Source organism: Somniosus microcephalus, unplaced genomic scaffold, assembly GCF_052327205.1.
Source record: "Somniosus microcephalus isolate GS21.2 unplaced genomic scaffold, FLI_Smic_1.0 unresolved_chr7, whole genome shotgun sequence".
NCBI lineage: Eukaryota > Metazoa > Chordata > Chondrichthyes > Squaliformes > Somniosidae > Somniosus > Somniosus microcephalus.
Genome location: NW_028225185.1, coordinates 39,149,622 through 39,272,868, shown reverse-complemented (window position 1 = coordinate 39,272,868; position 123,247 = coordinate 39,149,622). Strand labels below are relative to the sequence as shown.

General features: G+C 54.9%; 3 protein-coding genes across 5 annotated transcripts in view; 2 read left to right on the top strand and 1 right to left on the bottom strand.

Moving 5' to 3' along the window:
* The first annotated feature begins 6,034 nt into the window (after positions 1-6,034).
* On the top strand, positions 6,035-19,217 carry LOC147086820 (uncharacterized). Its single transcript, XM_085978996.1, has 8 exons — positions 6,035-6,239; positions 6,892-7,049; positions 9,519-9,717; positions 11,059-11,155; positions 14,274-14,445; positions 14,784-14,939; positions 15,890-16,020; positions 19,008-19,217. The coding sequence occupies exons 1-8, from the start codon at positions 6,127-6,129 to the stop codon at positions 19,068-19,070; spliced, it is 1,089 nt and encodes a 362-aa protein (XP_085835122.1). The 5' UTR covers positions 6,035-6,126; the 3' UTR covers positions 19,071-19,217.
* An 894-nt stretch (positions 19,218-20,111) lies between these two features.
* gnl3l (G protein nucleolar 3 like) lies at positions 20,112-62,262 on the bottom strand. 3 transcript variants are annotated; one of them, XM_085978993.1, is made up of 15 exons: positions 62,202-62,262; positions 62,041-62,084; positions 58,982-59,080; positions 56,074-56,190; positions 54,988-55,071; positions 52,492-52,627; positions 38,805-38,908; positions 37,112-37,256; positions 35,463-35,550; positions 34,078-34,255; positions 32,636-32,778; positions 31,803-31,939; positions 30,274-30,434; positions 21,376-21,553; positions 20,289-20,474 (listed from the first exon to the last, which is right to left on the bottom strand). In XM_085978993.1, the coding sequence occupies exons 1-15, from the start codon at positions 62,212-62,214 to the stop codon at positions 20,410-20,412; spliced, it is 1,692 nt and encodes a 563-aa protein (XP_085835119.1). In that variant the 5' UTR covers positions 62,215-62,262; the 3' UTR covers positions 20,289-20,409. The 3 variants fall into 3 exon arrangements, with proteins under 3 accessions (XP_085835121.1, XP_085835119.1, XP_085835120.1); XM_085978994.1 differs by lacking the exons at positions 62,041-62,084; positions 62,202-62,262 and adding an exon at positions 62,085-62,175; XM_085978995.1 differs by lacking the exons at positions 21,376-21,553; positions 30,274-30,434; positions 31,803-31,939 and having other exon boundaries at positions 20,112-20,474.
* Positions 62,263-113,845: 51,583 nt separating this feature from the next.
* The window catches only part of LOC147086818 (uncharacterized), a 60,748-nt gene continuing 51,346 nt past the window's right edge, over positions 113,846-123,247 (top strand). Inside the window, exons 1-2 of the mRNA XM_085978327.1 lie at positions 113,846-114,740; positions 122,204-122,398. Of these exons, the coding sequence (XP_085834453.1) occupies positions 114,503-114,740; positions 122,204-122,398 (433 nt within the window). The 5' untranslated portion in view covers positions 113,846-114,502. The remainder of the gene's footprint in view (positions 114,741-122,203; positions 122,399-123,247) is intronic.

Genomic DNA, 123,247 nt, shown 5'->3' with positions numbered 1-123,247 from the left:
CACTGTTGTAATGTGGGAAACGCGGCAGCCAATTTGCGCACAGCAAGCTCCCACAAACAGCAATGTGATAAATGACCAGATCATCTGTTTTTAGTGATGTTGGTTGAGGGATAAATATTGGGCCCAGGACACGGGGAGAACTCCCCCCCTGCTCTTCTTCCAATAGTGGCCGTGGGATCTTTTACATCCACCTGAGAGGGCAGACGGGGCCTCGGGTTTAACGTCTCATCCCGAAAGACGGCACCTCCGACAGTGCGGCGCTCCCTCAGTAGAGGGGGCTTTACTCTGTATCTAACCCGTGCTGTACCTGCCCTGGGAATGTTTGATGGGACAGTGTAGAGGAAGCTTTACTCTGTATCTAACCCGTGCTGTCCCTGCCCTGGGAATGTTTGATGGGACAGTGTAAAGGGAGCTTTACTCTGTATCTAACCCGTGCTGTCCCTGCCCTGGGAGTGTTTGATGGGACAGTGTAGAGGGAGCTTTACTCTGTATCTAACCCGTGCTGTACCTGCCCTGGGAGTGTTTGATGGGGACAGTGTAGAGGAAGCTTTACTCTGTATCTAACCCGTGCTGTACCTGCCCTGGGAGTGTTTGATGGGGGACAGTGTAGAGGGAGCTTTACTCTGTATCTAACCCGTGCTGTACCTGCCTTGGGAATGTTTGATGGGACAGTGTAGAGGGAGCTTTACTCTGTATCTAACCCGTGCTGTCCCTGCCCTGGGAGTGTTTGATGGGACAGTGTAGAGGGAGCTTTACTCTGTATCTAACCCGTGCTGTACCTGCCCTGGGAGTGTTTGATGGGGACAGTGTAGAGGGAGCTTTACTCTGTATCTAACACGTGCTGTACCTGCCCTGGGAGTGTTTGATGGGGACAGTGTAGAGGAAGCTTTACTCTGTATCTAACCCGTGCTGTACCTGCCTTGGGAGTGTTTGATGGGGGACAGTGTAGAGGGAGCTTTACTCTGTATCTAACCCGTGCTGTACCTACCCTGGGAGTGTTTGATGGGACAGTGTAGAGGGAGCTTTACTCTGTATCTAACCCGTGCTGTACCTGCCCTGGGAGTGTTTGATGGGACATTGTAGAGGGAGCTTTACTCTGTATCTAACCCGTGCTGTACCTGCCCTGGGAGTGTTTGATGGGACAGTGTAGAGGGAGCTTTTCTCTGTATCTAACCCGTGCTGTACCTGCCCTGGGAGTGTTTGATGGGACAGTGTAGAGGGAGCTTTACTCTGTATCTAACCCGTGCTGTACCTGCCCTGGGAGTGTTTGATGGGGACAGTGTAGAGGGAGCTTTACTCTGTATCTAACACGTGCTGTACCTGCCCTGGGAGTGTTTGATGGGGACAGTGTAGAGGAAGCTTTACTCTGTATCTAACCCGTGCTGTACCTGCCCTGGGAGTGTTTGATGGGGGACAGTGTAGAGGGAGCTTTACTCTGTTTCTAACCCGTGCTGTACCTACCCTGGGAGTGTTTGATGGGACAGTGTAGAGGGAGCTTTACTCTGTATCTAACCCGTGCTGTACCTGCCCTGGGAGTGTTTGATGGGACAGTGTAGAGGGAGCTTTACTCTGTATCTAACCCGTGCTGTACCTGCCCTGGGAGTGTTTGATGGGGACAGTGTAGAGGGAGCTTTACTCTGTATCTAACCCGTGCTGTACCTGCCCTGGGAGTGTTTGATGGGGACAGTGTAGGGGGAGCTTTACTCTGTATCTAACCCGTACTGTACCTGCCCTGGGAGTGTTTGATGGGACAGTGTAGAGGGAGCTTTACTCTGTATCTAACCCGTGCTGTACCTGCCCTGGGAGTGTTTGATGGGGACAGTGTAGAGGGAGCTTTACTCTGTATCTAACCCGTGCTGTACCTGCCCTGGGAGTGTTTGATGGGGACAGTGTAGAGGGAGCTTTACTCTGTATCTAACCCGTGCTGTACCTGCCCTGGGAGTGTTTGATGGGACAGTGTAGAGGGAGCTTTACTCTGTATCTAACCCGTGCTGTACCTGCACTGGGAGTGTTTGATGGGACAGTGTAGAGGGAGCTTTACTCTGTATCTAACCCATGCTGTACCTGCCCTGGGAGTGTTTGATGGGACAGTGTAGAGGGAGCTTTACTCTGTATCTAACCCGTGCTGTACCTGCCCTGGGAGAGTTTGATGGGGAGAGTGTAGAGGGAGCTTTACTCTGTATCTAACCCGTGCTGTACCTGCCCTGGGAGTGTTTGATGGGACAGTGTAGAGGGAGCTTTACTCTGTATCTAACTCGTGCTGTACCTGCCCTGGGAGTGTTTGATGGGACAGTGTAGAGGGAGCTTTACTCTGTATCTAACCCGTGCTGTACCTGCCCTGGGAGTGTTTGATGGGACAGTGCAGAGGGAGCTTTACTCTGTATCTAACCTGAAAACATTTCAAAACAAATCGTGCACAAACAGGATGCGGGGTTTAGGGTGAAGGCACAATAACAGGAAGCCTGTATGTTTGCGGCCAATTTGATGGATATTTAATCTAGTTATCTATGCTGTGCAGATTGTTAATCTGCAATGACCGATTCACGATCTGCGCTCTGATGTAAATCGCCTTTTCTTTAATTTCTGGGCCCTTCACCCACCCCTGGACAGCTGAAAGAGCAGTAAATGTTAGGTCGGGGTAAAGGCGGGAGCGGAGCAAGATCCCACAAGCTGCGAATGAGACGAAGGACTTCTTAAGTCCTGCCCTCGACCGTATCAGTTCTATCTCCCGCACTTCTGCCCTCACCCCTGCCCCTCCCTCCCGGAACCACGATAGGGTTCCCCTTGTCCTCACCTTTCACCCCACCAGCCTCCACATTCAACAGATCATCCTCCGGCATTTCCGCTACCTCCAAAGTGATCCCACCACCAAACGCATCTTCCCCTCCCCTCCCCTTTCAGCATTCCGCAGGGACCGCTCCCTCCGAGACACCCTAGTCCACTCCTCTATCACCCCAAACAGCCCTTCCCCTTCGCCCAGCACCTTCCCGTGCAAGCGGAGGAGATGTAACACCTGCCCCTATACCTCCCCCTTCCCACTGTCCAGGGCCCCAAACACCCCTTCCAGGTGAAACAGCGATTTACTTGTACTTCTCGCAATCTAGTATACTGTATTCGCTGCTCACGATGCGGTCTCCTCTACATTGGGGAGACCAAACACAGATTGGGTGACCGCTTTGCGGAACACCTCCGTTCAGTCCGTAAGGGTGACCCCGAGCTTCCGGTCGCCTGTCACTTTAATTCACCGCCCCATTCCCACTCGGACCTCACCGTCCGCGGCCTCTTGCATTGTTCCACGGAAGCTCAACGTAAACTCGAGGAACAGCACCTCATCTTCCGATTAGGCACTCTGCAGCCTTCCGGACTCAATATCGAGTTCAACAATTTCAGATCATAATCTCGGTCCCTATTACATTTTCTCTTGTAATTGTTCCACTACTTTCCCCCCCCGCCCCCCCTTTCCTTTTGTTTCTCTCTCACACCTGGCTGCTATCTCTTGCCCTGCCAGTACACTTTACACCTAAGCCCAGCCTATTACCATCTCGTCTAGCTTCGAATCTCTTTTACTTCTTTTGTTTCTTTTATTCTTTTGTCCGATCGCAGCCCTGCCTTCGATCTAGTTTCTTTTCTTTTCAGTTTTGAAGAAGGGTTCGACCCGAAACGTCAACTCAAATTTCTCTCCACGGATGTTGCCTGACTTGCTGAGTTTTTCCAGCATTTTCTATTGTTATTTCGGATTTCCAACATCTGCAGTATTTTGCTATCGTACTAGTGAAGGACTTCTTAATCTGTTTAACCCACGACAAGTCCCACTCCAGGCTGACAGAATCCCAGCCCCCCTCCCCCCCGCTCAGGTGCCAGTACCGAGGGAGCGCCGCACTGTCGGAGGGGCGGTAGTGAGGGAGCGCCGCACTGTCGGAGGGGCAGTACTGAGGGAGCGCCGCACTGTTGGAGGGGCAGTACTGAGGGAGCGCCGCACTGTCAGAGGGGCGGTCGTGAGGGAGCGCCGCACTGTCGGAGGGGCAGTATTGAGGGAGTGCCGCACTGTCGGAGGGGCGGTACTGAGGGAGCGCCGCACTGTCGGAGGGGCAGTACTGTGGGAGCGCCGCACTGTCGGAGGGGTAGTACTGAGGGAGCGCCGCACTGTCGGAGGGGCGGTACTGAGGGAGCGCCGCACTGTCGGAGGGGCGGTACTGAGGGAGCGCCGCACTGTCGGAGGGGCAGTACTGAGGGAGCACCGCACTGTCGGAGGGGCGGTACTGAGGGAGCGCCGCACTGTCGGAGGGGCAGTACTGAGGGAGCGCCGCACTGTCGGAGGGGCAGTACTGAGGGAGCGCCGCACTGTCGGAGGGGCGGTACTGAGGGAGCGCCGCACTGTCGGAGGGGCAGTACTGAGGGAGCGCCGCACTGTCGGAGGGGCAGTACTGAGGGAGCGCCGCACTGTCGGAGGTGCTGTCTTTCGGGATGAGACGTTAAACCCGAGGCCCCGTCTGCCCCCTCAGGTGGATGTAAAAGATCCCACGGCCACTATTGGAAGAAGAGCAGGGGGGAGTTCTCCCCGGTGTCCTGGGGCCAATATTTATCCCTCAACCAACATCACTAAAAAACTGATGATCTGGTCATTATCCCATTGCTGTTTGTGGCAGTACTGAGGGAGCGCCGCACTGTCGGAGGGGCAGTACTGAGGGAGCGCCGCACTGTCTGAGGGGCGGTAGTGAGGGAGCGCCGCACTGTCGGAGGGGCGTTACTGAGGGAGCGCCGCACTGTCGGAGGGGCGGTACTGAGGGAGCGCCGCACTGTCTGAGGGGCGGTAGTGAGGGAGCGCCGCACTGTCGGAGGGGCGTTACTGAGGGAGCGCCGCACTGTCGGAGGGGCGGTACTGAGGGAGCGCCGCACTGTCGGAGGGGCAGTACTGAGGGAGCGCCGCACTGTCGGAGGGGCGGTACTGAGGGAACGCCGCACTGTCGGAGGGGCGGTACTGAGGGAGCGCCGCACTGTCGGAGGGGCAGTACTGAGGGAGCGCCGCACTGTCGGAGGGGCGGTACTGAGGGAACGCCGCACTGTCGGAGGGGCGGTACTGAGGGAGCGCCGCACTGTCGGAGGGGCAGTACCGAGGGAGCGCCGCACTGTCAGAGGGGCAGTACTGAGGGAGCGCCGCACTGTCGGAGGGGCGGTACTGAGGGAGCGCCGCACTGTCGGAGGGGCAGTACTGAGGGAGCGCCGCACTGTCGGAGGGGCAGTACTGAGGGAGCGCCGCACTGTTGGAGGGGCGGTACTGAGGGAGCGCCGCATTGTCGGAGGGGCCGTCTTTCGGGATCAGACGTTAAACACGAGGCCCCGCCGTCTGCCCCCTCAAGTGCGACGTAAAAGATCCCAATGGCCACTATTGGAAGAAGAGCAGAGGGGTGGTGCCCGGGGGTGGGGGGGGGGGTGGTGGGTAGTTCTCCTTGGTGTCCTGGGGCCAATATTTATTCCTCAACCAACATCACTTTAAAAAAAACCACTGTCATTATCACGTTGCTGTTCGTGGGATCTTGCTGTGCAGAAATTGGCTGTTGCGTTTCCTACTTTACAACAGTGACTGCTGTTGAAAAAGAAATGGCCGTGAAGCGCTTTGGGACGTCCTGAGGTGGAGTATTTGGTTTGTAGGAGAAGTGGAGATTCCACAATTGGGACTTGGCGTTGCTGGTCTGGCCGGGGTTCCTGCGGTAACGCCTACTGAAGTGTGTGTGTGTGAGCGCGAGCGAGTGTATGGTGATACGGGAACAGCATGCCAACTCCGCCTATCTAGGCTCGCGCATGACCTCTGGCCCCATGGCTGAGGAACCACAGTTCTCCAGTGGCTCTTGGCCCGGCACAGATTGGGGCCCTGGGTGAGGTGGGGAGAAATCCCCATTTGCACCCCCCCCCCCAGGACAGGCTGCCCGCTGCCCTTTGAGGAGGCGAATCTCACCCCTCCCACTGCTGCGATCGGATTGACAGTCGCTTTGTTAATTGTCTAACAAAAATGTTTGTCTTCTCCTTTTGGCGACCGCGCCGGGCCCCTTTCCCCTCACCCGCTCCAGTTCCGGGAAGAGCTTCCCGGCTTGTACAGAGACCAGCAGCGTTCTGGACTGCACCCAGGGCATGGATGCGGTGGCGTTCGGAGCCTACACCGAGTTCTTCACCCACGCCCAGAGCATCTGTCACTACCTGCAAAGCGAATCTTGGCAACAGCACGCTGACGACACCATCGAGAGGTAGGCTGGCTCCCGGGTCAGGGAGGGAGCAGGAGAGAGAGGGTGAAGGAGAGCACGCTCTGCTCCAGGTGTGGGGTTGTTACCAGAGTGTAGGGGGAGGAGAGGGTCTGACTCGGATTGCTTCGCCCTCCGAGTCGGAAGGTCGTGGGTTCGGGCCCCCCACTCCAGAGACTCGAGCCCCGTAATCCCGGCCCGACACTCCGCCCTGGTGCCAGTACTGAGGGAGCGCCGCACTGGCGGAGGGGCGGCACTGAGGGAGCGCCGCACTGGCGGAACTGAGGGAGCGCCGCACTGTCGGAGGGGCGGCACTGAGGGAGCGCCGCACTGGCGGAGGGGCGGCACTGAGGGAGCGTCGCACTGTCGGAGGGGCGGCACTGAGGGAGCGCCGCACTGGCGGAGGGGCGGCACTGAGGGAGCGCCGCACTGTTGGAGGGGCAGTACTGAGGGAGCGTCGCACTGTCGGAGGGGCAGAGCTGAGGGAGCGCCGCACTGTCGGAGGGGCTGTACTGAGGGAGCGCCGTACTGTCGGCGGGCCAGGAGTTCTGCTAATGGGGTTATTGAATCACAGGCGGGAGGGAATACTCAACAACGGCAAAAAAGCAGCGTGTGAAGAAACACGTGGTCGATTAGTAATTGCGTCAAATGATTTCAGGTTGACCGTGAATTCGGAGAGCATCTCCCTGCAACTGGAAATGACCAATCAAATGGCCAGTGAGATAATCGAGGCCCAGAATGCAACGCTGAGGGCCCAGGATGAGATTCTGCGGAACGGAGACACATTGAAGCACACACTCCAGGAATCCACACAAGGTAGGTCAGAAACAAGGTAGGGTTATCGAGGGGTTCGGGGGATTTATATATAGAATATCAGATACCCGGGAGTGAGTTACAGGCTGGAGTCTAATCGAGGGGTTCAGGGGGTTTATATTTAGAACAATGGATACCTGGGAGTGAGTTACAGGCTGGAATCTAATCGAGGGGTTCGGGTGGTTTATATATAGAGGGCAGGGGAGGGGGGGGGAAGGGAGGGCAGGGAGGGCAGGGCAGGGGAAGGGAGGGCGGGGGGGGAGGGGAAGGGAGGGCGGGGGGGGAGGGAGGGAGGGAGGGGGGGCGGGGGACGGGAGGGGGGATGGAAGGCGGAGGGGAGGGAGGGCGGCGGGCGCCCCCCCCCCCAAGGGTCGCGCCCCCCCCCCCCCCCCCGGAGGTGAAGACCGCCGATTGCGCCCGTTGCCAGGGTAACGCTGGACGCTCAGCAAGTCCCGGCAGAGAGAGACGTCTCAGCTCCTGCTGCGCGCGCACCCTAGCGGCGCTGGGCTGAGGCTCGGCCTTCGAGTGGGGCCGGGAGGTGCCTAGCTCGGGCGTGGGTGCGGAGGAGACGCCGAGGCTTCTAGGCCTACCTGGAAAAACGGGGAAAGGTAGGAAAATTAATGAGATTAGATAAGTTAATTACTTTCTAAATCATTTTTTTTAAAAACAATATGTGTTTTAAAAGCAACGTTTTTTTTTAAGACGCAGAAAGCGGGAAAAAGGAAAAGTTTGGAATCAAGATGGCGGCGACTCACCTCGGTTCAGAACGATAAAGCCCGGCCACACGCGCACCGATTGGCCCGGCGGCACACGCCAGCAACCCGGCGTACGATTGGTCGAGCTCGAGGTCACTCTGTCGCTAATGAGCGGATAATGAGATGCTAATGAGCGGAATGTTGAAGGTTTTTGGGATACCGCGGGCGCAATTTTAGCTCGGCCGAAACGTAAATACGCTTAAAACCGTCTCGGAAGCGTAAGCTTTCTTTGGAGGTAACGCGCGCATAGGTACGCCCTGTAACTTTCAAGTGCATACCCGCAACGCACACGCGATGACAGACAGACAGACAGATAGAAAGACAGAAGTACCGATTTACATATATAGATAACGGATACCCGGGAGTGAGTTACAGGCTGGAATCTAATCGAGGGGTTCGGGAGGTTTATATATAGAATAAGAGATACCCGGGAGTGAGTTACAGGCTGGAATCTAATCGAGGGGTTCGGGGGGTTTATATATAGAATGACAGATACCCGGGAGTTTGTTACAGGCTGGAATCTAATCGAGGGTTTCAGGGGGTTTATATATAGAATAACAGATACCCAGGATTGAGTTACAGGCTGGAATCTAATCGAGGGGTTCGGGGGTGGGTGTATATATAGAATAACAGATACCCAGGAGTGAGTTACAGGCTGGAATCTATTCGAGGGGTTCGGGGGGGTTTATATATAGAATAACAGACACCCGGGAGTGAGTTACAGGCTGGAATCTAACCGAGGGGTTCGGGTGGGTTTATATATAGAATAACAGATACCCGGGAGTGAGTTAGAGGCTGGAATCTAATCGAGGGGTTCAGGGGGGTTTATATATAGAATAACAGATACCCGGGAGTGAGTTACAGGCTGGAATCTAATCGAGGGGTTCGGGGGGGTTTATATATAGAATAACCGATACCCGGGCGTGAGTTACAGGCTGGAATCTAATCGAGGGGTTCGGGGGGTTTATATATAGAATAACCGATACCCGGGCGTGAGTTACAGGCTGGAATCTAATCGAGGGGTTCGGGGGGTTTATATATAGAATAACCGATACCCTACGAAGACCGCTTATTTCCACCTCCGTAGCATCACCCACCTCGGCCTCTCTCAGCTGATCTGCCGCTGAAACCCTCATTCAGGCCTGTGTTACCTCCAGACTCGACTCTTCCAACCCTCTCCTGGTCGGCCTCCCACCTTCCACCCTCCGTAACCATCAGCTCATCTAAAACTCTGCTGTCCCCGTGTCCCAACTCGCACCCAGTCCCGTTCACCCCCCCCCGCCCCCTGTGCTCGCTGACCTACATTGGCCGTCGGTCTGGTCAACGCCCCGGTTTTGAAAATTCTCCATCCTCGAGTTCCAATACCCTCCACGGCCTCCTCCCTATCTCTGTGGCCTCCTCCCTATCTCTGTAACCTCCTCCAACCCCCCCGAGATCTCTTCGCTCCTCCAAATCCGGCACCTCGCGCGTCCTCCTGATTTCTATCGCTCCACCATTGGCGACCGCGCCAGGGCCCCCAAGCTCTGGAATTCCCTCCCTAAATCTCTCCGCCTCTCTCTCCTCCTTTAAGACGCTGCTTAAAACCGACCATAGTGACCCAGCTTTTGGTCTCCTGTCCCTGATATCTCCGTATGTGGCTCGGTGTCGATCTCTGTCTGATTTTAAGCACCTAGGATGTTCAAGGTGCTGTTTTAATGGGAGTTGTTCCTGTTTCTAGGTGTGCGGCAGGTGTTCCGTGAGATGCAGGCGTCGACGCACGAACAGCGACTGGTCTTTGCCGAGATCTTCCACCGCCTCTCCTACCTCCACCAGTTCGTCATGGTGGAGTCCACGGCCTTCTACTCCTACGTCTACAACCTGCTGGCCTTCACGGTGGCTTTCCTGCTGACCGCCGCCCAGCGCACCGCCGCAGCAAGGTCCTGAGGCACTGTGGGGTGGGAGGGGGACACCCACGAGTCCTTCCCCCAACGGGATCGCAGATCGGCCCCGGGAGTGTTTGATGGGACAGTGTAGAGGGAGCTTTACTCTGTATCTAACCCGTGCTGTACCTGCCCTGGGAGTGTTTGATGGGACAGTGTAGAGGGAGCTTTACTCTGTATCTAACTTGTGCTGTACCTGCCCTGGGCGTGTTTGATGGGACAGTGTAGAGGGAGCTTTACTCTGTATCTAACCCTGTGCTGTACCTGCCCTGGGAGTGTTTGATGGGACAGTGTAGAGGGAGCTTTACTCTGTATCTAACCCATGCTGTACCTGCCCTGGGAGTGTTTGATGGGGCAGTGTAGAGGGAGCTTTACTCTGTATCTAACCCGTGCTGTACCTGCCCTGGGAGTGTTTGATGGGACAGTGTAGCGGGAGCTTTACTCTGTATCTAACCTATGCTGTACCTGCCCTGGGAGTGTTTGATGGGACAGTGTCGAGGGAGCTTTACTCTGTATCTAACCAGTGCTGTACCTGCCCTGGGAGTGTTTGATGGGACAGTGTGCAGGGAGCTTTACTCTGTATCTAACCCGTGCTGTACCTGCCCGGGGAGTGTTTGATGGGACAGTGTAGAGGGAGCTTTACTCTGTATCTAACCCGTGCTGTACCTGCCCTGGGAGTGTTTGATGGGGACAGTGTAGCGGGAGCTTTACTCTGTATCTAACCCATGCTGTACCTGCCCTGGGAGTGTTTGATGGGACAGTGTCGAGGGAGCTTTACTCTGTATCTAACCAGTGCTGTACCTGCCCTGGGAGTGTTTGATAGGGACAGTGTCGAGGGAGCTTTACTCTGTATCTAACCTGTGCTGTACCTGCCCTGGGAGTGTTTGATGGGACAGTGTCGAGGGAGCTTTACTCTGTATCTAACCTGTGCTGTACCTGCCCTGGGAGTGTTTGATGGGACAGTGTAGAGGGAGCTTTACTCTGTATCTAACCCGTGCTGTACCTGCCCTGGGAGTGTTTGATGGGACAGTGTAGAGGGAGCTTTACTCTGTATCTAACCCGTGCTGTACCTGCCCTGGGAGTGTTTGCTGGGACAGTGTAGAGGGAGGTTTACTCTGTATCTAACCCGTGCTGTACCTGCCCTGGGAGTGTTTGCTGGGACAGTGTAGAGGGAGCTTTACTCTGTATCTAACCCATGCTGTACCTGCCCTGGGAGTGTTTGATGGGACAGTGTAGAGGGAGCTTTACTCTGTATAAAAGCTCATTCTCTGCCTGGTGTAGAACACTATTTTGACCTGCGATGTGCTGTCTGAATCACCTTTCTCTGCTGTTGTTCAGGTTGATACTGTTCCTGCTGATCGCCGTCAGTGTGTACCTGGAGAGGCTTGTGTATTCCTCCGAAATGGAGCTTTCAGAGTCAAGCTTTGAGTACACGGTGAGCACAAGGGTGATCGAATACAACGAGATCTGACGCGCACACACCGGGTAAAGGGGAACGATCCTCTCCCGTCTGGGACTCTACGGCCCGTGTGTTTCTCTCAGTGTCAGCTCCTGTACATGTACAGCACACAGTGGGTAAAAGGGAACGATTCACTCCCGTCTGGGACTGTACGGCCCGTGTGTGTGTCTCAGTGTCAGCTCCTGTACATGTACAGCACACACCGGATGAAAGGGAACGATTCACTCCCGTCTGGGACTGTACGGCCCGTGTGTGTGTCTCAGTGTCAGCTCCTGTACATGTACAGTACACACCGGGTAAAAGGGAACGATTCACTTGCGTCTGGGACTGTACGGCCCGTGTGTGTGTCTCAGTGTCAGCTCCTGTACATGTACAGCACACACAGCGGGTAAAAGGGAACGATTCACTCGCGTCTGGTACTGTACGGCCCGTGTGTGTGTCTCAGTGTCAGCTCCTGTACATTACAGCACACACAGCGGGTAAAAGGGAACGATTCACTCCCGTCTGGGACTGTACGGCCCGTGTGTGTGTCTCAGTACCAGCTCCTGTACATTACAGCACACACAGCGGGTAAAAGGGAACGATTCACTCCCGTCTGGGACTGTACGGCCCGTGTGTGTGTCTCAGTGTCAGCTCCTGTACATGTACAGCACACACAGCGGGTAAAAGGGAACGATTCACTCCCGTCTGGGACTGTACGGCTCGTGTGTGTGTGTCTCAGTGTCAGCTCCTGTACATGTACAGCACACAGCGGGTAAAAGGGAACGATTCACTCCCGTCTGGGACTGTACGGGGCCTGTGTGTGTCTCAGTGTCAGCTCCTGTACATGTACAGCACACACAGCGGGTAAAAGGGAACGATTCACTCCCGTCTGGGGCTGTACGGGGCCTGTGTGTGTCTCAGTGTCAGCTCCTGTACATGTACAGCGCACACAGCGGGTAAAAGGGAACGATTCACTCCCGTCTGGGACTGTACGGGGCCTGTGTGTGTCTCAGTGTCAGCTCCTGTACATGTATATTACACAGCGGGTAAAAGGGAACGATTCACTCCCGTCTGGGACTGTACGGCCCGTGTGTGTGTCTCAGTGTCAGCTCCTGTACATGTACAGCACACACCAGGTAAAAGGGAACGATTCACTCCCGTCTGGGACTGTACGGCCTGTGTGTGTGTCTCAGTGTCAGCTCCTGTACATGTACAGCACACACAGTGGGTAAAAGGGAACGATTCACTCCCGTCTGGGACTGTACGGCCCGTGTGTGTGTCTCAGTGCCAGCTCCTGTACATGTACAGCACACACAGCGGGTAAAAGGGAACGATTCACTCCCGTCTGGGACTGTACGGCCTGTGTGTGTGTCTCAGTGTCAGCTCCTGTACATGTACAGCACACACAGCGGGTAAAAGGGAACGATTCACTCCCGTCTGGGACTGTACGGCTCGTGTGTGTGTCTCAGTGTCAGCTCCTGTACATGTACAGCACACAGCGGGTAAAAGGGAACGATTCACTCCCGTCTGGGACTGTACGGGGCCTGTGTGTGTCTCAGTGTCAGCTCCTGTACATGTACAGCACACACAGCGGGTAAAAGGGAACGATTCACTCCCGTCTGGGGCTGTACGGGGCCTGTGTGTGTCTCAGTGTCAGCTCCTGTACATGTATATTACACAGCGGGTAAAAGGGAACGATTCACTCCCGTCTGGGACTGTACGGCCCGTGTGTGTGTGTCAGCTCCTGTACATGTACAGCACACACCAGGTAAAAGGGAACGATTCACTCCCGTCTGGGACTGTACGGCCTGTGTGTGTGTCTCAGTGTCAGCTCCTGTACATGTACAGCACACACAGTGGGTAAAAGGGAACGATTCACTCCCGTCTGGGACTGTACGGCCCGTGTGTGTGTCTCAGTGCCAGCTCCTGTACATGTACAGCACACACAGCGGGTAAAAGGGAACGATTCACTCCCGTCTGGGACTGTACGGCCTGTGTGTGTGTCTCAGTGTCAGCTCCTGTACATGTACAGCACACACAGCGGGTAAAAGGGAACGATTCACTCCCGTCTGGGACTGTACGGCCCGTGTGTGTCTCAGTGTCAGCTCCTGTACATGTACAGCACACACAGCGGGTAAAAGGGAACGATTCACTCCCGTCTGATACTGTACGGCCTGTGTGTGTGTCTCAGTGTCAGCTCCTGTACATGTACAGCGCACACACCAGGTAAAAGGGAACGATTCACTCCCGTCTGGGACTGTACGGCCTGTGTGTGTGTCTCAGTGTCAGCTCCTGTACATGTACAGCACACAGCGGGTAAAAGGGAACGATTCACTCCCGTCTGGGACTGTACGGCCCGTGTGTGTGTGTCTCAGTGTCAGCTCCTGTACATGTACAGCACACAGCGGGTAAAAGGGAACGATTCACTCCTGTCTGATACTGTATGGCCCGTGTGTGTGTCTCAGTGTCAGCTCCTGTACATGTATATTACACCGGGTGACAGGGAACGATTCACTCCTGTCTGGGACTGTACGGCCCGTGTATGTGTCTTAGTGTCAGCTCCTGTACATGTATATTACACCGGGTGACAGGGAACGATTCACTCCCGTCTGAAACTGTACGGCTCGTGTGTGTGTCTTAGTGACAGCTCCTGTACATGTATATTACACCGGGTAAAAGGGAACGATTCACTCCCGTCTGGGACTGTACGGCTCGTGTGTGTCTCAGTGTCAGCTCCTGTACATGTACAGCGCACACAGCGGGTAAAAGGGAACGATTCACTCCCGTCTGGTACTGTACGGGGCCCGTGTGTGTGTCTCAGTGTCAGCTCCTGTACATGTACATTACACCGGGTAAAAGGGAACGATTCACTCCCGTCTGGTACTGTACGGGGCCCGTGTGTGTGTCTCAGTGTCAGCTACTGTACATGTACAGCACACAGCGGGTAAATATGAACAATTCACTCCCATCTGGGACTGTACGGGCCCGTGTATGTGTCTCAGTGCCAGCTCCTGTACATGTACCTGTGACTGAGGGGGCTGGCTGGCTGGGGAACCTCCTTTCACGATGCTGATTCTGCACCCCCCCCCCCCCCCCCCTCTCTTTCCCGCAGGAGCGTATCTACTTCCGAATCTGGCTGCTGCGGAAGGTGGTGGTGTTTGCCGGAGTTCTAGTGCTGGCGTACTGCATCGCGACCTACCAGGACGTCACGCGGCAGAACCTGGAACTCCTGCGCAGCCTGCGGGAGACGCGGAGCAGCCTGCAGCGCGTGATCGAGGCGGCAGGTGAGTGCCAGACCACACGCTGTACCGTCCTTTGAGTTTCCGTCCCGTTGGTTGGTGAGGAGTGGCTTGTCGCTGCATCACTCCCCTCCACCCACTTTGGATACAGAAGTGCGATGCACCCCACAGCCAAATAGCCGGGGCATGCTAGGGCCGCATTGAAGACCGTTCTTAAGTGTCCGACGTCCCTGTGTGTCCACCTATTCGACTATGGGGTGCATCACATCCGAACGCCATCTTCTCCGTGTCCATCCCCCCCTCTCCCGCCGCGTGTAGTCTTGCACCTCCAGCGAGAACCCTGGGGCAATGGCTGTGACGCAACCCTTTGCTGTTTTGTTTAGAAGAAAAAATCATGAAGGCGTCGCTACAACCACCAGCCCGCGGCCCATGGACGGGCGGGAGGCTGAGTGAAGTGGAGGTGGACTCGGGGATCGGAGACACGAGGATTGGGAGTGCGGAATCTCCCTCGTCAGGAGCAGCCCTGCAGCTTCAGGACTGTGAGTAAGAATGAGGGAATGAGGTTTAAAGATCCTTCCGTTACCAAACACTCCCAGGGCAGGTACAGCATGGGTTAGATAGAGTAAAGCTCCCTCTACACTGTCCCATCGATTTGATGTTTTGGGATGGGTGCAGGGAGAACTGCGGCGCTCCCTCAGTACCGCCCCTCCGACAGTGCGGCGCTCCCTCATTACCGCCCCTCCGACAGTGCGGCCCTCCCTCAGTACCGCCCCTCCGACAGTGCGGCGCTCCCTCAGTACCGCCCCTCCGACAGTGCGGCGCTCCCTCAGTACCGCCCCTCCGACAGTGCGGCCCTCGCTCAGTACCGCCCCTCCGACAGTGCGGCCCTCCCTCAGTACCGCCCCTCCGACAGTGCGGCCCTCCCTCAGTACCGCCCCTCCGACAGTGCGGCCCTCCCTCAGTACCGCCCCTCCGACAGTGTGGCGCTCCCTCAGTACCGCCCCTCCGACAGTGCGGCCCTCCCTCAGTACCGCCCCTCCGACAGTGCGGCGCTCCCTCAGTACCGCCCCTCCGACAGTGCGGCCCTCCCTCAGTACCGCCCCTCCGACAGTGCGGCCCTCGCTCAGTACCGCCCCTCCGACAGTGCGGCCCTCGCTCAGTACCGCCCCTCCGACAGTGCGGCCCTCGCTCAGTACCGCCCCTCCGACAGTGCGGCCCTCGCTCAGTACCGCCCCTCCGACAGTGCGGCCCTCCCTCAGTGCGGCGCTCCCTCAGTACCGCCCCTCCGACAGTGCGGCGCTCCCTCAGTACCGGCGCCGGGGGAGCGTCGGCCCTGGATTACGGGGCTCGAGTCTCTGGAATGGGGGCTCGAACCCACGACCTTCTGAGTCGAGGCGCGAGCGAGACACAGCCGACACCTGGAAGTTCGGGGTGAATATTGCGCGGCTGGAGTGCTGGCCTAGAACTTGTGCTCCTCTCTCTTTCCTAGTCGCTGCGTATACTACCAGCACGCCTAAAAAGAGCGCCGGCCCTCCCCGATCGCCGTCCCGCTCGGCTGCGAAGAGACGCAAAGCCAAGTCATCGGATGTCTCCGTCTACAACATCCTGGTTTCTGATTCGGTGAGTGGCCTCAATGGATGGGATATTCCTTTCCGGTTGGAACAGGAATTGTTTGAAGGTGGGGGGGCGGGAAGCGATAAACCTATCGTGGGAGCGTGTGACCCTCGCTCTACAATTGCTCAAAGGCAGCTGTGTGTTCAACAACTCCCGTTTATCCAGCGCCTTTGATGTAGTAAAACGTCCCGCAGCGCTTCACAGGAACGTAAGTCAGACAGAAATGTGACCCCAAGCCACTTAAGGAGATATTAGGGACAGGTGACCAATAGCTGGGTCACAGAGGTCGGTTTTAAGGAGGGAATTCCAGAGCTCGGGGCCCAGGCGGCTGAAGGCACGGCCGCCAATGGTGGAGCGATGGAAATCGGGGCATGTGTAAGAGGCCGGAATTGGAGGAGCGCAGAGATCTCGGAGGGTTGTGGAGCTGGAGGAGGTTACAGAGATAGGGAGTGTTGTAGGGGCTGGAGGAGGTTACAGAGATAGGGAGGGTTGTAGGGGCTGGAGGAGGTTACAGAGATAGGAAGGGTTGTAGGGGGCTGGAGGAGGTTACAGAGATAGGAAGGGTTGTAGGGGGCTGGAGGAGGTTACAGAGATAGGGAGGGTTGTAGGGGCTGGAGGAGGTTACAGAGATAGGGAGGGTTGTAGGGGGTTACAGAGATAGGGAGGGTTGTAGGGGGCTGGAGGAGGTTACAGAGATAGGGAGGGTTGTAGGGGCTGGAGGAGGTTACAGAGATAGGGAGGGTTGTAGGGGCTGGAGGAGGTTACAGAGATAGGAAGGGTTGTAGGGGGCTGGAGGAGGTTACAGAGATAGGGAGGGTTGTAGGGGCTGGAGGAGGTTACAGAGATAGGGAGGGTTGTAGGGGCTGGAGGAGGTTACAGAGATAGGGAGGGTTGTAGGGGGCTGGAGGAGGTTACAGAGATAGGGAGGGTTGTAGGGGCTGGAGGAGGTTACAGAGATAGGGAGGGTTGTAGGGGCTGGAGGAGGTTACAGAGATAGGGAGGGTTGTAGGGGGCTGGAGGAGGTTACAGAGATAGGGAGGGGTGTAGGGGCTGGAGGAGGTTACAGAGATAGGGAGGGTTGTAGGGGCTGGAGGAGGTTACAGAGATAGGAAGGGTTGTAGGGGCTGGAGGAGGTTACAGAGATAGGGAGGGTTGTAGGGGCTGGAGGAGGTTACAGAGATAGGGAGGGTTGTAGGGGGTTACAGAGATAGGGAGGGTTGTAGGGGGCTGGAGGAGGTTACAGAGATAGGGAGGGTTGTAGGGGCTGGAGGAGGTTACAGAGATAGGGAGGGTTGTAGGGGCTGGAGGAGGTTACAGAGATAGGAAGGGTTGTAGGGGGCTGGAGGAGGTTACAGAGATAGGGAGGGTTGTAGGGGCTGGAGGAGGTTACAGAGATAGGGAGGGTTGTAGGGGCTGGAGGAGGTTACAGAGATAGGGAGGGTTGTAGGGGGCTGGAGGAGGTTACAGAGATAGGGAGGGTTGTAGGGGCTGGAGGAGGTTACAGAGATAGGGAGGGTTGTAGGGGCTGGAGGAGGTTACAGAGATAGGGAGGGTTGTAGGGGGCTGGAGGAGGTTACAGAGATAGGGAGGGGTGTAGGGGCTGGAGGAGGTTACAGAGATAGGGAGGGTTGTAGGGGCTGGAGGAGGTTACAGAGATAGGAAGGGTTGTAGGGGCTGGAGGAGGTTACAGAGATAGGGAGGGTTGTAGGGGGCTGGAGGAGGTTACAGAGATAGGGAGGGGTGTAGGGGCTGGAGGAGGTTACAGAGATAGGGAGGGTTGTAGGGGCTGGAGGAGGTTACAGAGATAGGGAGGGCTGTAGGGGCTGGAGGAGGTTACAGAGATAGGGAGGGTTGTAGGGGCTGGAGGAGGTTACAGAGATAGGAAGGGTTGTAGGGGCTGGAGGAGGTTACAGAGATAGGGAGGGTTGCAGGGGGCTGGAGGAGGTTACAGAGATAGGGAGGGGTGTAGGGGCTGGAGGAGGTTACAGAGATAGGGAGGGTTGTAGGGGCTGGAGGAGGTTACAGAGATAGGGAGGGCTGTAGGGGCTGGAGGAGGTTACAGAGATAGGGAGGGTTGTAGGGGCTGGAGGAGGTTACAGAGATAGGGAGGGTTGTAGGGGGCTGGAGGAGGTTACAGAGATAGGGAGGGGTGTAGGGGCTGGAGGAGGTTACAGAGATAGGGAGGGTTGTAGGGGCTGGAGGAGGTTACAGAGATAGGGAGGGTTGTAGGGGCTGGAGGAGGTTACAGAGATAGGGAGGGTTGTAGGGGCTGGAGGAGGTTACAGGGCTGGGGAGGGAGTGGGGGCGAGGAGGCCACGGAGGGATTTGAACACCAGGATGAGAATTTTGAAATTGAGTCGGTGATCAACCGGTCAATGTCGGTCAGCGAGCACAGGGAGGGTGAACAGGAGACGGGGCAGGAGAGGTTTGGATGATGTGGGTCAGCGAGCACAGGGAGGGTGACGGGTGAACGGGAGACGGGGCAGGAGAGGTTTGGATGATGTGGGTCAGCGAGCACAGGGAGGGTGACGGGGCAGGAGAGGTTTGGATGATGTGGGTCAGCGAGCACAGGGAGGGTGACGGGTGAACGGGAGACGGGGCAGGAGAGGTTTGGATGATGTCTCTCTCGATCTGTTTAACAGGCTCGAGGGGGCTGAACGGCCTCCTCCTGTTCCTAATGTAACAGGCTCGAGGGGGCTGAACGGCCTCCTCCTGTTCCTAATGTAACAGGCTCGAGGGGCTGAATGGCCTCCTCCTGTTCCTAATGTAACAGGCTCGAGGGGGCTGAACGGCCTCCTCCTGTTCCTAATGTAACAGGCTCAAGGGGGCTGAACGGCCTCCTCCTGTTCCTAATGTAACAGGCTCGAGGGGCTGAATGGCCCCAGTGTACAACCCCCCCCCCCCATGCACCTTCAGCAGAGGAAAAAAAACAGGAGTGATTGGGCGAGTTCCTAAAATAATTTTAATATTCTCTCTCCCCTTTTCCCCCGCAGCCTTCGAAGTACAATTTACGGAACAGGAAGACCTCTGGAAGGGTACCGGCAATCTTGCGATGATCCCGGGAAATACTTTTTTTTTTAAAACCGTTCTAGTGTTGTCAAAACTTTTTTAATTGGTGCGGGAGGTCGGTGATACCTGCGGGACCTGGAAGCTGGAGAGGGGCCTCATTTACCGCCGCTCTCCTGTGCCACACGCTAAGGCAGCCTGCGCAGGATAACTGGTCATCGGCCAACCGAGGCCCGAAAAGGATTGTGCCCGCGTGCTGGCGCCGGCAATCTATTAATTCGCTTTTTTTTAAAGAGATAATCACTGTAAATAATTTGAGACTGAGCTTTGTATGAATTTTATGCCTTTAACCTGTCTGCACTGGTTAATAAACTGATTTTTATAAAGCTGTATTTGTTTTTTTTGGCATGCCTGTTCATTTAAGGCGAAGAAATCTTGTGTGGACTTTCACCTCTGGGTCCTGGCTTAATCACCTCTATAGGGGGGACGTATGGACAGTGCAGAGCTAGCGCAGTACTGAGGGAGCGCTGCCCTGACGGAGGGGCTGTCTCTCACGCTGAGAACTCCTCGCCACCCCTCCCTTCTTGCTCCTCTTCCAATAGTGGCCCGTGGCATCTTTTACATCCACCTGAGGGGGCAGACAGGGACGTTGGGTTTAACGGCCCCTCCTTCAGTACTGGCACCGGGGGAAGTGTCGGGGCTCGAGTCTCTGGCACTCAAACCCACGACCTTCTGAATGAGAGGGAAAAGCGAGACCCACTGACACCGAAGGAGTTTACTCCGAGCATGCGCCAGCTTCCCGCCGTGTCAGTGTAATTTTATATATATGAATAAATTCCAATTGCTGATCTGTGCCATCGTACAAGATGAATTAAGAGCGTGTCTTTTGGTGGGTGGCGGGAGGCGGAGATAATGGGATCAGCCCGAGCAGACAGAATTCAGGCCCCGGTTTCGAACTCGCAAGGCACTGCCGTGGGAAGCAAGAGCGAAACCGACCGAATTAGGCTAAGGGCAAAGCCTGTTAAACAATAAAAAGCCAGCTGTGTGCATTCCGCAGAGGGAGTGCAAGGAAACGCAGGGACCCGTCTCGCTAAGTAACATACTTCACATTTATTGCAAGGGTGCAGGTCAATTGCACTGAAGTGGGCGCCTCGGGGAGGGGTGTGTGTCACTCGAGCAGCTCCGAGAGATGACTTAAGACGTCGGCGCCCTGTGATCCTCCACCCGCGAGTCCAGACAACTTGCCAATCTCGGAAATGGGGTGGGGGTGAATTCCGATCTGACACCCTGAAACTCTCCCGAGTGTTTTGGGGAGTGCGGGGATCGTAGATTCCACAGCGTTCCAGACTCCTCGAAAGAAGTCGATGCAAACCTTCACACCCGCCCCGTTCAGTCGTCCAGGGAGAAGTCCATGGCGGTGGTGAGCGTGTCCGACAACTTCGTCGCCAGCTTGTCTGGAAGAGAAGACAACACGAGGGTCAAGGTGTGCGAGTTCGCAGAGAGCCCTCGTCCTGTGTCTCAGCGCACGGGAGGGGAGTTCGCCCCTGATGTCCTGGGGCCAATATTTATCCCTCAACCAACGTCACTTAAAAAAAAAAAACCCACACCAGACGATCTGGCCATTTTATCACTTTGTGTGTTTGTGGGATCTTGCTATTCATATATTGGCGGCCACATTTCGTACAGTACACGATCAAAAAAAGTCCTTCGTTGGCTGGGGAGCGCTGTGGGATGTCCAGAGGTGGTGAATGGCGCGTTCTTACTCTGAAGGTCAGTCTCTGTTGTTGCGGAGGCAATGGAGCAGCCTCTTGCCGCACAGCAAGATCCAACAAAAAAGCAGTCCATTTTTTTTTTTTTTTTTTTAAGTGATGTTGGTTGAGGGATAAATATTGGCCCCAGGACACCGGGGAGAACTCCCCCCTGCGCTTCTTCCAATAGTGGCCGTGGAGATCTTTTACATCCACCTGAGAGGGCAGACAGGGCCTCGGGTTTAACGTCTCATCTGAAAGATGGCCCCTCCGACAGTGCGGCGCTCCCTCGGTACCGCCCCTCCGACAGTGCGGCGCTCCCTCGGTACCGCCCCTCCGACAGTGCGGCGCTCCCTCGGTACCCCCCCTCCGACAGTGCGGCGCTCCCTCGGTACCGCCCCTCCGACAGTGCGGCGCTCCCTCGGTACCGCCCCTCCGACAGTGCGGCGCTCCCTCGGTACCCGCCCCTCCGACAGTGCGGGGCTACCTCAGCGGGCGAGTGGAGAAAGGTCGGAGAGATGCCCTCGCCCCCAACGGTCACTGACGCTCAACCCCGAACAGTCCCGTGAAGGAACCCCCCTCGCCACCCGACACACCCGATGCCCACCTGCCCGCTTCTGCAGCCTCCTCCGCCTCTTGCTGGCTGCCTGCAGAGCCTGCCCCTGGCGCAGGGGGTCGATGTCCCGGATCATTTGCAGGTCCGGGAGCCGAGGGACGGCCTCCTTCTCCTCCTCCCGCTTCGATCCGTCTCTCCTGCCTCCGAACGTCACCGTCACTGGCCCGAACTGCAGAGAGATAGGCAGACTCGTTTACACAGAAACAGGCCATTCGGCCCCTCTGCTCCGTGTCGGTGTTCCTGCTCCACACGAGCCTCCTCCCGTCCCCTCTTCATCTCACCCCACCACCGTATCCTTCTATTCCTTTCTCCCTCGTGTGTTTATCCAGCTTCCCCTTAAACGCATCGACCACTCCCTGTGGGAGCGAGTTCCACATTCTCACCACTCTCTGGGGAAAGAAGTTTCTCCTGAATTCCCCATTGGATTTATTAGTGACTCCCTTATATTGATGGCCCCTAGTTCTGGTCTCTCCCACAAGTGGAGACATCTCTAATTCTACCCTATCGAACCCTTTCATAATCTTAAAGACCTCCATCAGGTCACCCCTCGGCCTTCTCTAGAGAAAAGAGCCCCGGCCTGTTCAATCTTTCCTGATAGTTATAACCTCTCAGTTCTGGTATCATCCTTGTAAATCTTTTTTGCACCTTCTCCAGTGCCCCTATATCCTTTTTATAATATGGAGACCAGAACTGTGCACAGTGTTCCAAGATTGATATGGAGACCAGAACTGTGCACAGTGCTCCAAGTGTGTTATGGAGACCAGAACTGTGCACAGTGCTCCAAGTGTGATATGGAGACCAGAACTGTGCACAGTGCGTCAAGTGTGATATGGAGAGCAGAACTGTGCACAGTGCTCCAAGTGTGATATGGGGACCAGAACTGTGCACAGTGCTCCAAGTGTGATATGGAGACCAGAACTGTGCACAGTGCTCCAAGTGTGATATAGGGACCAGAACTGTGCACAGTGCTCCAAGTGTGATATGGAGAGCAGAACTGTGCACAGTGCTCCAAGTGTGATATGGGGACCAGAACTGTGCACAGTGCTCCAAGTGTGATATGGAGACCGGAACTGTGCACAGTGCTCCGAGTGTGATATGGAGACCAGAACTGTGCACAGTGCTCCAAGTGTGATATGGAGACCAGAACTGTGCACAGTGCTCCAAGCGTGATATGGAGACCAGAACTGTGCACAGTGCTCCAAGTGTGATATGGAGAGCGGAACTGTGCACAGTGCTCCAAGTGCGATATAGGGACCAGAACTGTGCACAGTGCTCCAAGTGTGATATGGAGACCAGAACTGTGCACAGTATTCCAAGTGTGATATGGAGACCAGAACTGTGCACAGTGCTCCAAGTGTGATATGGAGACCAGAACTGTGCACAGTGCTCCAAGTGTGATATGGAGACCAGAACTGTGCACAGTGCGTCAAGTGTGATATGGAGAGCAGAACTGTGCACAGTGCTCCAAGTGTGATATGGGGACCAGAACTGTGCACAGTGCTCCAAGTGTGATATGGAGACCAGAACTGTGCACAGTGCTCCAAGTGTGATATGGAGACCAGAATTGTGCACAGTGCTCCAAGTGTGATATGGAGACCACAACTGTGCACAGTACTCCAAGTGTGATATGGAGACCAGAACTGTGCACAGTGCTCCAAGTGTGATATGGAGACCAGAACTGTGCACAGTGCTCCAAGTGTGATATGGAGACCAGAACTGTGCACAGTATTCCAAGTGTGATATGGAGACCAGAACTGTGCACAGTGCTCCAAGTGTGATATGGAGACCAGAACTGTGCAGTGCTCCAAGTGTGATATGGAGACCAGAACTGTGCACAGTGCTCCAAGTGTGATATGGGGACCAGAACTGTGCACAGTGCTCCAAGTGTGATATGGAGACCAGAACTGTGCACAGTGCTCCTAGTGTGATATGGAGACCAGAACTGTGCACAGTGCTCCAAGTGTGATATGGAGACCAGAACTGTGCAGTGCTCCAAGTGTGATATGGAGACCAGAACTGTGCACAGTGCTCCAAGTGTGATATGGGGACCAGAACTGTGCACAGTGCTCCAAGTGTGATATGGAGACCAGAACTGTGCACAGTGCTCCAAGTGTGATATGGAGACCAGAACTGTGCACAGTGCTCCAAGTGTGATATGGAGACCAGAACTGTGCACAGTGCTCCAAGTGTGATATGGAGACCAGAACTGTGCACAGTGCTCCAATTGTGATATGGAGACCAGAACTGTGCACAGTGCTCCAAGTGTGATATGGAGACCAGAACTGTGCACAGTGCTCCAAGTGTGATATGGAGACCAGAACTGTGCACAGTGCTCCAAGTGTGATATGGAGACCAGAACTGTGCACAGTGCTCCAAGTGTGATATGGGGACCAGAACTGTGCACAGTGCTCCAAGTGTGATATGGAGACCAGAACTGTGCACAGTGCTCCAAGTGTGATATGGAGACCAGAACTGTGCACAGTGCTCCAAGTGTGATATGGAGACCAGAACTGTGCACAGTGCTCCAAGTGTGATATGGAGACCAGAACTGTGCACAGTATTCCAAGTGTGATATGGAGACCAGAACTGTGCACAGTGCTCCAAGTGTGATATGGGGACCAGAACTGTGCACAGTGCCCCAAGTGTGATATGGAGACCAGAACTGTGCACAGTGCTCCAAGTGTGATATGGGGACCAGAACTGTGCACAGTGCTCCAAGTGTGATATGGAGACCAGAACTGTGCACAGTATTCCAAGTGTGATATGGAGACCAGAACTGTGCACAGTGCTCCAAGTGTGATATGGAGACCAGAACTGTGCACAGTATTCCAAGTGTGATATGGAGACCAGAACTGTGCACAGTGCTCCAAGTGTGATATGGAGACCAGAACTGTGCACAGTGCTCCAAGTGTGATATGGAGACCAGAACTGTGCACAGTGCTCCAAGTGTGATATGGAGACCAGAACTGTGCACAGTATTCCAAGTGTGATATGGAGACCAGAACTGTGCACAGTGCTCCAAGTGTGATATGGAGACCAGAACTGTGCACAGTGCTCCAAGTGTGATATGGAGACCAGAACTGTGCACAGTGCTCCAAGTGTGATATGGGGACCAGAACTGTGCACAGTGCTCCAAGTGTGATATGGAGACCAGAACTGTGCACAGTGCTCCAAGTGTGATATGGAGACCAGAACTGTGCACAGTGCTCCAAGTGTGATATGGAGACCAGAGCTGTGCACAGTGCTCCAAGTGTGATATGAAGACCAGAACTGTGCACAGTGCTCCAAGTGTGATATGGAGACCAGAACTGTGCACAGTGCTCCAAGTGTGATATGGAGACCAGAACTGTGCACAGTGCTCCAAGTGTGATATGGAGACCAGAACTGTGCACAGTGTGATATACCTATCAATTCCTCCAATAAAAGGCGAAGAGTTACGAAGGTGACTAAAGGTTTTTATTGACTAAATAACAGAGCCCACTCTCGTGGGTGATCCGATCCAAGCAGGAGGAATACCAGCCAGTCGCTCACCTTTATACCTGGCCTGGTGGGTGGAGCCAAGGCGGAGTCGGCAGTGGTCATCCCAGGTATAGCAGTGTGGCAAGAGGCGACCTCGTACCGTGATACAATAGTGGTCAGTGATACAGTTATAACGAACAGTGGTGAACAGTGCTAACTACTAACAGTGATACGATAGTGAACGTGGTTTACCACATTCACCCCTTGTTTAGAATTAAGTCCGGCGGGGTGAAGTGTACTACCAATTCTGGTAGGTCAGTCTGTCCGGAGGCTTCGTAAGCCTCTCCGATCGCCGCAGCGGTGGTGTTGCCTTATCCGGCGCTGGTGCCTTATCCGGTGTTGATGCTGGTGTTTGCGTGGTCGGCGAGGGCTCGTGGGGTTCCGGCATGCCGTCTACCTGGACTGAGGTTGGGGGGGGGTGGTGGCGGTGTTTCCGGATCGGCTGAGGGTGCGAGGTCTCGTAGGGAGACAGTGTCCTCCCGCCCGTCTGGGTACGCCACGTAGGCGTACTGGGGGTTGGCGTGCAGGAGGTTCACCCTCTCGACCAGGGGGTCCATTTTATGGGCCCTCACGTGTTTCCGCAGCCAGACCGGCCCCGGGGCGGTCAGCCAGGTTGGTAGAGTGGTTCCCGTAGTCGACTTCCTGGGGAAAACGAACATTCGTTCATGGGGGGTGGTGTTAGTGGCCGTGCAAAGTAATGACCGGATGGAGTGCAGCGCTGTCGGGAGGACTTCTTGCCAGCGGGAGGTTGGGAGGCCCTTAGACTTTAAGGCTAAGAGGACGGCCTTCCATACCGTCGCATTCTCTCTTTCCACCTGACCGTTACCTCTGGGGTTGTAGCTGGTGGTCCTGCTTGCTGCAATACCTCTCTCTAGGAGGAATTGCCGGAGTTCCTCGCTCATGAAGGAGGAGCCCCGGTCGCTGTGTATATAGTTCGGGAACCCGAACAAGGCGAAGAGGGCATTCAGGCACTTAATGACCGTGCTACTGGTCATGTCGGGGCAGGGGAAGGCAAAGGGGAAATGGGAGTACCCATCAACGATGTTGAGGAAGTACACATTACGGTCAGAGGACGGGAGGGGCCCCTTAAAGTCGATGCTCAGGCGCTCGAAGGGGCGGGTGGCCTTGATCAGGCTTGCTCGGTCCGGCCTATAGAAGTGCGGTTTGCACTCCGCACAGGTCTGGCAGTTCCTGGTCATGGTCCTGACCTCCTCGATGGAGTAGGTCAGGTTGCGGGCCTTAATGAAATGGTAGAGTCTGGTGACTCCGGGGTGGCAGAGCTGGTCGTGGAGGGTCTGAAGCCTATCGATATGCGCGCTGGCGCATGTCATTCGTGAAAGGGCATCAGGGGGTTCATTCAGCTTGCCTGGCCGGTACAAGATCTCATAATCGTAGGTGGAGAGCTCGATTCTCCATCTCAAAATCTTGTCATTCTTGATTTTGCCCTTCAGCTTGTTATTAAACATGAAAGCCACCGAACGCTGGTCGGTGAGGAGGGTAAATCGTTTGCCTGCCAGGTAGTGCCTCCAGCGCCGTACTGCCTCCACGATCGCCTGGGCCTCTTTCTCGACCGACGAATGTCGGATCTCGGGGCCCTGTAGGGTCCTTGAGAAGAAGGCCACTGGCCTCCCCTCCTGGTTTAGGGTGGCGGCTAAGGCGAAGTCGGATGCGTCGCTCTCCACCTGGAAGGGGATGGACTCGTCCACTGCGTGCATCGTGGCCTTGGCTATGTCTCCCTTAATGAGGGAGAAGGCCGCGCACGCCTCCTCCATGAGGGGGAAGGAAGTGGCTTTCAGGAGGGGTCTGGCTTTGTCCGCGTAATTGGGTACCCATTGGGCATAGTAGGCGAAAAGCCCCAGGGTTCTCCTAAGTGCTTTAGGGCAGTGGGGGAGGGGTAGCTCCATGAGGGGGCGCATTCTTTCTGGGTCGGGGCCGATGATTCCGTTCTCCACTACGCAGCCGAGGATGGCAAGGCGCGTGGTGTTAAACACGCATTTCTCCTTATTGTAGGTGAGGTTCAGCCGTTGGGCCGTACGGAGGAATTTCTCCAGATTCGCGTCATGTTCCTGCCGGTCGCGGCCGCAGATAGTGACGTTATCTAGGTAGGGGAATGTAGCCTGCAGTTCGTTCTGGTCAACCATCTGGTCCATCTCCCTTTGGAAGACCGAGACCCCATTAGTGACACCGAAGGGGACCCTAAGGAAGTGGTATAGGCGCCCATTCGCCTCGAAGGCGGTATACTGGCGGTCCTCAGGGTGGATAGGGAGTTGGTGGTAGGCCAACTTCAGGTCGATGGTCGAGAATACTTTATACTGTGCAATCTGATTGACCATGTCAGATATGCGGGGGAGGGGGTATGCGTCCAGCTGGGTATATCTGTTTATGGTCTGGCTGTAGTCGATGACCAGGCGGTTTTTATCGCCGGTCTTTACGACTACGACCTGGGCACGCCAGGGGCTGCTGCTCCCCTCGATAATGCCCTCTTTCAGGAGGCGCCGCACCTCAGAGCTAATGAAGGCTCTGTCCCCGGCGCTATACCGCCTGCTCTTGGTAGCGACGGGTTTGCAGTCAGGGGTAAGGTTAGCAAACAGAGAGGGTGGCGGGACCTTGAGGGTGGAGAGGCTGCAGGTGTTACGCGGTGGGCGGTTTAACGTTTGCTGGTTGTTGACTGTGAGTGGGGGGAGGGGTCCACCGTATGCTAGGGTTACGCTTTGGAGGTGGGATTGGAAGTCCAGCCCTAGTAGGACGGCAGCGCAGAGATGGGGGAGGACGAGGAGTTTAAAGTTTTTATACTCCGTGCCCTTAACCGACAGGGTCACGACACAGTAGCCGCTAATGTCCGTGGCGTGGGACCTCGATGCCATCGAGATTCGGCTGCGCGTTGGTAGGACAGAGAGGGAGTAGTGGCTCACCGTGTCTGGGTGGATGAAGCTCTCCGTGCTTCCGCTGTCGAACAGGCAGGTCGTGGCGTGGCCGTTCACTTTGATGTCCATCATTGACTTGGACAGATGGTGCGGGCGGGCTTGGTCCAGGGTGACGGAAGCTAGTGTGTAGCTGAGCGAGTCGTTGTCATCTGCGGGCGAGGCGGTCGGGCATGGTGAGTAAAATGGCATCTCCCACGAGGTAGGGCAAAATGACGGAGAAGATGGCTGCCCCCGTAGCTCACATGAGGCACTATTGGGGTCGGTTGCCTTAATCAAAGATGGCCGCCCCCATGACTCATGTGTGGGGATGCTGGCCTCAGTTGCCCTAAACAAAGATGGCCGCCCCCATAGTTCGCATGCGGCACTGCTGGCCTCTGAGGATCCGCTCCTGCAGGCCTTGGAGAAGTGGCCTTTCTTCAGGCAGGTTTTGCATATGGAGTTCTTGGCTGGGCAGCGCGACCTCGGGTGCTTCTCCTGGCCACAAAAAAAACAGCCGGCGGCCCGATCGCGGATGCCCGATGTCGGGGCCGGTGCCGGGGGTGGCGGGGCCGGTCGGGTCCGGGACGCCGACGCAGAGGTAGGTCCCGGGGGCGGCGCTGGGAAGGGTGCTGTGGTAGGGGTCGGGCCCGAGTCCCAGGGTCGCGAGCAGTACCTGGTGAATGCTTCCTGATCTTGGTGGGCCACTTCCAGGGAGATAGCGAGGGCTTCAGCTTTTTCCATGCTGAGGTCTTTAGCTTCCAGCAGTCTTTGCCGTGAGTACTCGGACCGTAGGCCTTTCAGGAATGCGTCGCGGATATTATCTTCAGTATTTTCGGCTGCCGACACCGATTTAAAGTCACAGTTCCTGGCGAGTGCATATAGCGCCTGTGAGAATTCGGCTACTGATTCTCCTGGCTGTTGCGGCCGTGATCTTAGGAGGTGCCTAGCGTACATGTAGTTTACCGGGGTCCGGTACTTCTGTTTCAGCAGGTTGATGGCGGTCTCGTAGGTAGTCATGTCCTCGATGAGAGTGTATACTCTCGGGCTCAGTTGTGCCTGCAGGACACTTAGTTTGGATGCCTGAGGGACGCTGGATTCTCTCAGGTATGATTCGAAGCAGACCAGCCAGTGTTTAAAGTCTGCGGCTGAGTTTGCTGCTCGTGGGTTCAGGTCCAGGTACGGCGGTCTGAGGGCTCGCAGCCAAGCTGGCTGGTGTGGCTGTGCTCCTGGGAGCTGCGCTGGTGGCTCCTCCGCCGGTTGTGACTCGTTGTCGGACATCATTAAATTTAGTCAATAAAATTGATATACCTATCAATTCCTCCAATAAAAGGCGAAGAGTTACGAAGGTGACTAAAGGTTTTTATTGACTAAATAACAGAGCCCACTCTCGTGGGTGATCCGATCCAAGCAGGAGGAATACCAGCCAGTCGCTCACCTTTATACCTGGCCTGGTGGGTGGAGCCAAGGCGGAGTCGGCAGTGGTCATCCCAGGTATAGCAGTGTGGCAAGAGGCGACCTCGTACCGTGATACAATAGTGGTCAGTGATACAGTTATAACGAACAGTGGTGAACAGTGCTAACTACTAACAGTGATACGATAGTGAACGTGGTTTACCACACAGTGCTCCAAGTGTGATATGGAGACCAGAACTGTGCACAGTGCTCCAAGTGTGGTATGGAGACCAGAACTGTGCACAGTGCTCCAAGTGTGATATGGGGACCAGAACTGTGCACAGTGCTCCAAGTGTGATATGGAGACCAGAACTGTGCACAGTGCTCCAAGTGTGATATGGAGACCAGAACTGTGCACAGTGCTCCAAGTGTGATATGGAGACCAGAACTGTGCACGGTGCTCCAAGTGTGATATGGAGACCAGAACTGTGCACAGTGCTCCAAGTGTGATACAGAGACCAGAACTGTGCACAGTGCTCCAAGTGTGATATGGGGACCAGAACTGTGCACAGTGCTCCAAGTGTGATATGGGGACCAGAACTGTGCACAGTGCTCCAAGTGTGATATGGAGAGCGGAACTGTGCACAGTGCTCCAAGTGTGATATGGAGACCAGAACTGTGCACAGTGCTCCAAGTGTGATATGGGGACCAGAACTGTGCACAGTGCTCCAAGTGTGATATGGAGACCAGAACTGTGCACAGTGCTCCAAGTGTGATATGGAGACCAGAACTGTGCACAGTGCTCCAAGTGTGATATGGAGACCAGAACTGTGCACAGTGCTCCAAGTGTGATATGGAGACCAGAACTGTGCACAGTGCTCCAAGTGTGATATGGAGACCAGAACTGTGCACAGCACAGAATAAGGAGTATATTAACCCTGTACTGCACCCCCCAGTTCACAGTACAGAAGCTCTCTCCTGGTAGAGTGTAATGCTCCCTGATTCAGTGTCCACCTCAGCAGATAACTCTCCCTAGATGTGCCTTTGAGACTACAGTGAGCTCAAGAGTCTTTACCTGCAGGTCCTGGGCACCCCTGGGGGCCTCGTCCTTGGCCCCTCCCTCCTGCGTAACCCCGTCCTCTCCCATTTCACATCCAGACGGCAGCTCGCACTCCCCGCTGGTCAGTCCAGACGTCTCCACGCAGATCCCGCTCTCTTCCATGGGAGACTCAATTTCTGCCACAGGAGAACCGAGTTGTTAACGGCACAGTGTCGCCCCCGAGATTCAACACCCCCCTTCCCCGTAACCCATGGGGGAAACAACCGTCTAAGAGCCAACCCACCAACTTCCTGGCGGTCCTGCTATTCCTCCACGGGAGGAAAAACAGCGTGACACCAAAGTGTGACAAGAAAACGTTACCCCTAAAGTGTCGACGAGCGTCAGCCGTGGCTCAGTCGGTCTCCCTCTCTTGCCTCGGAGTCAGAAGGTCGTGGGTTCGAGCCCCCACTCCAGACTCGAGCCGTGTAATCCAGGCCTGACACTCCACCGGAGCCAGTACTGACGGAGCGCCGCACTGTCGGGGGGGCGGTACCGAGGGAGCGCCGCACTGTCGGAGGGGCGGTACCGAGGGAGGGCCGCACTGTCGGAGGGGCGGTACCGAGGGAGGGCCGCACTGTCGGAGGGGCGGTACCGAGGGAGGGCCGCACTGTCGGAGGGGCGGTACCGAGGGAGCGCCGCTCTGTCGGGGGGGGCGGTACCGAGGGAGCGCCGCACTGTCGGAGGGGCGGTACCGAGGGAGCGCCGCACTGTCGGAGGGGCGGTACCGAGGGAGGGCCGCACTGTCGGAGGGGCGGTACCGAGGGAGGGCCGCACTGTCGGAGGGGCGGTACCGAGGGAGCGCCGCACTGTCGGGGGGGCGGTACCGAGGGAGCGCCGCACTGTCGGAGGGGCGGTACCGAGGGAGCGCCGCACTGTCGGAGGGGCGGTACTGAGGGAGCGCCGCACTGTCGGAGGGGCGGTACCGAGGGAGCGCTGCACTGTCGGAGGGGCGGTACTGAGGGAGCGCCGCACTGTCGGAGGGGCGGTACCGAGGGAGCGCCGCACTGTCGGAGGGGCGGTACTGAGGGAGCGCCGCACTGTCGGAGGGGCGGTACCGAGGGAGCGCCGCACTGTCGGAGGGGCGGTACCGAGGGAGCGCCGCACTGTCGGAGGGGCGGTACTGAGGGAGCGCTGCACTGTCGGAGGGGCGGTACTGAGGGAGCGCCGCACTGTCGGAGGGGCGGTACTGAGGGAGCGCCGCACTGTCGGAGGGGCGGTACTGAGGGAGCGCCGCACTGTCCTCTCAGGTGGATGTAAAAGATCCCACGGCCACTATTGGAAGACGAGCGGGGGGGTGCGGGGGGGGGGGGTTGGGGGAAGAGTTCTCCCCGGTGTCCTGGGGCCAATATTTATCTTTCAACCAACATCACTCAAAAACAGATGAACTGTGTATTTATCACATTGTCTGTTTGTGGGAGCTTGCTGTGCGCAAATTGACGGCCAGTTTTTCCTACATTACAACAGTGACCACACTGAGAGAAATGCGAGCCTTTCCGTTCACTTACTGCTGAGGGCCTCCTGGTTTCCTTTTTCCAGCTCCTCGATGTCGAACGCCTTGCCCAGCTCTGCCACGATCTCGGCGCTGATGTGCGTGGGGAGGGTGTGGGTCTCGGGCGGGTGCGTGAAGTAACAGATCTTGCCGCTGAGGAGAGACCAGAGGGTTCGGCCAATAGGAGGCAGGCTTGGCTTGCTCGACCGTCTCACTCCCGCCAGGGTCAGAAGGTTGCGGGTTACAAGGATTTGACTGCAAACACCGAAGTTGACAGTCGGGGCTCATTCTCGCCTTGGAGTCAGAAGGTCATGGGGTTCGAGCCCCCACTCCAGAGACTCGAGCCCCGTAATCCAGGCCCGACACTCCCCCGGTGCCAGTACTGAGGGAGCACCGCACCGTCGGTGCTGAGTTGGAGGGGCGGGTACTGAGGGAGGGGGCGGAGAGAGAGAGGGAGGGGGCGGAGAGAGAGAGGGAGGGGGCGGAGAGAGAGGGGGAGGGAGCGGAGAGAGAGGGGGAGGGGGCGGAGAGAGAGAGAGGGAGGGGGCGGAGAGAGAGGGGGAGGGGGCGGAGAGAGAGATGGAGGGGGGCGGAGAGAGAGATGGAGGGGGGCGGAGAGAGAGATGGAGGGGGGCGGAGAGAGAGAGGGAGGGGGCGGAGAGAGAGAGGGAGGGGGCGGAGAGAGAGAGGGAGGGGGCGGAGAGAGAGAGGGAGGGGGCGGAGAGAGAGGGAGGGGGCGGAGAGAGAGGGAGGGGGCGGAGAGGGAGGGGGCGGAGAGGGAGAGGGCGGAGAGAGAGAGGGAGGGGAGCGGAGAGAGAGAGAGGGAGGGATAGAGCGAGCGAGCGTTACCTGGTCCAGTCGGAGAGCACAGTCTTGGCTGCTCTCTCGTGGTCCGGGAGCCCTCCCTTTTTCAGCTTGCCCAGCCTGCGAGCCAGCAGGGCCAGGAACCCCAGGGTGTCCCGGAACTCGGGGATGTCGTAGTGCTGCATGACCTGGAAGTGGGCGAGAGGGCAAACTGGTCAATGAGGAGAAGGGGAACTTACTCGATTTAATAATACCATTTTCTGAATGGCGAGAAGGTAGGAACTGTGAGGGAGCAGACAGATATAGGGGACCATGTACAGAAAGCGAGCGGACAGGTACAAAAAGATCAGAAAGGCTAATGGAATCTTGGCCTGTATCTCACAAGAGCTGGAAGTTATGTTACAGATACGGTTCAATAAAGTTCTGGTCAGACCCACTTCTGAAGTAACTGTGTTCAGTTCTGGGCCCCACACCACAGGAAGGATATCTCGGCCTTGGAGGGCGTGCAGTAGAGATTCACCAGAATGATACCGAGGCTGAACGGCCTCCTCCTGTTCCTAATGTAACAGGCTCGAGGGGCTGAACGGCCTCCTCCTGTTCCTAATATAACAGGCTCGAGGGGCTGAACGGCCTCCTCCTGTTCCTAATTTAACAGGCTCGAGGGGCTGAACGGCCTCCTCCTGTTCCTAATTTAACAGGCTCGAGGGGGCTGAATGGCCTCCTCCTGTTCCTAATGTAACAGGCTCGAGGGGGCTGAATGGCCTCCTCCTGTTCCTAATGTAACAGGCTCGAGGGGCTGAACGGCCTCCTCCTGTTCCTAATATAACAGGCTCGAGGGGGCTGAATGGCCTCCTCCTGTTCCTAATGTAACAGGCTCGAGGGGGCTGAACGGCCTCCTCCTGTTCCTAATGTGACAGGCTCGAGGGGCTGAACGGCCTCCTCCTGTTCCTAATGTAACAGGCTCGAGGGGCTGAATGGCCTCCTCCTATTCCTAATGTAACAGGCTCGAGGGGGCTGAACGGCCTCCTCCTGTTCCTAATGTAACAGGCTCGAAGGGCTGAATGGCCTCCTCCTATTCCTAATGTAACAGGCTCGAGGGGCTGAATGGCCTCTTCCTATTCCTAATGTAACAGGATCGAGGGGGCTGAACTGCCTCCTCCTGTTCCTAATGTAACAGGCTCGAGGGGCTGAACGGCCTCCTCCTGTTCCTAATGTAACAGGCTCGAGGGGCTGAATGGCCTCCTCCTGTTCCTAATGTAACAGGCTCGAGGGGCTGAATGGCCTCCTCCTGTTCCTAATGTAACAGGCTCGAGGGGCTGAATGGCCTCCTTCTGTTCCTAATGTAACAGGCTCGAGGGGGCTGAACAGCCTCCTCCTGTTCCTAATGTAACGGGGCTCGAGTCTCTGGAGTGGAGGCTCGAACCCACAACTTTCTGACTCGGAAGTGAGAGAGACACTGGTCTCGGTGGAATCGCGCCATTGCTCACCTGTTGCTTATTACACCGTCTCAAGATGGCGGCCACGGGTTCCACTGGATCCACGAGCTGCTCGATCTTCACGCAGTTCCGCAGGATGATGGCCGCGTCCGAGGTGGAGGTCGCCATGACGATACCCGGGCAGTCGAGCAGCTTGATGTGCTTGTCGAGGTGAATCTCCTGCAGGCACCTGCGGGGGGAGCTGCTGTCACTCACTGCTCGAGAATTATTGGTTAAAGCTCCCTCTACACTGTCCCCATCAAACACTCCCAGGGCAGGTACAGCACGGGTTAGATACAGAGTAAAGCTCCCTCTACACTGTCCCATCAAACTCTCCCAGGGCAGGTACAGCACGGGTTAGATACAGAGTAAAGCTCCCTCTACACTGTCCCCATCAAACACTCCCAGGGCAGGTACAGCACGGGTTAGATACAGAGTAAAGCTCCCTCTACACTGTCCCCATCAAACACTCCCAGGGCAGGTACAGCACGGGTTAGATACAGAGTAAAGCTCCCTCTACACTGTCCCCATCAAACACTCCCAGGGCAGGTACAGCACGGGTTAGATACAGAGTAAAGCTCCCTCTACACTGTCCCCATCAAACACTCCCAGGGCAGGTACAGCACGGGTTAGATACAGAGTAAAGCTCCCTCTACACTGTCCCATCAAACACTCCCAGGGCAGGTACAGCACGGGTTAGATACAGAGTAAAGCTCCCTCTACACTGTCCCCATCAAACACTCCCAGGGCAGGTACAGCACGGGGTTAGATACAGAGTAAAGCTCCCTCTACACTGTCCCCATCAAACACTCCCAGGGCAGGTACAGCACGGAGTTAGATACACAGTAAAGCTCCCTCTACACTGTCCCCATCAAACACTCCCAGGGCAGGTACAGCACAGGGTTCGATACAGAGTAAAGGTTCTGGACTCCCCAGCCAGGGGGGAAACAGCCTCTCAGCATCTACCCTGTCAATCCCCCTCAGAATCTTATACGTTTGAATGAGATCACCTCTCATTCTTCTAAACTCCAGAGAGTATCGGCCCAATCTACTCACTCTCTGCTCATAGGCCAGACCTCTCGTCGCAGGAATCCAGTGAATTTTATACATTTCGCACCTCGTTCTTGGCGAGTTGCTGCAGTGCGTCTTGTCGAGGGTACTCGCTGCGGCCACGGTGCGCCGGTGGTGGAGGGAGCAGGTGTGCGAGGTAGGAATCGGACGGTGGGGGTGGGAGGGAGCGCAGGAATCTGTGCCGACGGATACAGAGCGAGGTGGCGGGACGCGTTTCATTATCTGAGGGGCGGTGGGGAGGTGCTGGGTGTTTGAGGACCGCCGGACGTTTGCAGATCGAGCAGCTTGTTTATGTGGGGTGGGTGGTGGATCTCGGCCTCACTTACTTGGTGACTCCTGGTGTCGCGCCGACGTTGCACGCCCGGGCTCGCTTCAGGCTGTTGATTAAGCTGCTCTTCCCGACGTTTGGAAATCCTGGGAATGTCGCAGTACGAAAGAGAAACAAGCGACCGGGTTAGACGGTTTCAGCCAGGGCGGAAATCCCCCCTGACTTAAGAAAACTACTAGGCACTTGGTCTAAGCGTTAAACAAAGCTTTAATCAACTGTTTTACAACATGGAGGTCTAGTTGTGTACTTCACTAGTTCCTGTTAAAGAATGTCCTGAGCAAGCTGGGCCCGTGCCCGAGTATTTATATTCTCCCTGGACAGCGCCACCCGCAGGCCGCTCAGTATTATTTCATAAGTCTTTCTTCCATGAATGACTGACTCATGTCACCCCCCCCGCACTCGTCGACGGAGTTTGCAATGACAACTCCCCACCCATGGTCGAATAGGACGGCTGGCTGCACGACCGTAAGGGGAAGGGGGGGGGGGGGAGGTGGGTAAGAGGCAGAATGCCCAGCCTACCCTCCCACCGCCGAAGGTTTCCCAGCCCGAACCGACCGGCGTGCCTGTCAAGCTGGCTGTTCGACTGCAGGGGCGTCGCGGCCCAAGGCACGCACTGCCCGGTTGGTGGGGGCGTGAAACTGGGCCGCGATCGGGAGCAAAGGGACCTTCACAGCCTCCGAGACACACAGCGGCCCTCTTCTACACCTCGTTAAAGAGCAGGGATTGATCTTTCCCCCCGCAATCCACCCTCCGGCTCAGAACAACCACCAGCCATCATGATTTTATTAGATACTGGGAGTGCGTCACAGCAGGGACGATGGGGGTTGGGGCGGGGAGGTGGAAGGGATCCAAGGCCAGAGAAAAGTAACCCCCGGCTTGACTTGTCCACTCCTCCCCACAGCCCTAGGGAGACGCCCCACCCCACCCCCTCAGCACAGCCCAGGGGTTGAAGGTTAGACGGTTCAGAGTTCACCGCCACCAGCAGGCTACAGGTGTTGACCCACGACCTCCCCTCCCCCCCACCGCCATTTTGTTTTTGTCAGCTCGGACGGGGTCAGCCACACAGGGGCGGCAGCCTCAACTGTAGCCAGGAGAGACGTCGCGACGGATGTTCACTCCGTCTTTGGCAGCGCGCGCGCGCGACCCGGATCTCAGCGCGGCCTCGACCCGTCTGCAACCGGTCCGCCATTTTGATTTAGTCAACTGGGATGGGGGGAGCTGGAAGAGCGACACGGGCGGCAGCCTCACCTGCAACACGGAGGGACGCCTGGACAAACTTCTCCCCGTCTTTTGCAGGGGTGCGATGCGGACCAGCGCTCGGCGCGGCCTCTCCGTCGCCTACCGGTCCGCCATTTTGATTTCGTCAGCCATCGGGTGGGGGCGGAAGGGCGGCGACGCGGGCGTCAGACTCAAACCGCAACAAGGAGAGACGCCTCACGTCATTCACTGTTGCGCGGCCTCGCTAGTCTCCGTCCCGTCCGCCATTTTGATTTGGCTGCTGGCGGGAAGATGGGCTAGGAGCGCGACATGGGCGACAGGCTCGAGAGCAGCGAGGGAGGAGGCCTGGGGCCCGGGTTCACCCCCCTCCCTCCCTCCCTTGGGAACGGCGGCCATCTTGTGGCAGTCACAGCGCTCCACAGTACTCACCGACCACGCCCACCGTGATGGCGGTCTTGAGGTCCCGGTTCCGGCAGTAGTTGCCCAGCAGTCTCATCAGGTTGTCCGCTCCCACGCAGGCGCTGCTCTGCAGCAGGTCAACGCCGGCACGCTCCACCGGCACTTTGCTACGATGCTGTCGTGTCGGAGAAAAGATCAGATTAGCAAACGGGATCCTTGGCTTTATAAACAGATCATAAGATTACAAAAGGCAAGGAAATTACGCTAAACCTTTATAAAACACTGGTTTGGCCCCAGCTGGAGTATTGGGTCCAATTCTGGGCACCGCACTTTAGGAAGGATGTCAAGGCCTTGGAGAGGGTGCAGAGGAGATTGACCAGAATGGTTCCAGGGATGAGGGACTTCAGTGATGTGGAGAGACTGGAGAAGCTGGGATTGTTCTCCTTGGAGCAGAGAAGGTTAAGGGGAGATTGACCAGAATGGTACCAGGGATGAGGGACTTCAGCGATGTGGAGAGACTGGAGAAGCTGGGGTTGTTCTCCTTAGAGCAGAGAAGGTTAAGGGGAGATTGACCAGAATGGTACCAGGGATGAGGGACTTCAGTGATGTGGAGAGACTGGAGAAGCTGGGGTTGTTCTCCTTGGAGCAGAGAAGGTTAAGGGGAGATTGACCAGAATGGTACCAGGGATGAGGGACTTCAGTGATGTGGAGAGACTGGAGAAGCTGGGGTTGTTCTCCTTAGAGCAGAGAAGGTTAAGGGGAGATTGACCAGAATGGTACCAGGGATGAGGGACTTCAGTGATGTGGAGAGACTGGAGAAGCTGGGGTTGTTCTCCTTGGAGCAGAGAAGGTTAAGGGGAGATTGACCAGAATGGTACCAGGGATGAGGGACTTCAGTGATGTGGAGAGACTGGAGAAGCTGGGGTTGTTCTCCCCTCCGACAGTGCGGCGCTCCTTCAGTACTGCCCCTCCGACAGTGCAGCGCTCCCTCAGTACCGCCCCTCCGACAGTGCGGCGCTCCCTCAGTACCGCCCCTTCGACAGTGCGGCGCTCCCTCAGTACCGCCCCTTCGACAGTGCGGCGCTCCCTCAGTACCACCCCTCCGACAGTGCGGCGCTCCCTCAGTACCGCCCCTCCGACAGTGCGGCGCTCCCTCAGTACCGCCCCTCCGACAGTGCGGCGCTCCCTCAGTACCGCCCCTCCGACAGTGCGGCGCTCCCTCAGTACCGCCCCTGGACAGTGCGGCGCTCCCTCAGTACCGCCCCTCCAACAGTGCGGCGCTCCCTCAGTGCCGCCCCCGGACAGTGCGGCGCTCCCTCAGTACCGCCCCTCCGACAGTGCGGCGCTCCCTCAGTACTGCCCCTCCGACAGTGCGGCGCTCCCTCAGTACTGCCCCTCCGACAGTGCGGCGCTCCCTCAGTACTGCCCCTCCGACAGCTGCCCCGGTGGGGGGGGGAGCAGGGTATCAGGGTCAGGGTGCAAAGGGCAAATGTCAGGGAGAGCGAGTGACAGGGCGCTGGTTGAGGAACAGTCAGGAGGCTAGGATTCAGCCAGGGTGGGAACAGACAGGCCGAAGGGCCAGGCGTCCGTCGTGGTCCCCTCGCCCACTCTCGCGGAGACCCGCCGGGACGAGCAAATTCATTCCGTGTGGAGAAGGCGAGGTCTGCCGCCGGAGGTGGGTGAAGGGAGGACATTCGACCGGGGGTGGTTGCGCTGCACTCACCAGGTTTTTGTTCTGGAGCTGGGTGGAGGCTTTGAACGCCACTGTGGGCAGCTCGTTTCTCAGATACTTCAGCCACTTCTCAATGATGTCCTTGGCCACCAGGTCTGCGAGGGAACAAGTACGCATTAATAACCACAACCACTTGCATCTATCCGGCGCCTTTAACGTAGTAAAACGTCCCGCGGCGCTTCACAGGAGCGATTATCAAACACAATTTGACACCGAGCCACATAAGGAGATATCAGGGACAGGTGACCAAAAGCTTGGGTCAAAGAAGTCAGTTTTAAGGAGCGTCTTAGAGGAGGGAGGCGGAGAGGTTTAGGGGGGAAATTCCAGAGCTCGGGGGTCCAGGCGGCTGAAGGCACGGCCGCCAATGGCGGAGCGATGGAAATCGGGCGTTGTGCGAGAGGCCAGAATTGGAGGAGCGCAGAGATCTCGGAGCTGGAGGCGGTTACAGAGATCAGTAGGGGGGTGCGAGGAGGCCATGGAGGGATTTGAAAACAAGGATGGCAATTTTAAAACACAAGGATGAGAATTTTTAAATGGAGGTGTTGTCAGAGGAAAGATAAGAGTTGCTGATAATCAGGAACACAGGAACAGGAGGAGGCCGTTCAGCCCCCTCGAGCCTGTTACATTAGGAACAGGAGGAGGCCATTCAGCTTCTTGAGCCTGTTACATTAGGAACAGGAGGAGGCCATTCAGCTTCTCGAGCCGGTTATATTAGGAACAGGAGGAGGCCATTCAGCTTCTCGAGCCTGTTACATTAGGAACAGGAGGAGGCCATTCAACCCCCTCGAGCCTGTTACATTAGGAACAGGAGGAGGCTGTTCAGCCCCTCGAGCCTGTTACATTAGGAACAGGAGGAGGCCATTCAACCCCCTCGAGCCTGTTACATTAGGAACAGGAGGAGGCTGTTCAGCCCCCTCGAGCCTGTTACATTAGGAACAGGAGGAGGCCGTTCAGTCCCTCGAGCCTGTTACATTAGGAAAAGGAGGAGGCCATTCAGCCCCCTCGAGCCTGTTGCATTAGGAAAAGGAGGAGGCCATTCAGCCCCCTCGAGCCTGTTACATTAGGAACAGGAGGAGGCTGTTCAGCCCCCTCGAGCCTGTTACATTAGGAACAGGAGGAGGCCATTCACCCCCTCGAGCCTGTTACATTAGGAACAGGAGGAGGTCGTTCAGTCCCTCGAGCCTGTTACATTAGGAACAGGAGGAGGCCGTTCAGCCCCTCGAGCCTGTTACATTAGGAACAGGAGGAGGCCATTCAGCCCCCTCGAGCCTGTTACATTAGGAACAGGAGGAGGCCATCCAGCCCCTCGAGCCTGTTATATTAGGAACAGGAGGAGGCCATTCAGCCCCTCGAGCCTGTTACATTAGGAACAGGAGGAGGCCGTTCAGCCCCTCGAGCCTGTTACATTAGGAACAGGAGGAGGCCGTTCAGCCCCTCGAGCCTGTTACATTAGGAACAGGAGGAGGCCATTTAGCCCCCTCGAGCCTCTAACATTAGGAAGAGGAGGAGGCCGTTCAGTCCCCTCGAGCCTGTTACATTAGGAACACGAGGAGGCCATTCAGCCCCTCGAGCCTGTTACATTAGGAACAGGAGGAGGCCATCCAGCCCCCTCGAGCCTGTTACATTAGGAACAGGAGGAGACCGTTCAGCCCCTCGAGCCTGTTATATTAGGAACAGGAGGCCATTCAGCCCCCTCGAGCCTGTTACATTAGGAACAGGAGGTGGCCATTCAGCCCCTCGAGCCTGTTACATTAGGAGCAGGAGGAGGCCATTCAGCCCCTCGAGTCTGTTACATTAGGAATAGGAGGAGGCCATTCAGCCCCTCGAACCTGTTACACTAGGAATAGGAGGAGGCCATTCAGCCCCCTCGAGCCTGTTACATTAGGAACAGGAGGAGGCCGTTCAGCCCCTCGAGCCTGTTACATTAGGAACAGGAGGAGACCGTTCAGCCCCTCGAGCCTGTTACATTAGGAACAGGAGGAGGCCATTCAGCCCCCTCGAGCCTGTTACATTAGGAACAGGAGGAGGCCGTTCAGACCCTCGAGCCTGCTACATTAGGAAGAGGAGGAGGCCATTCAGCCCCCTCGAGCCTGTTACATTAGGAACAGGAGGAGACCATTCAGCCCCTCGAGCCTGTTACATTAGGAACAGGAGGAGGCCATTCAGCCCCCTTGAGCCTGTTACCTTAGGAACAGGAGGAGGCCGTTCAGCCCCCTCGAGCCTGTTACATTAGGAACAGGAGGAGGCCGTTCAGCCCCCTCGAGCCTGTCACATTAGGAACAGGAGGAGGCCGTTCAGCCCCCTCGAGCCTGTTACATTAGGAACAGGAGGAGGCCATTCAGCCCCCTCGAGCCTGTTACATTAGGAACAGGAGGAGGCCATTCAGCCCCCTCGAGCCTGTTACATTAGGAACAGGAGGTGGCCATTCAGCCCCTCGAGCCTGTTACATTAGGAACAGGAGGAGGCCATTCAGCCCCCTTGAGCCTGTTACATTAGGAACAGGAGGAGGCCGTTCAGCCCCTCGAGCCTATTACATTAGGAACAGGAGGAGGCCGTTCAGCCCCTCGAGCCTGTTACATTAGGAACAGGAGGAGGCCCTTCAGCCCCCTCGAGCCTGTTACATTAGGAACAGGAGGAGGCCATTCAGCGCCCTCGAGCCTGTTTCATTAGGAACAGGAGGAGGCCATTCAGCCCCTCGAGCCTGTTACATTAGGAACGGGAGGAGGCCCTTCAGCCCCCTCGAGCCTGTTACATGAGGAACAGGAGGAGGCCATTCAGCCCCCTCGAGCCTGTTACATTAGGAACAGGAGGAGGCCATCCAGCCCCCTCGAGCCTGTTACATTAGGAACAGGAGGAGGCCGTTCAGCCCCCTCGAGCCTGTTACATTAGGAACAGGAGGAGGCCATTCAGCCCCCTCGAGCCTGTTATATTAGGAACAGGAGGAGGCCATTCAGCTTCTCGAGCCTGTTACATTAGGAACAGGAGGAGGCCATTCAGCCCCCTCGAGCCTGTTACATTAGGAACAGGAGGAGGCCGTTCAGGCCCCCTCGAGCCTATTACATTAGGAACAGGAGGAGGCCATTCAGCCCCTTCGAGCCTGTTACATTAGGAACAAGAGGAGGCCATTCAGCCCATCGAGCCTGTTACATTAGGAACAGGAGGAGGCCATTCAGCCTCCTCGAGCCTGTTACATTAGGAGCAGGTGGAGGCCGTTCAGCCTCCTCGAGCCTGTTACATTGGAAACAGGAGGAGGCCGTTCAGCCCCTTCGAGCATGTTACATTAGGAACAGGAGGAACCCATTCAGCCCCCTCGAGCCTGTTACATTAGGAACAGGAGGAGGCCGTTCAGCCCCTTCGAGCCTGTTACATTAGGAACAGAAGGAGGCCGTTCAGCCCCTCGAGCCTGTTATATTAGGAACAGGAGGAGGCCATTCAGCCCCTCGAGCCTGTTACATTAGGAACAGGAGGAGGCCGTTCAGCCCCTCGAGCCTGTTACATTAGGAACAGGAGGAGGCCATCCAGCCCCCTCGAGCCTGTTACATTAGGAACAGGAGGAGGCCATTCAGCCCCCTCGAGCCTGTTACATTAGGAACAGGAGGTGGCCATTCAGCCCCTCGAGCCTGTTACATTAGGAGCAGGAGGAGGCCATTCAGCCCCTCGAGTCTGTTACATTAGGAATAGGAGGAGGCCATTCAGCCCCTCGAACCTGTTACACTAGGAATAGGAGGAGGCCATTCAGCCCCCTCGAGCCTGTTACATTAGGAGCAGGAGGAGGCCATTCAGCCCCCTCGAGCCTGTTACATTAGGAACAGGAGGAGGCCGTTACAGCCCCTCGAGCCTGTTACATTAGGAACAGGAGGAGACCGTTCAGCCCCTCGAGCCTGTTACATTAGGAACAGGAGGAGGCCATTCAGCCCCCTCGAGCCTGTTACATTAGGAACAGGAGGAGGCCGTTCAGACCCTCGAGCCTGCTACATTAGGAAGAGGAGGAGGCCATTCAGCCCCCTCGAGCCTGTTACATTAGGAACAGGAGGAGACCATTCAGCCCCTCGAGCCTGTTACATTAGGAACAGGAGGAGGCCGTTCAGCCCCCTCGAGCCTGTTACATTAGGAACAGGAGGAGGCCGTTCAGCCCCCTCGAGCCTGTTACATTAGGAACAGGAGGAGGCCGTTCAGCCCCCTCGAGCCTGTTACATTAGGAACAGGAGGAGGCCGTTCAGCCCCCTCGAGCCTGTTGCATTAGGAACAGGAGGAGGCTGTTCAGCCCCCTCGAGCCTGTTACATTAGGAACAGGAGGAGGCCGTTCAGCCCCCTCGAGCCTGTTATATTAGGAACAGGAGGAGGCCATTCAGCTTCTCGAGCCTGTTACATTAGGAACAGGAGGAGGCCATTCAGCCCCCTCGAGCCTGTTACATTAGGAACAGGAGGAGGCCGTTCAGCCCCGCTCGAGCCTATTACATTAGGAACAGGAGGAGGCCATTCAGCACCTCGAGCCTGTTACATTAGGAACAGGAGGACGCCATTCAGCCCCTTGAGCCTGTTACATTAGTAACAGGAGGAGGCCATTCAGCCCCCTCGAGCCTGTTACATTAGGAACAGGAGGAGGCCATTCAGCCTCCTCGAGCCTGTACTAGGAGCAGGAGGAGGCCGTTCAGCCTCCTCGAGCCTGTTACATTGGAAGCAGGAGGAGGCCGTTCAGCCCCTTCGAGCCTGTTACATTAGGAACAGGAGGAGGCCATTCAGCCCCACAAGCCTGTTACATTAGGAACAGGAGGAGGCCATTCAGCCCCCTCGAGCCTGTTACATTTGGAACAGGAGGAGGCCATTCAGCCCCTCGAGCCTGTTACATTAGGAACAGCAGGAGGCCGTTCAGCCCCCTCGAGCCTGTTACATTAGGAACAGGAGGAGGCCGTTCAGCACACTCGAGCCTGTTACATTAGGAACAGGAGGAGGCCGTTCAGCCCCCTCGAGCCTGTTACATTAGGAACAGGAGGAGGCCGTTCAGCCCCCTCGAGCCTGTTACATTAGGAACAGGAGGAGGCCGTTCAGCCCCCTCGAGCCTGTTACATTCGGAACAGGAGGAGGCCGTTCAGCCTCCTCGAGCCTGTTACATTAGGAACAGGAGGAGGCCGTTCAGGCTCCTCGAGCCTGTTACATTAGGAACAGGAAGAGGCCGTTCAGCCCCCTCGAGCCTGTTACATTAGGAACAGGAGGAGGCCGTTCAGCCCCCTCGAGCCTGTTACATCAGGAGGAGGCCGTTCAGCCCCCTCGAGCCTGGTACATTAGGAACAGGAGGAGGCCATTCAGCCCCCTCGAGCCTGTTACATTAGGAACAGGAGGTGGCCATTCAGCCCCTCGAGCCTGTTACATTAGGAGCAGGAGGAGGCCATTCAGCCCCTCGAGTCTGTTACATTAGGAATAGGAGGAGGCCATTCAGCCCCTCGAACCTGTTACACTAGGAATAGGAGGAGGCCATTCAGCCCCCTCGAGTCTGTTACATTAGGAACAGGAGGAGGCCGTTCAGCCCCTCGAGCCTGTTACATTAGGAGCAGGAGGAGGCCATTCAGCCCCCTCGAGCCTGTGACATTAGGAACAGGAGGAGGCCGTTCAGCCCCTCGAGCCTGTTACATTAGGAACAGGAGGAGACCGTTCAGCCCCTCGAGCCTGTTACATTAGGAACAGGAGGAGGCCATTCAGCCCCCTCGAGCCTGTTACATTAGGAACAGGAGGAGGCCGTTCAGACCCTCGAGCCTGCTACATTAGGAAGAGGAGGAGGCCATTCAGCCCCCTCGAGCCTGTTACATTAGGAACAGGAGGAGACCATTCAGCCCCTCGAGCCTGTTACATTAGGAACAGGAGGAGGCCATTCAGCCCCCTTGAGCCTGTTACCTTAGGAACAGGAGGAGGCCGTTCAGCCCCCTCGAGCCTGTTACATTAGGAACAGGAGGAGGCCGTTCAGCCCCCTCGAGCCTGTTATATTAGGAACAGGAGGAGGCCATTCAGCTTCTCGAGCCTGTACTAGGAGCAGGAGGAGGCCGTTCAGCCTCCTCGAGCCTGTTACATTGGAAGCAGGAGGAGGCCGTTCAGCCCCTTTGAGCCTGTTACATTAGGAACAGGAGGAGGCCATTCAGCCCCACAAGCCTGTTACATTAGGAACAGGAGGAGGCCATTCAGCCCCCTCGAGCCTGTTACATTAGGAACAGGAGGAGGCCATTCAGCCCCTCGAGCCTGTTACATTAGGAACAGCAGGAGGCCGTTCAGCCCCCTCGAGCCTGTTACATTAGGAACAGGAGGAGGCCGTTCAGCCCCCTCGAGCCTGTTACATTAGGAACAGGAGGAGGCCGTTCAGCCCCCTCGAGCCTGTTACATTAGGAACAGGAGGAGGCCGTTCAGCCTCCTCGAGCCTGTTACATTAGGAACAGGAGGAGGCCGTTCAGGCTCCTCGAGCCTGTTACATTAGGAACAGGAGGAGGCCGTTCAGCCCCCTCGAGCCTGTTACATTAGGAACAGGAGGAGGCCGTTCAGCCCCCTCGAGCATGTTACATCAGGAGGAGGCCGTTCAGCCCCCTCGAGCCTGGTACATTAGGAACAGGAGGAGGCCATTCAGCCCCCTCGAGCCTGTTACATTAGGAACAGGAGGAGGCCATTCAGCCCCCTCGAGCCTGTTACATTAGGAACAGGAGGAGGCCGTTCAGGCTCCTCGAGCCTGTTACATTAGGAACAGGAGGAGGCCGTTCAGCCCCCTCGAGCCTGTTACATTAGGAACAGGAGGAGGCCGTTCAGCCCCCTCGAGCCTGTTACATCAGGAGGAGGCCGTTCAGCCCCCTCGAGCCTGGTACATTAGGAACAGGAGGAGGCCATTTAGCCCCCTCGAGCCTCTAACATTAGGAAGAGGAGGAGGCCGTTCAGCCCCCTCGAGCCTGGTACATTAGGAACAGGAGGAGGCCGTTCAGGCTCCTCGAGCCTGTTACATTAGGAACAGGAGGAGGCCGTTCAGCCCCCTCGAGCCTGTTACATTAGGAACAGGAGGAGGCCGTTCAGCCCCCTCGAGCCTGTTACATCAGGAGGAGGCCGTTCAGCCCCCTCGAGCCTGGTACATTAGGAACAGGAGGAGGCCATTCAGCCCCCTCGAGCCTGTTACATTAGGAACAGGAGGAGGCCATTCAGCCCCCTCGAGCCTGTTACATTAGGAACAGGAGGAGGCCGTTCAGGCTCCTCGAGCCTGTTACATTAGGAACAGGAGGAGGCCGTTCAGCCCCCTCGAGCCTGTTACATTAGGAACAGGAGGAGGCCGTTCAGCCCCCTCGAGCCTGTTACATCAGGAGGAGGCCGTTCAGCCCCCTCGAGCCTGGTACATTAGGAACAGGAGGAGGCCATCCAGCCCCTCGAGCCTGTTATATTAGGAACAGGAGGAGGCCATTCAGCCCCTCGAGCCTGTTACATTAGGAACAGGAGGAGGCCGTTCAGCCCCTCGAGCCTGTTACATTAGGAACAGGAGGAGGCCGTTCAGCCCCTCGAGCCTGTTACATTAGGAACAGGAGGAGGCCATTTAGCCCCCTCGAGCCTCTAACATTAGGAAGAGGAGGAGGCCGTTCAGCCCCCTCGAGCCTGGTACATTAGGAACAGGAGGAGGCCGTTCAGCCCCCTCGAGCCTGTTACATTAGGAACAGGAGGAGGCCATTCAGCCCCCTCGAGCCTGTTACATTAGGAACAGGAGGTGGCCATTCAGCCCCTCGAGCCTGTTACATTAGGAGCATGAGGAGGCCATTCAGCCCCTCGAGTCTGTTACATTAGGAATAGGAGGAGGCCATTCAGCCCCTCGAACCTGTTACACTAGCAATAGGAGGAGGCCATTCAGCCCCTCGAACCTGTTACACTAGGAATAGGAGGAGGCCATTCAGCCCCCTCGAGTCTGTTACATTAGGAACAGGAGGAGGCCGTTCAGCCCCTCGAACCTGTTACACTAGGAATAGGAGGAGGCCATTCAGCCCCCTCGAGTCTGTTACATTAGGAACAGGAGGAGGCCGTTCAGCCCCTCGAGCCTGTTACATTAGGAGCAGGAGGAGGCCATTCAGCCCCCTCGAGCCTGTTACATTAGGAACAGGAGGAGGCCGTTCAGCCCCTCGAGCCTGTTACATTAGGAACAGGAGGAGGCCATTCAGCCCCTTGAGCCTGTTACATTAGGAACAGGAGGAGGCCGTTCAGCCCCCTCGAGCCTATTACATTAGGAACAGGAGGAGGCCATTCAGCCCCTTCGAGCCTGTTACATTAGGAACAAGAGGAGACCATTCAGCCCATCGAGCCTGTTACATTAGGAACAGGAGGAGGCCGTTCAGCCCCTCGAGCCTGTTACATTAGGAACAGGAGGAGGCCATTCAGCCCCTTCGAGCCTGTTACATTAGGAACAAGAGGCCATTCAGCCCATCGAGCCTGTTACATTCGTAACAGGAGGAGGCCATTCAGCCCCCTCGAGCCTATTACATTAGGAACAGGAGGAGGCCATTCAGCCCCTTCGAGCCTGTTACATTAGGAACAAGAGGAGGCCATTCAGCCCATCGAGCCTGTTACATTAGGAACAGGAGGAGGCCATTCAGCCCCCCTCGAGCCTATTACATTAGGAACAGGAGGAGGCCATTCAGCCCCTTCGAGCCTGTTACATTAGGAACAAGAGGAGGCCATTCAGCCCATCGAGCCTGTTACATTCGTAACAGGAGGAGGCCATTCAGCCCCCTCGAGCCTATTACATTAGGAACAGGAGGAGGCCATTCAGCCCCTTCGAGCCTGTTACATTAGGAACAGGAGGAGGCCGTTCAGCCCCTTGAGCCTGTTACATTAGGAACAGGAGGAGGCCATTCAGCCCCCTCGAGCCTATTACATTAGGAACAGGAGGAGGCCATTCAGCCCCTTCGAGCCTGTTACATTAGGAACAGGAGGAGGCCGTTCAGCCCCTTGAGCCTGTTACATTAGGAACCGGAGGAGGCCGTTCAGCCCCTCGAGCCTGATCTGTGACCTCACTCCATCTCCCCGCCTTTGCCCCGTATCCCTTAATACCTTTGGTTAACAGAAATCTATCAATCTCAGATTTAAAATTAACAATTGACCCCCGGCATCAATTGCCGTTTGCGGAAGAGAGTTCCAAACTTCTACCACCCTTTGTGTGTCGAAGTGTTTCCTAACTTCACTCCTGAAAGGTCTGGCTCTAATTTTCAGACTCTGCCCCCGAGTCCGAGACTCCCCAACCAGCGGAAATAGTTTCTCTCTCTCTACCCTATCAGTTCCCCTTAATATCCTGAAAACTTCGATCAGATCGACCCCTTAACCGTCTAAACTCCAGGGAATACAACCCTAGTTTGTGTAATCTCTCCTCGTAACTTAACCCTTGGGGTCCGGGTATCATTCTGGTAAACCTACGCTGCACTCCCTCCGAGGCCAATATGTCCTTCCTAACAAAATAGCAAAATACTGCGGATGCTGGAAATCTGAAATAACAACAGAAAATGCTGGAAATATTCAGCAGGCCAGGCAGCATCCGTGGAGAGAGAAACAGAGTTAACGTTTCAGGTCTGGGACCCTTCTTCAGAACTGGAGAAGGCTGGAGATGTTACAGATGTTAAGCAGGCGCAGAGGCTGGACAAGGGGAGGAAGGAATTAAAGGAACATTCTGCGCTAGTGTAGGAGGCAGGGGAGATTAAATGTTGCAAATGGGGATGGCGGAATCATAAAAAGCCTGAAAATTGGGGTTGAGGTTTTTTATCCGACACCGACGGGACCGGCGTGGTGCCGGTTTATCAAAATGTCCGGATTACAGAGTGGTGTAGTTATAAGGTACGAGAGCCCCGTGCACAGCAACAAATCCAGGCTTCCCTGTTGCTTAGCAACAAGTGCAGGAACCCCGGCCGCAGACCAAGCGTCCCGCAAGTGCGGGAACCCCGGTTACACAGCCACAGGTCCAGGAACGGCCACTAATATGAAGTAAAACTTACCTGAACCTACTCCTGAATTTTGCCGGTTAACAGAGATTTCCGGTTATTTAGGCGCCGGTAAGTCGAGAGTTTCCTGTCGTCTGAAATTGCTGAACTCGATGGCGAGTCCTGAAGGCTGTAAAGGGCCGAGTCGAACGATGAGGTGCTGTTCCTCGAGCTTACGTTGAGCTTCATTGGAACAGTGTAAGAGGCCGAGGGCGGAGAGGTCAGAGCGGGAGTGGAGCGGAGAATTAAAGTGACAGGCGACCGGAAGCTCGGGGTCCCCCTTACGGACTGAACGGAGGCTTCGTTCCGAAGGTGTGGTGCCCAGAACTGCTCTCGGTACTCCAAGTGTGGTCTAACCCGGGCCTCGTTTAGCTGCAGCTTGACTTCTAACCCCTTGTATTCTAGCCCGCTGGTCCTGACCCGTCTCCGAGCCGTGTAGTATTTACGCCGGTGCAGATTGCACGCTCGAAATTCCACTTTGCGGAACCGCATTAAGAAAGAAAAGTAGAAGCAGCCCTGACGTGATCCACTGCAAAGTTCCTGTAGTGCTGCCTGCACGCGCTTGTGCAGGTCTTTCAGGAATTAATATTTCATAAGGAGGGAGAAACATAGAAACATAGAAGATAGGAGCAGGAGGCGGCCATTCGGCCCCTCGAGCCTGCTCCGCCATTTAATGCGATCATGGCTGATCATCCAAATTCAGTACCCTGTCCCTGCCTTCTCCCCATATCCCTTGATCCCTTTAGCCTTAAGAAATATATCCAACTCCTTCTTGAATATATTTAATGAATTGGCCTCTACTGCCTTCTGTGGTAGAGAATTCCACAGGTTCACCACTCTCTGGGTGAAGTTCCTCCTCATTTCTGTCCTAAATGGCTTACCCCCTTATCCTTAGACTGTGACCCCTGGTTCTGGACTCCCCGACCATCGGGAACATCCTTCCTGCATCTAGTCTGTCCAGTCCTGTCAGAATTTTATAAGTTTCAATGAGATCCCCTCTCATTCTTCTAAACTCCAGCGAGTATAAGCCCAATCGGCCCAATCTCTCCTCATACGTCATTCCTGCCATCCCAGGTATCAGTCTGGTGAATCTTCGCTGCACTCCCTCCATGGCAAGAACATCCTTCCTCAGATAAGGCGACCAAAACTGCACACAATACTCAAGGTGTGGTCTCACCAAGGCCCCTGTACAACTGCAGCAAGACATCCTCGTTCCTGCACTCAAACCCTCTCGCAAATGCATTAACACGGGGCTGCGGGGGCCCATTTAATACGCTTTAACTGCCGGTGCGCCTCTGGCCCGCTCCAGGCAAATGAATTTCAACAGATAAGTATTACACTTTGGCGAGGAAAAATAAGGAGGTCACATATTACAGGTAGACTATCCTTTATCCGAAAACCTCGGGACCAGCCGTGTTTCGGTTTTCGGAGAATTTCGGATTTCGGAAGGTGGGTCGGCGGGGGGGTCGGCGGCGGGGGGGTCAGCGGTGGGGGGGTGGGGGGGGGGGGTTGGCGGGGGTCGGGGCCGGCGGGGTCGGGTCTGCGGGCGGGGGGGGGGGTCGGCGGGGGGGGGGGGGGTCGTGCGCCCGACTTACGCTGACGCTCAGCGTAAGTCGGCGGGGGTCCGCGGGGGGGGGTCGGCGGGGGTCGGGGCCGGCGGAGGGGTCCGCGGGGGGTCATGCGCACGACTTACGCTGACGCTCAGCGTAAGTCGGCGGGGGTCGGGGTCCCCGGGGGTCCGCGGGGGGGGGTCGGCGGGGGTCGGGGTCGGCGGGGGTCGGGGCCGGCGGGGGTCCGTGGGGGGGTCGTGCGCACGACTTACGCTGACGCTCAGCGTAAGTCGGCGGGGGTCGGGGTCCCCGGGGGTCCGCGGGGGGGGGTCGGCGGGGGTCGGGGCCGGCGGGGGTCCGTGGGGGGGTCGTGCGCACGACTTACGCTGACGCTCAGCGTAAGTCGGCGGGGGTCGGGGTCGGCGGGGGTCCGCGGGAGTCGGGGCCGGCGGGGGGAGGGGGTCGGCGGGGGTCCGTGCGCACGACTTACGCTGACCCTCTGCTCAGCGTAAGTCCTGCACACGACTTACGCTGAACGAAAAAACCTTCGGTTTTTAGAGGGTTTCGGTTTTCGGAAGTTCGGATAAAGGGTAGTCTACCTGTACTGGCAAAATCAGAGTCTAAATGGGGTAGAGGAACAAAGGGATCGCGGAGTACAAATACACAAATCACTGAAAGTTGCGACACAGGTTAACAAGGCCATAAAAAAACAAACCAAACACTAGGGTTTATTTCTACAGGGATAGAATTGAAAAGTCGGAAAGTTATGCTAAATCTGTATCGAACCCTGGTTAGACCACACTTGGAGTACTGCGTGCAGTTCTGTCGCCATATTACAAAAAGGATATAGAGGCACAGGAGAGGGTGCAGAGAAGATTTACAAGGATGATACCCGAAATGCGAGGGTATACAGGAAACTTTCGATTTACTGGCACCTAAATAACCGGAAATCTCGGTTAACCAGCAAAATTCAGGAGTAGGTTCAGGTAAGTTTTATTACTTGCCTTCCTCCATCTGTTGCTGTGCAATCGGGTGTGGCTGTTGCTAAGCTACAGAGACGCTTGGAACTTGTGGCCATTGTTCTGCACTTGTTGCTAAGCAACAGGGTTTGTTGCTTTATACGGAGTTCTCAGCTCTCCGTATCTTTTACTATAGCGTTCGGTTATCCGGAATTTTTGATGAACCGGCACCACGTCGGTCCCGTCGGTGCCGGATAAAAAAAAGTTTCCTGTACCTATCAGGAAAGGATGAACAGGCTGGGTCTCTTTTCTCTTCAGAGAAGGCTGAGGGGTGACCTAATAGAGGTCTTTAAAATGATGAAAGGTTTTGATAGAGTGGATACAGAGAGAATGGTTCCACTTGTGGGGAAGAGCATAACTAGGGGCCATCAATATAAGAGAGTCACCAAGAAATCCAATCGGGAATTCAGGAGAAACTTCTTTACCCAGAGAGTGGCAAGAATGTGGAACTCGCTACCACAGGGAGTGGTCGAGGCGAATTTGGATGATCAGCCATGATCTCATTAAATGGCGGAGCAGGCTCGAGGGGCCGAATGGCCTACTCCTGCTCCTATCTTCTATGTTTCTATCAATCGGGTAGGTGCATTTAAGGGGGAAGCTAGATAAGCACATGAGGGAGAGGGAAATAGAAAGATACGGTGATGGGGTGAGATGAAGAGGGGGCGGGAGGAGGCTGGTGTGGAGCAGGAACACCGGCACGGAGCAGAGGGGCCGAATGGCCTGTTTCTGTGCTGGGCCGCTATGTAATAGAAACATAGAAGATAGGAGCAGGAGGCCATTCGGCCCCTCGAGCCCGCTCCGCCATTCAATGTGATCATGGCTGATCATCCAAATTCAGTACCCTGTCCCTGCCTTCTCCCCAAATCCCTTGATCCCTTTAGCCTTAAGAAATATATCCAACTCCTTCTTGAATATATTTAATGACTTGGCCTCAACTGCCTTGTGTGGTAGAGAATTCCACAGGTTCACCACTCTCTGGGTGAAGAAATTCCTCCTCATCTCTGTCCTAAATGGCTTACCCCTTATCTTTAGACTGTGACCCCTGGTGGATTTATAATGGGAAACCGTGCCGAGGAGGTCTGCAGACCCGAGCGAAGATTTTGAATGTATTAAACGGACCGATACAACGGCCCGCTCTCACCGATCTTGTTGAGCACCAGGACGATTCGCTTGTTGGCTCCTGACTGCAGCACGGCCTGCTCCACCTGCGGGCACCGACAGCCCAGCGGGTCCCGGCTGTCCAGCACCTCCAGAATGACGTCGGAGGCCTCGATTACCTGGGGGACGGGAATAACAACGTGAAGCGTAGGTGTTAAAAAAAGTCTCCCATTTCTCCAGCACCTTTCCCCACCTCAGGACGTCCCAAAGCTCTTCACAGCCAATGAAGTACTTTTTTTGAAGTGTGGTCACTGTTGTAATGTAGGAAACACGGCAGCCAATTTGTGCACAGCAAGCTCCCACAAACAGCAATGTGATGAATGACCAGATCATCTGTTTTAGTGGTACTGGTTGAGGGATAAATATTGGCCCCAGGACACCGGGGAGGACTCCCCCCTGCTCTTCTTCCAATAGTGGCCGTGGGATCTTTGACATCCACCTGAGAGGGCAGACGGGGCCTCAGGTTTAACGCCTCGTCCCGAAAGACAGCACCTCCGACAGTGCGGCGCTCCCTCAGTACCGCCCCTCCGACAGTGCGGCGCTCCCTCAGTACCGCCCCTCCGACAGTGCGGCGCTCCCTCAGTATCGCCCCTCCGACAGTGCGGTGCTCCCTCAGTACCGCTCCTCCGACAATGCGGCGCTCCCTCAGTACTGCCCCTCCGACAGTGCAGTGCTCCCTCAGTACCGCCCCTCCGACAGTGCGGCGCTCCCTCAGTACCGCCCCTCCGACAGTGCGGCGCTCCCTCAGTACCGCCCCTCCGACAGTGCGGCGCTCCCTCAGTACCGCCCCTCCGACAGTGCAGCGCTCCCTCAGTACCGCCCCTCCGACAGTGCGGCGCTCCCTCAGTACTGCCCCTCCGACAGTGCGGCGCTCCCTCAGCACCGCCCCTCTGACAGTGCGGCGCTCCCTCAGTACCGCCCCTCCGACAGTGCGGCACTCCCTCAGTACTGGCACCGGGGGAGTGTCGGGCCTGGACTATGGGGTTGGAGGCTCGAGTGGGGGCTTGAACCCACGACCTTATGACTTGGAGGTGAGAGCGAGACCCTCTGACACCCAAAGACGTGCTAGCGGATCTCCTGTGGCATTGCTCCCGGTAAGCTGAAGGATGCCCTGCGACGTACATATTACCCACAGCGCATTAGCAGCCCTTTTAAGAGCACACGGTGTAATTGCTGTAAATAGCCACGTGCCGAGGTCAGTCAGAGATCAATTGCATCGGGTCAGTTAGATACCAATTGCTGCAGGTCAATTAGAGATCCAAAGGAACTCGAAAGAAAAATGACTGGCTTATGTGACATCTGAAACGTTACGGACAGGTCTTCAGATAGATATAACATGCCGTTCCATTTTTCAAACTGCGGGGGACAGAGAGAGAGGTGTACACGGGAATTTAAATTCCGTTAATTAAATAAATCTGGAATTAAAAAACTGGTATCAGTAATGGTACAACTGGATTGTTGTAAAAACCCATCTGCTTCACGAATGTCCTTTCGGGAAGGAAATCTACCGTCCTTACCCGGTCTGGCCGATATGTGACTCCAGACCCACAGCAACGTGGTTGACTCTTAACTGCCCTCTCCTGCACACAAGCCACTCAGTGGTACCAAACCGCTGGGAAAAAACCTTCACCTCACACGGACTGCAGCGGTTCAAGGCGGCGGCTCACCACCACCTTCTCGAGGGCAATTAGGGACGGGCAATAAATGCCACGGGGAAGCTGGATAAACACATGAGGGAGAAAGGAATAGAAGGATATGGTGATGGGTGAGATGAAGAGGGGGCGGGAGGAGGCTCGTGTGAGCTCCGACAGACCAGCCACATAAATACTGTGGCCAGAAGGGCAGGTCAGAGGCTGGGTATTCTGCGGCGAGTGTCTCACCTCCTGACTCCCCAAAGCCTTTCCACCATCTACAAGGCACAAGTCAGGAGTGTGACGGAATACTCTCCACTTGCCTGGATGAGTGCAGCTCCAACAACACTCAAGAAGCTCGACACCATCCAGGACAAAGCAGCCCGCTTGATCGGCACCCCGTCCCACCACCTTAAACATTCACTCCCTCCACCACCGGCGCACCGTGGCTGCAGTGTGGCCCATCTACAAGATGCACTGCAGCAACTCGCCAAGGCTTCTTCGGCAGCACCTCCCAAACCCGCCACCTCTTCCACCTAGAAGGACAAGGGCAGCAGGCGCACGGGAACACCGCCACCTCCAAGTTCCACCTCCAAGTCACACACACCATCCTGACTTGGAAATATATCGGCCGTTCCTTCATCGTCGCTGGGTCAAAATCCTGGAACTCCCTCCCTAACAGCGCTGTGGGAGCACCTTCACCACACGGGACTGCAGCGGTTCAAGAAGGCGGCTCACCACCACCTTCTCAAGGGGCGATTAGGGATGGGCAATAAACGCTGGCCTTGCCAGCGACGCCCACATCCAATTGAATAAAAACCACAAGATTGCGCCAGAGTGCCACTGACCTTTTTAAATTCCCTGTAGTATGATTTCCGGGAGTTTTCGTTCTGCAGATTCGGGTTGCTCTGTAGGTCCTGAAGATCAGTCTCCTGGGTAGGGAAGGCGGTGGGATATTACTGGGAGGGGTTTGGGCTCAATCAACAGGCAAGGCTCATCTAAACAAACATGTCGAAAGGACAAGCATGGAAACAGGCCATTCGGCCCCTGCCGTCCATGTTGGATATTTAATCTCCACAAGGTTTGCAGGGCTGTGGGGAACGAGCAGGGTGGAGTGGGGCTATCTGGTTAGCTCGTTCAAAGAACCGGCACAGGCACGATGGGCTGAATGGCCTCCTTCTGTGCTGTCCGATTCACACGAGTAGTATTCCTAAGCCCGTGTGTCCCCTCCTGTTCCGAGATCACTTTACTCGCCACCGATCTAACCCAGTCTTAAATGTCGCGTGCGTGCACTCTGCTCCAATCACCGAGTGATATCTCGACCCCGTATGCATACTGTGGCTGCAGTGTGCACCATCTACAAGATGCACTGCAGCGACTCGCCAAGGCTTCTTCGGCAGCACCTTCCCAAACCCGCGACCTCTTCCACCTAGAAGGACAAGGGCAGCAGGCGCACGGGGAACACCACCACCTCCAAGTTCCCCTCCAAGTCACACACACCATCCCGACTTGGAAATATATCGGCCGTTCCTTCATTGTCGCTGGGTCAAAATCCTGGAACTCCCTCCCTAACAGCGCTGTGGGAGCACCTTCACCACACGGGACTGCAGCGGTTCAAGAAGGCGGCTCACCACCACCTTCTCAAGGGCGATTAGAGGATGGGCAATAAATGCTGGGCCTTGCCAGCGACGTCCACACCTCCAGAAGGAACTAAAATTAATTAGTTTCGAGCTGGGCGATTGTGGGTTTGTCGGACACAGAAAACCGTGGAACAGAATCAAGAGAGAGCAGGTTAGGCCCTCAGAGCATCACCTCAGCATCAAGGAACCCACCGGATACAGGTGTGGGAGGGGGGAGAAGGAACTGGGAGTGGCAGACACACTGTCCCCCCACCCCACTCAAAGGGAAAGGTGTGGCCGAGCTCCCCAGCTTACCTTTTGTTCAAACTCTTGCTGCCTCTTCTGAGCGTCTCGCTGCAAACCCTCCAGACTGCGGCGCTTGGCCATCCCCTGCTCCCGGGCAGCCTTCTGCCTTTCCTTCTGCGCCTCCATCTGGGGGAGAGAGGGAGACGGGGAGGAATAGCGATTTCAGTAAAGCGAGACATAAGAACATAAGAAGTAGGAGCAGGAGTAGGCCATACGGCCCCTCGGGCCTGCTCCGCCATTCAATAGGATCATGGCTGATCCGAACCTAGACTCATGTCCACTTCCCTGCCCTCTCCCCGTAACCCCTAATTCCCTTATCAGCTAGGAAACTGTCTATCTCCGTTTTAAATTTATTTAATGTCACAGCTTCCACAGCTCTCTGGGGTAGCAAATTCCATAGATTTACTACCCTCTGAGTGAAGAAGTTTCTCCTCATCTCAGTTTTGAAAGGGCAGCCCCTTATTCTAAGATTATGCCCCCTAGTTCTAGTCTCACCCATCAGTGGAAACATCCTCCCCGCATCCACCCGATCAAGCCCCCTCACAATCTTATATGTTTCAATAAGATCGCCTCTCATTCTTCTGAACTCCAATGAGTAGAGTCCCAACCTACTCAACCTTTCCTCATACGTCAACCCCCTCATCTCCGGAATCAACCGAGTGAACCTTCTCTGAACCGCCTCGAGAGCAAGTATATCTTTTCTTAAATATGGAAACCAAAACTGCACGCAGTTTGACACTCCATCACCTGAGCCTGGGTGGAGTGGGGTGGGGAGTGAACAGCCTGCAGTACAATCAGAGACTCTCCGATCTCCAGAAGCTGGGCTGCACGTCGGGGTGGGGAATTTGTAATCTGTGTGACGAAGCACCTCGGCTCACCCAGTTTCCCCTCAGCGAGCAGCTGAGCCACACAGACGGGGGGCCGGTCCCGCGGTCCCTCCCGCTGTCCGTCCCTCCGTACCGGAACTGGCTTCGGTTCCCCGGGGCTCGGGAGCTGGGGGGGGGGGGGGGTGGGGGGTGGCGGGGGGAAAGAGGGTGAACCATCGGGTATGGCCTTTGATCCCGGGCACTGGCCAGGGAGGCTTGCTGGGCAGTGTGGCTGCTGGGTGGGGTGGGGGTGAATGACGGACACTTGGGTGAGGGAGAGATACCATCGAAAGGAGGGAGGCAACAGACTGGCGGAGAAAATTGGGTGAGATCATTCTAACCAAGATTAATGCAGGGTGAGGTCCAGGGGGCTTCAGATCTGTCGCTGGGAGAGAATTAAGAGGAAATTGGAAAGGAAACATAGTAAAATAGGAGCAGGAGTAGGCCATTCGGCCCTTCGAGCCTGCTCCGCCATTCAATATGATCATGGCTGATCCTCTCTCTCAATACAATATTCCCGCTCTCTCCCCATACCCCTTGATGCCTTTTGTGTCTAGAAATCTATCTATCTCCTTCTTAAATAGATTCAGTGCCTTGGCCTCCACAGCCTTCTGTGGTAGAGAATTCCACAGGTTCACCGCCCTCTGAGTGAAGACATTTCTCCTCATCTCAGTCCTAAATGTCCTACCCCGTATCCCGAGACTGTGACCCCTCGTTCTCGACCCCCCCCAGCCAGGGGAAACATCCTCCCTGCATCCAGTCTGTCTAGCCCGGTCAGAATTTTATACGTTTCAATGAGATCCCCTCTCATTCTTCTAAACTCTAGTGAATACAGGCCCAGTCGACCCAATCTCTCCTCATACGACAGTCCTGCCATCCCAGGAATCAGTCTGGTGAACCTTCGCTGCACTCCCTCTATGGCAAGTATATCCTTTCTTAGGTAAGGAGACCAAAACTGCACACAGTACTCCAGGTGTGGTCTCACCAAGGCCCTGTACAACTGTAGTGAGACATCCTTGCTCCTGTACTCAAATTCTCTTGCAATGAAGGCCAACATACCATTTGCCTTCCTAACTGCTTGCTGCCCTGCATGTTTGCTTTCAGTGACTGGTGTACAAGGACACCCAGGTCCCTTCGTACACCAGCATTTGCCAATCTAGCACCATTTAAATAATACTCCGCCTTTCTGTTTTTCCTACCGAAGTGGATAACTTCACAGATCACACAGTACATAAGCAAGGAAGTTAGGCTAAACCTTTATAAAACACCGCTGAGACCCCAGCTGGAGAATTGTGTCCAGTTCTGGGCACCACACTTTAGGAAGGATGTCAAGGCCTGGGAGAGGGTGCAGAGAAGATTGACCAGAATGGTACCAGGGATGAGGGACTTCAGTGATGTGGAGAGACTGGAGAAGCTGGGGTTATTCTCCTTAGAACAGAGAAGGTTAAGGGGAGATTGACCAGAATGGTACCAGGGACGAGGGACTTCAGTGATGTGGAGAGACTGGAGAAGTTGGGATTGTTCTCCTTGGAGCAGAGAAGGTTAAGGGGAGATTGACCAGAATGGTACCAGGGATGAGGGACTTCAGTGATGTGGAGAGACTGGAGAAGCTGGGGTTGTTCTCCTTGTAGCAGAGAAGGTTAAGGGGAGATTTGATAGTGGTGTTCAAAATCATGAAGGGTTTTAATAGAATGGAGAGAGAGAAACTGTTTCCAGTGTCAGGAGGGTCGGTAACCAGAGGACACAGATTGAAGATAATCGGTAAAAGAATCAGAGGGGAGATGAGGAGAATGTTTTTTATGCAGCGAGTTGTTGTGATCTGGAACGCGCTGCCTGAAAGGGCGGTGGGAGCAGATTCAATAGTAACTTTCAAAAGGGGGAATTGGAGAAATACTTGAAGGGGAAATATGTGCCGGGCTGTGGGGAAAGAGCAGGGGGGAGTGGGACTAATTGGAGAGCTCGTTCAAAGAGCCGGCACAGGTACGATGGGCCGAACGGCCTCCTCCTGCACTATGAGATTCTAGGAGCAATCTGCAGGAAGGAAGTCTTACCCTTTGCCTCCGCTTCTCGGCCTCTCGTTGTGCTCGTTCTTTGAAAGGGGCTATGTTGGGAACCCCTGGATCCTTCTTGAGTTGCTTCTGGCCTGGGCCCTAGTGGGAAAGGAGGGAAATATTTTACCAGGTCGTCCTACCACAGTGACTCCGTAAGGATACGGTCCCCACGCGGGCGCTAATCTGCGCACTACAAACAGCGCAGCCATCCACACAGGCCGACCGCACTCTCCAGCGGAAATTACTCGTGGAGTCCTGCTTCCCCCCATTCCTTCATTCACTGGGTCTCACTCTCTTCCCCACTCCAGAGGCTCGAGTCCCATAATCCAGGCCCGACACTCCCCTGGAGACAGTACTGAGGGAGCGCCGCACTGTCGGAGGGGCGGTACTGAGGGAACGCCGCACTGTCAGAGGGGCGGTACTGAGGGAGCGCCGCACTGTCGGAGTGGCGGTACTGAGGGAGCGCCGCACTGTCAGAGGGGCGGTACTGAGGGAGCGCCGCACTGTCGGAGGGGCGGTACTGAGGGAGCGCCGCACTGTCGGAGGGGCGGTACTGAGGGAGCGCCGCACTGTCGGAGGGGCGGTACCGAGGGAGCGCCGCACTGTCGGAGGGGCAGTACTGAGGGAGCGCCGCACGGTCGGAGGGGCGGTACGGAGGGAGCGCCGCACTGTCGGCGGGGCGGTACTGAGGGAGCGCCGCACTGTCGGAGGGGCGGTACTGAGGGAGCGCCGCACTGTCGGAGGGGCGGTACTGAGGGAGCGCCGCACTGTCGGAGGGGCGGTACTGAGGGAGCGCCGCACTGTCGGAGGGGCGGTACTGAGGGAGCGCCGCACTGTCGGAGGGGCGGTACTGAGGGAGCGCCGCACTGTCGGAGGGGCGGTACTGAGGGAGCGTCGCACTGTCGGAGGGGCGGTACTGAGGGAGCGCCGCACTGTCGGAGGGGCGGTACTGAGGGAGCGCCGCACTGTCGGAGGGGCGGTACTGAGGGAGCGCTGCACTGTCGGAGGGGCAGTACTGAGGGAGCGCCACACTGTCGGAGGTGCCGTCTTTCGGATGAGCCGTGGAACTGAGGCCCCGTCTGCCCTCTCAGGTGCACGTAAAAGATCCCATGGCACTATTTCGAAGAAGAGCAGGTGAGTTATCCCCGGTATCCTGGCCAATATTTATCCCTCAATCAACAAAGCAACAAGTTTAGCTGGTCATTTTCACAGTGCTGTTTTTGGGAGCTTGCTGTGCGCACATTGGCTGCCGTGTTTCCTACATTGCAACAGTGACCACACTTCAAAAAAAGTACTTCATTGGCTGTAAAACGCTTTAAGACGTCCGGTGGTCGTGAAAGGCGCTGGAGAAGTCCAAGTCTTTATTTTTGAATGGTTTGGCGGGGGGGGAAGCAGGCTGGAGGGGGTGTGTGGGGGCAGAATGGCCTACTCCTGCTCCTTTTTCTTATTGAGGGAGGCGGGAAAGCAGGCTGGCAGGAAGGGGGTGGCAGAATGGCCTCCTCCTGCTCCCATTTCTCATATTGGCCCAGAAATTCGGGTCCCCACGGGTGAGTACGCACGGGGTACTCACATGTCGGCCTAACGAAAGTGCCGGTTCCGTGCATGCACTGCGCGTGCGTGGGAAGCCGGAACTTCCGTTCCCTTGAAGGAAGGGGTTGACAGGTGGAACACTTGCACCGGAGAGGCAGCGCGTACGCCTGGAACTTATGTTTTTTTGCAGGTTTTTCCGGGAGGGTAAGTCTCCAGCAGTTACACTTTTAAAAAGCAGGTGCAAGGCCTGCTTTTAACAAGGTAAGTGGTGAATTAATTAAAAGTAAAACATTTTTTCCACAGGTTTATTATTTTTAAATACTTTAAAGAAAGGTAAGTTTATTTTTAGCCCCGTTAGAAAATTTAATTAATTTTTTCAAAAATTTATATTGTTTAAAAGTTATTTAATGTAATTTATAGTTATTTTAAAAATGTGATTTTTTTTTAACACTTATTTGAAGTTTTAGTGATGTTTTGGGGCTTATAGTATTTATAGGTTTGACAGCCCTTCCTGTCAAACTTATGAATGAAGCATTCCCTGCTAACATTGGCTCTCCATGGCCCACGTGATCCCAGGGGACGCATCGAACTAGCTGCGCCCCTGGGATACTCAAGCACTGCGCGCCGGCAGTTGGAGGAGGCCCAGGATCGGAATCCCACGTGGGCCCACAGCTCAATGGCCAGCGTGCTAGGTAAGTGCAGGTCGGGAGCTTGCACCCGTGGGAAGCCCCTGACCCGAATTTCTGGGCCATTATGATCTTACTGAATGGTGGGGGGTCAGAATGGCCTATTCCTCCTCCTATTTCGAATATTATGATCTTATTGAATGGGATAGGGCATAGTGGTTAGCACTGTTGCCTCACAGCGCCAGGGACCCGGGTTCGAATCCGGCCTCGAGCGACTGTCTGTGAGGAGTTTGCACATTCTCCCCGTGTTTGCGTGGGTTTCCTCCGGGTGCTCCGGTTTCCTCCCACAGTCCAAAGATGTGCGGGTTAGGTTGATTGGCTATGATAAATTGACCCTTAGTGTTAGGGGATTAAATAGGTGGGGTTACGAGGATAGGGTGGGATATGTGTTGGTGTAGGGGTTACGGGGATCGGGTGGGATATGTGCCGGTGCAGGCTCGATGGGCCGAAATGGCCTCTATCTGCACTGTGAGAATTCTGTGAATGGCTTCCTCCTGCTCCCATTTCTAATATTATGATCTTATTCAATGGTTGGGGTTGGAAAAAGCAGGCTGCAAGGGGAAATGTGGGGGGAGCAGAACGGCCCACTCCTGCTCCTAAGGTCCCTTTGGGCCGCAGTGCACTCTGGGGGCTGTAGTTCTCCCCTCCTCCTCCTCCATGCTTGCAATCCGCCGCCGTCTCCCCTGCGCTGGCGCGGTGCGCGGCGGGAGTTGTAGTTCGCCGCCTCCCTGGTTAGAATGGGGGCGAGCGGGCGGCCGGACTACAACTCCCAGCGGACGCAGCGGCGCGCCTGCGCACAACTCCCCCCCCACCCCACGGGAGACCAGCCGTGCGTCGACTCACTCGGCTCCGTTTCTGGCCCAAACGCCGCAGTTTTCTCTTTTTACCTGCGAAGAAAGCGAAACAAAAAGAGGTAAAAAGAGTGTTATCTGGCTTCAAAGCAGCAGTTCGATCGTTTTTTTTAGCTCGTTCGTTCAAATCAAACCGTCCGCCTGCTCACTCACCGCCTCGCGCCATCTTGGACGGTTGGTTCGCTGGCCCCGCCCCCCTTTTCCACGTTGCCGTAAAGTAAGCCGGCGACGCTGCCCCTTGTGCCCGCACCGTCGCAAATGGCTGCCCTAACTGTCGCCAGGAGTAAGGGGGGGTTGGCCAATCCGCTTTACGGCTTTTTGCCTACTTGTCCACTTTGGCCAAAAGTGGGCAAGAAACTTTTTTCTAATCTATATGTAGGATTTGACAACTTGGAAAGGTCCATTTTTTTTTTATGTTGTCGCTGGCACCTTCAAAACAAAGACAAAAAGAGAAAAAGGGGCGAGGAAACATAGAAGATATAGGAGCAGGAGTAGGCCATTCGGCCCCTCGAGCCTGCTCCGCCATTCAATGAGATCATGGCTGATCATCCAAATTCAGTACCCTGTCCCTGCCTTCTCCCCATACCCTTTGATCCCTTTAGCCTTAAGAAATATATGCAACTCCTTCTTGAATACATTTAATGAATTGGCCTCCACTGCCTTCTGTGGTAGAGAATTCCACAGGTTCACCACTCTCTGGGTGAAGAAATTCCTCCTCATCTCTGTCCTAAATGGCTTACCCCTTATCCTTAGACTGTGACCCCTGGTTCTGGACTCCCCGACCATCAGGAACATCCTTCCTGCATCTAGTAACACAGAAACACCACAATGCAGATAGAGGCCATTTCGGCCCATCGAGCCTGCACCAACACATATCCCACCCGATCCCCGTAACCCCTACACCAACACATATCCCACCCTATCCCCACGTATTTAATCCCCCTAACATTAAGGGTCAATTTATCATAGCCAATCAACCTAACCTGCACATCTTTGGACTGTGGGAGGAAACCGGAGCACCCGGAGGAAACCCACGCAAACATGGGGAGAATGTGCAAACTCCACACAGACAGCCGCCCGAGGCCGGATTCGAACCCGGGTCCCTGGCGCTGTGAGGCAACAGTGCTAACCACTATGCCACCGTGCTGTCTAGTCCTGTTAGAATTTTATAAGTTTCAATGAGATCATAAGAACAAAAGAACATAAGAAATAGGAGCAGGAGTAGGCCATACGGCCCCTCGGGCCTGCTCCACCATTCAATAGGATCATGGCTGATCTGAATCTAGACTCACGTCCACTTCCCTGCCCTCTCCCCGTAACCCCTAATTCCCTTATCTGCTAGGACAATGTTGATGCGCTATTAATTACTCATAAAAGACGGAGAGTTAGGAGAGTAACTAAAAGGCTTTTATTAACAAAGAACAGAGCATGCCTCTCGTGGTTGACTGGTTTCCAAGAAGGCAGGGGGCTGCAGAGCAGTCACCTTTATACCTGGGCATGTGGGTGGAGCCAGGGGCGGAGCCAGCTGAGGCATGCATAGATACAACAGTGTGCAACAACAACAACAACGGTGAACAACAATAACAGTGGTTTACCACATTCACCCCTTGTTTAAAATTGAGTCCGGCGGGGTGAAGTGTACTAAAGGTTCGTGTAAGTAAGTCTATCAGGTGGCCTTGTATGCCGTCCTGATTGTCGTGGTGGTGGCGGTGATGGTGCAGCATCCAACGTTGAATCTGGCGTCTCATTGAGTGGTTGGGTGGTCAGTGACGGGTCCTGGGGCTGCGGCATGCCGTCTACAGGGGTTAGGTTGTGGGTAGTGGTGGATGGCAATGGTAGTGTTTCAGGGGCACCCGAAGGTGCGAGGTCTCGTATGGAGACTGTGTCCTCCCGCCCGTCCGGGTACGCCACGTAAGCATACTGGGGGTTGGCGTGGAGGAGGCTCACCCTCTCGACCAGGGGGTCCGTTTTATGGGACCTCACGTGCTTCCGCAGTAGGACGGGTCCTGGAGACGTCAGCCATGTCGGTAGCGAGGTCCCCAATGTGGACTTCCTGGGGAAAGTGAACATTCTTTCATGGGGGGTGGCATTGGTGGCCGTACAAAGCAGTGACCGAATGGAGTGGAGCGCCGCAGGGAGGACCTCCTGCCAGCGAGAGGTCGGAAGGCCCTTAGATTTTAAGTTTAAGAGGACGGCCTTCCAAACCGTCGCGTTCTCTCTTTCCACCTGGCCGTTCCCCCGGGGGTTGTAGCTGGTGGTTCTGCTTGTAGCAATACCTCTCGTGAGCAGGTACTGACGGAGTTCGTCGCTCATAAAGGATGAGCCCCGGTCGCTATGGATATAGCTAGGGAAGCCGAACAAGGCGAAAAGGTCATTCAGACCTTTAATGACCATGGTACTGGTCATGTCTGGGCAAGGGATGGCAAACGGGAGTACTCATCAATTATGTTGAGGAAGTACACGTTGCGGTCAGAGGAGGGGAGGGGCCCTTTAAAATCGACGCTCAGGCGCTCGAAGGGGCGAGTGGCCTTGATCAGGCTTGCTCTGTCTGGCCTATAAAAATGCGGTTTGCACTCGGCACAGATCTGGCAGTTCCTGGTCATGGTCCTGACCTCCTCGATGGAGTAGGGCAGGTTACGGGATTTGATAAAATGGAAGAACCTGGTGACCCCCGGGTGGCAGAGGTCATTGTGGAGGGTCTGTAATCTATCAACCTGCGCGCTGGCGCATGTACCACGTGATAGGGCATCTGGGGGCTCATTGAGTTTCCCGGGCCGGTACAAGATATCGTAATTGTAGGTGGAGAGTTCAATTCTCCACCTCAAGATCTTGTCGTTCTTGATTTTGCCCCTCTGCTTATTGTTAAACATAAAAGCTACTGAACGCTGGTCAGTGAGCAGGGTAAATCGTTTTCCGGCCAGGTAATGCCTCCAATGTCGCACCGCTTCCACAATGGCCTGGGCCTCCTTTTCGACAGAGGAGTGTCGAATCTCGGGGCCCTGGAGGGTCCTTGAGAAAAAGGCCACGGGTCTCCCCGCCTGGTTAAGGGTTGCAGCTAGGGCGAAGTCGGATGCGTCGCTCTCCACTTGGAAAGGGATGGACTCATCCACTGCGTGCATTGTGGCCTTCGCAATGTCTCCTTTTATGAGAGTGAAGGCTGCACATGCCTCTGCTGTCAGGGGGAAGGAGGTGGACTTGATGAGGGGTCTGGCTTTGTCCGCATAGTTGGGCACCCACTGAGCATAGTAAGAGAAAAACCCTAGGCATCTCTTCAGTGCTTTTTGGCAGTGGGGGAGGGGGAGCTCCATAAGGGGGCGCATTCTGTCGGGGTCGGGGCCGATGACTCCGTTCTCCACTACGCAGCCAAGAATGGCGAGGCGCGTGGTGCGAAACATACATTTGTCCTTGTTGTATGTTAGATTCAGCCGCTGAGCCGTACGGAGGAATTTCTCTAGGTTAACGTCATGGTCCTGCTGGTCGTGGCCGCAGATGGTGACGTTGTCTAGATAGGGGAAGGTGGCCTGCAGCGCGTTCTGGTCAACCATTCGGTCCATCTCCCTTTGGAAGACTGAAACCCCGTTGGTGACGCCGAAGGGAACTCTGAGGAAGTGGTAGAGACGACCGTCAGCTTCAAAAGCTGTGTACTGGCGGTCCTCAGCCCTGATGGGGAGCTGGTGGTATGCCGACTTCAGATCAGTCGTCGAGAACACCCGGTATTGTGCTATCTGATTGACCATGTCAGATATGCGGGGGAGTGGGTATGCATCTAACTGGGTGTAGCGATTGATCGTCTGGCTGTAGTCAATAACTAGGCGCTGTTTTTCGCCAGTCTTCACTACCACCACTTGTGCTCGCCATGGGCTAGTGCTACCCTCAATAATCCCTTCCTTCAGGAGTCTTGCTACTTCGGATTTAATGAAGCTCCTATCCCCGGCACTGTACCGCCTGCTTTTGGTAGCGATGGGCTTACAGTCGCGGGTGAGGTTAGCGAACAAAGGGGGGGGGGGGGAGACTTTAAGCGTGGAGAGGCTGCAAATGGTGCGCGGCGGGCGATTTAAAAGCTGCTGGCTGCAGACTGTGAGTGGGGGGAGGGGTCCGCCGTACGCTAATGTGACACTTTTAAGGTGGCACTGAAAATCCAACCCCAGTAGAATGGCAGCGCAGAGATGGGGCAGGACAAGAAGTTTAAAATTTTTGTATTCTGTGCCCCTTACTGAAAGGGTCACTACACAGTAGCCACCGACGTCCGCTGAATGGGATTTGGAAGCCATAGAGATCCGATGGCGCGTTGGCAGGACCGGGAGAGAGTAACTGCGCACCGTGTCGGGGTGGATAAAGCTCTCCGTGCTCCCGCTGTCGAAAAGGCAGGTAGTGGCGCGGCCGTTTACCGTAATGTCCATCATGGACCTGGACAGTTGGTGAGGGAGAGATTGGTCCAGCGTCACGGAGGCCAGCGTATGGTCGAGCGAGTCGCTGTGGTCGTCAGACGAGGCGGCGGTTGAGTCCGGGTCACCCGCGATTGGAGTTGGAGGCGTCCAAGATGGCGGACAAAATGGCTGCGCCCATGATCCCGATCCCCACGCGGCTGGAGGTGTCCAAGATGGCGGACAAGATGGCTGCCCCCACGGTTCACACGCGGCGCTGCTGGCGTTAGCGGTTTTACCTTTGCAGGCGCTGACGTAGTGTCCTTTCTTCCCGCAGCCAGAGCAGGTAGCGTTTTTCGCCGGGCAGCGTGCTCTGGGGTGTTTTGCCTGGCCACAAAAGTAACATTTCGGGCCCTTGGACATCGCTGCAGCAGTTGGTGCCGGGGGTGGCGGTCCCATGACCCAAGGTTGCGGCGTCCACGGTGCGGGGCGGTTAGGGGAGAATGCGTCCATATTCCGGTGGGCCGCGTCTAGCGAGAGCGCGAGGGACACTGCCTTCTTCAGGTCGATTTCGCCCTTCTCCGACAGTCTCTGCCGGGAGTAGTCGGACTTGAGGCCCGCGACGAAAGAATCTCGGATAAGTCCCTCCGTGTGTGTCGCGGCCGATACCTCTTTACAATTGCAGGCTCGGCCGAGTATCTGTAGTGCCCGTAGGAATGCCTCCACCGATTTCCCAGACTGCTGTTTGCGGGATCTCAGGAGGTGTCTGGCATAAACCGTATTTACCGGGCGTGTGTATTGTCCTTTTAGCAGATCGATAGCCGCCGCGTAGGTAGTCGCGTCCTGGATGAGCGTGTAGACTTGGTGGCCCACCTTGGAGGCCAGGATTTTTAGTTTGTTTCCATCTAGTGCCACGGCTGAGGCTTCCAGGTAAGCTTCGAAGCAACGCAGCCATTGTGCGAACTTGGTAGTCGAACCTGCCTCTTGAGGGTCTTGGTCCAGGCATGTTGGTCTGAGGGCATGCAGCAGCGCCTGCTGCTCAGCGTTTGGTGCCGTCATTTGCTGCAGCGCCTGCTGCTCAGCGTTTGGTGCCGACATTTTGTTTTTGTTAATAAAATTGATGCGCTATTAATTACTCATAAAAGACGGAGAGTTAGGAGAGTAACTAAAAGGCTTTTATTAACAAAGAACAGAGCATGCCTCTCGTGGTTGACTGGTTTCCAAGAAGGCAGGGGGCTGCAGAGCAGTCACCTTTATACCTGGGCATGTGGGTGGAGCCAGGGGCGGAGCCAGCTGAGGCATGCATAGATACAACAGTGTGCAACAACAACAACAACGGTGAACAACAATAACAGTGGTTTACCACAAATGTCTATCTCCATTTTAAATTTATTTAATGTTGCAGCTTCCACAGCTCTCTGGGATAGCAAATTCCATAGATTTACTACCCTCTGAGTGAAGAAGTTTCTCCTCATCTCAGTTTTGAAAGGGCAGCCCCTTATTCTTAGATTATGCCCCCTAGTTCTAGTCTCACCCATCAGTGGAAATATCCTCACCGCATCCACCCAATCAAGCCCCCTCTCATTCTTCTAAACTCCAGCGAGTATAAGTCCAATCGACCCAATCTCTCCTCGTACGTCATTCCTGCCATCCCAGGTATCAGTCTGGTGAATCTTCACTGCACTCCCTCCATGGCAAGAACATCCTTCCTCAGATAAGGCGACCAAAACTGCACACAATACTCAAGGTGTGGTCTCACCAAGGCCCTGTACAACTGCAGCAAGACATCCTTGCTCCTGTACTCGAATCCTCTCGCTACGAAGGCTAACATACCATTTGCCTTCTTAACCGCCTGCTGCACCTGCATGCTTACCTTCAGCGACTGGTGCACAAGGACACCCAGGTCTCGTTGCGCTTCCCCTTCTCCCAATCTATTGCCATTCAGATAATAATCTGCCTTCCTGTTTTTGCCACCAAAGTGGATAACCTCGTATTTATCCACATTATACTGCATCTGCCATGCATCTGCATCAGGAGGGGGGGCAATATCAAATATAGGGTAAAAGAAAGAAAGACTCCCAGTTCTCCAGCGCCTTTCCCCACCTCAGGACGTCCCAAAGCTCTTCACAGCCAATGAAGGACTTTTTTTGAAGTGTTGGTCACTGTTGTAATGTAGGAAACGCGGCAGCCAATTTGCGCACAGCAAGCTCCCACAAACAGCAATGTGATAAATGACCAGATCGTCTGTTTTAGTGATATTGGTTGAGGGATAAATATTGGCCCCAGGACACCGGGGAGAACTCCCCCTTGCTCTTCTTCCAATAGTGGCCGTGGGATCTTTTACATCCACCTGAGAGGGCAGACGGGGCCTCGCTTTAACGTCTCATCACGAACGACGGCACCTTCGACAGTGCGGCGCTCCCTCAGTACCGCCCCTCCGACAGTGCGGCGCTCCCTCAGTACCGCCCCTCCGACAGTGCGGCGCTCCCTCAGTACTGCCCCTCCGACAGTGCGGCGCTCCCTCAGTACTGCCCCTCCGACAGTGCGGCGCTCCCTCAGTACCGCCCCTCCGACAGTGCGGCGCTCCCTCAGTACTGCCCCTCCGACAGTGCGGCGCTCCCCCAGTACTGCCCATCCGACAGCGCGCGCTCCCTCAGTACTGCCCCTCAGACAGTGCGGCGCTCCCCCAGTACTGCCCATCCAACAGTGCGGCGCTCCCTCAGTACCGCCCCTCCGACCGTGCGGCGCTCCCTCAGTACCGCCCCTCCGACCGTGCGGCGCTCCCTCAGTACCGCCCCTCCGACCGTGCAGCGCTCCCTCAGTACTGCCCCTCCGACAGTGCAGCGCTCCCTCAGTACTGCCCCTCAGACAGTGCGGCGCTCCCTCAGTACCGCCCCTCCGACAGTGCGGCACTCCCCCAGTACTGCCCATCCGACAGCGCGCGCTCCCTCAGTACCGCCCCTCCGACAGTGCGGCGCTCCCTCAGTACCGCCCCTCCGACAGTGCGGCGCTCCCTCAGTACCGCCCCTCCGACAGTGCGGCGCTCCCTCAGTACCGCCCCTCCGACAGTGCGGCGCTCCCTCAGTACCGCCCCTCCGACAGTGCGGCGCTCCCTCAGTACCGCCCCTCCGACAGTGCGGCGCTCCCTCAGTACTGCCCCTCCGACAGTGCGGCGCTCCCTCAGTACCGCCCCTCCGACAGTGCGGCGCTCCCACAGTACTGCCCCTCCGACAGTGCGGCGCTCCAACAGCACTGGCAAGGGGGGAGCGTCAGCCTAGCTTTATGTGTTCAAGTCTCTGGAGTGGGACTCGAACCCACAACCTTCTGACTCCGAGGCGAGGGGGCGGCCCACTGAGCCACCGCTGATCTTGTTTTTACGTTCAGCGGGTTGCCAGCAGATGGCGGACTCGCACTTTGCAAATGACTTGGCCCTGGCCCAAGATGGCAATCCATCAGGAGAGGGGAATTAATATTCCGACAGTCATTGTCCTCTTACGCCAGGGGAGAGGCTCACCAAACGCACTACTGATCCACAACTCCCCCTAGGGGATTTTATTTCCTCCGTGTCCTGTTGTTGTGGGCCGTTTGAGAACATGTTTTCGCCAAGCACTTACCTGCCCCATTTTCATGCTGGCCAACGTGCTTTAAAGAGCTAGCAATGGAGTGTATTTTCCATCCTCTCACCGCCCCCCCCATCCATTGCAAGATGTGTCAGCCATGGCTTAGTGACTCTCCCTTCTGAGCCAGAAGGCCGTGGGTTTGAGCCCCCATTGCAGAGACTCAAGTCCCAAAATCCAGGCCCGACACTCCCCCCGGAGCCAGGACTGAGGGAGCGCCGCACTGTCGGAGGGGCAGTACTGAGGGAGCGCCGCACTGTCGGAAGGGCGGTACTGAGGGAGCGCCGCACTGTCGGAGGGGCAGTACTGAGGGAGCGCCGCACTGTCGGAGGGGCAGTACTGAGGGAGCGCCGCACTGTCGGAGGGGCAGTACTGAGGGAGCGCCGCACTGTCGGAAGGGTGGTACTGATGGAGCGCCGCACTGTCGGAGGGGCGGTACTGAGGGAGCGCCGCACTGTCGGAGGGGCGTTAAACCGAGGGGACATTCCCTCATCCCTGGTACCATTCTGGCAGTAACCCTTCCCTTTAAGGGAGAAAGAACCGATGGAACATGGAGTGGAAGTTGCCAAGGAGTTGGTGTTATGTCAGAGTGGGTTGGCGTGTCCAAGTAATGAGCACAGACAGTTTGTCATCTGCTTCTGGGCACAGCCCGTTGTGGTGAGAAGCACACAGTGAGCACACTGACTATCCTTCTGTGTATAATGGCAGCTTTTCAAGTTGGCCCAGGAAGAATTGACTTTCATTGGCTTGCTGAAGAAGTGCAAACAGCTGATTGAATCTTTGGAGAACATAAGAAATAGGCGCAGGAGCCGGCCGTACGGTTCCCCGAGTCTGCTCCGCCATTCAATAAGATCACGACTGATCATCGACCTCAACTGCACTTCCCCCCCACCCCCCCCATATTCCTTGATTCCCCGAGAGTCCAAAAATCTCTCGATCTCAGCCTTGAATATACTCAACGACTGAGTCTCCACAGCCCTCTGGGGCAGAGAATTCCAAAGATTCACCGCCCTCTGAGTGAAGAAATTCCTCCTCATCTCAGTCCTAAATGGCCTCCGCTTTCAAACCGGGATTCTGTACTATGGGATTCTGTACAATGGCAGTGATTGGGAAGGGGTTGGGTCCACTGGGATTCTGTACAATGGGAGTGATTGGGAAGGGGTTGGGTCCATTGGGATTCTGTACAATGGGAGTGAATGGGAAGGGGTTGGGTCCATTGGGATTGTGTACAGTTGGAGTGAATGGGAAGGGGTTGGGTCCATTGGGATTGTGTACAGTTGGAGTGAATGGGAAGGGGTTGGGTCCATTGGGATTGTGTACAGTGGGAGTGAATGGGAAGGGGTTGGGTCCATTGGGATTGTGTACAGTGGGAGTGAATGGGAAGGGGTTGAGTCCATTGGGATTCTGTACAGTGGGAGTGAATGGGAAGGGGTAGGGTCCATTGGGATTCTGTACAATGGGAGTGAATGGGAAGGGGTTGGGTCCATTGGGATTCTGTACAGTGGGAGTGAATGGGAAGGTGTTGGGTCCGTTGGGATTCTGTACAGTGGGAGTGAATGGGAAGGGGTTGGGTCCATTGGGATTGTGTACAGTGGGAGTGAATGGGAAGGGTTAGGTCCATTGGGAGTGTGTACAGTGGGAGTGAATGGGAAGGGTTGGGTCCATTGGGATTGTGTACAATGGGAGTGAATGGGAAGGGGTTGGGTCCATTGGGATTGTGTACAGTGGGAGTGAATGGGAAGGGTTAGGTCCATTGGGAGTGTGTACAGTGGGAGTGAATGGGAAGGGTTGGGTCCATTGGGATTGTGTACAATGGGAGTGAATGGGAAGGGGTTGGGTCCATTGGGATTCTGTACAATGGGAGTGAATGGCGCCCTTGGTTTAACGTCTCATCCGAAAGACCCTACCTCCGACAGTGCGGCACTCCCTCAGTACTGGAATCGGGGCATGTCGGCCTGGATTCTGGGGCCCAAGCCTCTTGAGTGGGGTCTTCAACCTACCACCTTCTGGGTCAGAGGTGAGAATGAGACCCACACTTGGAGCACTGTGCACAGTTTTAGCCTCCATATCACACTTGGAGCACTGTGCACAGTTCTGGTCTCCATATCACACTTGGAGCACTGTGCACAGTTCTGGTCTCCATATCACACTTGGAGCACTGTGCACAGTTCTGGTCTCCATATCACACTTGGAGCACTGTGCACAGTCCTGGTCTCCATATTACACTTGGAGCACTGTGCACAGCTCTGGTCTCCATATCACACTTGGAGCACTGTGCACAGTTCTGGTCCCTATATCACACTTGGAGCACTGTGCACAGTTCTGGTCCCCATATCACACTTGGAGTACTGTGCACAGTTCTGGTCTCCATATCACACTTGGAGCACTGTGCACAGTTCTGGTCCCCATATCACACTTGGAGCACTGTGCACAGTTCTGGTCCCCATATCACACTTGGAGCACTGTGCACAGTTCTGGTCTCCATATCACACTTGGAGCACTGTGCACAGTTCTGGTCTCCATATCACACTTGGAGCACTGTGCACAGTTCTGGTCCCCATATCACACTTGGAGCACTGTACACAGTTCTGGTCTCCATATCACACTTGGAGCACTGTGCACAGTTCTGGTCTCCATATCACACTTGGAGCACTGTGCACAGTTCTGGTCGCCATATCACACTTCGAACACTGTGCACAGTTCTGGTCTCCATATCACACTTGGAGCACTGTGCACAGTTCTGGTCTCCATATCACACTTGGAGCACTGTGCACAGTTCTGGTCGCCACATCACACTTGGAACACTGTGCACAGTTCTGGTCCCTATATCACACTTGGAGCACTGTGCACAGTTCTGGTCTCCATATCACACTTGGAGCACTGTGCACAGTTCTGGTCTCCATATCACACTTGGAGCACTGTGCACAGTTCTGGTCTCCATATCACACTTGGAGCACTGTGCACAGTTCGGGTCTCCATATCACACTTGGAGCACTGTGCACAGTTCTGGACCCCATATCACACTTGGAGCACTGTGCACAGTTCTGGTCTCCATATCACACTTGGAGCACTGTGCACAGTTCTGGTCTCCATATCACACTTGGAGCACTGTGCACAGCTCTGGTCTCCGTATCACACTTGGAGCACTGTGCACAGTTCTGGTGTCCATATCACAGTTGGAGCACTGTGCACAGTTCTAGTCCCCATATCACACTTGGAGCACTGTGCACAGTTCTGGTGTCCATATCACAGTTGGAGCACTGTGCACAGTTCTGGTCTCCATATCACACTTGGAGCACTGTGCACAGTTCTGGTCTCCATATCACACTTGGAGCACTGTGCACAGTTCTGGTCTCCATATCACTCTTGGAGCACTGTGCACAGTTCTGGTCTCCATATCACACTTGGAGCACTGTGCACAGCTCTGGTCTCCGTATCACACTTGGAGCACTGTGCACAGTTCTGGTGTCCATATCACAGTTGGAGCACTGTGCACAGTTCTAGTCCCCATATCACACTTGGAGCACTGTGCACAGTTCTGGTGTCCATATCACAGTTGGAGCACTGTGCACAGTTCTGGTCTCCATATCACACTTGGAGCACTGTGCACAGTTCTGGTCTCCATATCACAGTTGGAGCACTGTGCACAGTTCTGGTCTCCATATCACACTTGGAGCACTGCGCACAGTTCTGGTCTCCATATCACACTTGGAGCACTGTGCACAGTTCTGGTCTCCATATCACACTTGGAGCACTGTGCACAGTTCCGGTCTCCATATCACACTTGGAGCACTGTGCACAGTTCTGGTCTCCATATCACACTTGGAGCACTGTGCACAGTTCTGGTCTCCATATCACACTTGGAGCACTGCACAGTTCTGGTCTCCATATTATAAAAAGGATATAGAGGCACTGGAGAGGGTGCAAAAAAGATTTACAAGGATGATTCTAGAACTGAGAGGGTTATAACTATCAGGATAGATTGAACAGGCTGGGACTCTTTTCTCCAGGGGTGACCTGATAGAGGCCTTTAAGATTATGAAGGGGTTTCGATAGGGTAGACGTAGAGAAGATGTCTCCACTTGTCGGGGAGACCAGAACTAGGGGCCGTCAATAGAAGAGAGTCACTAATAAATCCAATCGGGAATTCAGGAGAAACTTCTTTCCCCAGAGAGTGGTGAGAATGTGGAACTCGCTCCCACAGGGAGTGGTCGAGGCGAATAGTGTAGACGCATTTAAGGGGAGGCTGGATAAACACACGAGGGAGAAGGGAATAGACAGGATATGGTGATGGGGTGAGATGAAGAGGGGCGGGAGGAGGCTCGAGTGGAGCAGGAACACCGGCACGGAGCAGAGGGGCCGAATGGCCTGTTTCTGGGCTGTAAAACTCTATAAGTAATTCTATGTAAGAAAAACCAATCCTGGTCCGTCAGTTTCCTTCTGAGGTGAAATCGACAGACGGCAAGGGATCAAAAGTCGGGAGGGGAAGAATTCAGGCACGCCACCTGTCAGATGTTCCCGACAAGAAAAGAATTGACCAGCAACCTGTTTGTTTACACGTGAAGATCAGGCAGATGTTCCTCAGTTCCGAGGGAGAGTCGTGTTTTGTCTCCAATGAACCCATTTCCATTCAGGAGGTGGGGAGAGGGCTCCGTGCTGGAAGAGTCTCCCAAACTCCAAGCACACCCCATTCCCCTGGTACCATTCTGGTCAATCTCCCCTTAACCTTCTCTACTCTAAGGAGAACAATACCAGCTTCTCCAGTCTCCCCACATCACTGAAGTCCCTCATCCCTGGTACCATTCTGGTCAATCTCCCCTTAACCTTCTCTGCTCTAAGGAGAACAATCCCAGCTTCTCCAGTCTCTCCACATCACTGAAGTCCCTCATCCCTGGTACCATTCTGGTCAATCTCCCCTTAACCTTCTCTGCTCCAAGGAGAACAATCCCAGCTTCTCCAGTCTCTCCACATCACTGAAGTCCCTCATCCCTGGAACCATTCTGGTCAATCTCCCCTTAACCTTCTCTGCTCCAAGGAGAACAACCCCAGCTTCTCCAGTCTCTCCACATCACTGAAGTACCTCATCCCTGGTACCATTCTGGTCAATCTCCCCTTAACCTTCTCTGCTCTAAGGCGAACAACCCCAGCTTCTCCAGTCTCTCCACATCACTGAAGTCCCTCATCCCTGGTACCATTCTGGTCAATCTCCCCTTAACCTTCTCTGCTCTAAGGAGAACAATCCCAGCTTCTCCAGTCTCTCCACATCACTGAAGTCCCTCATCCCTGGTACCATTCTGGTCAATCTCCACTTAACCTTCTCTGCTTTAATGAGAACAATCCCAGCTTCTCCAGTCTCTCCACATCACTGAAGTCCCTCATCCCTGGTACCATTCTGGTCAATCTCCCCTTAACCTTCTCTGCTCCAAGGAGAACAACCCCAGCTTCTCCAGTCTCTCCACATCACTGAAGTACCTCATCCCTGGTACCATTCTGGTCAATCTCCCCTTAACCTTCTCTGCTCTAAGGAGAACAATCCCAGCTTCTCCAGTCTCTCCACATCACTGAAGTCCCTCATCCCTGGTACCATTCTGGTCAATCTCCACTTAACCTTCTCTGCTTTAATGAGAACAATCCCAGCTTCTCCAGTCTCTCCACATCACTGAAGTCCCTCATCCCTGGTACCATTCTGGTCAATCTCCACTTAACCTTCTCTGCTCTAAGGAGAACAACCCCAGCTTCTCCAGTCTCTCCACATCGCTGAAGTCGCTCATCCCTGGTACCATTCTGGTCAATCTCCTCTTAACCTTCTCTGCTCTAAGGAGAACAATCCCAGCTTCTCCAGTCTCTCCACATCACTGAAGTCCCTCATCCCTGGTACCATTCTGGTCAATCTCCCCTTAACCTTCTCTGCTCCAAGGAGAACAATCCCAGCTTCTCCAGTCTCTCCACATCACTGAAGTCCCTCATCCCTGGTACCATTCTGGTCAATCTCCTCTTAACCTTCTCTGCTCCAAGGAGAACAATCCCAGCTTCTCCAGTCTCTCCACATCACTGAAGTCCCTCATCCCTGGAACCATTCTGGTCAATCTCCTCTTAACCTTCTCTGCTCCAAGGAGAACAATCCCAGCTTCTCCAGTCTCTCCACATCACTGAAGTCCCTCATCCCTGGAACCATTCTGGTCAATCTCCTCTTAACCTTCTCTGCTCCAAGGAGAACAATCCCAGCTTCACCAGTCTCTGCACTTATCGTATCAGCCCCCTTGAGGACCGGGCGGGAAGGCTGGGGTTGAAGCAGAAGATCAGCCACGATCGTATTGAACGGGCTCGAAGGGCCGAACGGCAGCCCCCTGCTCCTGTTTCTTCTGATCGTCCTCATGCAGCTTTTGGGAGACATTCACCGCTCCCCCGCTCCGACTCCCTCCCTCCCGTCGTAGCACAGAGCAGTGTTCAAGTATTCACGCAGCCAAAATGTTCCCTGTCCTCATTGCAAAGGGATAAACAACAGCCCGGGATTTGGAGCTCTGCTATTCATTAAGCTCCCACTGTTACAATAACAGGAAATGGATTACTTGGCCTCAGAGTTGGTTATAAATTATCTGGAGAGAGAGAGAGAAAACCAAAAAATTCAAGAGGAAATAAGTTCTGCAATTCGCTCCGAGGCTCCGTGCCCCCCCCCCCCTCTCAGAAAAGGAGACCGTATTCATAGAGTCTCACAGAACAGGAGGAGGCCATTCGGCCCGTCGTGCCTGTGCCGGCTCTTTGAACGAGCTCTCCAATCAGTCCCACTCCCCCCTGTTCTTTCCCCACAGCCCGGCACATATTTCCCCTTCAAGTATTTCTCCAATTCCCCCTTTTGAAAGTTACTATTGAATCTGCTCCCACCGCCCTTTCAGGCAGCGCGTTCCAGATCACAACAACTCGCTGCGTAAAAAACATTCTCCTCATCTCCCCTCTGGTTCTTTTACCGATTATCTTCAATCTGTGTCCTCTGGTTACCGACCCTCCTGACACTGGGAACAGTTTCTCCTTATTTACTCTATCAAACCCTTCCAGATTTTGGACACCTCTATTAAATCTCCCCTTAACCTTCTCTGCTCTAAGGAGAACAATCCCAGCTTCTCCAGTCTCTCCACATCACTGAAGTCCCTCATCCCTGGTACCATTCTGGTCAATCTTCCCTTAACCTTCTCTGCTCTAAGGAGAACAACCCCAGCTTCTCCAGTCTCTCCACGTCACTGAAATCCCTCATCCCTGGCAGCATTCTGGTCAATCTTCTCTTAACCTTCTCTGCTCTAAGGAGAACAATCCCAGCTTCTCCAGTCTCTCCACATCACTGAAGTCCCTCATCCCCTGGGACCATTCTGGTCAATCTCCTCTGCACCCTCTCCAAGGCCTTGACATCCTTCCTAATGTGCGGTGCCCAGGATTGTTTCCAATACACTGGGGAGTGTGAGGGAACCAGCTCACAAAGAACTAGGGACATTTGACGTTCCTGTTGATACCCTTTAAGGGGTTGGATGGGGGCGTGGGGGGTTAACCCTTATGTGCTCTGCCATCTTGGGGAGGATTATGTCGCAAAACCTGGGGGATGTGAAGAAGTGGGTAGTTTCTCATCTGCGGGAACAATATCCCAGTGAGGGAGCGGTCAATCTATGGAACAGGCTCCCTCGGGAGACGGGAGAGGCCGTGTGTGTTGATTCAATCACGTGCAAATTAGAGAGATTTCTTTCAGCAAATAACATTTTGGGGAAACAGTACAGGATTAATTTGAGACATGGCGTGCGGTGAGTGTCGCGTGCTTGGGAGGAACAAAGCAGTTAATAAGCCTATGGGATCCTGGACTTTATAAAGAGAGGCATACAGTACAAAAGCTAGGAATTTATGCTAAACCTCTATAAAACATTATTTTGGCCCCAGCTGGAGTATTGTGTCCAATTCTGGGCACTGCACTTTAGGAAGGATGTGAAGGCTTTGGACAGACTACAGAGGAGATTTACTAGAACCATTCCAGGGATGAGGGATTACAGTTACGTGGAGAGACTTGAGAAGCTGGGGTTGTTCTCCTTAGAGCAGAGAAGGTTAAGGGGAGATTGACCAGAATGGTACCAGGGATGAGGGACTTCAGTGATGTGGAGAGACTGGAGAAGCTGGGGTTGTTCTCCTTAGAGCAGAGAAGCTTAAGGGGAGGTTGACCAGAATGGTGCCAGGGATGAGGGACTTCAGTGATGTGGAGAGACTGGAGAAGCTGGGGTTGTTCTCCTTAGAGCAGAGAAGGTTAAGGGAGATTGACCAGAATGGTAGCAGGAATGAGGGATTACAGTTACGTGGAGAGACTGGAGAAGCTGGGGTTGTTCTCCTTAGAGCAGAGAAGGTTAAGGGGAGATTGACCAGAATGGTACCAGGGATGGGGGACTTCAGTGATGTGGAGAGACTGGAGAAGCTGGGGTTGTTCTCCTTAGAGCAGAGAAGGTTAAGGGGAGATTGACCAGAATGGTACCAGGGATGAGGGACTTCAGTGATGTGGAGAGACTGGAGAAGCTGGGGTTGTTCTTCTTCGAGCAGAGAAGGTTAAGAGGAGATTTACCAGAATGGTACCGGGGATGAGGGACTTCAGTGACGTGGAGAGACTGGAGAAGCTGGGGTTGTTCTCCTTAGAGCAGAGAAGGTTAAGGGGAGATTGACCAGAATGGTACCAGGGATGAGGGACTTCAGTGATGTGGAGAGACTGGAGAAGCTGGGATTGTTCTCCTTAGAGCAGAGAAGGTTAAGGGGAGATTGACCAGAATGGTACCAGGGATGAGGGACTTCAGTGATGTGGAGAGACTGGAGAAGCTGGGGTTGTTCTCCTTAGAGCAGAGAAGGTTAAGGGGAAATTGACCAGATTGTTACCAGGGGATGAGGGACTTCAGTGACGTGGGGAGACTGGAGAAGCTGGGGTTGTTCTCCTTAGAGCAGAGAAGGTTAAGGGGAGATTGACCAGATTGTTACCAGGGATGAGGGACTTCAGTGATGTGGAGAGACTGGAGAAGCTGGGGTTGTTCTCCTTAGAGCAGAGAAGGTTAAGGGGAGATTGACCAGAATGGTACCAGGGATGAGGGACTTCAGTGATGTGAAGAGACTGGAGAAGCTGGGGTTGTTCTCCTTAGAGCAGAGAAGGTTAAGGGGAGATTGACCAGAATGGTACCAGGGATGAGGGACTTCAGTGATGTGGAGAGACTGGAGAAGCTGGGATTGTTCTCCTTAGAGCAGAGAAAATTAAGGGGAGATTGACCAGAATGGTACCAGGGATGAGGGACTTCAGTGATGTGGAGAGACTGGAGAAGCTGGGCTTGTTCTCCTTAGAGCAGAGAAGGTTAAGGGGGAGATTGACCAGAATGGTACCGGGGATGAGGGACTTCAGTGATGTGGAGAGACTGGAGAAGCTGGGGTTGTTCTCCTTAGAGCAGAGAAGGTTAAGGGGAGATTGACCAGAATGGTACCAGGGATGAGGGACTTCAGTGATGTGGAGAGACTGGAGAAGCTGGGGTTGTTCTCCTTAGAGCAGAGAAGGTTAAGGGGAGATTGACCAGAATGGTACCAGGGATGAGGGACTTCAGTGATGTGGAGAGACTGGAGAAGCTGGGATTGTTCTCCTTGGAGCAGCGAAGGTTAAGAGGAGATTTGATCGAGGTGTTCAAAATCATGAAGGGTTTAGATTGAGTAAATAAAGAGAAACTGTTTCCAGTGGCTGAAGGGTCAGAGGGCACAGATTTAAGGCGATTGGCAAAAGAACGAGAGGCGACGTGAGGAAAAACTTTTTTACGCAGCGAGTGGTCAGGATTTGGAATGCGCTGCCTGAGAGGGCGGTGGATTCAGATTCAATAGTAGCCTTCGAAAGGGGATTGGATTAATACTTGAAGGAGCAAGAATTGCATGGAACTGAAGAGCAGGGGGTAGTGGGACTAACTGGATTGCTCTTCGAAAGAGCCGGTGCAGACTCGATGGGCCGAACGGCCTCCTTCTGCACTGTTCTACGGTCCCCAAAGCTCTCCACCACTTGCCGATGGCGATTGATTGCTGTGAATAGTCAATAACTCCATTGCCGCCCTATTGGTAGAGTGCGAACTCGATTGACCTTCGTCTTTTTGCATCCAGCAATCCCTGTGTTCCTATGAAGTGGGGACCTTTCCCGCTCCCTCACTGTTCAAACCAGGACCGGCCGCACTGCTCTACCTCATTCTTTCCCTCATCTCCGTCAAACTAATTCTTTTCCTCACGCTCCCTTTTCTCTCGCAGGCACTTCACGTCCAATTTGACGGCAGGGAGGTTTTGATGGAGCTGTACAAAACGCTAGTTAGGCCACAGCTGGAATACTGTGTGCAGTTCTGGTCGCCACACTATAGGAAGGATGTGATTGCATTGGAGAGGGTGCAGAGGAGATTCCCCAGGATGTGACCTGGGCTGGAGCGCCTCAGCTGTGAAGAGGGACTGGACAGGCTGGGGTTGTTTTCCTTAGAGCAGAGAAGGCTGAGGGGGGACCTGATTGAGGTGTACAAAATTATGAGGGGCGTAGATAGAGAGGAACTTTTCCCCTTAGTAGAGGGGTCAATAACCAGGGGGCATAGTTTCAAGGTAAGGGGCAGGAGGTTTAGAGGGGATTTGAGGCAAAACTCTTTCACCCAGAGGGTGGTTGGAATCTGGAACTCACTGCCTGAAAGGGTGGTAGAGGCAGGAACCCTCACAACATTCAAGAAGCATTTAGATGAGCACTTGAAACGCCATAGCATACAAGGCTACGGACCAAGTGCTGGGAAAATGGGATTAGAATAGACGGGGCTTGATGGCCGGCGCGGACACGACGGGCCGAAGGGCCTCTTTCTGTGCCGTGTAACTCTGTGACTCTGACTCTATGACGTCACTTAAGCAACCACGTCTTAATTTTACCAGAATTGAGAGGCTACAACTATTAGGAAAGACTCAACAGGCTGGAGGCTCCTTTCTCTAGTAAAGAGAAGGCGGCGGGACGACCCGATAGAGGTCGTTAAGATTATGAAAGGGTTCGAGAGGGTAAATGTAGAGAAGATGTTTCCAATTGCGGGGGAGGCCTGAACTAGGGGCCACGAATCGTAGAAATTTACGGCACAGGAGGAGGCCATTCGGCCCATCGTGTCGACAAAGAGCTATCCCACTGTCCAGCTCTCGGTCCATGGCCCTGTAGGTTACGGCGCTTCGAGTGCGTATCCAAGTACTTTTTAAATGCGATGAGGGTTTCTGCCTCGACCACCCTTTCAGGCAGTGAGTTCCAGACCCCCACCACCCTCTGGGTGAAGAAAGTTCTCCTCAACTCCCCTCTAATCCTTCTCCCAATGACTTTAAATCTCGGCCCCCCCTGGTTATTGACCTCTCTGCTGAGGGAAATAGGTCCTTCCTATCCACTCTATCCAGGGCCCCCTCATCATTTTATACACCTCGATTAAATCTCCCCTCAGCCTCCTCTGTTCCAGAGATAACAACCCCAGCCTCTCCAATCCTTCCTCATCGCTAAAATTCTCCAGCCCAGGCAACATCCTCGTAAATCTCCTCTGCATCCTCTCCAGAGCAATCACATCCTTCCTGTAATGTGGTGGCCAGAACTGTACACAGTATTCTAGCTGCGGCCTAACTAGTGTTTTATACAGTTCAAGCACAACCTCCCTGCTCTTGTATTCTATGCCTCGGCTAATAAAGGCAAGTATCCCGTGTGCCTTCTTAACCACCTTCTCTACCTGGCCTGCTACCTTCAGGGATCTGTGGAGATGCACTTCAAGGTCCCTCTGGTCCTCTGCACTCCTCAGCGTCCTACCATTTATTGTGTATTCCCTTGCCTTGTTAGCCTTCCCCAAATGCATTACCTCATACTTCTCCGGATTGAATTCCATTTGCAATATAAGACAGTCACTAATAAATCCAGTCGGGAATTCAGGAGAAACTTCTTTCCCCAGAGAGTGGTGAGAATGTGAAACTCGTTACCACAGGGAGTGGTCGAGGCCATAAAAGATAACCAAAACCCGCTGGACGCCATAATAACAGAAAAAGAACTTCTTGAAAAACTCAAGGACCTGCGACCAGGAAAAGCCTGCGGGACAGACGGCATACTAAACGAGATGATTAAATACACAGACAACAAAATGAAACTGGCTATCCTAAAACTCTTCAACTTGGTTCTGAGTGTCGGTTATTTCCCTGATATCTGGAACAAAGGACTCATAACGCCCATATACAAAAGTGGGGACAAAATCGACCCAAACAACTATCGAGGCATCTGTGTAAACAGTAACCTGGGGAAGGTATTCTGTAGCATCATAAACAAAAGACTTATAAACTTCCTTGAGGAGCACAATGTCTTGAGTAAAAGCCAAATTGGATTCCTGCCAAACTATAGAACATCCGATCATATCTTCACCCTACAGACCCTAATTGACAAACACGTTCACCATAACAAAAGCAAAATCTACGCATGCTTTGTAGATTTCCAGAAGGCTTTCGACTCCATCTGGCATGACGGTTTATTCCTGAAACTTATCGAAAGTGGGGTAGGAGGGAAAACATATGATGTAATTAAATCAATGTATACAAACAACAAATGTGCAGTTAAAATTGGAGACAAACAAACAAAATACTTCCCACAGGGGCGGGGGGTGACGCAGGGCTCGCCAATCTCACCGACACTCTTTAATATTTACATAAATGGATTGGCAAAACTACTTGAACAATCTACAGCACCCGGCCTCACCCTATATGAATCCAAGGTTAAATTCCTCCTCTATGCAGACGACCTGGTTCTGCTGTCACCTACTAAAGAGGGGCTACAGCAAAACCTGGACCTGCTGGAGTCGTACTGCCAGACTTGGGCCCTGACAATAAATCCCCAAAAAACCAAAGTCCTTGTGTTCCAGCAAAGATCCAAACATCAGGGACCCAAAATAAATTTCACAGTAGGAACAACCAAAATTGAACAAACCACTAACTACACATACTTGGGCTTAAAAATCAGTTCTACGGGAAACTTCAAACTGGCTGTGAATGAACTGAAAGAGAAAGCAAGAAGGGCTTTCTATGCCATCAAAAAATCAATCCAAATAGAAATCCCAATTAGCATTTGGCTCAAAATTTTCAAATCAGTAATTGAACCAATTGCACTCTATGGCAGTGAGGTATGGGGACCGCTAACTCAACAAGAATTTGCAAAATGGGACAAACACCCAATTGAGATCCTACATGCAGAATTCTGTAAAAGTATCCTCCGGACTCAAAGGAAAACAGTAAACAATGCATGCAGGGCGGAACTAGGCCAATATCCATTAATAATCACTATCCAAAAAAGAGCCACCAAATTTTGGAATCACCTACAAATGAGCAATCCCCAATGCTATCACTACGACGCCCTGAAATGCCAAGAGCTGACCATAAAGAAGAATACCCTCAGTCAACTAGTCCTGGGACTCAGTGAAGTAACTACTAACAATACTAACAATAACCAGCCCCAGGACAGTGACAGGGTAACACAAAGAATTCGACCCAACACAATCGTCGCTAAGCAAAAGGAAAAATATCTGACATATTGGGCAGAAACAACAAAAACCCAAAGCAAACTCAATTGCTACTTGGCCCTAAACAGACAATACAACATAGCTGATTACCTGACCATGGTAAAGGATAACAAACTGAGAAGAACCTTGACAAGGTACAGACTTAGCGAACATAGCCTAGCGATCGAAAAAGGCAGACACAGGCAGACCAGGCTGCCAAGAGAGGACAGGATATGCTCTCACTGCAGTCAGGGAGTGGTGGAGACAGAGATGCACTTCCTCACAGCTTGTGGAAAATATCAGGGCATCAGGGAGAATTTCTACCAAAAATTCTCACAAATATGCCCTGATTTCAGAAATCTGAATGACAACCAAAAACTCCCATTCCTACTGGGAGAGGAGAGAAGCTGTGTAACACTGGCGGCACACTATGTTACAGCTTGCCATGAACAGAGGGACAACCAGTAAACTAAGAAAAGAATATATATAAACAATGCGAATGTATATTTATACACTCAGGGATATACCTGTTTATACACTGTATGAATAGAACTGCGTTTATGTGCTAAACCATAAATGTATTTTGATGCTTTGGCAACATAAGATGTAACTTATCATGCCAATAAAGCGATTTGAATTTGAAAATTTGAAATTGAGTGGTCGAGGCGAATAGTGTAGACGCATTTAAGGGGAGGCTGGATAAAAACATGAGGGAGAAGGGAATAGACAGGATATGGTGATGGGGTGAGATGAAGAGGGGCGGGAGGAGGCTCGTGTGGAGCAGAAACACCGGCACAGAGCAGAGGGGCCGAATGGCCTGTTTCTGTGCTGAAAAATTCAAGTAATTCCATGCAGTTTCTCTTGCCTTCTCTTCTACTCTGTTGATCCTTGTTGGTGTCCTTGCCTGACAGGCCTCCGAACGATGGCTCCTCTGACAGTGCGGCGCTCCCTCAGTACTGCCCCTCCGACAGTGCGGTGCCCCTTCAGTGCCGCCCCTCCGACAGTGCGGCGCTTCCTCAGTACTGCCCCTCCGACAGTGCGGCGCTCCCTCAGTACCGCCCCTCCGACAGTGCGGCGCTCCCTCAGTACCGCCCCTCCGACATTGTGGCGCTCCCTCAGTACTGCCCCTCCGACAGTGCGGCGATCCCTCAGTACTGCCCCTCCAACAGTGTGGCGCTCCCTCAGTACCGCCCCTCCGACAATGCGGCGCTCCCTCAGTACCGCCCCTCCGACAGTGCAGCGCTCCCTCAGTACCGCCCCTCCGAAAGTGCGGCACTCCCTCAGTACTGCCCCTGCGACAGTGCGGCACTCCCTCAGTACCGCCCCTCTGACAGTGCGGCCCTCCCTCAGTACCGCCCCTCCGACAGTGCGCCGCTCTCTCAGTACCGCCCCTCCGACAGTGCGGCGCTCCCTCAGTACCGCCCCTCCGACAGTGCGGCGCTCCCTCAGTACCGCCCCACCGACAGTGCGGCGCTCCCTCAGTACCGCCCCTCCGATAGTGCGGCGCTTCCTCAGTATCGTCCCTCCGACAGTGCGGTGCTCCATCAGTACTGCCCCTCCGACAGTGCGGCGCTCCCTCATTACCGCCCCTCCGACAGTGCGGCGCTCTGTCAGTATCGCCCCTCCGACAGTGCGGCCCTCCCTCAGTACCGCCCCTCCGACAGTGCGGTGCTCCCTCAGTACCGCCCCTCCGACAGTGCGGCGCTCTCTCAGTACCACCCCTCCGACAGTGTGCGCTTCCTCAGTACCGCCCCTCCGACAGTGCGGCGCTGCCTCAGTACTGCCCCTCCAACAGTGCGGTGCCCCCTCAGTACCGCCCCTCCGACAGTGCGACGCTCCCTCAGTACTGCCCCTCCAACAGTGCGGTGCCCCCTCAGTGCCGCCCCTCTGACAGTGTGGCGCTCCCTCAGTACCGCCCCTCCGACAGTGCAGCGCTCCCTCAGTACTGCCCCTCCGACAGTGCGGCGCTGCCTCAGTACCACCCCTCCAACAGTGCAGCGCTCCCTCAGTACCGCCCCTCCGACAGTGCGGTGCTCCCTCAGTACTGCCCCTCCGACAGTGCGGCGCTCCCTCAGTACTGCCCCTCTAACAGTGCGGTGCCCCCTCAGTACTGCCCCTCTGACAGTGCGGCGCTCCCTCAGTATTGCCCCTCCGACAGTGCGGCGCTCCCTCAGTGCCGCCCCTCCGACAGTGCGGCGCACCCTCAGTACTGCCCCTCCGACAGTGCGGCGCTCCCTCAGTAGTGCCCCTCCGACAGTGTGGCGCTCCCTCAGTACCGCCCCTCCGACAGTGCGGTGCTCTCTCAGTACCGCCCCTCCGACAGTGCGGCGCTTCCTCAGTACCGCCCCTCCGACAGTGCGGCGCTCCCTCAGTACCGCCCCTCCGACAGTGCGGCGCTCCCTCAGTACCGCCCCTCCGACAGTGTGGCGCTCCCTCAGTACTGCCCCTCCGACAGTGCGGCGCTCCCTCAGTACTGCCCCTCCAACAGTGTGGCGCTCCCTCAGTACCGCCCCTCCGACAATGCGGCGCTCCCTCAGTACCGCCCCTCCGACAATGCAGCGCTCCCTCAGTACCGCCCCTCCGACAGTGCGGTGCTCCCTCAGTACCGCCCCTCCGACAGTGCGGCGCTCCCTCAGTACCGCCCCTCCGACAGTGCGGCGCTCCCTCAGTACCGCCCCTCCGACAGTGCGGCGCTCCCTCAGTACCGCCCCTCCGACAGTGCGGCGCTCCCTCAGTACCGCCCCTCCGATAGTGCGGCGCTTCCTCAGTACCGTCCCTCCGACAGTGCGGTGCTCCCTCAGTACTGCCCCTCCGACAGTGCGGCGCTCCCTCAGTACCGCCCCTCCGACAGTGCGGCGCTCCCTCTGTACCGCCCCTCCGACAGTGCGGTGCTCCCTCAGTACTGCCCCTCCGACAATGCGGCGCTCTCTCAGTACTGGCACCGGGGGAGTGTCGGGCCTGGATTATGGGGCTCGAGTCTCTGAAGTGGGTCTCGACCCCACGACTCTGAGGCAAGAGTGGGGTACTGTCCACAGTTCTGGACACTGTACCTCAGGAAGGATATATTGGCCTTGGAAGGAGTGCCGTGCAGATCACCAGAATGTTACTCGAACTCCAAGGGTTAGGTTATGAGGAGAGATGACATAAACAAGCCTTGTATTCCCTGGAATATCGAAGGTTAAGGGGTGATTTGATTGAGGTTTTTTAGCATCTTGAAAGGAATTAACGTGGTAGATAGAGAGAATCATTATCCGCTGCGGGGGGGGAGTCTCGGACAAGGGGAACCTAACCTTAAAATCAGAGCCAGAATCTCCTGGAGAGAAGTTAGGAAACACTTTTTCACACAAAGGGGTGTTAAAAGTGTGGAACTCCTGCAAAAAGCAGTAGATGCTTTTGCAATTACTGGGAACAGTAGCACAGTTCTAATGTTACTGGACTAGTAATCCGGAGGCCTGGATGAATGACCTTGGCGACGTGACTTCAAACCCCACCCACGGCAGCTGGGGAATTAAATTTCCAGTTAATTAAATAAATCTGGAATTAAAAAGCTAGTGGCGCCCGTGAACCTACCGGATTGTCGTAAAAACCCATCTGGTTCGCTAATGTCCTTTCGGGAAGGAAATCTACCGCCCTTACCCGGTCTGGCCGATATGTGACTCCCGATTCTTCACTACCCTTTTGAAATGGGCTCCATTGCACAGGGATGGGCAATAAATGCTGGGCTTGCCTGCGAAGCCCACATCCCATCAATGAATACAACAAAAAATGTAATCATTTTTAATCGGATAGATTTTAGTTTAAAAGGATGTGGGGGCCAAGGCGGGTGGATGGGGCTATAACCTCATTAAGGGGCCGAATGGCCTCCCCACTGTTCCTGTGATCGGGGACCGTGCGGTGGGGTTCAGGGCCAGGCGTGAGTCAGGCGGCGACGTGGGAAGCTCAGGGTTAATAGTAATGTGGTTGTTAAACACTGTAGCTATGTTGGACGCCATGTATTAAGACTGCCCCCATAATTACAAGGCATGATGGGAAGCTTGGCCAAAACAGACAGAAGCATAGCGTCAGCAGTTAATGGCCCTGAAATTAGGTTTGGGGGCTTGCCGCGCGTGCAAGCCCCCGACGTGCACTTACCCGGCGCGCTGACATTTCAATCCTGGCCCGCATTGCATTTCCTCTCACTGGCCCGCTTGAGGTCCTGCCGCGCTGTGCGTGCGTGACCCAGCGGCGTACTTAGTGCGATGAGCCGGCTGGGATCACGTGAGCACAGGGCAACCAATGGGAGGTTGCAAAAGTTCATTCATGAGTTTGACAGTAAGAGCTGTCAAACTCCTGAAAACTCCTGGCCCCAAAACACTACTTAAACCTGAAAGAAAATTTAAAAAAAACATTGCACTACTTAAATGAACCATAAAGAACTCTGAAAAACTATTTTAAACAATAATTTTAAAATTTGAAAAAAAAAATTATATAAAAAATCAGGGCTAAAACTAAACTTACCTTACTGTAAATTCTTTAAAAATAACAAACCTGTGGGAAAAAAAAATTCTCAATTGTTTAATTGTTTAATAGACCACTTACCTGTAAAACTAAGCACTTACATGTGGTTTTTCAATGCGTAAATACTGGAGGCCTTTACACACGCGCAACTCTCTAAAAATAGAGGAAATCCAAGTCGTACGTGCTGCCCGATACCGCGCACGCGTTCAACCTCTTAACCCCTGTCAGAGGACAGCAAATGCCGGTTTTCAGCGCATGCGCTGTGCATGCTGAAAACCGTCAACTCCTCCGGGCACACGCGTGAGTACCCCGTCCTTACTCGCGCGTTGTGCCCGGAATTACTGGGCCAATAAGTAACAGTTGAGCAACTGTCCGCATCCTTGCCACTTCTGCCTGCTTATTGTATAAATACATTGCCATGACGACTGTAAAGTTGAGAGACTTCGGGATGCCGAAAGCTGGGACTTAGGGACAGGGTCACTGGCAAGGCTTGGAAGCTAAGCAGAGCCAGGCCTGGTTACGCGGAAGGAGCCCCGAGGAGGGGCGGTTGGTGAGAAGGTCACGGAAGGAGCCCCGGGAGGGGCGGCTGGTGAGCAGGCCCGGGCGTTGGGCTGAAGATTGTCGGACAGGAGGAATGGTGAAAATGGAATGGCGGCGCGCACAGACGCAGCGGCTTTGCTTCTCCCAGGACGGTGCTATTTACGTTTAATGTTAATGTTATTTGTACTGGACTCATGGGAGCTTGCAAGATCACATTTCGTTGTTCATGTACTTGTGCATTGTACAATGACAATAAAGTTGAATTATTATTAATTATTATTATTGTATTAAAGAATTCTCGTATCGTGGACTATAAGTGACTTCGGGGGAGATATTCGGTATCGGCCCGTTTGGGGCACGATTATCGGCCGGGCGCAAAGTTTAGCGCCTGGCGCCAATTATCGCCTCCAACTGCAAACTTGGCTTCTATCGCCCCTGGAGGTGATTGGAGCGCTAAATCAGGCGCTACACACCTGTCTTAAGGCGCTAACGCTGAGGAGCGAGTCGCTACCTCAGAGCGCTCCCGAAGCTCAGGTGATGTCAGTCAGCAATGGAACACAGACACACTGGCGCCGGAAAGTTCTTAAAGGGGAGGGTCGATCTTGCTCTCCATCCACACCCTGCTCATTGCAGCCTTGAATCTCGGCCTGGAGAGACCTGTAAATCAAATCTGCTGGAAAGAACAATGGAGAGGTCCGAGGGAAAGAGCTCAGAGAGCAGCCCCCACAGTCTCTTCTAAATCGATGCAAGGAAGGTCAAATCAAAATGAACCTGCAAAGTGCTGCTCAGTACCCAACACTCCTTCACACAGCGTTGAACCTCTCCAGAAGTCTCTCTCTCTCAGAATGCGTGGTGCAAAAATGTCACCCACAAATAAAGGCAGGAAGCGGCCGCCTTTAAATAGCGCTCCCCCAGTCCCTTCCTGACTGCAAAACGCTCCCCTCAACCTGTCGTTGCTAGCGGCGGGCGGTAAGGCAGGGGGCGCCACTCAAAATCCGGTCCGGGGCGTTGCACGCTCGACTGACGTCACGATCTGCGGGTGAGGTAAAGGGTGGAGGCCGGGTGACGTTGCGTGTTGCGGCAGTGGAGCGACAGCTGGCCCGTGTAGCTATCGGGGGGTCGGAGTTCAGCTCGGGGACACTGGGGAATCTTGAACAAGCAGCAAGTCAGGGGCACGGAATTCAAAGGCTTGGCCGATGCGAACTTGGACTATCCTTTCATTTCCGGGACATTGCCGCGAGGTCGGAGAGGCCGAAGACCGTCGTCAGGGGGGGGGGCATCCGTAAGGAAGGTCAAATGTCAAGAGGGCCAGTGTGAATTTGCCGCTGTTTGTATAAGGTTTCCATGGTGAGATAGACATCTACATTCCTCCCTCTGTATAAAAAAACACGAATCCGCAAGCATTTTTAGCCTCAGCTCATGTTCCTGTACATTTTTTCGCCCCTTCCTCCCACCGCCTGCCTAGGCCTCGTTGCCGTAGCAACTTTGATTGATCCTTCCGAGCTGTCATTCTGCACTCAGCTCGCACTCCAACTCCCCCCCCCACCCCACCGTGGGACTGAAGAGAGAGCGAGTCCAGGGGCCAGGTCTGATTGGGTTCCCCAGAGGCCCCACAGTATCCACAGATTAACAAAGGCCGGCCGCTGTATCGCAGCCAGAACGGCCCACACACGCACAGAGAGAGAGGGAAGAGGGACAAAGCAAGGCCAGGATATTCTAGGATCAGGAGTAGGACCGAATCCCTAGCCCCTTTTTGGCAAGATCAACTCCACCCACCCACCTTCTCCCCATCACCCTCAACCCCACCCACCCACCTTCTCCCCATCACCCTCAACCCCACCCACCCACCTTCTCCCCATCTCCCTCAACCCCACCTACCCACCTTCTCCCCATCTCCCTCAACCCCACCTACCCACCTTCTCCCCATCTCCCTCAACACCACCTACCCACCTTCTCCCCATCTCCCTCAACCCCACCCACCCACCTTCTCCCCATCTCCCTCAACCCCACCTACCCACCTTCTCCCCATTTCCCTCAACCCCACCCACCCACCTTCTCCCCATCTCCCTCAACCCCACCTACCCACCTTCTCCCCATCTCCCTCAACACCACCTACCCACCTTCTCCCCATCTCCCTCAACCCCACCCACCCACCTTCTCCCCATCTCCCTCAACCCCACCTACCCACCTTCTCCCCATCTCCCTCAACCCCACCCGCCCACCTTCTCCCCATATCCCTCAACCCCACCTACCCACCTTCTCCCCATCTCCCTCAACCCCACCTACCCACCTTCTCCCCATCTCCCTCAACCCCACCCACCCGCCTTCTCCCCACACCCCTCAACCCCACCCACCCACCTTCTCCCCATCTCCCTCAACCCCACCTTCTCCCCATCTCCCTCAACCCCACCCACCCACCTTCTCCCCACACCCCTCAAACCCACCCACCCACCTTCTCCCCATCTCCCTCAACCCCACCTACCCACCTTCTCCCCATATCCCTCAACCTCACCCACCCACCTTATCGTAGAATAAGAAATAGGAGCCATGAGCAGGTCATTCGGCCCCTTGAGCCTGCTCCGCCATTTAATGAGATCATGGCTGATCCGATTTTGGCCTCAGCTCCACTTTCCTGTCTGCTCCCCATATATAGAATCATAGAATAGGGCACAGAAGGAGGCCATTCGGGCCATCGAGTCTGCCCCAGCAGCACTGTCAGAGGGGCAGTACTGAGGGAGCGCCGCACTGTCGGAGGGGCGGTACTGAGGGAGCGCCGCACTGTCGGAGGGGCGGTACTGAGGGAGCGCCGCACTGTCGGAGGGCCGGTACTGAGGGAGCGCAGCACTGTCAGAGGGGCAGTACTGAGGGAGCGCCGCACTGTCGGAGGGGCGGTACTGAGGGAGCGCCGCACTGTCGGAGGGGCAGTACTGAGGGAGCGCCGCACTGTCGGAGAGTCAGTACTGAGGGAGCGCCGCACTGTCGGAGGGGCAGTACTGAGGGAGCGCCGCACTGTCGGAGGGATGGTACTGAGGGAGCGCCGCACTGTTGGAGGGATGGTACTGAGGGAGCGCCGCACTGTCGGAGGGGCGGTACTGAGGGAGCGCCGCACTGTCGGAGGGGCAGTACTGAGGGAGCGCCACACTGTCAGAGGGGCAGTACTGAGGGAGCACCGCACTGTCGGAGGGGCAGTACTGAGGGAGTGCCGCACTGTCGGAGGAGCAGTACTGAGGGAGCACCGCACTGTCGGAGGAGCGGTACTGAGGGAGCGCCGCACTGTCGGAGGAGCTGTACTGAGGGAGTGCTGCACTGTCGGAGGTGCCGTCTTTCAGATGAGACGTTAAACCGAGGCCCCCGTCTCCCCTCTCAGATGGACGTAAAAGATCCCACGGCCACTATTGGAAGAAGAGCAGGGGGGAGTTCTCCCCGGTGTCCTGGGGCCAATATTTATCCCTCAACCAACATCACTAAAACAGATGATCTGGTCATTTATCACATTGCTGTTTGTGGGAGCTTGCTGTGTGCAAATTGCCTGCCGCGTTTCCCACATTACAACAGTGACCACACTTCAAAAAAAAGTCCTTCATTGGCTGTGAAGCGCTTTGGGACGTCCTGAGGTGGGGAAAGGCGCTGGAGAAATGCAAGACTTTTTTTTTGTGTTTCTTAACTCCCGACACGTAGCCTGTCCTCATTTCCCCCCTTTCCCCATCCCCATCCCTCCCTGCCTTGGCATTTGTTGCCCTCCGTTCCGCCTGTCCCCACTTTTGTCCCAGTGGGGTGTCTCTCGCCCTCTATAGCATCGGACGGAGGGCGAGACCTCTGCGAGGCTGTCTGCGGGCTGAGATGACACGGCCAGAGACGCCTGCTGGATCAGGCACATCTGGGGCCTGTCTCCTCCGCTGGGAGGCCAGCCAGGCCTCGCAAGAGAGTGCCAAAGTGGTTGAGTAAGAGATTCATTTCCCTCTGTTAGTTCTGGGCTGGAGGCGCTCCCGGACTGAATTCCACTACCAGCTCCCCGAAGCCAGTAACCCTTTCACCCCCTCTGCTCTCCCCACTGATAGCTACAGCACATCCCCAGCGCAGAGGATTGACCCTTTCCCCTCTCTCCCCTCAGTGAGTTACTCCCGGGACAGCCTGTCCCCAGAGGAGAGGATTGACCCTTTCCCCTCTCTCCCCTCAGTGAGTTACTCCCGGGACAGCCTCTCCCCAGCGCAGAGGATTGACCCTTTCCCCTCTCTCCCCTCAGTGAGTTACTCCCGGGACAGCCTGTCCCCAGAGGAGAGGATTAACCCTGTCCCCTCTCTCCCCTCAGTGAATTACTCCCGGGACAGCCTCTCCCCGGAGGATAGGATTAACCCTTTCCCCTCTCTCCCCTCAGTGAGTTACTCCCGGGTCAGCCTGTCCCCAGAGGAGAGGATTAACCCTGTCTCCTCTCTCCCCTCAGTGAGTTACTCCCGGGATAGAGTGTCACTGGAGGTGGCGGGGGGAGAATAATCCTTTCTCCTGCCTATTACCTCCAACCAAATGGGACTGAGACCAACATGAACATACCCCGCCCCCCCAACTGTTTGGGCTTTTTTTATTGATTCACGGGATGTGGGCGTCGCTGGCGAGGCCCAGCATTTATTGCCCATCCCTAATCGCCCCTTGAGAAGGTGGTGGTGAGCCGCCTTCTTGAACCGCTGCAGTCCGTGTGGTGAAGGTGCTCCCACAGCGCTGTTAGGGAGGGAGTTCCTGGATTTTGACCCAGCGACAATGAAGGAACGGCCGATATGTTTCCAAGTCAGGATGGTGTGTGTGACTTGGAGGGGAACTTGGAGGCGGTGGTGTTCCCGTGCGCCTGCTGCCCTTGTCCTTCTAGGTGGAAGAGGTCGCGGGTTTGGGAGGTGCTGCCGAAGAAGCCTTGGCGAGTTGCTGCAGTGCATCTTGTAGATGGTCCACACTGCAGCCACGGTGCACCGGTGGTGGAGGGAGTGAATGTTTAAGGTGGTGGATGGGGTGCCAATCAAGCGGGCTGCTTTGTCCTGGATGGTGTCGAGCTTCTCGAGTGTTGTTGGAGCTGCAACTCACCCAGGCAAGTGGAGAGCATCAGCGAACTCCGCACAGGCCGGGCGGGAGACGTGTGAACTATCAGCAATAGTTCACTGCTTGTGGGAGCTTGCTGTGCGCAAATTGGCTGCCGCATTTCCTCCATGACAACAGTGACCACACTTCAAAAAAAAAAGTCCTTCACTGGCTGTAAAGCGCTTTGAGACGTCCGGTGGTCGTGAACGGCGCTATATAAATGCCAGTCTTTCTTTTTTTCAATACTCCAACGTAGTTGGCCTTCGCAGCGAGAGTGTTTGAGTACAGGAACAAGGATGTCTTGCTGCAGTTGTACAGGGCCTTGGTGAGACCACACCTTGAGTATTGTGTGCAGTTTTGGTCGCCTTATCTGAGGAAGGACGTTCTTGCCATGGAGGGAGTGCAGCGAAGATTCACCAGGCTGATACCTGGGATGGCAGGAATGACGTATGAGGAGAGATTGGGTCGATTGGTCTTGTACTCGCTGGAGTTTAGAAGAATGAGAGGGGATCTCATTGAAACTTATAAAATTCTAACAGGACTAGACAGACTAGATGCAGGAAGGATGTTCCCGATGGCGGGGGAGTCCAGAACCAGGGGTCACAGTCTAAGGATAAGGGGTAAGCCATTTAGGGCAGAGATGAGGAGGAATTTCTTCACCCAGAGAGTGGTGAACCTGTGGAATTCTCTACCACAGAGGGCGGTGGAGGCCAATTCATTAAATATATTCAAGAAGGAGTTAGATATATTTCTTGAGGCTAAAGGGATCAAGGGATATGGGGAGAAGGCAGGGACAGGGTACTGAATTTGGATGATCAGCCATGATCTCATTAAATGGCGGAGCAGGCTCGAGGGGCCGAATGGCCGACTCCTGCTCCTATCTTCTATGTTTCTATGTAATACTCAAAATCAACAGCTCCCCGATGGGTGTACTGTCCAGAGGACTCCAGAGGGGAAATGACGGTTCAAGAGGAGCTGAGGATTACTTCACCCTGATGGGAGTAATGCGGAGTCAGTGAGTGGGACACAGCGATACCGCACTGGCCGAGTCATCGCCACTGTTTCAAAGCTGTTTAGTCTTTCAGTCTACAACACAATCTAAACATTCCCCTCATGTGTGGCCTGTCCCAGCCCTCAAAGCCACCACAAGGCCTGACAGCCCGGGCCGAAGCCTTGACTCACAGGCCAAGAGTTTCCGGTGTGAGTCCGCGTGGGCTGAGTTAACTCAGGCTGCTTCTCCTAATGTGCTTCTTGAAGTGGGAGGGGTCAGTGTTGCAGAATAGAAACATAGAAACATAGAAGATAGGAGCAGGAGGAGGCCATTCGGCCCCTCGAGCCTGCTCCGCCATTCAATGAGATCATGGCTGATCATCCAAATTCAGTACCCTGTCCCTGCCTTCTCCCCATATCCCTTGATCCCTTTAGCCTCAAGAAATATATCTAACTCCTTCTTGAATATATTTAATGAATTGGCCTCCACCGCCCTCTGTGGTAGAGAATTCCACAGGTTCACCACTCTCTGGGTGAAGAAATTCCTCCTCATCTCTGCCCTAAATGGCTTACCCCTTATCCTTAGACTGTGACCCCTGGTTCTGGACTCCCCCGCCATCGGGAACATCCTTCCTGCATCTAGTCTGTCTAGTCCTGTTAGAATTTTATAAGTTTCAATGAGATCCCCTCTCATTCATCTAAACTCTTGCGAATATAAGCCTAACCGACCCAATCTCTCCTCATACGTCATTCCTGCCATCCCAGGTATCAGTCTGGTGAATCTTCGCTGCACTCTCTCCATGGCAAGAACACCCTTCCTCAGATAAGGCGACCAGAACTGCACACAATAGAGCATATTCCCAACAGGTACTTGATACCAAACACTCCCAGGGCAGGTACAGCACGGGTTAGATACAGAGTAAAGCTCCCTCTACACTGTCCCATCAAACATTCCCAGGGCAGGTACAGCACGATTTAGATACAGAGTAAAGCTCCCTCTCCAGTGTCCCATCAAACACTCCCAGGGCAGGTACAGCACGGGTTAGATACAGAGTAAAGCTCCCTCTACACTGTCCCATCAAACACTCCCAGGGCAGATACAGCACGAGTTAGATACAGAGTAAAGCTCCCTCTACACTGTCCCATCAAACACTCCCAGGGCAGCTACAGCATGGGTTAGATACAGAGTAAAGCTCCCTCTACACTGTCCCATCAAACACTCCCAGGGCAGGTGCAGCACGAGTTAGATACAGAGTAAAGCTCCCTCTACACTGTCCCATCAAACACTCCCAGGGCAGGTACAGCACGGATTAGATACAGAGTAAAGCTCCCTCTACACTGTCCCCATCAAACACTCCCAGGGCAGGTACAGCACGGGTTAGATACAGAGTAAAGCTCCCTCTACACTGTCCCATCAAACACTCCCAGGGCAGGTACAGCACGTGTTAGATACAGAGTAAAGCTCCCTCTACACTGTCCCCATCAAACACTCCCAGGGCAGGTACAGCACGGGTTAGATACAGAGTAAAGCTCCCTCTACACTGTCCCCATCAAACACTCCCAGGGCAGGTACAGCACGGGTTAGATACAGAGTAAAGCTCCCTCTACATTGTCCCCATCAAACACTCCCAGGGCAGGTACAGCACGGGTTAGATACAGAGTAAAGCTCCCTCTACACTGTCCCATCAAACACTCCCAGAACAGGTACAGCACAGGTTAGATACAGAGTAAAGCTCCCTGGTGAGGCCGATTGAAATCAAGAGAACCAAGCAGGTATTTGAGAAGAAAGAATGAAGAAGTGGAACAGTGAGCAGGATCAGTGTCCATGGGCTCCCAGTGCGACAGATGCAGCTGACAGTTTTTAGCCATGTTCCTGTCTACTTGAGCAAAATCAACAATAACAACTTGCATGTATATAGCGCCTTTAACATAGTAAAACACCCCAAGGCACTCACAGGAACCTCGCCCCTCCCTATCTCTGTAACCTCCTCCAGCCCACAACCCCCCGAGATCTCTGCGCTCCTCCAATTCTGGCCTATCGCGCATCCCCCAATTTCCATCACACCGCCATTGGCGACCGCGCCAGGGCCCCCGAGCTCTGGAATTCCCTCCCTAAACCTCTCCGCCTCTCTCTCTCCTCCGTTAAGACGCTGCTTAAAACCGACCTGTTTGACCAGGCTTTTGGTCGCCTGTCTCTAATATCTCCTTATTTGGCTCAGTGTCAAATTTTGTCTGATTTACGCTTCTGTGAAGCGCCTTGGGATGTTTTACTATGTTAAAGGTGCTGTATAAATGCAAGTTGTTGTAGTTGATTTTCAAACAAAATTTGACCTCGAGCCACATAAGGAGATGTAAGGACAGGAGACCAAAAGCTGGGTCAAAGAGGTCGGTTTTAAGGAGCGTCTTAAAGGAGGAGAGAGAGAGGCGGCGAGGTTTAGGGAGGGAATTCCAGAGCTTAGGGGCCCAGGCGGCTGAAGGCACGGCCGCCAATGTTGCGGGGAGGAGTCTGGGGGACACATCTCGTGATTGTTAATCCCACGCCCGGGATCTGACCCGTGCTGACTGGCTGTGTGGTGGAGGTGATAAAGACTTGGGAGGAGGCGGCTTGCTGGAGAGCGAAGTCTTTGTGTTCAGACTGGGAACGGGCTGCTTAACCCGCGGGACCTCTGTCAGAGCACCAGCTGAACAAACACCTCTCTTCCTGCTCCCTCGCTCTCTCCCGGGGACGCAGTGGGAGCCGTGGTGTAGAGTGGGTGGTCTTACAAGGTGAAACTTAGAAACATAGAAAAATAGGAGCAGGAGTAGGCCATTCAGCCCTTCGAGCCTGCTCCGCCATTCAGTATGATCATGGCTGATCCTCTATCTCAATACCATATTCCCGCTCTCTCCCCATACCCCTGGATGCCTTTCGTGTCTAGAAATCTGTCTATCTCCTTCTTAAATAGATTCAGTGACTTGGCCTCCACAGCCTTCTGTGGTAGAGAATTCCACAGGTTCACCACCCTCTGAGTGAAGACATTTCTCCTCATCTCAGTCCTAAATGTCCTACCCCGTATCCTGAGACTGTGACCCCTCGTTCTAGACCCCCCCAGCCAGGGGAAACATCCTCCCTGCATCCAGTCTGTCTAGCCCGGTCAGAATTTTATACATTTCAATGAGATCCCCTCTCATTCTTCTAAACTCTAGTGAATACAGGCCTAGTCGACCCAATCTCTCCTCATACGACAGTCCTGCCATCCCAGGAATCAGTCTGGTGAACCTTCGCTGCACTCCCTCTATGGCAAGTATATCCTTTCTTAGGTAAGGAGACCAAAACTGCACACAGTACTCCGGGTGTGGAAACTTGCCCCTCAACCTAAGCTGAAAGAGTGTTTCCTCCCCCCTCCTCCTCCCTACCACACCCGCCCACCCTTCGTTTTATTATATCTCCGTCCAGTGGCGATAGCATTTGGACGGGTCCCCATGTTGCATGTGGGGCCTTGTTCAGGAAGAATGACCGCACTGTGAGTGTGGGGCAAATGGAAGCTTCTCCTCTTCTTAGGCAGTCCCTGGGAACCGAGGATGACTTGCTTCCACACTAACAATGAGTTCTCAGGTGACTGATGAGTCCAGTGCGGGACCTACAGTCTCTGTCACAGGTGGGGCAGACGGTGGTTGAAGGGGCGGGTGGGTGGGGTGCTTGGGTTGACGTGCGCTCCTTGCGCTGCCTGCGCTTGGCTTCCGTTTGCTCCCGGTGAAGAGACTCGAGGTGTTCGGCGCCTTCCCGGATGCTTCTCCTCCACTTTGTGCGGTCTTGGGCCAGGGATTCCCAGGTGTCGGTGGGGATGTTGCACTTTTTCAAGGAGGCTTTTACGGTGTCCTTGAAGCGTTTCCTCTGCCCACCTGGGGCTCTCTTGCCGTGGTGGAGCTCCGAGTAGAGCGCTTGTTTTGGGAGTCTCGTATCGGGCATGCGGATGATGTGACGCGTCCATCAGAGCTGATCGAGCGCGGTCAAAGCTTCAATGCTGGGGATGTTGGCCCGAGCGAGAACACTGACGTCGGTGCGCCTGTCCTGCCAATGGATTTGCAGGATCTTGCAGAAGCAGCGTTGGTGGCACCTCTCCAGTGCTTTGAGGTGCCTGCTGTACATGGTCCATGTCTCTGAGGCATACAGCAGGGCGGGTATCACTGCTGCTCTGTAGACCATGAGCTTGGTGCTGGGTTTGAGGTCCTGGTCTTCAAACACTCTCTTCCTCAGGCGACCGAAGGCTGCACTGGCACACTGAAGGCGGTGTTGGACTTCGTCATCGACGTCTGCCCTTGTTGACAGTAGGCTCCCGAGGTATGGAAAGTGGTCCACGTTGGAATGGAAGCAACTGTAAGGTGCCTTCAGTACCCTCAGGGTAGGCCTCAGGCTGACCGGGATCGCGTTCGCAACACCTGCTTGTGAGATGGAAAGGGCATGACCTCTGATCAGTGTGACCTCTCAGGGTTGACCATTAGTGACCATCCCTCAGTGCATCTGGACCCGAACCTGGCACAACCACAATGCACCTGCTCGCCAGCGTTACACTCCTCCCATCATGCACCTGGCACCACGGCCATGCTCTCCCACAGTGCACCTGGGCAGCAGTTATCCCCACCCTTGACCGCCCCCCTCCTCAACTCCTACAGTGCACCCGGGCAGAGCTTTACCCCACTCTCGGCCCCCCTCCCTCCCCAACTCCTACAGTGCACCCGGGCAGAGCTTTACCCCACTCTCGACCGCACCCCCTCCCCAACTCCTACAGTGCACCCGGGCAGAGCTTTACCCCACTCTCGACCGCAACCCCCTCCCCAACTCCAACAGTGCACCCGGGCAGAGCTTTACCCCACTCTCGACTGCACCCCCCTCCCCAACTCCTACAGTGCACCCGGGCAGAGCTTTACCCCACTATCGACCGCACACCCCCTCCCCAACTCCTACAGTGCACCCGGGCAGAGCTTTACCCCACTCTCGACCGCACCCCCCTCCCCAACTCCTACAGTGCACCCGGGCAGAGCTTTTCCCCACTCTCGACCGCACCCCCCTCCCCAACTCCTACAGTGCACCCGGGCAGAGCTTTACCCCACTCTCGACCGCACCCCCCTCCCCAACTCCTACTGTGCACCCGGGCAGAGCTTTTCCCCACTCTCGACCGCACCCCCCTCCCCAACTCCTACAGTGCACCCGGGCAGAGCTTTACCCCACTCTCGACCGCACCCCCCTCCCCAACTCCTACAGTGCACCCGGGCAGAGCTTTTCCCCACTCTCGACCGCACCCCCCTCCCCAACTCCTACAGTGCACCCGGGCAGAGCTTTACCCCACTCTCGACCGCACCCCCCTCCCCAACTCCTACAGTGCACCCGGGCAGAGCTTTTCCCCACTCTCGACCGCACCCCCCTCCCCAACTCCTACAGTGCACCCGGGCAGAGCTTTACCCCACTCTCGACCGCACCCCCCTCCCCAACTCCTACAGTGCACCCGGGCAGAGCTTTTCCCCACTCTCGACCGCACCCCCCTCCCCAACTCCTACAGTGCACCCGGGCAGAGCTTTTCCCCACTCTCGACCGCACCCCGCTCCCCAACTCCTACAGTGCACCCGGGCAGAGCTTTACCCCACTCTCGACCGCACCCCCCTCCCCAACTCCAACAGTGCACCCGGGCAGAGCTTTACCCCACTCTCGACCGCACCCCCCTCCCCAACTCCAACAGTGCACCCGGGCAGAGCTTTACCCCACTCTCGACCGCACCCCCCTCCCCAACTCCTACAGTGCACCCGGGCAGAGCTTTACCCCACTTTCGACTGCACCCCCCTCCCCAACTCCTACAGTGCACCCGGGCAGAGCTTTACCCCACTCTCGACCGCACACCCCCTCCCCAACTCCTACAGTGCACCCGGGCAGAGCTTTTCCCCACTCTCGACCGCACCCCCCTCCCCAACTCCTACAGTGCACCCGGGCAGAGCTTTACCCCACTCTCGACCGCACACCCCCTCCCCAACTCCTACAGTGCACCCGGGCAGAGCTTTACCCCACTCTCGACCCCCCCCCCTCCCCAACTCCTACAGTGCACCCGGGCAGAGCTTTACCCCACTCTCGGCCGCACCCCCCTCCCCAACTCCTACAGTGCACCCGGGCAGAGCTTTACCCCACTCTCGACCGCACCCCCCTCCCCAACTCCTACAGTGTACCCGGGCCGAGCTTTACCCCACTCTCGACCGCACCCCCCTCCCCAACTCCTACAGTGCACCCGGGCAGAGCTTTACCCCACTCTCGACCGCACACCCCCTCCCCAACTCCTACAGTGCACCCGGGCAGAGCTTTACCCCACTCTCGGCCGCACCCCCCTCCCCAACTCCTACAGTGCACCCGGGCAGAGCTTTACCCCACTCTCGACCGCACACCCCCTCCCCAACTCCTACAGTGCACCCGGGCAGAGCTTTACCCCACTCTCGGCCCCCCCCCTCCCCAACTCCTACAGTGCACCCGGGCAGAGCTTTACCCCACTCTCGGCCCCCCCCCTCCCCAACTCCTACAGTGCACCCGGGCAGAGCTTTTCCCCACTCTCGACCGCACCCCCCTCCCCAACTCCAACAGTGCACCCGGGCAGAGCTTTACCCCACTCTCGACCGCACCCCCCTCCCCAACTCCAACAGTGCACCCGGGCAGAGCTTTACCCCACTCTCGACCGCACCCCCCTCCCCAACTCCTACAGTGCACCCGGGCAGAGCTTTACCCCACTCTCGACCGCACCCCCCTCCCCAACTCCTACAGTGCACCCGGGCAGAGCTTTACCCCACTCTCGACCGCACCCCCCTCCCCAACTCCTACAGTGCACCCGGGCAGAGCTTTACCCCACTTTGTCCCCCCCCCCTCCCCAACTCCTACAGTGCACCCGGGCAGAGCTTTACCCCACTCTCGACCGCACCCCCCTCCCCAACTCCTACAGTGCACCCGGGCAGAGCTTTACCCCACTCTCGACCGCACCCCCTCCCCAACTCCTACAGTGCACCCGGGCAGAGCTTTACCCCACTCTCGACCGCACCCCCCTCCCCAACTCCTACAGTGCACCCGGGCAGAGCTTTACCCCACTCTCGACCGCACACCCCCTCCCCAACTCCTACAGTGCACCCGGGCAGAGCTTTACCCCACTCTCGACCGCACCCCCCTCCCCAACTCCTACAGTGCACCCGGGCAGAGCTTTACCCCACTCTCGACTGCACCCCCCTCCCCAACTCCTACAGTGCACCCGGGCAGAGCTTTACCCCACTCTCGACCGCACCCCCCTCCCCAACTCCTACAGTGCACCCGGGCAGAGCTTTACCCCACTCTCGACCGCACCCCCCTCCCCAAGTCCTACAGTGCACCCGGGCAGAGCTTTACCCCACTCTTGACCGCACACCCCTCCCCAACTCCTACAGTGCACCCGGGCAGAGCTTTACCCCACTCTCGACCGCACCCCCCTCCCCAAGTCCTACAGTGCACCCGGGCAGAGCTTTACCCCACTCTTGACCGCACACCCCTCCCCAACTCCTACAGTGCACCCGGGCAGAGCTTTACCCCACTCTCGACCGCACCCCCCTCCCCAACTCCTACAGTGCACCCGGGCAGAGCTTTACCCCACTCTTGACCGCACACCCCCTCCCCAACTCCTACAGTGCACCCAGGCAGAGCTTTACCCCACTTTGGCCCCCCGCCCCTCCCCAACTCCTACAGTGCACCTGGGCAGAGCTTTACCCCACTCTCGACCGCACACCCCCCTCCCCAACTCCTACAGTGCACCCGGGCAGAGCTTTACCCCACTCTCGACCGCACACCCCCTCCCCAACTCCTACAGTGCACCCGGGCAGCAGCCTTGCATCCCCACAAGAGGAGCCCAGCCTTCTCAACACTGGGCCGCAAGGCCAGGTCAGCCAGTGGAAAGTGAATTGAGAAAAAGACTTTCGGGGGAAAACTTCGGTTGGTTAGCGCCTCCCGGTAGCTCCTCCGGGGGGGGCGCTAGGAACTTAGCGCCCGGGCGCGGCGATTTTAGCGCCGCTCGCGAAATTGACCCGTCGTTTTTGCGGCGGCGCTGAGCACTACCGCCACGATCTCCTGCGCCCGCAGATCGTGACGTCAGTCAAGCGTGCAACGCCCCGCTAGTGCCCCAGATCAGATATTGAGTCGTGCCCCCTGCCTTACCGCCTGCTTTCAAGTCGGGAAAGGGGCTGGGGGAGTGCTATTTAAAGGCGGGCGCTTCCTGCCTTTTCTTGTCGGCAAAATTCTTGGTTTTAACGCTGTCCTGAGGAGTTTTGGCCCTCAGCACCACTTTGGAGGTTCCTTAGCTCCGAGCTCTTTCCCTGGGCCTGTCCATTAGTGCTTCCAACACAATTGCTTGCGAGGTCTCCCCGGGCCGAGATTCGAGGCTGCAATGAGTAGGGAGCGGCTGGCCAGCAAGATGGCCGCTCCCCTTTAAGGACTGGACAGCGCCGGTCTGTCTGGCTTCCATGGTAACGGACATCGCCTGAGCTTCGGTAGCGCTCTGAGGTAGTGCCTCGCTCCCCGACGTTAGCGCCTTATGAGAGGTGTGTAGCGCCTGATTTAGCGCTCGAATCACCTCCAGGGCGATAGAGGCGAATTTTGCAGTCGGAGGCGATCATTAACGCCGGGCGCTAAACATGGCGCCCGGCCGATAATAGCACCCCAAACGGGGCAATACCCAATTTCTCCCCCTTTCTTTAAAAATTAATGAGTTTGAGTCTCATTTCTGTGAACTTGCACCCTTCTCAATGAACCCCCGCCTTTCTAACATGAGAATTAAGGGCAGGAGTCGGCCATTCGGCCTCTCGAGCCTGCTCCGCCATTCAGTGAGATCAAGGCTGATCTTCCACCTCAACTCCACTCTCCCCCGCCCGATCCCCCTATCCCTCGATTCCCCGAGAGTCCAAACATCTCTCGATCTCAGCCTTGAATATACTCAACTCTCCACCTCTTCCACACACAGCCCCACCTCCCCCCCCCCCCCCCCCCCACCGTCCACAGCAGTCCCATGGCACCTTGGGCTGGAAACATCTGCACCACCTCCCTTCCTCCCCCTTATCCCTGGCCCCACGAGCTGCCCGCACTTCAGTCTCAGATCATTCGCACCCTTCCCTCCCGCACACCCCACCAGGATCCATGGAGTGGGGCGAGGGGAGTTCAGCTTCTGCATAGCCTGATCCGCAACCCCCCCCCCCACACCCCCGATGTTTTGTAAGATGAGCTCCTCCCAGTGATGCCAGGACTGTAGGCCCCAACGCCCTTGAACACTGCTTTGTAAGAAAAGGGAAAAAGGCAAAAATCTTGCATTTCTCCAGCACCTTTTGTTATAAATCTCATCATTATAAAGAAACTGCTCATGAAATAACACTGGACGGCCAGCTGGTGGCGCCGTCCAAGGAGTATAAATACTCGGGCGTGGGCCCAGCTTGCTCAGGGACATTTTGTAAGACAGGAACTAGTGAAGTACAACTAGACCTCCATGTTCTGAAACAAGTTGATTAAAGACTTGCTTTACTCTCAAACCAAGTGCGTAGTGAGTTTTATTACGTCACCTTTCACCACCTCAGGACGTCCCAAAGCGCTTCACAGCCAATTAAGTACATTTTCTGAAGTGTGCTCGCTGTTGTAATGTAGGAAACGCAACAGCCAGTTTGCGCACAGCAAGTTCCCACACACAACAATGTGATAATATGTTTTTTAAGTGATGTTGGTTGAGGGATAAATATTGGGCCCCAGGACACCAGAGAGAACTCCCCCACCCCCGCTCTTCTTCAGTGCAGCAATCCCTCAGTACCGCCCCTCCGACAGTGCGGCGCTCTCTCAGTACCGTCCCTCCCACAGTGCGGCGCTCCCTCAGTACCGCCCCTCCGACAGTGTGGCGCTCCCTCAGTACTGTCCCTCCCACAGTGCGGCGCTCCCTCAGTACTGCCCCTCCGACAGTGCGGCGCTCTCTCAGTACTACCCCTCCGACAGTGCGGCGCTCCCTCAGTACTGCCCCTCCGACAGTGCGGCGCTCCCTCAGTACCGCCCCTCCGACAGTGCGGCGCTCCATCAGTACCGCCCCTCCGACAGTGCAGCGCTCCCTCAGTACTGCCCCTCCGACAGTGCGGCGCTCCCTCAGTACTGCCCCTCCGACAGTGCGGCGCTCCCTCAGTACTCCCTCTCCGACAGTGCGGCGCTCCCTCAGTACCGCCCCTCCGACAGTGCGGCGCTCCCTCAGTACCGTCCCTCCGACAGTGCGGCGCTCCCTCAGTACTGCCCCTCCGACAGCGCACCGCTCCCTCAGTACTGCCCCTCCGACAGTGCGGCGCTCCCTCAGTACCGCCCCTCCGACAGTGCGGTGCTCCCTCAGTACTGCCCCTCCGACAGTGCGGCGCTCCCTCAGTACCGCCCCTCCCACAGTGCGGCGCTCCCTCAGTACTGCCCCTCCGACTGTGCGGCGCTCCCTCAGTACCGCCCCTCCGACAGTGCGGCGCTCCCTCAGTACTGCCCCTCCGACTGTGCGGCGCTCCCTCAGTACCGCCCCTCCCACAGTGCGGCGCTCCCTCAGTACTGCCCCTCCGACTGTGCGGCGCTCCCTCAGTACCGCCCCTCCGACAGTGCGGAGCTCCCTCAGTACCGCCCCTCCGACAGTGCGGCGCTCCCTCAGTACCGCCCCTCCGACAGTGCGGCGCTCCCTCAGTACCGCCCCTCCGACAGTGCGGCGCTCCCTCAGTACTGCCCCTCCGACAGTGCGGCGCTCCCTCAGTACTGCCCCTCCGACAGTGCGGCGCTCCCTCAGTACTGCCCCTCTGACAGTGCGGCGCTCCCTCAGTACTGCCCCTCCGACAGTACGGCCCCGTCTGCCCTCTCTGGTGGATGTAAAGGATCCCACGGCCACTAATGGAAGAAGAGCAGGGGGGCGTTCTCCCCGGTGTCCTGGCCAATGTTTATCCCTCAATCAACATCACTGAAATCAATCCATTTATTTATCTCATCTTTGTGTGTGGGAGCTTGGTGTGCATTAATTGGCAGCCTCGTTTCCTACATTAGAACATTGACCCCACGTCAGAAGAAGTCCTTCATTGACTGTGAAGCGTTGTGAAAGGCACTGGAGAAATGGGAGTTCTTTCTTTAAGACGAACTAGATGGACCTGGCTTTTTTTAAATTCAATCACGGGATGTGGGCGTCGCTGGCAAGGCCAGTGATGTAAGGAAACTACTTGGCACTTGGTCTAAGCGTTAAACAAAGCTTTAGCCAACTGTTTTACAACATGGAGGTCTAGTTGTGTCCTTCACTAGTTCCTGTTAAGAATGTCCTGCGCAAGCTGGGCCCGTGCCCGAGTATTTATATTCTCCCTGGACAGCGCCACCCGCAGGCCGCTCAGTATTATTTCATAAGTCTTTCTTTCATGAATGACTGATTCATGCCAGCCAGCATTTATTGCCCATCCCTAATCGCCCCTTGAGAAGGTGGTGGTGAGCCGCCTTCTTGAACCGCTGCAGTCCGTGTGGTGAAGGTGCTCCCACAGCGCTGTTCGGGAGGGAGTTCCAGGATTTTGACCCAGCGACGATGAAGGAACGGCCGATATATTTCCAAGTCAGGATGGTGTGTGTGACTCGGAGGGGAACTTGGAGGTGGTGGTGTTCCCGTGCGCCTGCTGCCCTTGTCCTTCTAGATGGAAGAGGTCGCGGGTTTGGGAGGTGCTGCCGAAGAAGCCTTGGCGAGTTGCTGCAGTGCATCTTGTAGATGGTCCACACTGCAGCCACGGTGCGCCGGTGGTGGAGGGAGTGAATGTTTAAGGTGGTGGACGGGGTGCCAATCAAGCGGGCTGCTTTGTCCTGGATGGTGTCGAGCTTCTCGAGTGTTGTCGGAGCTGCAACTCATCCAGGCAAGTGGAGAGTATTCCATCACACTCCTGACTTGTGCCTTGTAGATGGTGGAAAGGCTTTGGGGAGTCAGGAGGTGAGTCACTCGTTACAGAATTCCCAGCCTCTGACCTACTCTTGTAGACACAATAATTATGTGGCTGGTCCAGTTAATTTACTGATACTCATCCAGGAGTTGCTATGTTGTATAAGAGGAAAAAAAAATCCCCTTCAAAATCCAGAGCTCCCTTTTGAGAACAGTGCGTTAATTCTTCTTGTAGCCAGTCTAATTCCTATTAAAACCTTCTTTATAAAGCATCGGAAGGCGGTAAGCCAGGAGAAATAGCACTCGGGCAGTCTCAGGCACTGGGCACTTGTGCCAGTGATGAATGTGCTTGGCTCTTGTTCGCTGCCCGCCCCAGGGCCTCTCACTAGCCTCCTGGCCGCAGCTCTCCCTCTCCCAATAGGGGCACCAAATGTTCGCTGAAATGTAACTGAGCCCCCCCCCAGCGTGTGCCAAGGGCCGACTGCCACTCTGTGCCAGCGTGGGCAGAGCTCAGCTTGGGGAGTGGGGGCATAGGGACAGGAGGGAGGCACCACAGACGCAGTCAGATCATGGCTAGTCGGCACCTCAACCCCGTCCTCCCACCTTGGTTGCATAACCCTTGTGACGAAATATGCCATTCATCAGGCACTGTATTCCCTGTGTTTAGTTTAGTTTCAGTTTCATTTCCTTACCTGTATTGTATTGTGTGTAGGGCTCCGCCCATACCTGGCCCCTACTTAAGCAAGCCCCACCGTGTCTCACAGCAGTACAGCAGATCTCTGGATGAGAGACACTTCTCCACCGTGTATTACTTTCTGAGTTAATAAAAGCCTTGCTTTGCTCCGTTAACGTCGAGTCTCGGATTCATTGAGGCACATCAACCCTTAATACCCGCGCCCAACACAAATCTCAGTCTTGAAAGCCCCAATCGACCCCCAGCCTCGACAGCTCTTTGGGGAAGAGAGTTCCAGATTTCCACCAGCCTTTGTGTGAAGAAGTGTTTCCTGACATCACCCCTGAACGGCCTGGCTCTAATTTGAAGGTTCTGCCCCCTTGTTCTGGACTCCCGCCCCCCACCAGAGGAAATAGTTTCTCTCGGCGGGTTGTCTTATGAGGAATGGTTGGACAGGCTAGGCTTGTATCCGCTGGAGTTTAGAAGAGTAAGAGGTGACTTGATTGAAACATAGAAGATCCTGAGGGGTCTGGACAGGGTGGATGTGGAGAGGATGTTTCCTCTTGTGGGAGAATCTAGAACTAAACATAGAAACAGAAGATAGGAGCAGGAGGAGGCCATTTGGCCCCTCGAGCCTGCTCCGCCATTCAATGCGATCATGGCTGATCATCCAAATTCAGTGCCCTGTCCCTGCTTTCTCCCCATATCCCTTGATCCCTTTAGCCTTAAGAAATATATCCAACTCCTTCTTGAATATATTTAATGAATTGGCCTCAACTGCCTTGTGTGGTAGAGAATTCCACAGGTTCACCACTCTCTGGGTGAAGAAATTCCTCCTCATCTCAGTCCTAAATGGCTTACCCCTTATCCTTAGACTGTGACCCCTGGTTCTGGACTCCCCGACCATCGGGAACATCCTTCCTGCATCTAGTCTGCCTAGTCCTGTCAGAATTTTATAAGTTTCAATGAGATCCCCTCTCATTCTTCTAAACTCCAGCGAATATAAGCCTAATCGACCCAATCTCTCCTCATACGTCATTCCTGCCATCCCAGGTATCAGCCTGGTGAATCTTCGCTGCACTCCCTCCATGGCAAGAACATCCTTCCTCAGGTAAGGCGACCAAAACTGCACACAATACTCAAGGTGTGGTCTCACCAAGGCCCTGTACAACTGCAGCAAGACATCCTTGCTCCTGTACTCGAATCCTCTCGCTACGAAGGCCAACATACCATTTGCCTTCTTAGCTGCCTGCTGCACCTGCATGCTTACCTTCAGCGACTGGTGCACAAGGACACCCAGGTCTCGTTGCACTTCCCCTTTTCCCAATCTATTGCCGTTCAGATAATAATCTGTCTTCCTGTTTTTGCCACCAAAGTGGATAACCTCGCATTTATCCACATTATACTGCATCTGCCATGCTTCTGCCCAATCACCCAACCTGTCCAACCTGTATGTTCGTATGATCTACCCTATCGAATCGTTTAAACACCTCGATCAGATCACTCCTTAATCTTCTATACTCGAGAAAATACAAGCCCAGTCTGTGCAATTTGTCCTCGTGATTTAACCCTTTTAGCCCTCCGGGTATCGTTCTGCTGAATCTGTGCTGCCCCCACTCCGAGGCCGAGATATCATTCCTGAGGTGCTGGGCCCAGGACTGAATGCAGTTACTCCACAAGGGGTCTGACCAGAGCTTTATACGATAGTAGCATAGCTGCAATTGTTCATTGGACCCCCGGGTTAGAGAGGGAGAAAGGACAAATCACAAAGCAAAGCTGAGCCAGCTCGTGCCCAAACGTTGCTGGGAAGAGGAACGGAAATGGTCTTTATAGAGTCAGAGAGAATATAGAACATCGAAAAATAGGAGCAGGAGTAGGCCATTCGGCCCTTCGAGCCTGCTCCGCCATTCAATATGATCATGGCCGATCCTCTATCTCAATACCATATTCCCGCTCTCTCCCCGTACCCCTTGATGCCTTTTGTGTCTAGAAATCTATCTATCTCCTTCTTAAATAGGTTCAGTGACTTGGCCTCCACAGCCTTCTGTGGTAGAGAATTCCACAGGTTCACCACCCTCTGAGTGAAGACATTTCTCCTCATCTCAGTCCTAAATGTCCTACCCCGTATCCTGAGACTGTGACCCCTCGTTCTAGACCCCCCAGCCAGGGGAAACATCCTCCCTGCATCCAGTCTGTCTCTCACTGAGTCAAGAGGAGAAACAGAGATCGTTCAAAACTCGCAAGTTAGGATACGCTGTCCCGTGTCCTACTGTGTGCTCGCTGACCGACACTGGCTCCCGGTCCGGCAACATCTCAATTTTAAAAATCTCATCCTCGTCTTCAAATCCCTCCAGGGCCTCTTCGCCCCTTCCTATCTCTGTAACCTCCTGCAACCCTCCCAGATCTCTGCGCTCCTCCAATTCCATCCACTCGCGCGTTCCCCGATTTCCATCGCTCCGCCATTGGCGGCCGTGCCTTCAGCCGCCTGGGCCCCGAGCTCTGGAATTCCCTCCCTAAACCTCTCCGCCTCTCTCTCCCTCCTTTAAGACGCTCCTTAAAACCGACCTCTTTGACCAAGCTGTCCCTAATATCACCTTCCTTGCCTCTCAGGAAGTGAGCGTGCACAGGGGTGATGGGTGAACGGGGGACTTGGTGCGAGTTAGGATCCGCAACAGGAGCAGGCCATTCAGCCCCTCGAGGCTGTTACATTAGGAACAGGAGGAGGTCCATTCAGCCCCTCGAGCCTGTTACATTAGGAACAGGAGGAGGCCATTCAGCCCCCTCAAGCCTGTTACATTAGGAACAGGAGGAGGCCGTTCAGCCCCCTCGAGCCTGTTACATTAGGAACAGGAGGAGGCCGATCAGCCCCCTCGAGCCTGTTACATTAGGAACAGGAGGAGGCCATTCAGCCCCTCGAGACTGTTACATTAGGAACAGGAGGAGGCCATTCAGCCCCTCGAGCCTGTTACATTAGGAACAGGAGGAGGCCGTTCAGCCCCCTCGAGCCTGTTACATTAGGAACAGGAGGAGGCTGTTCAGCCCCCTCGAGCCTGTTACATTAGGAACAGGAGGAGGCCGTTCAGCCCCCTCGAGCCTGTTACATTAGGAACAGGAGGAGGCCATTCAGCCCCCTCGAGCCTGTTACATTAGAAACTGGAAGGAGGCCTTTCAGCCCCTCGAGCTTGTTACATTAGGAACAGGAGGAGGCCATTCAGCCCCCTCGAGCCTGTTACATTGGGAACAGGAAGAGGCCGTTCAGCCCCCTCGAGCCTGTTACATTAGAAACAGGAGGAGGCCATTCAGCCCCCTCGAGCCTGTTACATTGGGAACAGGAAGAGGCCGTTCAGCCCCCTCGCGCCTATTACATTAGGAACGGGAGGAGGCCATTCAGCCCCTTGAGCCTGTTACGTTAGGAACAGGAGGAGGCCGTTCAGCCCCCTCGAGCCTGTTACATTAGGAACAGGAGGAGGCCATTCAGCCCCTCGAGCCTGTTACATTAGGAACAGGAGGAGGCCGTTCAGCCCCCTCGAGCCTGTTACATTAGGAACAGGAGGAGGCCTTTCAGCCCCTCGAGCCTGTTACATTAGGAACAGGAGGAGGCCGTTCAGCCCCCTCGAGCCTGTTACATTAGGAACAGGAGGAGGCCATTCAGCCCCCTCGAGCCTGTTACATTAGGAACAGGAGGAGGCCATTCAGCCCCCTCGAGCCTGTTACATTAGGAACAGGAGGAGGCCATTCAGCCCCCTCGAGCCTGTTACATTAGGAACAGGAGGAGGCCATTCAGCCCCTCGAGCCTGTTACATTGGGAACAGGAGGAGGCCATTCAGCCCCTCGAGTCTATTACATTAGGAACAGGAGGAGGCCATTCAGCCCCCTCGAGCCTGTTACATTAGGAACAGGAGAAGGCCGTTCAGCCTCCTCGAGCCTGTTACATTAGGAACAGGAGGAGGCCGTTCAGTCCCTCGAGCCTGTTACATTAGGAACAGGAGGAGGTCCATTCAGCCCCTCGAGCCTGTTACATTAGGAACAGGAGGAGGCCATTCAGCCCCCTCGAGCCTGTTACATTAGGAACAGGAGGAGGCCGTTCAGCCCCTCAAACCTGTTCCATTAGGAACAGGAGGAGGCCATTCAGCCCCCTCAAACCTGTTACATTAGGAACAGGGGGAGACCGTTCAGCCACTCGAGCCTGTTACATTAGGAACAGGAGGAGGTCAATTCAGCCCCTCGTGCCTGTTAAATTAGGAACAGGAGGAGGCCATTCAGCCCCTCAAGCCTGTTACATTAGGAACAGGAGGAGGCCATTCAGCCCCCTCGAGCCTGTTACATTAGGAACAGGAGGAGGCCATTCAGCCCCTCGAGACTGTTACATTAGGAACAGGAGGAGGCCGTTCAGCCTCTCGAGCCTGTGACATTAGGAACAGGAGGAGGTCGTTCAGCCCCTCAAACCTGTTCCATTAGGAACAGGAGGAGGCCATTCAGCCCCCTCAAGCCTGTTACATTAGGAACAGGAGGAGACCGTTCAGCCCCTCGAGCCTGTTAAATTAGGAACAGGAGGCCATTCAGCTCCCTCGAGCCTGTTACATTAGGAACAGGAGGAGGTCAATTCAGCCCCTCGTGCCTGTTAAATTAGGAACAGGAGGAGGCCATTCAGCCCCTCAAGCCTGTTACATTAGGAACAGGAGGAGGTCCATTCAGCCTCTTGAGCATGTTACATTAGGAACAGGAGAAGGCCGTTCAGCCCCTCGAGCCTGTTACATTAGGAACTGGAAGGAGGCCTTTCAGCCCCTCGAGCTTGTTACATTAGGAACAGGAGGAGGCCATTCAGCCCCCTCGAGCCTGTTACATTGGGAACAGGAAGAGGCCGTTCAGCCCCCTCGCGCCTATTACATTAGGAACGGGAGGAGGCCATTCAGCCCCTTGAGCCTGTTACGTTAGGAACAGGAGGAGGCCGTTCAGCCCCTCGAGCCTGTTACATTAGGAACAGGAGGAGGCCGTTCAGCCCCCTCGAGCCTGTTACATTAGGAACAGGAGGAGGCCATTCAGCCCCTCGAGCCTGTTACATTAGGAACAGGAGGAGGCCGTTCAGCCCCCTCGAGCCTGTTACATTAGGAACAGGAGGAGGCCGTTCAGCCCCCTCGAGCCTGTTACATTAGGAACAGGAGGAGGCCATTCAGCCCCTCGAGCCTGTTACATTAGGAACAGGAGGAGGCCGTTCAGCCCCCTCGAGCCTGTTACATTAGGAACAGGAGGAGGCCGTTCAGCCCCTCGAGCCTGTTACATTAGGAACAGGAGGAGGCCATTCAGCCCCCTCGAGCCTGTTACATTAGGAAGAGGAGGAGACCATTCAGCCCCTCGGGCCTACTCTGCAAATCAATCAGATCGCGGCTGATCTGCACCTCAACTCCATCAACCCGCCTTAGCTCAGTATCACCTCGATACCCTTACCCAAGAAAAAAATCTAGCGATCTCAGCCTTGAAAGCCCCAACATCCACAGTAACCTGGGCGGGGGGGGTGGTGGGGTGGGGTGAGAGTTCCAGATTTCCCCTACCCTTTGTGTGAAGAAATGGCTTTTCTCCTGAATGGTCGTACAGGAAACTCTCTGTTTAGCGGCAAAATTCAGGAGTATGTTCAGGTAAGTTTTACTTCATATTAGTGGCCGTTCCTGGATCTGTGGCCGTGTAACCGGGGTTCCTGCACTTGTTGCTAAGCAACAGGGATGCTTGGTCTGTGGCCGGAGTTCCTGCAGCTGTTGCTAAGCAACAGGGAAGCCTGGATTTGTTGCTGTGTACGGGGCTCTCGTACCTTTTAACTATACCTCTCTGTTATCCGGACTTTTTTGATAAACTGGCACCACGCCGGTCCCGTCAGTGTCGGTTCCGGACTCCCCCCCCCGCCATCCCCACCAGAGGAAATAGTTTCTCCGTAAACGACCCCCTCTTTTAACGTTTTGAACCCCTCGGTCAGGTCACCCCCTCAATCTGCTAAACTCAAGGCCTGGTCCGTGCACCGCCAGTCACAGCCGTACTGCCCACCCCCCCCCCCGCCCCTCCCCCCACCACCAGTCCACCAGTCCCGTCTCCTGTACGGCCGGGTGCGAACTGCCTTGAAAGGTTTCGATTTATTTCTCTTTTCATACTTTGCAAAGTTATGGCCTCATTAAAGCTGCTGAAAAGGGACATTGTTCGGCCGCATCCGCTCCCGGCCTGTCAAGGTTTCATGAAGAGGTACCTGGTTGGAGTGGAAGTTTCCAGAACACAGTGCTTCCATTCATCGGGGCCTAGTTCCGAGGCCTGAAGTCGATCTCGGCAACCCCATTGGCGCACGCCAAAAGCAACCCATAATATCTCTCATAAACACACTCTGCACAAGCTTTCTTTTTTTCAAATTTCCTTCCACACACACGAAATCGAATCTCGGCCTACAACATCTTTTTTTTTTAATCGAAGGTTCGCTTGTGCTGTTTTTTTTTTCGCTCCCCGCCCGTGGGTTTTCGACAGGCAGGGCTGGGTGCGAAGTTTCTCTCGGAATCGGTTGGCTTCGAACCGGCCGTGGCGTGTCTCCCCCTGAGGGATCCGCACTGGGCTTGCTGTGGAGCCCCGAGCCTCGAGGACATTGCAGGGGCGACAGAGGGAGAGAGAGAGTGAGACAGAGATAGAAAGAGAGGGAGTGATAGAAAGAGAGAGGAAGAGAGAGAGTGGTAGATAGATAGAGAGAGCGAGGCAGCAAGAGACAGAGTGTGATAGAGTGATACAGAGACAGAGAGGGTCATAGAGATAGATAGAGAGAGAGAGTGAGTGAGAGAGAGAGCGAGAGAGAGTGATAAAGAGACAGAGAGGGTCATAGAGAGAGAGAGAGAGATAGAGAGAGCGAGACAGAGAGACAGAGCGAGAGAGTGTGATAGAGTGATACAGAGACAGAGAGGGTCATAGAGATAGACAGAGAGATAGATAGCGAGAGAGAGAGAGAGTGAGTGAGAGACAGAGAGAGAGAGAGACAGAGAGAGAGAGACAGAGAGAGACAGAGAGGAGAGAGAGAGAGAAACAGAGAGAGAGACAGAGAGAGAGAGACAGAGAGAGAGAGAGAGACAGAGAGAGACAGCGTGACATAGCGATAGATAGTGAGACAGAGAGAGAGAGAGAGAGCATTTTGTATGGTTTAGGAACTGGTCGTGCGCTGTGGGTTAGTTCACTGGACACAGTGCGCTGACAGCCGGCAGCTCGTGAAGCCACAGGCGAGGAGCCGAGGCGAGATGAGGTGGGCTGCGCTGGCGGTGTGGGCCGGCTGTGTCTGGGGCCTGGTCGAGTGTGAGGCCGGGACGCACGACACGCAGCAACGCCTCATCAGGTGGAAGGGGCCGCCAACCTCCAGGGTCACCGGGCGACCCCCCACCCCGCGCCCGACCTGGAAGCTTCCGGAAGAAGTGGGCCCGGGTCCCGGCAGACTGCGAAAGGCCCCGAAACCCATCCCCAGTCCACCACCCACCAAAGGTACGTCCTTTTTATTTACCCCAGCCGCTCCGGAGAATTTTTGTTAAGGGTTGTGGAACCAAGGCGGGCGGAGCAGGCTTGAGGGGCTGAATGGCCTCCTCCTGTTCCTAATGTAACAGGCTCGAGGGGCTGAATGGCCTCCTCCTGTTCCTAACGTAACACGCTCGAGGGGCTGAATGGCCTCCTCCTGTTCCTAATGTAACACGCTCGAGGGACTGAATGGCCTCCTCCTGTTCCTAATGTTACAGGCTTGAGGGGGCTGAATGGCCTCCCCCTGTTCCTAATGTAACAGGATCGAGGGGTCTGAACGGCCTCCTCCTGTTCCTAATGTAACACGCTCGAGGGGCTGAATGGCCTCCTCCTGTTCCTAATGTAACACGCTCGAGGGGCTGAATGGCCTCCTCCTGTTCCTAATGTAACACGCTCGAGGGACTGAATGGCCTCCTCCTGTTCCTAATGTTACAGGCTTGAGGGGGCTGAATGGCCTCCCCCTGTTCCTAATGTAACAGGATCGAGGGGTCTGAACGGCCTCCTCCTGTTCCTAATGTAACACGCTCGAGGGGCTGAATGGCCTCCTCCTGTTCCTAATGTAACACGCTCGAGGGGCTGAATGGCCTCCTCCTGTTCCTAATGTAACAGGCTCGAGGGGGCTGAATGGTCTCCTTCTGTTTGTAATGTAACAGGCTCGAGGGGGCTGAATGGCCTCCTCCTGTTCCTAATGTAACAGGATCGAGGTCTGAACGGCCTCCTCCTGTTCCTAATGTAACAGGCTCGAGGGGGCTGAATGGCCTCCTCCTGTTCCTAATGTAACAGGCCCGAGGGGCTGAAGGGCCTCCTCCTGTTCCTAATGTAACAGGCTCGAGGGGGCTGAACGGCTTCCTCCTTTTCCTAATGTAACAGGCTCAAGGGGCTGAACGGCCTCCTCCTGTTCCTAATGTAACAGGCTCGAGGGACTGAATGGCCTCCTCCTGTTCCTAATGTAACAGGCTCGAGGGGGCTGAACGGCCTCCTCCTGTTCCTGATGTAACAGGCTCGAGGGGCTGAATGGCCTTCTCCTGCTCCTAATGTAACAGGCTCGAGGGGGCTGAACGGCCTCCTCCTGTTCCTAATGTAACAGGCTCGAGGGGGCTGAACGGCCTCCTCGTGTTCCTAACGTAACAGGCTCGAGGGGCTGAACGGCCTCCTCGTGTTCCTAACGTAACCGGCTCGAGGGGGCTGAACGGCCTCCTCCTGTTCCTAATGAAACAGGCTCGAGGGGGCTGAATGACCTCCTCCTGTTCCTAATGTAATAGGCTCGAGGGACTGAACAGCCTCCTGCTGCTGCTAATGTAACAGGCTCGAGGGGGCTGAATGGCCTCCTCCTGTTCCTAATGTAACAGGCTCGAGGGGGCTGAATGGCCTCCTCCTGTTCCTAATGTAACAGGCTCGAGGGGGCTGAACGGCCTCCTCCTGTTCCTAATGTAACAGGCTCGAGGGGGCTGAACGGCCTCCTCCTGTTCTTAATGTAACATACTCGAGGGGCTGAATGGCCTCCTCCTGTTCCTAATGTAACAGGCTCGAGGGGGCTGAATGCCCTCTTCCTGTCCCTAATGTAACCGTCTGGAGTTATTTATTTTTATTTCACTCGGGAAATGTTTTGCATTCACGAATTATGAAATAAAATTTTCCCTCCAGACGTCTCTGTCTCTCTCTCTCTGTCGCTCTCTCTCTCCCTCTCTCTGTCTCTCTCTGTCTCCCTCTCTCTCTCTGTGTCTCCCTCTCTCTCTGTCCCTCTCTCTCTGTCTCCGTCTCTCTCTCTGTCTCTCTCTCTGTCTCCATCTCCGTCTGTCTCTCTCTCTCTCTCTCTGTCTGTGTCTTTCTCTCTCTCTCTGTCTCTCTCTCTCACTCTCTCTCAGTGGTGGTTGGACTCTCGCTTGTTGGGGATAGTCATTGCCTGGCATTTGTGTGGCGCGATTGTTACTTGCCACTTATCAGCTTAAGGCTGTGGAGTCTGTTGTGCTTTTGCCAGATTGGGAGATATACCGCTGGCTGCAACTCATGTTAGGTTGGGTGTCGAAGTGCTCGAGTAGCTAAATTTTGCAGCACATCGGGGAAAGGAGATGTAACAGAGAGAGTGTTATAGCTGAGAGTCTTACACTGAGGGTAGGGTGTGTAACACAGAAGGTTTTTTTATTCGTTCATGGGATGTGGGCGTTGCTGGCAATGCCAGCATTTATTGCCCATTCCTAATTGCCCTGGAGAAGGTGGTGGCGAGACGCCTTCTTGAACCGCTGCAGTCCGTGTGGTGAAGGTACTCCCATAGTGCTGTTCGGGAGGGAGCTCCAGGATTTTGACCCAGCGACGATGAAGGAACGGCCGATATGTTTCCAAGTCAGGATGGTGTTGCGTGACTTGGAGGGGAACTTGGAGGTGGTGGTGTTCCCATGCGCCTGCTGCCCTTGTCCTTCTAGGTGGTGGAGGTCGTGGGTTTGGGAGTTGCTGTCGAAGGAGCCTTGGCGAGTTGCTGCAGTGCACTGTGTTATGAGGCCATAATAAGAACATAAGAATTAGGAGCAGGGGTGGGCCATACAGCCCCTCGAGCCTGCTCCACCATTCAATAAGATCATGGCTGATCTTCGACCTCAAATCCACTTTCAGGCCATCTTAGACTGGGTATTATGTAATGAGAAAGGATTGATTAGCAATCTTGTTGTGCGAGGCCCCTTGGGGAGGAGTGATCATAATATGATAGAATTCTTCATTAAGATGGAGAGTGAAGTATTTGACTCAGAGACTAGGGTCCTGAATTTAAATAAAGGAAACGATGATGGTATGAGGCGCGAGTTGGCTAGGATGGATTGGGGAATGTTACTTAAAGGGTTGACGGTGGATAGGCAATGGCAAACATTTAAAGATCGCATGGATGAACTACAGAATTTGTTCATCCCTGTCTGGCATAAAAATAAAACAAAAAAGGTGACTCAATCGTGCCTAACAAGGGAAATTAGGGATAGTATAAGATCCAAGGAGAGGACATATAAATTGGTCAGAAAAAGCAGCAAACCTAAGGATTGGGAGCAGTTTAGGATTCAGCAAAGGAGGACAAAGGGATTAATTAAGAGGGGGGAAATAGAGTATGAGAGTAAACTTGCAGGGAACATAAAAACTGACTGTAAAAACTTCTATAGATATGTGAAGAGAAAAAGATTGGTGAAGTCAAGCGTAGGTCCCTTGCAGTCAGAATCAGGGGAATTTATAATGGGGAACAAAGAAATGGCAAACCAATTAAATACATGGGTCTAATGAGAGGGAGGAACTGAATGATATCAGTATTTGTCGGGAAATGGTGTTAGGGAAATTGACGGGTTTGAAGGCAGATAAATCCCCAGGGCCTGATAATCTACATCCTAGGTTACTTAAGGAAGTGGCCCTAGAAATAGTAGATGCATTGCTGGTCATCTTCCAAAATTCTATAGACTCTGGAGCAATTCCTATGGATTGGAGGGTAGCTAATGTAACCCCACTATTTAAAAAAGGTGGTAGAGAGAAAACGGGGAATTATAGACCGGTAAGCCTGACATCGGTAGTGGGGAAAATGCTAGAGTCCATTATAAAAGATATAATAGCAGAGCACTTGGAAAACAGCGACAGGATCGGACAAAGTCAACATGGATTTACAAAAGGTAAATCATGCTTGACTAATCTACTGGAATTTTTTGAGGATGTATCTGGTAGAATAGATAAGGGAGAACCAGTGGATGTGGTGTATTTTGACTTTCAGAAGGCTTTCGATAAGGTCCCGCATAAGAGATTAGCATGCAAAGTTAAAGCACATGGAATTGGGGGTAAGGTACTGACTTGGATAGAGAACTGGTTGGCAGAGAGGAAGCAAAGAGTTAGAATAAATGGGTCATTTTCCGAGTGGCAGGCAGTGACTAGTGGGGTACCTCAGGGATCAGTGCTAGGACCCCAGTTATTCACAATATATATAAATGATCTAGACGAGGGAACTAGATGTAATATCTCCAAGCTTGCAGATGACACAAAGCTGAGTGGGCGTGTGTGCTGTGAGGGGGATGCAGAAAAACTCCAATATGATTTGGACAGGTTGGGTGATTGGGCAGATGCATGGCAGATGCAGTATAATGTGGATAAATGCGAGGTTATCCACTTTGGTGGCAAAAACAGGAAGGCAGATTGTTATCTGAACGGCAATAGATTCGGAAAAGGGGAAGTGCAACGAGACCTGGGTGTCCTTGTGCACCAGTCGCTGAAGGTAAGCATGCAGGTGCAGCAGGCGGTTAAGAAGGCAAATGGTATGTTGGCCTTCATAGCGAGAGGATTCGAGTACAGGAGCAAGGATGTCTTGCTGCAGTTGTACAGGGCCTTGGTGAGACCACACCTTGAGTATTGTGTGCAGTTTTGGTCGCCTTATCTGAGGAAGGATGTTCTTGCCATGGAGGGAGTGCAGCGAAGATTCACCAGACTGATACCTGGGATGGCAGGAGTGATGTATGAAGAGAGATTGGGTCGATTGGGCTTGTATTTGGTAGAGTTTAGAAGAATGAGAGGGGATCTCATTGAAACTTATAAAATTCTAACAGGACTAGACAGACTAGATGCAGGAAGGATGTTCCTGATGGCGGGTGAGTCCAGAACCAGGGGTCACAGTCTAAGGATAAGGGGTAAGCCATTTAGGACAGAAATGAGGAGGAATTTCTTCACCCAGGGAGTGGTGAACCTGTGGAATTCTCTACCACAGAAGGCAGTTGAGGCCAATTCATTAAATATATTCAAGAAGGAGTTAGATATATTTAAGGCTAAAGGGATCAAGGGATATGGGGAGAAGGCAGGGACCGGGTACTGAATTTGGATGATCAGCCATGATCTCATTGAATGGCGGAACAGGCTCGAGGGGCCGAATGGCCGACTCCTGCTCCTATCTTCTATGTTTCTATGTTTCCCGCCCGATCCCCATATCTTAATTCCCGTAGAGTCCAAAAATCTCTCGATCTCGGCCTTGAATATACTCAACGACTGAGCCTCCACAGCCCTCTGGGGCAGAGAATTCCAAAGATTCACCGCCCTCTGAGTGAAGAAATTCCTCCTCATCTCAGTCCAAAATGGCCGACCCCTTATCCTGAGACTGTGACCCCTGGTTCTAGACTCCCCAGCCAGGGGGAAACAGCCTCTCAGCATCTACCCTGTCAAGCCCTGTAAGAATTTTGTACGTTTCAATGAGATCACCTCTCATTCTTCTAAACTCCAGAGAGTATCGGCCTAGTCTACACAATCTCTCCTCATAGGACACTCCCCCCATCGCAGGAATAAGTCTAGTGAACCTTCACTGCATCCCCCCCCCCCGCTAAGGCAAGTACGTCCTTCCTCAGATAAGGATTCCAGAGTGTCTTCTACTGAGGGTGGGGTGTTTGAGAGACTGTTATAACTGGGAACGTCAGCCAACATCCCAAAAAGAAACTGATTCCTGGGATGGCAGGACTGTCGTGTGAGGAGAGATTGGGTCACCTAGGCCTGTATTCACTAGAGTTTAGAAGAATGAGAGGGGATCTCATTGAAACGTATAAAATTCTGACCGGGCTAGACAAACTGGATGCAGGGAGGATGTTTCCCCTGGCTGGGGAGGGTCTAGAACGAGGGGTCACAGTCTCAGGATACGGGGTAGGACATTTAGGACTGAGATGAGGAGAAATGTCTTCACTAAGAGGGTGGTGAACCTGTGGAATTCTCTACCACAGAAGACTGTGGAGGCCAAGTCACTGAATCTATTTAAGAAGGAGATCGATAGATTTCTAGACACAAAAGGCATCAAGGGGTATGGGGAGAGAGCGGGAATATGGTATTGAGACAGAGGATCAGCCATGATCATATTTGAAGTGGGGAAAGAGTTAAAATGACATCGCTGGCAGGTTCACTGAATGGTGTAAGATAGACAGGGTCTAACATGAAAGGCCACATACATAAAGAGGCGGTCAAGAAAGCTAACCTTTGAAGGCTAAACAGCAATTAAGTGGAGACAGGGGGCTAGAATTTCCCAGGGCCGTGGAGACGGGAATGGAGGCATGTGGGGTGTTAAAATCGCGAAATCGGGGGGCACGAACCCATCCTGCCCCCAACCCGCCTCCATGCCCGTTTCCCAGGAGGCGGGTACCCGACCTGTGCGGGGACCTGCCTCCCCGAGGCTGGAAGGGGATTAATGCCAATTAACTGCCTGTTAACAGGTAGTTAACAGGCAGTTTTTAGCCTAATCCCTATTTTTATTCCTGAAGTGTGGGATTCCCGACACCTCCAAACCACGCCAAGTTAGCGAGGCGGCCCGTCGGGCTGAAGGGCTTGGAGGGGTCGAGATGTCCGGTGTTCAGGTGAGTGATGGGTGCATGAGTGCAGAGGTAAGTGTGTTTGGTGTGTGTAAAGTGTTTAAAGAAGTTTTACTGACCTTTACAGCCTTCCTTCCTTCAGGTCTCGGGAGTCCCTCATCTCACCGGCACAGAAAGCAGAATGGCCGCCAGCTGTCAAAAATCTGCAGCATTCAGCTTTCTGTTCTGGAGAGATCTCTAAATCATCCTGACAGGAAGGAATTAACTTAGTGTACAGATTGTCAGTGTTTGACAGCTTCACAGAGCTGTCAAACGCTGATATTTCATCTGTCAAAAGCTCTTGACAGATGAAATGTCAATCTGTGACGTCACCTGTTGCCGGGTGGCCCTTAATTGGCCTGCTGAGCCCGCTGGGCGGGGCTTAACAATGTCAATCAAGTGAAAATCGCGTGGGTTGGCCACAACTCGACGGAGGCGGAACTACAACCCCGAAAATTGTAGTCCCGCCTCCTACACACCTCCAGAATCAAAATCCAGCCCAGGGTGTCTAGAATTTCAACTGCCCGTAAGAACTTTATTATCTGGGTCACATTCCAAGGTATCCTTTAATCAGCATTCAGCAGTTTGAGTGATTGATTGAAGAGGCAGCTTACACATGTTTACCTTAGGATATATAACCAATCCGTGAAGGTGCATGCGGGCCAAGATCCAATCAGGTGGCAGGAATGAATTGTGCACGAGGTTGCCATGTTTATCTTAATGTATAAGAATGTAGAGTTTGCTGTAACAATTTGGAAAAGTCTGGCTAAAGACAGAGCAGACTGCCTCCCCACTGGTGTAATAAAGACAACTTGACTATCGACCTGAAAACCTTGTGTCGAGCGTTGGTTTAAAATACTCCACAACAATATTGAATGGCGGAGTAGGCTCGAAGGGCCGAATGGCCTACTCCTGCTCCTGTTTTTCTGTGTTTCTATGTCATTATCACATTGCTGATTGTGGGATCTTGCTCTGCGCACATACGGCTGCCGCGTTTCCCACAGGACCGCAGTGACCGCACTTGAAGAAATAAAAAGTGCCTCACTGGCTGTGGGGCGTCCCGAGCTGGCGAAAGGGGCCAGAGAAATACGAGTTCTTTCTGTCTTTCAGCGAACAAGCAGTGCGCCGTCAACGGGCTGGTGCTGTACCAGGGCGCCGTCTGGTCCCCCAGACCCTGCACGGTCTGCGCCTGCGAGGAGGGCAAGGCCGTCTGCGAGGAGATCGAGTGCCCGGCGATCGAGTGTCGGAGGAGCCGCAGGCCGCCTGGCCAGTGTTGCCCCGTGTGCGTGGCAGGCCCCATCGAAGGTAATTGCAGTCAAACAGTAACCGCAGAGCCTACCGATCGGGCGAATTCTTCTACCCGCCTTGCTCTACCCCCCTCCCCCACCCCTGCCCATTTCTTGGTGGTGAGGGGGGCGTGTTTGTACCCACGTCTTGACATCTCCACCCTCCCTCCCCCACTATCCATTTCCCAGCTAGGCACCCAATCTCTAGACGGGCCTTTGCAAAGGGTATGCAAATATCCCTGTCTTCAAGTCCCTCCATGGCCTCCTCTCCCTTCCTCCCTATCTCCTCCAGCCCCTATAACCTCCCCCCCGAGATCTCTGCGCTCCTCCAATTCTGGCCTCTCACGCATCCCCCCGATTTCCATCGCTCCGCCATTGGCGGCCGTGCCTTCAGCCGCCTAGGCCTTCAGCTGCCTGGACTCCCCAAAGCCTTTCCACCATCTACAAGGCACAAGTAAGGAGTGTGATGGAATACTCTCCACTTGCCTGGATGAGTTGCAGCTCCAACAACACTCGAGAAGCTCGACACCATCCAGGACAAAGCAGCCCGCTTGATTGGCACCCCGTCCACCACCTTAAACATTCACTCCCTCCACCACCGGCGCACCATGGCTGCAGTGTGGACCATCTACAAGATGCATTGCAGCAACTCGCCAAGGCTTCTTCGGCAGCACCTCCCAAACCCGCGACCTCTTCCACCTAGAAGGACAAGGGCAGCAGGCGCATGGGAACACCACCACCTCCAAGTTCCCCTCCAAGTCACACACACCATCCTGACTTGGAAATATATCGGCCGTTCCTTCATCGTCGCTGGGTCAAAATCCTGGAACTCCCTCCCTAACAGCGCTGTGGGAGCACCTTCACCACA

What these genes read in the sequence shown, in the direction of transcription:
- LOC147086820 (XM_085978996.1), top strand. Translation starts at nt 6,127, where the DNA reads ATGGATGCGGTGGCGTTCGGAGCCTACACCGAGTTCTTCACCCACGCC. An exon ending in ACTCCAGGAATCCACACAAG is followed by an intron (nt 7,050 to 9,518) that starts GTAGGTCAGAAA and finishes TCCTGTTTCTAG; the next exon opens with GTGTGCGGCAGGTGTTCCGT. An exon ending in CAGCGCACCGCCGCAGCAAG is followed by an intron (nt 9,718 to 11,058) that starts GTCCTGAGGCAC and finishes GCTGTTGTTCAG; the next exon opens with GTTGATACTGTTCCTGCTGA.
- gnl3l (XM_085978993.1), bottom strand. An exon ending in TGGGCCAGAAACGGAGCCGA is followed by an intron (nt 59,081 to 62,040) that starts GTGAGTCGACGC and finishes CTTTCCCACTAG; the next exon opens with GGCCCAGGCCAGAAGCAACT. An exon ending in GTGCTCTCCGACTGGACCAG is followed by an intron (nt 31,940 to 32,635) that starts GTAACGCTCGCT and finishes GTCTCTCCTCAG; the next exon opens with CGGCAAGATCTGTTACTTCA.